Genomic DNA, 143,264 nt, shown 5'->3' on the forward strand with positions numbered 1-143,264 from the left:
TATTTCAGTAGATTTCTGTTTTGCCTTTCCAAGCAGTTGATCCACAAAGTATCCCAAACTGTAAATAATCAACACCTCTTCTGAAACTCCAAAACACACCCAAAGTTCTGACAAAGTAGAAATGGTTTTACCTCTTTCTAAAACCCAAAAGGGGACTAGCAATTAGGGTTTTAAGAGACTGGGCAGCCTGATCCTACTGTATCACACTGGACCGCTCTCACTCACACAGCACTGCTTTTAACGGTACAGAACACCAGTCTGAGTTTTTCATTTTCTGCCAAACTGATGACTGCTTTTCAGCTGCCCTCTCAATCAGCAATCATTTGAATACAGCACCTAAATAAGTTTGCATGAAATCACTGATCTAATAAAATGAGCACTGCATCACATACATGGAGCGGGTCTTGACCTTTCAGATTTCACTGTCCTGGTATTCTAGCCTTTCTTGATCCTCTGCTTTGCCAGGCCCAGAATCTGCCCGGCACAGTGCCTTTTCTACAGAATGGCACATGAGAACAGAATCTTGCTGAGATCATCACTTCCTCATCCACATACTAAGTCACATTGGAGCTCAGCTAGATAATCAGGAAGGACACGGTTGCACAACCAGTGTCATCTGTTGTGGGCAAGAAGGAAGACCTGAGATTGCAGTGCTAAAAATGCTGATTAACAGTGCAATCCTAAAGAGAGTTACACCGCTTCTAAACCCATCGGAGTCAATGGGTTTAGAAAGATATAACTGTATTTAAGATTAAACTGTAAATGGTGTCCATCAATCTCAGTGAGATTTACTCCCATGTGAACTTGCATAGGATCAGGCTCCATAGTTGCAATCCTATGCACATTTAACTGTGAATAACCCCCACTGAAGTCAGTGGTGTTAAAGTCACAGTAAGCAGATTTACAAGGCACTGGTTTCAAGTCACATGCCCATCTCTTTCGGCCAAGAAGCAATAAGTCAATTACACTCTACAGTCAAAGCAAAGTCCAGCAAGTGTCTCTAATACTTCTCTAAATGAGCAAGACTAAAAAAAACCCTCAAAATCCCTTTTTGGAAGACAGCACAGAAAACACTTGTACTAACCTCAGGGCATAAATATAAAGTGTTGTGCAAGATATAGAGCCAACTGAAGCCAAATGGTGTAGTTTTACCTCATGCAGCACTCTTACACAGTCTCTTGCTAGTCCCATTATCTTCCAGATGGCATGTTCCTCTCATTATTGCCTGAGTTCAAAAATCATAAAAGTAGAATGTTCTTAGCTGCTTTGCTGTGGTGTCTTTAATAATAGCCTGACACACCAAAGCACATATCTCCTGAGAGCCCATACGTAAGAACATAAGAAAGGCCCTGCTGGATCAGACCAAGGTCCATCAAGTTCAGCTGTCTGTTCACACAGTGGCCAACCAGGTGCCTCTAGGAAGCCCACAAACAAGACAACTGCAGCAGCATTATCCTGCCTGTGCTCCAAAGCACCTAATATAATAGGCATGCTCCTCAGATACTGGAGATGATATGCATGACTAGTAGCCATTTTGACTAGTGACCATGAATACCCCTCTCCTCCATGAACACATCCACTCCCCTCTTAAAGCCTTTCAGGTTGGCAGCCATCACCACATCCTGGGGCTGGGAGTTCCACAACTTAACTATGTGTTGTGTGAAGAAATAAATAGAAGATGCGAATGACCTTCTTCATACAAAGCAGATGCCCTAGCATTGAGGTTCAAGCCAGATGAGACAGCAGATCCGTGCATAATTTTTTCCTATTTTTAACACGCAAATAGCAGCTGTCTGCCCTGCACACCTTTACTAAGGAACCAACGGAAGGGACTGCAGCTCAGTGGTAAAGCCTGTCGTCCTAGATTCAACCCCCGGCATCTCGTTAAAAGGATCAGGCGATGGGGAAACCTCCGCCCGCGACCCTGCGGAGAAGCTGGCAATTGTGATAGACCAAGACCAGCAGCACGGCTCTGCATAACCCAGACGGAGAATTATTGAGGGGGAGAGGAGCGTTCAACACAGTTGGACGCCTGCTTTTCTTGCCAGCACTGAAATGAATGGTAATTCACAGTGGGTAGCCGTGTTAGTCGGTCTGCAGTAGTAGAAAAGGGCAAGAGTCCAGTAGCACCTTAAAGACTAACAAAAATGTTTTCTGGTAGGGTGTGAGCTTTCGTGAGCCACAGCTCACAGGTATCTGAAGAAGTGAGCTGTGGCTCACGAAAGCTCATACCCTACCAGAAAATATTTTTGGTAGTCTTTAAGGTGCTACTGGACTCTTGCCCGTTTCTACTATATATATATATATATATATATATATATATATATATATATATGTGTGTGTGTGTGTGTGTGTGTATGTATATATATGTATATGTATGTATATGTATATAATATATATAATATATATATATATATTAATTTCTATAACATAAATCAAAAAAACAAATACAATAATAAGTAATACAAAAAAATATATAACAGCCCCTTTTCTACTACTGAAATGAATGGGGCTAACTCGCGAGTCAATCACCGTGCACCCTCCCTGGGCTTGCAAAGGCAAACAGGAAGGGAGATGCAATCACATGATACAATGCAGTGGGGGGGGGGAGAGGCAGAGAAAGAGTGGGGGAAAGGAGTCATGTGATGAGGATCAGGCGCTGCTGCGGCGGGCGGAGAGGCGCAACCACGTGGGGTGAGTCAGCAAAGGGGGGGGGGCAAATCTGCGTCGCTGGCTGCAGCAGATAAAGGGCGCAAAGAAGGGGCCGAGAGCAGAGCTCTGCTGGCGGAGAAGCGGTGGCTGAGTTCTCGTTTCAGGTAAGGAAAGCGCCTTTCCTGCGGGGCTATAGCGCTACTCCGGCTTGCAGCAAAGGAGGGAGGGGGCTGGATCAAGCAGTTGCAGGCTGCGGTCCTGCGCGCAACTCTTAGCGGGCGAAGATTGGCTGCAGGGCAAGTCCTTGTTAGGCGTGTTTATTCTCTCTCTCTTTTTTAATAAATATTTTTTATTGATTTTCAATAACGGGTACAGAAGGGAAAAAAACATTCCATAAATATTGTGCAACCTTGATATGCCTAGTACTACCCCCTTGTAGAATATAGTAATACCTTAACTTCCTACCAGAGTGGATTTGATCTCCAGTTTAATCCTCCTGTAGCTCATAGAGTTTAATTGTTGTTTTTTGGTTTTAGTGTATTCATAGAAAGATTTCCATTTGTCTCTATTTTGTTTTTTAGTATCCTTTTGTCATGTTACAGTTAATTGTGCCATTGTTATGTATTCGTAAGCTTTATCAATCCAGGTCTCAATTTTTGGTATTCTGTTTGTTTTCCATAAAGATGCTAAAACTACTCTTGCAGCTGTAATTAAATATTTTAATATATCCTGTTGGTCCTTGTCGATGTTATCTGGAGTCTTACTCAGTAGAAATAGTTTGGGATCATATGTTATAGTTTGACCGATAATGCCTTCTACGTTCTTATGTATTTTCTTCCAAAATTTCTAGACTGTTTATTCTCAAGGGCCGCGCCGGAATAATTGCCAGGAGGTCACCTATTGCAGATTATACATCGGGGCTGGGGTGGAGAAAAGGACACAAGGGAGGTTTAGAGGGGGACCAATTCTGTAAAGGTAGGCTGAGCTGCTTCTCCCCCTCCTCCCCAAAAAAACCCCCTAATATTGTTGTGCGCCTTTAGTGGATTTGTATGCGTTTTAAGTACGTATTAAAATGGAAATTAGCTCTTTCAGTTGGTGGGGAGAACAGCTAGGTTTGGGGGAGTTTTAGAAACAGACCGCACTTGTATTCCCACCGATGTATTAAGAGTTTGAAAATGTTATGAAAAATACTGTTTGCGCCCCTTTAGCTGTGAAGACGTCTTCCAACCATTTATAAGCCGTGGTATCTAAAAACCCTTTTAAAGCGATGTTTTTTACAACATTTTCAAACTCTTAATACATTGCTGGGAATACAAAGTGCGGTAACCCCCCATGGTCCCTGTCCAGGTGGTTTGGGAGTGGCCTTCACATTGCATTCACAAAACCACGCCTTCCTGTTCTCTGTGAATGCATCACATGATAATGAACCCTCCACCTTTTTAATGAATTTATTCTTTGAATAGTGAACTTCTATTAGGTTGTTCACTCCATGCATCTGCACATATTGGCAGGATGGAAGAAATCTCCTCTCTGCCACTTAGTTTGTTTATTTTTTTATTTTAAAAAAATATCTTCCTGCAGTTTTGGTGTGGCCCTGAAGGGGTGAATTGAATTCAACCTTTGTGTCTGATCCAGGAACACCATCTTAACCTAGTTCACTTATACCCTGCTTTTCTTCCCAATGAGGACGCAGAGTGTTTTACATCATCCTCTTCTGAATTCTATCCTCACAACAGCCCTATGAGGTAGTCGGGAAGTTAGGCTGCGAGTGTGTGACCGGCACAAGGTGACTCAGCGAGCAGAGTGGGGATTTGAATGTGGGTCTCCCACATCTTAGACTGACCCTAACCATTACAGAGAACAGGAAGGTTTTTTCTGTCAGGGTACATAGTAAGTGGGGTAAGGTGGGAAAATGTGTCCTCTATAGATGGGAAAGGTGAGTGGATTTTTTCAAGTGTGTGGCAATATTATATTGCCTGCTCATAAACTAGTTAGAGAAGGAGCCTGCTTGATCTCGGTGCATTTGTTTGCTTGCAAGTATGATTTGGGTTGCCGCCTGTCTGATCCTGTTCGGGGCAGTTCTATTGCCTGTCACCATCTTGTTCTTGCTTTTGAACTGCTTTACTGTTTCAAGTTTCTGAAGTGTGGTAAGGGTGGGTTCTACCATTAGTAGGCATCCTCTTTCTACTGTATGCGTGTGCACTCCCTGCCTGCCTCCTTGAGGACATGTTTTACACATCTGATAAAGTGGCCTATAATTAGTGACACTGTATGCAGGAATACTTTCACTAGTCATTAAGAGGCCACCAGGCTTTTGGTTTCATGCAGACACTCTGCATGGACCTGATGGTGAATAACAGACTTGAGGATTGTGCTACAGTTTGCCTTGCCAAGCAAACAAAGTCTCTGTGCCATTTCCAGGAAGATGGGGTGGGGGGGAGAGATGACGAAACACTCTGCAGGAAAGATTGAGGAGGAGTCAGGCTGGAGCTGCCCATGCTGAACAGCAAACCCAAGAGCAACCCTAACTTGCTTTTGTAAGTGCCTGCGGGTATGTGCCTGCCTGGCATGTGTATGCTGTAACTTAATAGAGGCTCAACTTCTAAATCACTGACTTTCAGCAGCTGTGTTACAAACTGATAGAAGAGTAAGTTTGAGACTCAAAGGACAGCTCAGAAGCCTATAAATGGACCCTGTATTGTGGGCTGGAGTAACAGCAGAACTGTACTGAAAGGCTGGTTGAAACTGTAACCTGTGGAAAGTTCCCTCCTCCCTTTTCAATCCATGCTTCTCCAGACACACCTTTCCTTTGTCTCTATATGAGGGCTTTCCCCATGCTCCTTGGCCTTTCTCCTCAATTCTGTAGTTCTGCCTAAGCTTCCCCCTCACCTTTCAGCAGCCTTGCCTTTGAGCTTCTTCTGTTTCTAGCGTTACCAAGGGTTGAGGTTTTTAGGGGCTGCTCCAAGGAGAACCTTTCAGGGAGAGGGGCCAGCAGCAGAGGGGAGGTGCTGTTTCCCATACAGCTGAATGAGAGCAGAGCATCACTAGTGCCAACCATTCTCCACCTATGATCCAACAAGTGCTAGCACCACTTCAGCTGAGCCCTGAAGTTCACAGGATGATCAGGGGCCTTTCCCCCCCACCCTCTCAGTCTACTATATCTCAAAGAGACCCAGTGGATAGTAGTGTTGGACTAGTATCTGGAAGACCCAGGTTTGAATCTCTAGTCATACCATAGAAGCTTGCTGGGTGACCTTGGGCCTGTCAACACTCTCTCAGCCTAACGTACCCCATAGGAGTGTAGTGAGGCTTAAAATGGAGGAAAGGGGGATGATGTAGGCTGCTTTGGGTCCCTTTTGGAGTGAAAGGCAGGCTATAAATGAATTATGAGAGGACCGTGTAGGCTACCCTGAGCCCCTTGGAGGAAGGGCAGGGTTAAGATAGGGAGTGGTTCCTGAAAGATCTCTCCATCTATCTCCCAGACTCGGGGGGTTGTGTGACCTTTGGAATCTCAGAAACTTGGTGATGTTGCAAGGCTCAGCCTGTGGGGTCCAGAGGTACAGCTTGAAAACTGTTGCCCTCTGCAGGTTGCTAGCGTGGTGTAGTGGTTAAGAGCGGTGGTTTGGAGCGGTGGACTCTGATCTGGAGAACCGGGTTTGATTCCCCACTCCTCCACCTGAGCTGCGGAAGCTAATCTGGTGAACTGGATTTGTTTCCCCACTCCTACACACAAAGCCAGCTGGGTGACCTTGGGCTAGTCACATTCTCTCAGCTTCACCTACCTCACAGGGTGACTGTTGTGGGGAAGGGAAGGCGATGGTAAGCTGGTTTGCGTCTCCCTTAAGTGGTAGAGAAAGTTGGCATATAAAAACCAACTCTTCTTCCTGTGGGTTTACCTTTGGGAGTCTGCCAAGAGAAGACTTGTAGCGGACAACTTCCTTGAAGCCCAGCTTGCCTGTGGCTACCAGTCTCCTCCATGAGGTGGTTGGATTTCAGCCTGGCTGTGGTGAGGCCCATTAGTCCTGGCCAAGGCGCCAGGTTGGTTGGCTTTGTGCCTTGAGTGTGCCCCAGAATCCTTTGCAACACACAGAAGTTCCACAGACCAACTTCGTGGTGTATTTATCTGGTGCAGAATATGCTCTTTGGAGATCAGAAACTGAGAACAACCAAATGATACAGAATTAATGGGGGAACCAACCTTTCAAAGAAGGATCTTGTTCTGATAGTTTGTGCAATAAAACTAGGCAGAACCAAGAGAAGGAAAGCCGCTGCTATGAGCAGGGACATTTGGCTGTGGTCACCTTCTGGCTCAGCTGCTGATGCGGGGCCTTTTGGTTTCTAGAGGGATTTATGCTGTTCTCGTGGGCAGGAGAGGAAATAAGATTTCATGAAGTTCTGACAGCCTGGGACAGATGAATAACCATTGGCTTGGTTCTCTATGGTTTTTATTATTTTAAAAACCGGCTCACTGCAAACACAGTACAAAGTCCCCTTGGCTTTGCCTCCAGGGAAGTCCTGAGTTGGCAGTTTGTGTTAAAACTAAGGGAGGGAGAAAGAGGCCTGACGGCTGTCTTGTTTTTCTGGTTGTTTACTTTTTGTCTCACCTTGAAGCATGTGATGTTGATCCAGGGTCGATATCTTGTGATGTTAATCCTGGGATTCAAACGTTGGTTTCTCTCCCCCCCCCCCCAACCTGGTAACTTGAAAAACTTCATTTATGCAACAAAGTTATGACTTCCAATTGTAGGTTTTGTTCTCGGGCAACAGCAAACACTATATTGGCATATTAAGGATGTCTTCAGGCGTGCCCTGACACAATGTCTATGAAAATCATAGGTTTCAGGTGAATCCTAATGAGCGAAGTTAGTACAAAATGAAATGTCCTTCAAAGTGCCCAATTGATGGACTCTTAATCTTGATTTCCCTCACTCCTCCACATGAGCGGCAGATGCTAATCTAGCGAACCGGGTTGGTTTCCCCACTCCATATGAAGCCAGCTGGGTGACCTTGGGCTAGTCACAGCTCTCTTTGAGCTCTCCCAGCCCCACCTACCTCACAGGGTGTCTGTTGTGGGGAGGGGAAGGGAAGGATATTGTAAGCCAGTTTGAGTCTTCCTTGAGTGGTAGAGAAGGTTGGCATATAAAAACTTCTTGATGCCTGGGGTGGCCCAAAAGCTTACAAAATGTCCAAGGGAGTCCTTAAGTGACATCCTACCCTCTCTATTTTTTTTTCACTTTTGTATCCTTTTTCCAGGGGGCTCAGAAGTACACACGCTCTTTCTTGCAACAGTTGTGCGTGTCTGCCAAGCCCAATGGGAAGTGTAGCTCCCTGCGGCCTTGTGCACACATGGAGACGAATGAAGTGGTAGGAAGCACCACTTCAGGCTGCAGATGGTGGATGTCGGTTTTGGGTGTGCTTTCACATTAAAAAAAAAAAAAACCTCAGCAGAAAGCTAGCACCACAAGGAGGGATGTTCTACTTCCTCTCATGGCTTGCTGTGCTGACTTTTTCTTTGCATGGAGTTTAATATTTATTCATTTATAATAATATTCGTTTCTACCCTGCCTTTCTCCCCAGTGGTGACCCAAAGCAGCTTACATTGTTCATGTCTCCTCCATTTTATCCTCACAACCACCCTATAAGGTAGGTTAGGCTGAGAGTGTGTGACTAACCTGAGGGCACCCAGCAAGCTTCCATGGCACAAGTGGGAATTCAAGCCCAGGTCTCTCAGATGCTAGTCTGACACTCTAACCACTACACTGTTCCCCCCCCTTGCCCCTTTCTTCCTCCCCCCCATTTTCTCCCTCCTTTTCCTGACCATTCCCCACCCTTCTCCCCTCCCTTCCCCCCCAATGTTGTTTCTCTTCCCCTGTCAAATCTCCCCACCCCCAAGGTATGACATGAAACGAACTGAATGGAGTGACAGCCGCCATCAGAACGTCATTCCTTGTAGGGAAAAAATTAATATGAAGAAGAGTTGGTTTTTATATGCCGACTCTACCACTTAAGGGAGACACAAACTGGCTTTCAAGCACCTTCCCTTCCCCTCCCCACAACAGACACCCTGTGAGGTAGGTGAGGCTGAGAGAGTGTGACTTGCCCAAGGTCACCCAGCTGGCTTCATGTGGAGGAGTGGGGAAACCAACCCAGCTCACCAGATTAGCGTCTGCCTCTCACGTGGAGGAGTGGGGAATCCAACCTGGTTCTCCAGATCAGAGTCCACCACTCCAATATGGCGCCATTCATAGTTACTGTCATAGCTATTGCAAGTTATTAATCTCAGTGTTTTTAAAATAGTTTTGAAATTGTTTATGTATGTATTGATGATGTTAGCCACCCTGAGCCATGACCCAATTGTGCATTGTTAAATGGCCCTAAATGTGATAGGAAGGTAGCCGGGCAGGGAGACTGGGAAGGGGGCAAGGACTGGCAGAGAGAACTCTGGTGTGGCTGATGTGAGTAGTTGAGAGAGTTTAGCACAGATGGAAAACAATCTTGCCCTCTGAACCAGAGAGCTGCTTTGCATGCAACTATTTCCAACTAGATCAGCAGCCTGAAGACCTGTGGTATCTGTTCACCTTATTGTGACACTTCTTTCAAGAGCTCTTGAATGTTCTGTGAAGCCCCACTGTTGGCTGAAGAAATGGCAAGGGATTTTGCCGAGAATATTCAGAAGTGAAACTAGCCGCCCCCGTGGTCTGGCAGTGCTTGGAAAGATGAAGTGTCATTTACTGAGCTGCCTTCTGGGTTATTTCATTAACATAGCAGCTAATCAGGGTATATTTGAAATGGGGGAAATTGAGAATGACTTAACCACAAGTGTCTGTATTGGACTACGGGCATCTTTTTGGAAAGATTGCAGAGCAAAATGAGATGTTAAACGAAAAGACTAATTTGCTCCACAGTATCCAATCCTTACAGAGTGTTTCAGGACTGGTTTGGGATCAGTCCAGACTGTGTGTATACATGTCCAAATGTAAGATATCTTTGTTATAGAATCTGTCACCTTAGGGCAGAATTTAGCGCTGAGTAGAGATTGGGCAATTCAGGAACGTGTCAAGTTTTGGATCATTCTGGTTTTTCTAGCATGGCTGCTGCAATTGACTATGCCAGGGGTCCCCAGCATGGTGCCCATGGGCAGCATGGCGCCCACCAGAAGCTTCTCTGGCACTTTCCAAATGTTTTTAGGAAGTGGGTGGGGCCAGGTAAGCCTTTTGACCGGGAAGGCTTTGGATTGACTATTGGAGATTTGATTCGCTGTTCAAATTTTTTAATGTTGCTTTGATAGCTGCTGCCAGCAAAGCGCAAGGATGTGCACTGCGTTACTGAAGTTAAGTTGTGACAATCATTTTGTGGCTGGCTCCGCCTCCTGCAGCAGCCATTTTGTGGCAGGACCCACCATGCTCTGTCAGATTTCCAAATGTGCCCGCAGGCTGAAAAAGGTTGGAGACCCCTGGACTATGCCTGCCACTAGGGAGCTCTCATCATCCCTTAAGCTTTTTTGAGATGTCCACAGTATCTTTCCACAGCATGTCTTTGCATCCATAAGGACTAGGAAATTTCCTTTTGAAGAAATCTGATGGTCCAGCTGGCTTCTCTGGCCATAACAGATCCTGCTCTTTCTCTGTCCATGCAATATTGCATCGTGCATTCAGACGGGCTCTCATAGGAGGTATGCTTACTGCATGAAAGATCATTGGTGGCGAACGTCTGTATGAACAGCGTAGATGAATTTAAGCACAGATTTCTCCATCTGAAGAGCTTTACAGTTTGACACATTGAGGTTGCTTCTTTCTGTAAAACATTAACAGTCATCATGAGTGTACTGTGCCCTGTAGTCATGAGCCGTTGCGTTCAAATAAGTGTAGACTCTGCCAGAGAGAGAGAGATCACAAGCCAAAGACCATTCCTGATAGTGTTTCTCCCCCAGCTGAGCTGTTATCGAGAAACTAGAAATTGTGGATTCCATGCTACTGGTGATGGGACTTAGATGTAGAATTTAACATGAATATTGGACAAGAGGCAATGGTATTTTTCTGCATGCGTCTTAAAACACTTTTTGCATGAGTTTAAAGGAGTTCATTGGATTTTGAGATAATGAAGTCAGTGTTATCTACAAACTGCTATCTTCAGATAAGGATGAGCATTAAAAAAAAAAAGCTTGTTCTAAATAGGACTACAGGAATTTTTACCTGTGCTTTGTATCCTAGGACCTAGGGTATGCTTGATGCTCATTTAATTAAACAGGGTTAACTGCTACCCCCCAGATTGAAATTCACCCCGGTTTAAAGAGGGAAGTTTGGTTAGGTGAAGTTGTGTTGAAAGATGCTCCCTGAGTTCAGGCCAGAGATGCCAGTTTTTGTTGTGCAGGAACCTTTGGTTTTTGTTTTTTGTATGGAGGAACATCCAGCCCTATCATTCCCCATCAGCTGTCTGAAATGTTGTGGCACAAGAGATAGGTTTAACGTCTGTTGTGTTGGAGAGGAATGTTTCTTGCTGACATGGGGGACAGCCAGTTGGCGCTGTGCATGTTCTGCCTCAAACTGGCAGAGGTCATGTATTTTTCAGGTCAGTCTTGGAAGAGAAGAATTCATGGATTGATTGCTGTGTGTAGGGGTGCTTCCAGAGCAACCTTGTTACTGCAAAAAACATGTGTCTGTATCCATAGACTTTTTTTTTTTTTTTGCAAGAGGCTTGTAACATTGATGACTTAGACTTGTTAAAGTCAGTTTGGTGATCTGCTAAAAGTACTATTGCTCTTAGCCTTTGACTTTTGTGGTTACGTATTGAGTTGCATTACCCTTTTCTGCGCGTCATGGTATGCACCCACCATATTACTGCAGTATTTCTTTCCTGTTTAGTTAAATTGAGACTCTAGATGTGTAATATCTGTACAATGTTTGGAATCGGGTCTTCCTGTAGGCGGTGGGTATCTCCTGACCTTTTCAAATTTGCTATCTGTAAGCACATCAGTAAGATCCTAGCTAATAGGTCAGGGTTCTCATCTGCTCCTTTCCCTCCCAACACAATGGAACAAAAATCTTATACTCTGGATAAGTTCAAATTGAGTGATGTAGTTGGATCACATAGTGTAGTGTTTGCAATTAATGGAGAGAAGAAGAAGAGTTGGTTTTTATATGCCAACTTTCTCTACCACTTAAGGTGTTGTGGTTGCCTCTCCTAGCCGTTCAAAACCACAGTGAGGCAACAATATTATTTATTCTAGCCTGGAATAAGGCATTTCAAAGCAGGCAGACCTTGAAATCAGTTATTAAAGCTATATTAATAGCTGTACTGTGTTCATAAGATATTGTCCTACATGTGTCTTGGTTTGATCACAGGACAGTAAATGTGGGGCTGGATTGACTGTTGGCCTGCCTCCATTGTAATGCTCCTTTTTTTTCTTAATGAACTGGTGACTCAGGTTTACAAATAGCTACTTGCCTGGTTGCTTCTGAAGACCAAGAACTGTATCATGCAGAGAAGATCTGCAGACTACTTTCAGGATATACTGGATTGGCAGAAACAGGTGTACAGGTGGCTAGTGAGTTTTAGATACTGGTTTGTTACAGTCATGGAAATCTCTGTCCTTTCAGGTGGCCTCTTAGAAGTCTGCCTGCCAACATGTTGCTGCCGGTGGCCTCTCTGTGTCTCCTGGCAGCCCTTGCCAGTGCCCGCAGTGTTCCCTACTTCCCTCCTCTCTCTCACGACTTGGTGAATTACGTTAACAAACTGAACACTACGTGGCAGGTAAGTAGCATTTGGGTTGGACATGGTATGCAGGTGGGATAGGTAGTCAGTGTCAGCTGTTCACTGGAGTACTCCACTACTACATTTGGGCTTCCATGGGACCTAGGCTGTGTAGAAATTCTGTCCCTGCTGGGTGCAGACAGCCAAGGTATGCCCTGTTCTCTACGAAACAAGGCTTGGTTTTCCTGCTTGGCTGAGACCCAGTTCTGTTCACCCCTATCTCTTGCTCCCTGGATGCAGAGGTGAACTAAATGCTTCCCTTTTTCTGATGTGCCCCCAAGTGCCTGCCTGTGCAGGTGTTACAGCTGTATCCTGGAGGACACACCCAGAAGGGGGGAAATGTTTAGCCTTGAGGATCAGCCTCTGCTTGGATCTGTCCAGCATGAAGGAATAGCGTGAAGTAGCAAGTTACCCATTGGTGGCTGACAAATATATTTGTTTGCCCCTTTGCATCCAGGACTATCGTAATGCTCCAGTGGCTCTTCACATGCCTTGAAGTTTTGAAACGTTAAGCCCTGGACTTTCTAGATCCATACTACCAGTCCTTCCCAAGTTCATTCTTAACTGTGAGTCAAAATTTTGGGAGAGAGCAGTTCAGGTAGCTAACGTCTGTAGTATACGCTGTAAGGAATAACCCTTGTGTAGATGTCCTAGGCACTTAAAAAATCCAGCTTAGGGACAACTGTACACTGCAGAAAGGACAATTTAAAAGCCAAGTTGCTGCCCTTCAGACTTGGAATCCGAGATGAGGATGAGGGAAACTTAAAACTGGAGATGAAGCGTCAAGCCAATTTGGAACAGTCGATAGGAAGAAGTACACAACATATACAGATGCTTTTCACTCACCTGGTCTGTAGGCTAATCTTCTCCTGCTGCAAGCTTCTTTTTTTTTTTTTTTTTTTATAATTTTTTTATTGATTTTTATAATAAATCCAAAAAAAAAGAAAAAAAAAGAAAAAATAATAATAGTAAAATAAAAAGACAAAAAATAATACAAACATAGATAGAGCGTACAATTCTGTTACACATACATTGTTATACATATAAAAATATATATTACGCCCTACTTCAAAAATCCACCACCCACCACAGTGCCCATCACCAATGGACTTCCGATGGGGTGTAGTGACTAATAAAAGAAAATCACATTATTATACATTAATTAAAATCACGTTATACTATAATTCGTTAATTAAATTTTTAAAATCCGTTTTTGCCGATTTATCCCAATATGCAGCGGCCTTTGACCACATAATTTTAAATTCCTCCATATCTTTACCATGTAAAGATGCTGTAATTTTGGCCATCCGCATATATAACCATAGTTTTTCTCTCCATTCTCTAATTGAAGGTTTAATCGTTTGCTTCCACTTTTTTGCAATTATAATTCTAGCTGCTGCAAAACTATAATGGCATATGACTCTATCACCTTTATCCAATTCTCTATTTGGAATGCCCAATAAACAAAAAGCGGGATCTCGCTTGATTTTTACTTTAATAAGATTGTTAGTTTCATTCATAACTAATTGCCAAAATCTTCTAATTTTTTTACATAACCACCAACTATGCATAAACGTTCCTATATCAGTACCACACTTCCAACATAACGCTTTGTCATCTTTTTTCATTTTACTCAATAGAACTGGGGTTATATACCATCTATAAAACATTTTATATAAATTTTCCCTTATTTCATTCGAAATAGTAACCTAAATTCATTTTTCCAAAGCTTTTCCCAAATTTCCAAATCAATATTATATCCTAGATCTCTCATCCATTTCAACATGACTGGTTTAATCCTTTCTTGTTCTAAGTTCAATTCTATAAGTACTTTATAAATCCTACCAATCAATCCTTTATTACCTTTCAATAATACTGTCTCAAAATTAGATTTGGTATGATTAAATCCCAATCTATTATCTTTAATAAAAACATCATTTAATTTATAATACATAAACCAGTCTTTTAATTGGAGTTCTTCACGTGTTTTCAATATCCATACCCCATCTCTATAGTCTATCAATTCTCTATAAATATCACAGTCCAAATTTAAATGTGCACCTCTTCGCATAAAAGCTTCTATAGGATTTATCCAACCGGGAGTTTTACTTTCTAAAGCATCTTTATATTTATTCCATACATATAATAAATTTTTCCTAATAATATGAAAATAAAATTCCTTATTCACTTTCTGCTTCTCATACCATAAATAAGCATGCCACCCAAATCGTAGCTTATATCCTTCTAATTCTAATAACTTTGGATTCTCCAAGAGAATCCAATCTTTAATCCAGGTGAAACATGCCGCTTGGTAATACATTTTTAAATCCGGTAATCCCAGTCCTCCCGTCTCCCTTAATTCTATTAAGTTATTATATGCAATCCTGTGTCTCTCTTTACCCCAAAGAAATCTCAGAATATCTTTTTTCCATTCCTCAAATGTCTGTCCGCCTGCCACTATTGGTAAATTTTGAAACAAAAAAAGCATCTTGGGCAATAACATCATTTTAATTACTGATATTCTTCCCCAGAGTGATAAAGGAATCTTTTCCCAACTTATCAAATCTTTTTTTAATTGTTGCCATTGTTTCACATAATTATCCTGAAATAAATTAAGATTATTATTTGATAACCATATTCCTAAATATTTAACTTTATGTTCAATATTGAGTCCCGACTTTTTGGTCAATGTTTGTTGCTGTGAGAGAGTCATATTTTTAACCAAAATTTTTGTTTTTGCCTTGTTAATTTTAAAACCTGAAAGCTTTCCATAAACCTCCAGTATTTTGTTCCATTTGTCAAACTGTTCATTCGGGTCAATCAAAAAACATACTAAATCATCCGCATAAGCTTTAAGTTTATAATGATTTCTCCCTATTCTTACCCCTACTACATCATTAGATTTTCTAAGATTATTCAATAAAACCTCTAGTACTAAAATAAAAAGTAAAGGGGAAAGAGGACAACCCTGTCTCGTTCCCCTTTGAATTTGAATCTTTGGTGATAAAGATCCATTCATAATCAAATTAGCTGTTTGATGTGTATATATACTTTTTATGGCAGTTTTAAAACTATCACCAAAACCCATATACTCTAATACCTTAATCATAAACTGCCAATTAACATTATCAAAAGCTTTTTCAGCATCCAAAAATATAAAAGCAATTGGTGTTGTGTCTTGTTCCGCATATTCTAAAAGATCTATTACCACCCTAACATTATGACTAATCAATCTCCCTGGTAAAAATCCAGCTTGATCATCATGTATTAATTGATTCAATACTCCTTTTAGTCTAGTAGCTAAAATTGCTACAAATAATTTATAGTCAATGTTCAACAATGAAATCGGTCTATAGTTTTTAACTTCCAATATATCAGAATTCACCTTTGGTATTAAAGCTATATTTGCTTGCTTCCATGTTTGAGGAATAATACCTTTTGTCATCCCTAAATTCATAACTTCCAAAAGATAGGGGATTAATTGTTCTCTAAATGTTTTATAATAATATGCTGTAAAACCATCTGGTCCAGGAGATTTATTCAGTTTGGTTTTTTTTATAGCCTGCTCCAATTCATCCTTGGTTATTGGAGAATCTAAAAGTTCTTTATTTTCTTGTGTTATTTTCCGCCAATCCCATTTAGCAAGATATGCATCCATTTCTACCTCTGAAACTAACTTTTTTTTATATAAATCTATATAAAATTTCACAAATGTATCTACTATCTCCTCTTTAGTTCTTGTTATCTTGCCCTCCCTTCTTATTTGAGTTATTGGTATTTTTTTATCTTTCTGTTTAATTTGCCAAGCTAACATTTTACCTGGTTTGTTAGCATGTTCAAAGAATCTTTGTTTGGTATACGTAACTTTTCGTTCAATTTCCTCAGCAAGTAAGAATTCATATTGAAGTTGGCAGTTTCTAATCTTATTTTGTTGTTCTTGTTTAGCCTCTTTATCTTGCAATCTACTTAAATATCTCTCCGCTTGCTTTATTTCATCTAATATACATTTTTTCTTATTCTCCCTTTCCCTATAGTATCTTGTGTTTTGTTGAATTAAAAATCCCCTAATTACTGCTTTACCGGCATCCCAAACTATATCTTCACTGGTACCTTTATCGATATTTTCTATGAAATAATTTGATATTTCAGTTTTCAATTTATCTACAATTTTTTTATTTTTTAAAAGAAAGTCATTCATTCTCCAGGGTTTGTAACCTCTATTTCCCATTTCAATTTTAACTGAAACCGCGTTGTGGTCTGAGAGCACCCTAGGTAGAATCTCACATTTTTCTAACTTCTGTACCAGACCCTCTGACATCCATATCATATCTATCCTGGAACACGTGAGATGTCTCTGTGAAAAAAAAGTATATTGCTTCCTATTACCATGTGTCAACCTCCAGACATCAAACATATCCCACTGATCTATAAGAACATCAAAAATCCCTGGTAACTTTCCTTCATTACTTACTTTTTTCTTTTTCCCAGATCTATCTAGCTTAGGTACCTTAACTCCATTAAAATCCCCCATCCATATCATTTTTTCAGTAGCATATTCAGCTAATAATAATGCTAAGTTCTCATAAAATACCTTTTGATTTGTATTAGGTGCATATATTCCCACAAGCAATACCTTTTGGAAACCAATTATTACCTCCAACAACAAAACTCTTCCCTCTATATCTTGATAAATAACTTTTGGTTGTAATAAAACAGATATATACATAGCTATACCATTAGTTTTTTTAGTGCTATTACAAGCTGTAAATAAAGTACCCAACCTAGCATGTTCCAGCCTCACAACATCCTTTGGGAGTATATGCGTTTCCTGTAAGCAAATAATATTAGCATTAGATTTTCGTAAATGATGAAATATTTTCCTCCTTTTGTTGGGAGAGTTCAATCCATTAACATTCCAAGATATAGCCTGTAACATATCAAATTATCAGTTAGATTCCATATATTTTCACAGTAAATACATACTTGACTCCTACTACCACAACCCCCCTCTACCCCCCATCTGTTCGATCTTCAGTCTTCAGGTTCATCATTTAGAGAGTCCTCTGATGAAGCTACTGGCAAATCTCCGCCACCAGAAGCTTCAGATGCCTTTTCTTCTTCTGTAGATTCTCTAGTTGGAACTTGTTTAGCTGACTTGAAAGGTTTAACCAGTTCTGCATCATATCTTCTTAAAAACTGGTCTGCCTTATCCACTTCTGTGTACTTGAACCTTTTCTCCTTAAAAATAAAAGAGACACCCTGCGGATATTCCCATCTGTATTGAATTCCACTGAGTCTTAAGCGCTGGGCAATCTCCATGAAATCCTTCCTCTTCCTCAGTAGTCTTGCAGGTATTTCTTTCATCAGCCTCAGAGACTCACCTCCAACCTTCAGTGGTGTTTTATAATGAGTATTAAGTATTAAGTCTCTGTGGCTTCTAGAAAATAGTTGAATCAGGCAGTCCCTCGGTACTTTATTCCTGGTTGCATATGCTGAATTTATTCTGTAGGCTGTCACAATCATCCCTGCAATCACCTCCTCAGATTCTTGCAAAAAATCTGCCAGGAGAACCGACAGATATTTGCGCAAATCCCGCTCCTCAATTTTCTCTCGCAATCCACGAATACGTAGGGAAGATTCTTTTATCTTGAGCTCCATCATTGCCATCTGATCATTTTGGGTCTCCTGTCTGTCAGCTACAGATGTTATTGACATCTCCAGGGTATCCACCTTCTTCTTAGTTTCTTTAGTATCCTGTGAATTTTTTTTTGAGCTTGGTTTCTACCCTGTCTTGCCTGACAGCCAAAGATGAGATTGTATCCTGCAAGGCAGCTATTGCAGCTGAGTTCTGAGCTATAGTAGCTGTATTCTGAGATAGCTCCTGTTTCATTTCAGTGACATCCTGATGGGTCTTAGTTAGCAATTCAAAAACAGAAGTCAAAGTCACTTCAGGTTTAGTTTTTAAAGGCATCTTGGCAGCAATAGATGTTGTTGCAATTGGAGAAGTTGTCTGTTTGGTTGTTTGAGTTATTTGAGTCACAGAGGACCGTCTAACAGGAGGCTGTACCACCAACTTTGTGTCTTTTAAAATGTCCTTAGTGTGTTTCTCTTTCTCACCCATTGGTGAGGCAAAAAAAAACTGGAGACTGAAGTTACAAATCCATTATAATCCAAGGGAAGGAAGGGGGGGGCAGAAAGTTTCTTTTATTTCATTTCATTCAGAACAAACCACTTTGGAAAAAACAATCACTGTGACCGCTATAAAGTTTCTATGCCATGTCACTTGATTATCCTCCAATTCTTTTCTCTTAGCTCAATGGTCTTTAGTTTTAAAAGAAACTTTTTTTATTTGTGAGTGCGTCACTCAACTGGCAAAAAGCCAAAAAAAGAACAAAAAAGCGTAACTGAATTATAGATAGTTTCAGAACTGTCCTTCAAGAAAGAAAACTGCCACACACCCCAAATAGTGATTTTTAAAAATCAGAAAAAAACTTTATTAATAAACCATAAAAGAAAAAGTCAGGTCCCACCTCGCTCTCTCCTGCCGTCTTCTTTAAGATGGCGCCGGCTATTTGGTGGAATCTGCCAGAGCGACCGCCGCCGATTTCTCGGCGGCTATCGCTCCCATGGCAGCTCCGCCACCGGCACCCAGGACTGCATCCCCTCTTGTCCCGAGGGGTGCCGCTTGCAGGCTCTTCCCGGGGCTAATTATGTTCCCCGTAGCAGCGGACGGCAGGAGCGCGGCTTTCGCGCTTGCAACGGGGGGGTCACCTGACCCGGAAGTCCCTGCTGCAAGCTTCTTGACCCTGCATTCTAGCATGTGGAGAGTTTTGGCAAGAAAACATTACCTACAGACATTTTGGTTGTGGGGGGGATCCATTTCTACTTAGGAAGATGTGTCTGTGCCAACAAAAGAGCATGGGGCGTGAGACCTCGGGTTTGCCTTGGCAGAGAATGAGTCCTCCATGCCCAAGAAAACGCTATGAAATGCTGTTTGTCATGTGTGTTGGAGGATCTCTACCCTTGACAGACACATTCGACGATCTATGAAGCACTTATCCACTGTTGACTGAAGGGTGGCTTGCTTGTGTATTTACTAAGAAAAGGACCACCAGGCTCATGATTGTAGCTCATTGCTTCAAGGAGCTGGTGGCCTTGAGTACTGTCTTGTGTTCTTGCCTTCCAAGCTGCGGGCCACCTTAAACTTCTTCTCTTCTTTTTTTAAGGCTGGGCATAACTTTTACAATGTTGACATGAGTTATGTGAAAAAGTTATGTGGTACATTCTTGAATGGCCCTAAACTTCCAACAAGGTGAGGTGTTTGTTTTTCTCTTAATCCTGTCATGTGTGTATTAACTTGGGGGAGGGGGCTTCATGGACAGTGGTTTCTTCACTGCTTCCAGCTGGATAGCCCCTTCTAAAAATAAAGCTAGAAACATCCACTGAAGTATGCAAACTTTGGGGGTCAAGAAAATTAGGGGGAGTGGAGACCGGAAATGGATTTTCTTTTTTTAAAGTATAGTCCAAAGTGGGAGGGACTTGTGGCTGACACCTGGTAGTGACCATCAACAGTTCCATCTCTACAACAAAGTGGCAGAAGATGGCTGCCTCTGCTGGGAAATAGTGACTTGCCAACAGTATTGGGGCTTTCTGGGAGGAGACCTGGGTAAATGAGTTTCCTGGTCCTGGCTTTTTCACATTCACGAAGACTAGTTCTCAGAACACTTAAGTGCAACAAAATATTTTGCATTGGTTGTAAATTAAAATGGGACTTCTGAATCATTAGTATCCCGCGGAATGCTGGAATGTTGGAAGAAAATACTTCAAGGTCTAGATAAGGCTGTTCCGTTACTAACAAAGATACCAGCCATAGGAGAAGCTGTAACATTCAATAAATGACATCCTGATTATAATACTACAAAACCTTCTTAATGTGCTTAATTTGTAACCCGATTTATAGCTAAAGCTCTCAGAGCAGCTTATAGGTAAGCATCATAAACCATAATGTATGCCACTAGCTGTGGCCACAGGCTTCAGCAAATAATGTAACACGAATCTCAAATGTCTTTAAAAAAAATCTTCAGTGCTTTAGGATCAATTTGCATCTCTCTAAAACTTATCAGACAGTGAACCTAGAGCAGTGGTTCCCAACGTGGGGCACATGCCCCACAGGGGGGCAATTTGATTTTTAAGGGGGGGCAATTCGAGAATAAGTTATTAACAGTGATTTTTTTGCATTTCTTATGGTTCTAGTAGCCTCATATACAGTATATAAATATATATTGTGACATACACATTTTAAAAATTAAAATCAGACTGTACATGGCGGTCAGCTGGTGACAATGGAGAGGGGGAAAGCCCGCTAAGAATTATATGTCACGGGGGGCATCAGGATTTTAGAGATGCTTAGGTGGAACATAGCCAAAAAAAGGTTGGGAACCACTGACCTAGAGGGTTTTTCTGGGTAGTAGATTCCATAAGGGGCGGGGACAGAAATTGGTTTAGCTTATGGCAAGGCTTCTGGTCTTCGGGGATGTGGTTTAGTTGGGAGAATGTCATGGAACTTTGACCTAGCTGATCAGCATTGTTCTGTTGAGTATGTTTGCTTGAAGTATTGGGAAAGATGGCTTAACCTGATATGCTATGCTCTGTTTGCTTTGCTCTCCCTCCCCACCCCCAGGTTAGACTTTGTAGGTGACATGGAGTTACCTGACAGCTTTGACTCCAGGCAGCAGTGGCCAAACTGTCCAACAATTAGCGAGATCAGAGATCAAGGTTCTTGCGGCTCTTGCTGGGTAAGGCTAATTTCAGTAGCTAAAAGGTCACTTGGGACTAGCGGGGTTCGATGTCTCTGGGCATGTGTTCACTTGGAAATAATGTATTTGTTGGTGGATGAGTGAGAGGAACCCTAAAGGCTTTTTCTATTTTGATGGGGAAAATGCCCACTTAATAAACTGCCCCTGTCCTCTCTTTAGTAGCACAATATTTTGTTGATTTCAAGGACTGGCATCTGTTCCACTCTGCCCCATCACAAGGAAAACGTGAACAGCAAAGAGGCCGGAAAATGGCTTAAAGCCCTGGCCTTTAGAAAATCATAGGCATCTGTGAGGTAAATAGGGAATCATGTTGCCCTGCCTTGTATTTAACTCAGTATAAACTTCTCTATGCAAATACCTGAGGTAAACAAAAAAAGAAACCAGAATGACTAAACTGAAGCTATTGTACTTTAATTACATTGTGAAAAGACCTCTGGATAATGCTAGGAAAAGCTGAAGGCAGTAGGAAGAAAGGGAAACCTAACTTATGAGGCGGATAGACTCCATCAAGGAAGCCACGGTCCTTGGTTTGCAAGGCTATTAATAAGACATTTAGGAGGTCATTAATTCATTGGGTTGCTCTAAGTTGGAAGTGACTTGATGGTTTTTAACACACATAGGGAAAGATGATAGTGTTCAAGAATAAACTGTATACAAATGTAGGGGTGTGAGAGTTTTGGAGAAACAGTTTTGTTGCAAGATAATGTTACAAAGAATGAGAGCGCTAGCCAGAGTCTAGCGTATAAGAGTAGAAACAAGTTTCCCTCTGATTTTATAAATCTACTCAGAGTTTACTTGAGCATATGCTACATAGACTGAGATCTACTCTCTAGCTTCCCTCTGCTATGGAAGACTAAGTTTCAGCGCTACCAGTCAGTGTGCGCCCTTCCTTGCCAAAACCCAAACTCAGTCAGTTTCTCCTTGAAGTGACTGAGAGATAAGGCAAATCCTAATTTCTCAGATAGTAGACGTGGAGGTGAAAACCAAAGTCTTTATGTTGACTCTTGGGGTTGCTGTTCTGTAGGCATTTGGTGCAGTGGAAGCCATGTCCGACCGAGTTTGTGTGCACACCAATGCCAAGGTGAATGTGGAGATCTCTGCTGAAGACTTACTGTCTTGTTGTGGTTTTCAATGCGGGATGGGGTAAGTACTCTCCATAGCCTGGTGCTTCAGAGTGACTTACAGTTCTTGAGAGAGTTCTAGATGAGTTGAAGTCTTTGGAATTCAAGCAAGCATGTCCAGTCAATTACTTGTTTGTTAAAAAGCTTGGGGGAAGGTGAGGGACTGAGAGTCATGTGAACATAAAAGCCTCAAATACCTCAGCCATTCAAGATTGGGGAAGGAGAGAAGTCATGAGCTCCTCCAAAGGTTCTCACGCTCGATAACCTCAGTGGTGCTACAACTGTTCAGAGGGGTGTCTCCTTTATCCTTCCTTTATTTCCTGCAGGACCCTCAGAATAATTATGTATAATCATTACTTTTCTTGCAGTTGCGATGGAGGCTTTCCCGCGGGTGCATGGCAGTACTGGACGGAAGGAGGCCTGGTATCTGGTGGGCTTTATGACTCGCATATTGGTGAGTCACTTTACACCAAAGTGCTCATTGGGCAGGGCCTACAATGTCCTGCACACAATTTTCTCATTCTCTCCATGCCTTCGCCCCCCCCCCCCCCGTCATTGCCCAATCTGGTTATGCAATTTGTTGCTCATCTTGCACAAAGTACAGTTGTTCCCAAGTGAGCCACCAAGCAGTAAACTTCTACTGGCGTCTTCTGCTGCAGCTCTGTACCCCATAGCCTGTTCCAGCCTCTGGTCTTTCCAACTGTACAATAGCTGTAGTTGCATGACTGTCTCATCTGGTCCATATGGAGCTAGTGTTGGAGCTGGCAGTCCTCATAGTGCTGCATCTTATGCCTCCGATGAAATATGGGGTCGTGCTGGCTACCTTTAAACTCATCCAACCTTTCTGGCCTTCCAGTAGCCCTGTGAAGGCCAAGAAATGGAATTTCAAAATGCCAGCATCATAGTGCTGTCAAAATACAGTTCTGTGACAGCTGCTAGTTTCAGTTGTAGCTCACCTAAGCTACAAGAGCAATACTGGAAAAAATGAAAGGGGAATTATTGCCAAAGCCAGGGGTCCCCAATATGGTGGGCGCCATGGTGCCCGCTGACAGCTTTTCTGGTGCCTGCCAAGTGTTTTTAGGAAGTGGGTGGGGCCAGGTAGGGCTTTTACCCAGAAAGGCTTCTGCTTAACTGTTGGTGATTGATTGGCTGGGCAGAGTTTTTTAAATGTTGCTTTGGCAGCATGAGGATCTACGCTGCGTTACTGAAGTTAAGCTCTGGTAATCATTTTGTGGCTCGTTCCACCTCCTGTGGCAGCCATTGTGTTGCTGCACCCACCATGCCATGTCAGAATTCGAAATGTGCCTGAAGGCTCAAAGAGGTTGGGGACCCCTGGCCAAAGCTGTCATAACCTTTGATTGCTACCATCTATACCGTAGACTGGGGGTTTCTAACTTGCCCTCTGAACTAGACACAGCCTGGCAGAATTCAAATTTCCAAAAATTTTGAGGTGGGGGGGGGGAAGAGGAGAGATCAGGGTTGTTCTTTTTTAAAAAGACATTCCAGACCCTGAGTGGGGCCTGATGTCACATGAAGCTGCCTTTATACTGAATCAGTCCATTAGTCCATCAAGGTTAGGGTTGTCTACTGAAACTGGCAGTGGATCTCCAGGCTCTCAGGTAGAAATCTTTGAGACATTACACCTAAGCCTTGGCATTTGAATGAAATTATATATTTTTGCGTGGCTTAGTCTGGTTAGAGGTCATTTGGATTTCACTGGGTGCGGCGTTAGGGCTCTCTGCCCATGAAAATGGTCTTCCCAAATGGTAATTGGCTTACTCCCTGTTCTCTCAAACAGGCTGCAGGCCCTATTCTATCCCACCCTGTGAGCATCACATCAACGGATCCCGACCCCAGTGCACTGGGGAGGGTGGTGACACTCCCAAATGCGTGAAGCAATGTGAAGATGGCTACGCTCCATCATACCAACGTGACAAACACTATGGTAATAAAGGCTATTTAAAATATATATTCAAGTTTAGGATAGGCCTATCAGCTTTACGTGCAGGCAGCAGAGCTACCTTGGCATAGTGGTTAAAGTGTCGGACTAGGATCTGGGAGACCCCAAGTTCAAATCCCCACTGTGCCATAATACTCAGTCGCTGTCTGTCAGCTTAACTTACAGAGACCAACATAAGCTGCTCTGAGCTCCTTAAAGGAAAGGCAGTATAAAAATGTACTCAATTAGTCAAACAAGGACTTTTGAGGCCACTTACGAAGACTGCAAAGTGTAATAAAAGCACAATGCTGCAAAAAAAAAAAAGGTTTACCTATCAATATCATCAACTTTCTTCAATAAACTACAGCTTTACTACTGAATGGTACCTCTGTGCTGTTCTTGTTCATATGGCCAACTAGGCACTTTTTGCACTTCTAGTCCCTGTGGATTTGGAAGAAATATGAGAATACATACTAAAGGAACCTAGCAGGTTGGAATTCAGAGCCAGGCACTACCATGGGGCAGTGAGAAGTTGATGGGGGAAGATAAGCAAATCTGGACTGTACAGTTTAAAAGTTTCTTTGTCAACTTCTATGTTGCTTCCTTCCCCCCCCCCATAATTTCTAGGGGCTACCTCCTATAGCGTCCCTCGCAGTGAAAAGGAAATAATGGCAGAGATTTACAAGAATGGGCCAGTGGAAGGAGCTTTCGTGGTGTACTCTGACTTCCTCATGTACAAATCAGGTAAGTCTAACCAGTTAATATTTTTAAATAACTTCAAGTTCAAATGGTACAAGAAGTGCTGGCATTTAACTCTTGAATGAGCAGGTGAATTGGAAGTGTACCTTCAGTGCAGTCATTCCCACATTAGGGATGGAGCAATCTATAACAGAAAGGGGGTGGGGGGGAAGGAAGAGACCTGATTCAACCCTGCAGCTTTGAAAATTTGACTGGGTTAATCCAAGTTCTCTTAGCCTAAAAAAGCATTAAATATGGCTTAATCTGATATTTTAAACATAACTGTAAAATGTTATGTGTCCCATTACAGAGATCAGTACAACCAAACTTTCAAAATGTTGTTTAATTTGGCCCAAGTTTCTTGCAAATGAATTTCCAGTCTAGTCTATGCAAGTGCTCCCTGTCTCTTCCTTCATGACAAACAGGATGCAATCCACTCAGTGTACCCTTAGCAGATTGGCTAGATCCAGAGTCGGACTGTAGGGGGAGATGTGTGGTTCATATAGCAAAAGTGCTTTTTAGTGCAAAACATACAGTATTTTAAGCAAAGTTCTTAAGCCTCCCTTTATGAGCATCAAACCTTAAGCCTGATAAAATAGGTAGTGCCTTTCAGATCCGCATCTAAGCATACCTTTGACTGGCTTGAGTGGTGACTGTAGTAAGGGGCCCCCTAAATCCAGTATTAGAGGAAGCTGCAACTTTTTTTCTCCCCTGCAGGCGTCTATCAGCATGTCTCTGGAGAGGAAGTTGGGGGACACGCTATCAGAATCCTTGGCTGGGGAGTAGAAAATGGCACCCCTTACTGGTTGGCGGCTAATTCCTGGAACACTGACTGGGGCGACAATGGTAAGAGACCAGTTGGTTCTGAGCCTGCTGGGTTTTGGAGCAGGTTTCATAAGTTAATACTGACGTGGAAGCAGGCGGATTAGCAGTTATCCAGGACACACCACCAGAACTCGTTGCTTTATAGAAAACAGTGTTTAATTTACAGTGCACAGTTAAAAGACAAACCGTCACGTACACTTTCTCTCCACCAAACTTCCCAACACAGAGTTAGTTACATAGGCTTATATACAAAACGCCACCTGCAGACCTGGCCACAGTATTACATCATCCTTACTGCTTCAAACCGGTTAGTTGCAGTTCACCCTAGAACCTGCAAGGCTATTGCTGCCTCTTGCAGGCATCCTAGATGCCTCTGATCTGACAGCTACCTGTCAGCTGTCTCTGTCAGATTATTATGGGCAACTTGTTACTCTGACAAATACATCTCCTTATGTGGGGTCAGGCTCATATTGTGAGAACAGCACTGTGTTCCTGGGAGGTGGGCTGAGAATCCAGACCTCCTGCTTACTCTAGATTCATGCAAGAACTCTTCACGCACATGCTCTATCTCATCTGTGTAATAGGCATTCTAGTTTTCTTATTACCGGGGATCTGAAGAGCTAAACGCACCTTGCATTTAGAGATCTCTGCTGGCTCCCCCCTTTTTTCTGCGACAAGTGAAAGTGCTGGCTGATCTTTTTTTAAAACCCTGGCTTCTGATTGCTTAGGGTGCTTGACAGACCACATTTTCCCTTGAACTTGTCCAAATCTGAAGATATTTTGCTGATACGCAGCTCTCATACCCCCACTTCCAGAAGCCGGCATCTACTAGGAACAGCCTTTTCTTTGGTAGTGCCAAGATGGTACAATACATTCCCGAAGCACATTTGTGACATGCCTCCTGTGTTGCTGTTGTCCCATTGCCAGATAAAACTTCTGGTTAAAGTTTTGGCAATACTTTAAAAGCCAGCTTGTCACTTGCTTTCCGCTTTACCTATGTAGTTGGGAGGAGGGGAAAACTGGTTCTGTAACCAGTTATTTTGGAGGCCAGTCTTAGTGGAAAGATGGGATTTAACTTCAGGATCGTCGCTGTTCCCTGTGGGCCTGGCAGCTCACCAAGAGCATCGCAAATAACAGAAGTACGGAGGATTGAGTTGAGGTGTTGCATCTTGGGAACATTCTTAAGAGGTGCACCGTTGCTTACATGTAAGCACCAGATGAAAACTCTACTTAATAAAACTGTTTAATTTTTTTAATACCCCAGCACTCTTAAGAATACCAAAACAATAAAAGTGGAAAAATTAGCTTTTTTTTAAAAAAGTTCATTCTCAGTCCTTTGAAGCAGATACTTGGGCACGTGATGGCATGACCATTAGCGTGCATGTGCGTAGTGAAGAGCTTGCAAATATAAGGTGAGAAATCATACTGTGCTGAGCAAGCCTGTGTTTGCTTTCTCTCTTTAGGCTACTTTAAAATCCTCCGAGGGCAGGATCACTGTGGAATTGAGTCTGAGATTGTCGCTGGCATCCCAAGCACATCCCACTACTGGAATCAGCTGTGACATCCTTCTGAGCCCGGAGCACCCTTCTTTTATTCTGCAAATCATTGGAGTTAATTGTACCTGTGGAACTACCAGCTGTGGCTGTGAAGTCTGAGTTCAAAGGAAATGTTTTAGACTTGAGCTTCTTATTAAAGTTTTTTTAAAAAAAATGTATAATTGTGTTCTCCGGCAGTCTGCCTCTGCAGCTGAGGTGGTGGGTTCACCATTTGTGCTGAATGTACCAAGTCTTGGCTGCCTGGTGGACAAAATGGCAGACAAACTTGGCCTTGTAAAGTAAAGTAGGGATTGTTTGTGGGAAATCTTTCCTTTTCCCCCCTCTTAGTGGAATTTGGGGCATACAATCCTTGTGTCAGAGAAAGCAAGCAACCTAAGAGCATGCATTCCTCAGGAGCAGGGAGGCAGTAGCCACAATGATCCTATAAGCCACTTTTTGAGGTGCAGGTGGGGAAGAGGAGTGCCATAGTCTTGCTTCCCAAGCCCACAAAGTAAAACTTACACCTTGGTTCTTGCATGTGCCTGCTTGGAGAAGAGTTGGTGGTAAGGCCCTGTGGCCCTCCTTGCTATTAGAAGTGTTGCTAAGCCAGCTCAATTCCGTCTTTTTTATCACTTGCTTACTACAGAAGTCATATGCTAGGCCGAGTAAGATGCAGGATAGATGTTAACTTTAATATGGGAAAACGGGTGAAATTCCCAGCTTTCCTTGGACTAGCTGGTGTTAAAACATACTGGTAAAGTTGCGAGCCGGGGATTGGGGAGTGACTATTTGTATGCTGAGAAATTGACCAACTTTTGATAGTGCAATACATCAGTTGATGCCACTGACTTACTCCTAGATTCTCTCACATATATGCATGTACACACTTCATGTTTTGTCACGGCATCTTGAGCTGCACATAAGGTTTCTGGGAGGGTAGCTCTAAAAGTACTGGTAGAAAAGTTGAATTCCTGCTTTGGAAGGGGAGGATTAGAAATGATCAACAGATCTAGCTCATTCTCATCCACTTGTTATATAAATTTGTGTTGGCACTGCTTTGATGTGATTTAGCCCCCCCCCCCCCCCATGTAGCAAGTAGGCACCTGTTAAGGTGCCATTTCGTATAACTATAAATTCTGTCTAACAATGCCTTGTTGTCTGTGTGGCTTTAAGTGGGGGAAAATTGCAATCTGGAATGGGAGGTGCTTTGCTAAGTAATCCCTTCTGCTTTAGCCAGGAAGAATGTTTTCCTGAGTTTGTCCCTCTACAATCTTGCCACAATCCTTAGTGTGGTGGGTATGCTTTTGAGAGCAGGCCTAATTTGTACCATCATGGGGGGTGGGGGTGGGGTATCTTGAAGAGCTACTTTCAGTTGACTGGAAGAGGGAATGCAGTACACTTGTCTCCAGGCAAGGCAGAACAGGATTCTTCCTGAACAAGTGCCTTGATGTGCAGAGAAAAAAATTCAAAGGCCATTTGCAATAATGGCTTGTTGCACAATTTGGACAACTGGCTAACTCCTGGATTTATTATAGCTGCATCTAGATTTAGCTGTTTTAATGAGGCTGCTTGGGTAAACAAGTAGCATTTGAGCACTGATGGGAATGGAGGGAGAGATCTGCAATACAATAGGCCAAGAGGAATATAATGGAGTGGGACAAGAAAGTGGCTACCTTGAAGTAGTTCCATATTTGGGAAGGGATACTAACAGGAATTTTCTTCCCCCTGCCCTTTTGCCTAAATGCCTTACAATTTGTCATTAGCAATATTTTCAGACTTGGGGGGTTACCTTTTAAGCCCCAGTCGGCTTCATAACACCCAAAGAACTGCAAGCAAGAGGCATGAATTAACATGACATTAGCTGCATTGCATGATGGGAAGAATAGCACTGCCTCAGTTAAAGGGATCTTCCCTGCTACATAGGCTGCGAAAGAGGCACCAGGTATGATAGCTTCACACACTACACAAACTAGAGAAAATCCTTCCCCAGGAGTGGCTGTGTAAAAACGTGCGGCTTAGCAAGTCCAGCTCTGGCCCACTTGAGGGACCCAACCTTTGGGTTGAAGAATACCAAGCTCCAGCAAGGTCTCTTGTCACTCAAGACACCACTGCATTTACCGCATTAACGGAGGGACATCTCCTCCCCACCCCCACAAGAACATTCCCTGCTGCAGAGAACGAACATAATGTGATGTGGCTTTAGAAAAATAGATGTACACAATCTGGATCTTGGCAGCACCAATGGGCTGATGCATGGTTTTGCAACCTGGGTTTGTTATGTATCACACTGACACTGCATAACTTAGCCAAGCTATATGGGATGCTGTATCCTGAGGAATGCCTGTTAATTTAGTACATCAGATCAAATCTATTTTAGCCTAGTGTTCTTTACAAGGCCACCAGCCTATCAACTGGAAATTGGTTATCGATCCATGATCTTAGTTATACAATATACACTATCGTCTCAACACACACACCCAATTGTTTTACTACTTCCTTTGCCAACATGCAAATGGTGATTGACAATTTAAAAATTATTTAGAAACTCATGGCCTTATGTGCCAGAGCGGGCACTTAATAGTGTAGTCTTTCATCTCTTTTTCTCCCTCCCAAATTAGCCTTCTATAGCCTTAAATTCACCCGATTCCACTATAGTAGGGAAGATAATCCCAAAACTGCCAGGATTTCAGAGAACAGACTGTGCTTATGGCTCAGAAGAGTCCCAACATGACAGAACATTCTGTTGAGTGAAGCTATGGCCGCTTCCTCCTTTTCACACCAGGCTAGAGAGCAGCCCTTCCTCTTTACAGCAGTAGTTTCAAAGAAGTCTTTTTTTCAAGGTAACAGGCAGTTCTCTGCAGCAAAAAGAAGTGATGGTAAAAAATCATTTGCATTAGAAGACCATCACGCATCAGGATACAGAAATTTTGTCTTAAATCCTATCGAACCCTCAATGGTTCAAACTGCTACACTAACTGGAACTCCAGATCTCACCTGACTTGGAGCTGTGTACATTCAATGCTTAATAATGCAATTTTATTGGGGGGGGGGGGGGATTTGTTATCCACTTTAGTTTCCCGAGGCTAGAAAGAATACCGACAAGGAAGTTGAAGCCTGCACCAGGCTGCTGTAAACACAGGGGCAAAAGGAAAAACAGATTTCCCAGCTGTGCTTTCTGTTATCTTGTCACACAAGCTTAGCGCAACAGCATAATTCAAGGGAACCTATAAGCGCTTGCAGGGGTCACTTCATTTTCCCTTCCCCCCAAAGTCAGTCTGTTCTTGCGGCAGCCCCCTTCTTGCTATTCAGCCTTTAAAAAAACTATTCAGCTTTATTTGTACCCCATCTTTCTCCCCAATGTAGACCCAAAACATATCATTCTCCTCCGTTTTGTCCTCACAACTCTGTGAGACAGATACGTCCAAGCATGACTAAACTAAGGTCACGCCTGGCAGAATGGGGATTTGAACCTGGGTCTCACAGATCCTAATCTAACCCTCTAACCACTATACCAGACACTCGGCTTTCCCTCCTTGGCAGCCTCTCCCTGAGAAAAGTCTGGCTAAGTTGCAGAAGTCCTCAGTAGCAAGTCGCTCAGGTGCATTTTGTAGAGGGCCCAGGTGAGTTGGGTGGCATCAAGTCATTGCCACTGCCACACTAACTGCACATTAGACACTTGCCTAGTGGTTGCTGCTAGGCCTGGCCCCAATGAGTCCATGGACTGGGAAACCAAATTAGTCCTGGAAAGACTTGTCTCCTCCCCTGCTTTTTACTGATTGAAAATAAGGTTTGAAAGCTAGTAATGTTGTGGTCTCCTAGCAACCCGTCAGTGAAATCTCAAAGGGCATTCATTTCTTAAAGGTGCAAGCACTGCTTCCATTAATTGGGAGTCGATGAAAGCTACTTTATGATGAAACTTGTTTGGTTTAAAGTGAGGGCTAATGGTGTTAGCATCCTGATTGGATGGCCCAGGCTAGCCTGATCTCAAAAGCTAAGCAGGGTCGGTCCTGGTTAGTAACTGGATGGGAAACCTCCAAGGAATACCAGGGTCACTATGCAGAGGGAGGCAATGGCAAACCACCTCTATAAGTCTCTTGCCTTGAAAAACCTATGGGGCCACCATACGTCGGCTGCAACTTGATGGCAGTTTACACAGACAAATGTGTTAACAGCAAAATACTAGGGTGAGTATAGAAAACCAAGATTTGGATTCAGTGCAGCTTCTGGCCATGCTTGGCTTCCCCCACTTTGCCCCTTCTCTTTGTAGCAGACATCTCCATGGTCTCTAAATCCTGGGTGAATAGAAGGCGATTCATCCCTATTGCCACACATCCTCCCCTCTCACACCCCCCCAAAATCTATTATATATTACAATCCAGATATTTAACCATTACCAGTCACATAAGGGTTTGCCACTAGGTTATCTTTGTGGGAAGGGTACCCAAACTATCCCCACCAAATTCATTCCCTCCCCCACCCTCACATGCTCTTAAATAAGCCAAGCACATAAAGCATCTCCTCTCTGTTGGAATCAACACACCAACTGCTACCTGCTAAAAATGGGAAAAGGCTACCTTTGCGCACTGAAAACTTGTACAGATACCAAATTAAACAAAAAGAAGACCGGCGTCTTATCACACACATTTTTTTTTCTTGTCAAAAGTCACAAGCAGCAAAGATGCATCTTCAACATCCTAGTTAAAAAGCAACCTATGTCCAAAATGTACATCAAAACAGTCTGTAGCAAAGAGAAAAATATATAAGGTAAGACTCAAAATAGACTTGTTTGTAATCAGTTCATTCACAATGAAAGTAAGGGTCCAGGTTTGGAAACAGCTGTGTGTTAGATGCTTCAAAATCCAGAAGGTGTTTCTAGGCTAAGGCTTCCAGCCCTGACTGGCTTGTGACTGAAATCGGAGTCCGGTTCCTGCAGTCCTACAAATCCAACAGTTCCCCAACTCATGCCCCCAAAAAAGGGGGGGAATGAAAGGGGAGGGAAACCATTCCCAGAAAGTAAAACATCCACAAAGCTCTGTACTCAGTTCTCGCCCGTGTGAACGTATTCCTCTGTTGCTTTCGAGACAGTGCTCAGATACTGCCAGCTCAAGGCAGCTAAGAGCATGACACAGGACAAATAGATGGGGGAGTAATGGATCCGGGAAAGGAGGGCGCCGCTGGGTACGCTCATGGATCGGACGGAAGCGATGATCTGTTGAGTTGTGCTGGAAGAAGGATCGGTGCTTGGGATCTTCTGGTAGATCTAATAAAAAGAAAAATTCATGGATGGTTAAAAGGTCCTCTGATCCACCAGGAGACCTGTGGGCAGATATGGCACCCTGATACTAGGATATTGTATTTATTTAGGGCTGCCAATGGAATACAGAAGCTAATATATTAAAAGCTCAATCGTTTATCTGCGCATCCACCTGTTAACATGTTCAAGGCGGCTATCACCTTACATCAACAAAAAGGGAAGACCTGACGGCAATTGCTAGTGTCAGTGGCTGCAGTTGGAATGGCTCATTGGATCATTCCTCTACCAGCAAACACGAAAGGTTAGTGATGAATATCTTCAATCACCCACAAGCCTGCATTCACTGCATTAGCATAGTTAAACTGTGGAGCTCCCTGCCCCAGGATGTGGTAATGGCTGCCAACTTGGAAGGCTTTCAGAGGGGAGTGGACATATGCATGGATGATAGGGCTATCCATGGCTACTAGTCATGAATGATGCATAACTATTCTCGCCAGGATCAGAAAAACATGCCTATTATATTAGGTGCTTTGGAACACAGGCAGGATGGTGCTGCTGCAGTTGTCTTGTTTGTGGGCTTCCTAGAGGCACCTGGTTGGCCACTGTGTGAACAGACTGATAGACTTGATGGGTCTTGGGCTGATCCAGCATGGCCTTTCTTATGGCAAAAAATGTCAGTACAAAGGTCAGGCCTTTGAAATTCATTGCATCCGATAACTCATCTCACTCCCTCGCTCTTAACCTTCTAGATGTCTATCAAGGCCAATTATTTCTGGGGGATGTTTTGCAGTTCTTGATATCCTGCACCCTGATAGTTAGCTACTGGCTTTTCAGCCAGCAGTTAGTTTTCTTTTTATTCTGCTGTCCGCAGTTATTTTAATGACTTGGGATTGTTCGTGGCTGCTTTTACTGTTTTATTCCGGCGTACGTTTTGATTTTAGGATGATATTATATATTGTTGTATGCTTAAGTAGAACTGCAAGCTGCCCTGAGCACCTCTGGCAGTAGAACCGCCAGGAAGAAATCTTAAAGACTGTACTTCTGCTGCTCAACTTACCTCCTCCACATACTGGTACATGATGGCCTTAACAGCATCCATGTTGGTGGCATCCATCATCAGGGTGACTGCTTGTCCCTTCCGGATCTTCACCACACCCCTGAAAACCTGCTTGTTGTTGTAGCAGGCTGCCAAAGTAGCAATGGCCATCACCTATGGCAGAGGGAGGAAAGAAATCAACACAGCTCTGGGCTAAAACGGGAGAATCAAATCAGGGCTGTATATATTCTGCACTAGAAGACACCCAAAACTGCAAGCCAAGAAAAATCACACTTCCACATCAGTATTCATTTATGAAAACTGAAGCAAGGCAGTTATGTAGCTTACTGAGCATCATTTACTCTACTTCTGTCGATTCTGGAAATGGAACAGAGTGGTTTAGTACCCAAGCCTTACATCTGGCCCCAGCCAGCTACTAAGGTTTCACCAGTGCACACGTTTACAAAACCTTAGGATAAAAAACCTGGGCCCAGTTTCTATGCTTGTGTAGCTCAGATGAAGGTGTTACATCCAGCCTCCACAGCCTAGCAACCCACTACAGAGAAGATGCACACAAGAGGAACAGCAAACATTAAAAAAAAAAAAAAAAAAACCCAGAAAACAAACCAGCTAAGGACTCGAGTGCAGCCCATTCCTGTGGCCTCAAAATGGATATGGGACACAGCTTACTCTACACAGCCTATTCTGGGTTCTCTTCCTTGATCTTGCTTGAACATGGCTTAAGGCCAGAATGCAGTAGCTATTTTTAATATATTGACCTGTACTTATTCCATGGGAGGGAAAGCAGCATGGTATAGACAAATCCCGTCAGTTCTCGGAAGCTAAGCAGGGTCGGTACTTGGATGGAAGACCACCCAGGAAGCCTCTGCAGAGGCAGGCAATGGCAAACCCCCTCTGCTTCTCACTTGCCTTGAAAGCCCCTTGCTGGGTTGCCATCAGTCAGCTGCAACTTGAGGGTACTTAGGTACATATATGTTATATCCTTTTCTTGGCAAAAGTTAACTTCCAAAGAGGTTCTCGAGTACCAGAAGACAACATCCATGACAATTCAATAAAAATGTTGCTTCAGCTGCCTCCCACTTCTCCAATGCTGTCAATAACTGCTGGACCTTTGGATGGAGGGCAGAAAATGGCCTGGCACCCCTCCATCAAGTCTGGACACAACTCAAAGTAAGACCCCCCCGTCTTACTTTGAGCAGTGTCCAGATTTGATGGAGGGGTGCCAGGCCATTTTCTGCCCTCCACCCAAAGGTCCAACAGCAGGAGTTGGAATTACAATTTAATGTTTTACACTGGAAGCTCTTAAGAAGGGGTAGTACACAACAACCCCCTCCCCCAGACCATCCAACCTACCTGCGGAATAGCACAGAAATTGAACACGCTTTGGTTTTTCAGCCGGGATAAGTAGATCAAGACGTCGGGAACATGATGGAGCGTGTTGGTGATAAGCTCGTTCATGCAATGAACAGCCTTGTCGATATTCTCTGGTTTGGCCAGATCAGACAACTTCTTCACATATTTACTCCAAACCTGGAACCAGCAGAAGGTTCATTTTATGAACTTGGAGAGAATGTCTGACTGCGGTACCTCTCAGTGGTTACTATTCTAATTGAACGCCGTCTGTTGTTTTATTATGGTTATGCTGTTCAATATGGTTATATTTATTGGTTTTAATATATAAGTATTATGTCATTTATATTATGGTTTTAATGTTGCTACCCGCCTTAAGCCCAGATTCGGCTGGGGAGGGTGGGATAGAAATTTGAAGTAATAAATAAATAAAATAAAGGTAAGCATTTTATTGAGGGCTCGTCCACATTTCTGAACCCACCCACCCCCCAACCTATTCACCATCTCCCTACCAAAACAAAATCCACCCACAAATCACAAAAAGTCAAAAAGCCAAAAGCAACAGTTTTCTAAAAGTTGTGCACGTTTTTTTTTTTTTTTTTAAGTTTGGATCCAATTGTATTGCCTTTGACTGGAAGACTGTTGCACATAATGGTCAGAGAGCAGAGCAAGACCCGAAAGGTACCTAGAAGTAAAGGACCAGCAACCAAGATGCCCACACAGATTCTCCATTAGTGTTGACAAGAGAACTAATCCTGGTTGGGAAACCTGGATGTTCTAAAGAGATTGGATCCACTTGTCTTGTAGAGTGTAGCTGCCTTTTGCAGAACATGTTAAAAGTTCAGGGAAGGGGGGGTCTTATGGGTCCAGCATTGCTGTATAAAAAACAAAGCAGGTTGGCATCATGGCCAGGGGCACCTGTTATCCTCTGTATCTGGTTCGCCAACTCTCTCTTTTGAGACTCAGATAGTCTGGCCACGCCGATCCATGCTTTTGTAACCTCGGAGTTGGGACTGGATGGGCCTTGGCCTGATCCAGCATGGCTTTTCTTATGCTCTTATGACTACTGTAATATGCTGCACATTGGGCTGCCCTTGAAGACAACTGCAGCTGGTTCAGAATGCGGCTGCCCAATTGTTGTCAGGGGCTGGTCAACAGGAATGCAACGTGCCCATTTTGAGAAAACAGGTTTCCTGTCCTGAAAACCTCCAGACTAACAAAGACTACAGTCAACAATAGCCATGCAGATTAGCTTTGGATTTCACACATTAACAAATCACTTCAGGATACAATGGTTCCATATTAACATACCACACCCTCATTAGCACATTATCTTGATACTTACAGGGCAATGATTAGCACATTACCTTTGATACTTTTTGCAGGACAATGATTCAGCTCAACCCAACCCCTTTCTGACTATATATTACTCTTCCTACACACTTGACACTGAGAGACACTGTCCTTCAGTGTTACTCCTCTGAAGATGCCTGCCACAGCTTGGCGAAACGTCAGGAAAGAAAATACCAAGACCACGGTTACACAGCCCGGATAACCCACAAGAACCAAAGAACCAGCAATATTTCACAATAACCTCTTATCAAAAGGGCATGCTTCCACACCCTCGTCCCTCCCTTCTTTTACCTCTCTGGGCCAAAATTCTCTGTCTTCAGATTGGTCCTCCAGGTAGTCTCGAATGATGTTGGTCTTCTGCAGGAAGAGGCCCATGGAGTTGGCAAGCTCCGTGTCTTGTCCAACGATGGCATCTTCCAGCTTGGACGCAGAGAAGAGCCGCGAGAGGCCGATCCCCACCAGGCCAGCAACATAGTGGCAATACTACAAAGGGTCAAAAAGTTGCAGCCTGGTTTTAAAATCCTCTTTTACCACAAAAAACAGCCACGTGCAGCTTGCCACTGCCCTCCCAAGACCAATCTTCCCGAAGGCTAAGGAATTATTCATGCAGGAATAGATTCACATGCTAAGCCGCCCCACAGTTGTGCGACTCGATCACTTCCTTTGGAAAACAATGTGGAGGAAGCTCTTGTATTTGTTATCCAAGGGAGCAGTTTCCTACTCCCAGGGTGGTGTAGTGGTTAAGAGCAGTGGCTTGGAGCGGTGGACTCTGATCTGGAGAACGGGTTTGATTCCCCACTCCTCCACATGAGCGGCGGAGGCTTATCTGGTGAACTGGATTCGTTTCCCCACTCCAACACACTAAGCCAGCTGGGTGACCTTGGGCTAGTCACAGCTCTTCTTCATCCACATTGTTTGGCTCCTGCAGTCATCAAGGGATAATCATGTGTTTGTGAAGCCACCTTATGACGCCACAAAAAGGTTCCTTGCCAGCTTCACCCAGAAGTGACAGCTCGAAGGCTCAACGGCCACCAAAACTTGGTGCTCTATAACACTCTCCTCCAACACAACATTTCAAAGGAATCAACTTTCTTCCTGTCAGGTTTCCTCATTGTCCACCTTTCACACCCGTACATAGTAACAGGGAATACAATGGCATCAATTAACTAGATCATTGTGTGTGTGTAAAGTGCCGTCAAGTCGCAGCCGACTTATGGCGACCCCTTTTTGGGGTTTTCATGGCAAGAGACGAACAGAGGTGGTTTGCCAGTGCCTTCCTCTGCACAGCAACCCTGGTATTCCTTGGTGGTCTCCCATCCAAATACTAACCAGGGCTGACCCTGCTTAGCTTCTGAGATCTGACGAGATCAGGCTAGCCTGGGCCATCCAGGTCAGGGCAACTAGATCATTATGGTGTGACAAATAAGCATCCTGTTAAGGGTCCAACATTCCTAACTGGTGTGTGTAGGTTCTGTGGAAAGGTGCTCTGTGTGGGAAAAGAGCAGCCTTGAGCCTGCTGAGGCAACTTGACTGGAGAAAGGGGAATCAAATCTCCCTTCAGGGTTTATTTACTTTACTTGACAGCCAGTTTTACTTTATACATTGAAGTCATCCACACAGAAAACTTACCTTATTAAATACTTTTTTTTGTTAAATAAATCTTTGTTCATCTCCATCTGTACCTTGTCTGTTGAGTCAAATGTCCAAGGAAAAGTGATTTCTATTGACCTCACAAATAATTACAGCCTTGGTTTAACAGGTTTACAAATAAGAGACCTTTAGGGAGCACATAGTTTACATGCTACTAATCCTTTATTCAGTGCTTGTGCCCCCCTTTTTATTTTATTGTGGGCAGTTGGGGTTTTAAAAAACCTATAGGCCAAGAGTGTATGTGTGGAAGGCGGGGGACTGGACAGTCTTCAGTCCAGAAGGCAGTTTCTTCAGAGCCTCCCCACCCCATAGCCGCCACAGTGTGACTAAAGGTCTTGGAGCTGGAAGCCTGGATTTTATGGGGCACAGGAGCCTCAGCAGATGACAGGGCTGACCAGGGTACCTCTAACTGCAGCCCATAAAAAGTAAATTGCACCCTTTTACAGAGCAAAGTAAATATAGCCCTATCATACTGAGGGTCACTGCCATTAAAAAATTAATATTTTACTCACTAAATGCCAAATTTGCGACAGCGACTTGCATAGCCAGTTTCCTCTGATCATCACCAGCCCATTTACTGAAGTTGCACATTATGGGAGTTCAACGCTCCAACCAGCCTGCGATCTTCCCAGGGGAATCCTCAGCCTCTCCTGACCCACTCCAATTCACTCACCCTATCCCAATCCTGCTTGGAATCCACTTTCTTTTCCAGAAACTCAGCCATCCCAAGGCCCATTTTGTGGCAAACTTCGGCAATGACATCCTGATAGACCTTTGCCAAGTTCCGAAACTCCAAGGAGATCTAAGGCAGAAATTGCAAGCATAAGAAAGAAAGAAACAGTCAATAACTAAGTAACCATCCTGATAGCTCCCTCAACCTCTGCCAAAACCAAACCAACCATGATACATGAAGGGGAACACTCTTGCCCCACTGCTGCTTCTATGGACATATTGGAAGCCACAAATTTTTCAAGCTGTAACATAATCCTACATCAACATCAGCAGCAACGAACCTCAGATCCGTACACAGCTAGCCTATGTGGCAATGCCAACCAGCTGTTATTCCACATTCTCTTGCTTTTTTGCAATGAAGGGTGCTGCTTTTGAAAAGGATACTCTAACCAGTGGTTCCCAACCTTTTTTGGCCATGCCCCACCTAAGCATCTCTAAAATCCTGATGCCCCCCCCGATATATAATTCTTATTATTCAAAAAGTGAACTCCTATTCACGTGGAGGAAGTCTTAAAAGGCCATTAACCTGGTCTAAACCAGCTTTCAAACTGCACCCGTGGGGCCTGTGCCCCACGTTGGGAACCACTGCAACCTGTCATTCCTGTCCTGGAGGACCAATCAGTGTACTGTATAGCAGAACAAGATACATTGCTTCCTTCAGAAGCACCCAGAGGGAGATGGGGGGAAGGACTTTCTCAACCACACCTTAAGCACAAGGAAGTTCCAAAAACAAGGCTAGACGGGCATTCTCAGTGGCTCCCCCTTGCCCGAGAGCCTGCACATCTTCCAGATGCACTGGTTAGACCATCAGACTAAGGTCCCGGGAGCCAGATTCAACTCCCCACTCTGCTAGGTCAGCTAGCTGGGTGATCTTGGGCTAGTCATTCTCCCTTAGCCTAATTTACCTCGCAGGGTTTAGCGAGGATAAAGTGGAGGAGGGGAACATGACTTGCTTAAGTCCCCACTGTGGAGAAAAGAAGGCTATAAATACCCAAATAAATAAAATAGAGTATTGTCAGACGACCACAAGGGTAAAAAGTCAGCCAGTATAGAGAGCCAGTAAGAAGGTGTTGCCTCCCATCTTCTGCCTCAAGCCCTCTGAAATTTAAGTTACTTATGTGCTCCTGACTGGCTCTCTACTATTTGATTATATCCAAATATTGTCTAATGTTCCCAGAAATCAAGAATGCTCCTGCTGCCTAGGTGGTAATCTGTCTACTCAAAAATGTCATTCTGGGGTCATTTATTTAGCAAAATAAATCAGGGGAAAACTAAGCAGCGTAACAAAGCTTCTTCTATTTACCACCTGTTACATTTACAGACATCTCCAAAGGAGGACATAGTTCGCTGCCTTGGGCCACCCATACAACTGTAACATTTTTAAAAGTGAATTTGTTTCACAAGGACTGTTACCACATTTGCTTTCGTCATTTGCCCAAGTAGAAAATCTGTGGACAAAGTTTCTTTCTGTTGTTCCAGTAAAGTTAATGGTTTGAAAATACTCAACTGTTAGTTAAACAATATCTGATTGGGCAAATGCCCCACCCTGGCAACGGGACAGGAAGCAGGAAGTCAATCAATCAAGCCTCGATCTCCCACCAGCCAAGTGCAAACTCTACAGCAGTAGGAAGATAATGAGCAATAAACTCGTGGTATGGATACAGAGTGAATGTTGATTATGTTTTCGGAATCCGCATCAAGAATGTGCTGCAGTTTAAAAACCAAATAATGAGAGACCTGGACAGGCAAACTGCTCACCGTTGGGAAGTCCTCTAGCACCTGCCTATGCTTCTCCTTGCTTTCCAGGAATTTCCAGTCTGGCTGATACAGGTAGGAGTGGAAGTTCTGTAACATGGGGACCTTCATTTCTAGATTGATGGTCATGTCATCCTCAACTGTGTCCAGAGCTCGGAGAACCAAGTAGAAGATGCACACCGCATTGCTGTAAGGAACGAAAGAGGGTGCTTTATTACTTGAATGCCGATCTGGGGAGAACATTTGGGCCTGCCTTCTGAAGACTATCACATTTTCAAACTGAACCTTCTGTATTATCTTGTCATTAGCATGCTGACAGGGCCACATGGGCACTCACTTATGCTGACATTAAGGGGCCAAATGGCAGAGTCCAGGATACCTCATGGAATTTCTTCTCCTGTCTAAGATCCTGAGGTGATCAAGATGAGGCCCTGCTCAGATGTATTTACCGATTATGCTTTTACCCTGATCTTCCTCCAAGGAGCTCAGTACAGCATACGCAGTCCCTCCCCTCTTCCATTCTGCCTTCATAACAGCCCTGTGAGGTAGGCTACACTGAGAGAGTAACAGGCCCAAGGTCACCCAGTCAGCTTCATGGCCAAATGGGAATCTGAACACAGGGCTCCCCTAGTCCAATAGTCTTACCACACTGACTCTTGGAGATCCAACTGGCGACCACCACAGGCAGAAGGCCTTGGGGAGCCTGAACACTTTCACTGTGGAACTCTCTCCCAAGGGAGGAAACATCCTGCAAGGTCCTCCCGGCATGATGCTATTCAAGGCTCAGCTACAGAGGCCACATGAAAATGCTGGCAGTTCTAGGACCGCTGTGGCCTTTGGGATTCAATTACAAGAGCTGATTCCCTCCACCGCCCTTTTTCAGCTCCAATCTACCAGCACATTTTAGGGGAATACAGACTGCAACAAGATTCACCATTAAAACATCAAGCTCCCTAAATGTAAATGAAAATCAAAATGGTTTCTAAGGACATAAGATCAGACCAAGGTTTGGGCCCCAATATTTCATTTTCATTTTTCTTCCTGTAGGTAATTAGATCTGATATGACAAGCAGCGTGGAAGGCAAATCATGCAGATCCTCATTTGCGTTTAGCATCTCTGAGCACACAACATACAATATGCAGAACAGAATCTTGCACGAAATCCAGCAGGTCAGACCAGGGATCATGGTTCACCCACAATTAAGCGCTTCAATTCCCTTATTTCCGTGGGAAAGACTTGAATACTTGCTGAACTCGCTTATTAAAAACCATTTCTGGGAACCTGCTCCAAAATTGGAGGCTGGTTTGAACATCACAGTGCAGGGCTGGAGAAGTATTTCTGCTTTCTAGGTGCTAACATTTAGCTTTATATTTAAGACAAGATTGGGGGAGGGGAAGTAAAGCGTTTGACCAGATTTCATGGTGTAAGTGTATTTTGGTTTCCAAGTAAATAGGAAGCTGGTTGCTCAGAAAAGCAGAAGTGTGTGCTTTGGGTTTTCCTATTTGCTCGCTTTTCTCCGTGGAACGGAATCTCTGCTGGCATGTAACTGTCATTCCCAGAGGGGCTTGTTTTAAAGCAGCTGCCTGCTCCATCTGGAAAAAAAAACAGCACACACAGAGAACAAGCTCGTGCACATGAGTGAGCAGAGAGCCAACTTGCAAGAGTTCTCCCATGCCTGAAAACTGCTATGCAAGGGGCAGACCTGCAAAGGCAGCCTTTTGCTTGACAACATGCAACAGGTGGCTGTGAGAAACTGAAAGAGACACAAAGAGACTTCCTTCTTGGTAGGATTTCTACAATATATGAAACTCGCTCTTTACACAGAATCAGTCCAGTAAACCATTTAGCTCAGTACTGTCTACACTGACTGGTAGCAATTATCCAAGCTCCCCAGCAAAGAAAGGTATTTTCCCAACACCTGCTGCCTGACCTCCTTTAACTGGACATGACAGATTGCACCTGCAACCTCCTGCATGCCAAGCAAGTGCCCTACCACAGAGCCACAGCCCCTGATGTGTTGCAGAATACCAAGGAAAGAAGAACTGTCTTGACAAAAGCTAAGCAAAGCCCTTTAATCCTGTGGTGCTTTTCACTCACCAAAGCAGGCTGAGGATGCTGGGAAATCATTCCAGAGTGTGACTTATGGGTACCTGATTTCTGCATGCAGAAAGATTATATGACACGTTCACCAGTATGCTGCAGATGGAGCTCGTCTTTCTTGAATGTGTTCAGGTGTATGTGTCTACACATACAGGTTGAGTATCCCTTATCCAGACATCCGGACTGATCCGAAAACTGGACCTTTTGAGCCAGCACGCAGGCATTATTCACACGCCTTCAGCAGTGCCATTTATAGTTCAATGTACACAAAAATATTTAAAATATTGTTTACAATTACATTCAGGCTATGTGTATAAAGCATAAATAAAACATATATAAAACATAAATAAATTTCATGTTTAGACTTGGGTCCCATCCCCAAGTTATCTCCTGATGTACACGCAAAAATTCCAAAATATTCCAAAATTCAGAAAGATCCAAAATATGGACCATTTTTGGTCCCAAGCAGTCCAGATAAGGGATACTCAACCTCTGTGTGTGTGTGTATATTTTTATATATATAAACTCTCAAAGTAAAGACTCAACACAACAGTGAGATAGATTCTAACCTAGCTTTCTCCCTGATGCGTAAGCTTTCCACTTGTACTGTGCATTCTACAACCTCATTCAGCTGCATGGGTGTGAACCCTCCCTCCAAACAAGGTTGTGTAGCCTAGAAGCTGATGTGCACAGCTGCTTATAGAAATGGAAAGTGCGAAAGACAACCCACAATACTCCATAAGAGAACGCAACTTGGAGTTCTATGGTTATAGAGTCCATAGCAGGCATCTCACAGAAATAGTCTCCCAATTGCTTAAATAAGCCCAGAGGTTGGTGTGACATGTAGATGGAAATTGTACTGCAGTCCCTGTACTACATCAAAGCAGGCCTCAGATATCAAAGCCCAGGCGGCTTCCAATCTTCCCTTCCCATCTAATGGAAGACCCAAGCTCACATTCACCAACCTCCAGATGCCACTGTAGGTGCAACTCACAAAAAAACAAACAAAAAAACCCCAATTTTATTCCAAACAGACAATCAAAGAGGTTGGAGAGCTCCAGGCAAAAGAAGCTGCTTAATCAACGCACTGCACCGCCCCCATCCCCGGCAAATTTGCTAACTGACCCCATCTTATTGAGGGAGAATGCAATTTCTCACACAGTTCAGTAGAGTTGTTACTGGACCACTGCAACATGCATATGACACGTATCCCACTGGGAAAATCACCATTACAGAAAGATCATGGAGAAACTGTTAACTCACACTGCCCTGAGCAACTGCACAAGAAGACTGTGCAGGTTCTCAAAAAAGTTGTCGCTTAGGGGTTGTGGGCGTACTGTGTTTAGGTCTTAGGTTCAGCCTCGGACTCTTCTTTAGGTAACAGAAGTTTTTCTGCCAGACAAGCTCTGGCAAAAACCGAAAGCCTTGAAAGCCAGGGTGGTATAGTGGTTGGAGTATCAGACTAGGCTCTGGGAGCGCCAAATTTGAATCCTCACTCGGCCATGGAAGCTTGCTGGGTGACCTTGCGCCAGTCACACACTCTCAGCCTAACCTACCTCACAGTCTTACTGTTAAGGGGGGGAATGTTGTGAGCCTCTGGGTACCCACTGGGAAGAAAAGTGGGGCATAAATGAAGTACATAAAGAGAATCAACAGTACTGAACTAGATGGGATAGATGGACTGGCTCAGTATAAGATGCTGTATCAATGCAAAAGAACATCTGAAAAGGTTCCACTCTGCCTTGACCAAATACAGTAGCAACTATAACTACAGAAAAAGTAGCTGTGTGGATCCCAGACTGACAAGCCACTGTGTGTAGTGGTCAGAGTATCAGAGCAGGGTTAGTAAGACTCGTTCAAAGCCCTGTGTGTGTGTAAAGTGCCGTCAAGTCGCAGCTGACTTATGGCGACCCCTTTTTGGGGGGTTTTCATGGCAAGAGACGAACAGAGGTGGTTTGCCAGTGCCTTCCTCTGCACAGCAACCCTGGAATTCCTTGGTGGTCTCCCACCCAAACACTAACAAGGGCTGACCCTGCTTAGCTTCTGAGCCCTACTTAGCCGTGAAATTTAATGGAGGGATCCTGGACCAACCATTTTCACTGTCTTGCCTACTTTGTAAGGTTGTTGTAAGAATAAAATTCAGAGGAGAGACAACCATGTACACTGAATAATAACGACATCTTGTTGAAAAAAAAGTCACTCCCTCCCTAAACAACTGGGAGCACCGCTACTAGTCAGAGCGACATCCGTAACTTAACCCCGCCCCCTGCTTCGTTAACTCTTTCCTTTCCACACCAAACTTTGAAAAACCCACTCTGCTAGTAAGTTAATGCATTGCTATATTCTACAAGGGGGTAGTACTCGGCATATCGACGTTGAATGATATTTATGCAATGGTTTTCCCCTTTTCCTTTTTTTTTTTCCTTCTGTACCCCTATGCATTACTGAAAATCAATAAAAATATTTATATGTAAAAAAAAAACTTTGAAAAAGTGCAGCTACAAACGGGTTTCGCTGCCGCCCCCCAAAAAAACTCCCCCCCAAAAAACTCGTCCTTTTCCTTTTTTTTTCCTTTTGTACCCCTATGCATTATTGAAAATCAATAAAAATATTTATATATATATAAAAAAAAAACTTTGGAAAAAGTGCAGCTATAAACGGGTTTCGCTGCCGCCCCCCCAAAAAACTCCCCCCCCAAAAAACTCTTCCTTTTACTTTTTTTCCTTCTGTACCCCTATGCATTATTGAAAATCAATAAAAATATATGTAAAAAAAAAACTGAAAAAGTGCAGCTATGAACGGGTTTCGCTGCCGCCGCCCCCCAAAAAAACTCTTCCCCCCCCCCCAAACTCACCGCAGCTCTCCGTCGAGGGCCTGGATGACGGCGGCGAAGCTCCGGCTGGTCTGATTCAAATACCCGTAGCAAGTGCGGAGGCTGTGGCTGAGCGAGTCCTGCAAGAAGAGCACGGGCGGAAAGAGGGGCTCAGTGGCCAGGAAGCGAGGCGGCCGCGCAGGGGGCGGGGAGGCCGGCGGCGGCTGCAAGAGGCGGCTCCCGCCGGAGCGCAGCCTCCCTCCGCCCAAGGGCGGCGCGCACGAAGAGCCGGAGCCCCGTCCGCCTCCGCCGCCACCGCGCGGCGGGGAAAGCGCCAGGGCAGTGCGCTTGAAGAGGGAGGCGGCGGCCTTGGAGCTGCAGCTCGCCATGGAGGGGGCCCGCCGCACGCGGACGCCTAGCTAGCTGCCCCGCAGGGACGTCGGGCCCGCTCGGCCCTCCATGGCCCCGATCCCCCGCCAGGGCCCGGGGAAGCGAGGGCGGACGGGCCCGGGAGGACGCCCCCTCCGACCCACCCACCCACTCGAGCGGGCAAACAAGCAAGCAAGCAGGCACGCCCACCGCCCCATTAGGCACGCCTCCGGGCGGGGGAGAGAACACCCCGTGCAGAGCTGTTTAACCCCCTGCGCTCCAAGCCTTTCGGGCAGTCGGGAGAAGGCAGAGCGCCGGAAGCTTTCCAAAGGTTCCCAACCAGGGGTCCGTGGGCCCCCAGGGGTCCGCGAGAACTAAATTAAGGTCCTTGAAACAAAGTTATAAACCCATAATAAATTAACATTTTCAATTAAAAGTTCTCTATTCTAAAACTATATATTCAAATATTATTCTAAGTTTAATGTTTCACTAACAGTTATGGTTAAAGTTTATTTTCGAATTCTCGGAATTTTTATTTTGAACCTTGGGGTCCCTGCACTGAACAAAAAAGTCCTAGCGGTCCCTGGTCAAAAAAAGGTTGGGAACCGGGAGGTTGCACTCCTCAGACCGGGAACTCACTCCAGCCACTTGTAGTCTTCTGCTGTAATGGACTCCTAAAGAATTAGGAAAGAAGCCTTGAGCAGCCTCTCTCAGCTATCACTGTCATCCTAATCCTTCTAGGTCAACAGTACAGGAGTTAGCAGAAGTGTGGGGGTCAAAGGAGCTTTTCCCAGGAAGACCTAACCCTTAGTTTTGAGAACGAGGTTCCTCATTAGTCCAGGAATTGGTGGCGATAATAACAAATATTATAAATAGCATTGACCATCACTACTTAACTTTACATTGTTTGTTGCACTCAACAAATTCTCCGAGAGACTTCCTTTCAAGAAATGTTACACACATACACACACACACACACACGACACACACCTGAGCCTGTACTCACTTTCCTGGGAGCAGCCTCCTTTAGAGTGACCCAGAACCTAACTCTGCTTTCCTGCAGAGACCCAGGGTTGCAAGTGGGAAGGAAGTGTTGACCTGTTTGCACGCAAGTAAGTCTTCCCAGTTTCAAGGAGACGCGTATAGCACCTTTATTCATGTTTATTCTCAAGTAAGCCCCACTGAATTCAGTGACCGTAAGTAGCTTGGGGTTGCCAACTGCTTGGAGGGGGAAGGAGTCCCTAAATAGTGGCTTGGGGGTTATTTACCAGTTGGTGTTAATTACAAACTATGCTATGAAAAGTTTCAGATGCTTATTTCCGCACATAGAGCTTCTCTACTAAAGGGACAGGATGTTTTTCCCCCGAGGCCTGTTGGCAACCCTAAGAAGCTTGAGTCACCCAGCTCAATCTTGTCCATCCAGTAGACTCTATTCAAATAGCAGCTCAGGCAACGTTCAATCAACAGAGTGTGTTAAGTGCTTTCAAGTTGCTTCTGACTTATGGCAACCCTATGAATTAATGTCTTTCAAAATGCCCCATGATTAACAGCCTTGCTCAGGTCTTGCAAACTGAGGGCCCTGCCTTCCTTTATGGAGTCAATCCATCTCAGCATTAACAATTTGAGATATGCAGATAACGCCACATTGCTGGCAGAAAATAACAAAGACTTGAAATGACTACTGCTGAAGGTTAAAGCAGAAAGTGCCAAAACAGGACTACAGCTGAACATCAAGACAAAGGTCATGACTACAGGGGAATTACACAACTTTAAAGTTGATGATGAAGAAATTGAAATGGTTCAAGACTTTCTGTTCCTTGGCTCCATCAACACCCAAAAGGGAGACTACAACCAAGAAATCAGAAGGAGATTGAAACTGGGGAGGGCAGCCATAAGGGAGCTAGAAAGGATTCTTAAGTGTAAGGATGTGTCACCACCAGAATGAACAGTAATTAGGCCATAGGTAAGGAAGTGATAACTGTAGGAAGATGCAGGGCCTTTTTTGAACAGATTTGACTTGACAGCACACACACAATATGGCAATGCAGCTCGTGGCTTGGAGGAAGAGCATGTGCTTTACATGTAGAAGGCTCAGTCCTTGGCCTCTCCAGTTAAAGGCTGATGTCAGGATGGACCTACTCTGCCCAAGACAACCAGTCACATTAGACCATACTGACCTAACTGGACCAATGGTCTGACTCAATCTTATCCCTTTTTCCAAGGAGCTCAGGGCAATTTTCAAAGTTCTCCTGTTCCTGTTTTATCTTCACAGGCATCCTGGTGAGGTAGAGTACACAGCGGGCCCAGGTTCAGTGAGTTTCATGGTTGAGTGGGGATTTGAACCCAAGCCTTACTCTGCAACTTTGACTAGCATTCTGGTTCATGAGAATGTAAAAAGTGGCCCTTGGCGTTACTTCACTTTTGCTAGAGCAACTGCCCTATGAGAGGACATGTTCATGGAGGATAGGGCTATTCATGGCTACTAGTAAAAATGAATAGTAGTCATGATGCATACCTATTCTCTCCATGATCAGAGGAGCATTCCTATTATATTAAGTGCTGTGGAACACAGGCAGGATAATGCTGCTGCAGTCGTCTTGTTTGTGGGCTTCCTAAAGGCACCTGGTTGGCCACTGTGTGAACATACTTGATGGGCCTTGGTCTGATCCAGCATAGCTTTTCTTATGTTCTAAAAGGAAATGGTTGGATTTAGGGGGCGCAGTGTTTTCTGCTCATCCTTACAGAGCTATGAAACTAACAATTTGGGACCGGGACTAGCCAAGAAAATCACATCTACTCTCCCACCTGCTCGAAAAAAATTATCCACTTGTCTTTGGGCAAGTCTCTCTTCTCCATTTCATCAGCAGAACAGGAATAACTGCCTACAACACAAGATTGTATAGTACATTGGGGATCAAGCTTTACAAAACACTAAAGTCTCCAACGTCCCCTTAGTCCAGGTATGCTCGGTCTTTTTCTACCTACCAAACCCTAGTTCCTTTGCTTCTTTGAAATCCTTTTTTCCTTCTTTTTTTGTCAAATGAATCCCACACCTCAAAGAATATAATCCTAAACACACTTACTAGGCAGTAAGTCCCATTGAATTTAATGGGACTTACTCCCAAGGATACAGATTTAGGACTGTACTGTCAGAGAGATAACAGGGTCAGATCCTCCCAAGAACATCATGTACACTGAACTAAAGCCTTGACTAACCCATTAACTGTGCATAGCTTGAATATATTTGTCCCAGGTACCAACCCTATTTCATAATCTCTGTAATTGTTGTTCAAGTGTGTAATGGAGAACTAATTTGCATGAAGCAATCTTGGATTTATGCCCAGAGATCATTTAGGATACATTAAAACATACAACATATAAGTGGTAGGGTGGCTGGAGAAGTGCACTCATTCTGTTGCACGCAGATGTAAGTTTTCTCAGCACTGAACTCAAGGGGAATTGGTTCTGCCAACTTGCAGCAGAATCTGACTAGTGAATGAAACACCACAAATCCATTTTTGCCCTCCCCTCTTCCCAGAGCAGTTTTTCAACTTGAAACAAAACTGTCTAGTAAGAGAGGGGTCCCCTTTGAGCACCAAAAAAGGCTACACTGGGAATCACAGGACCAGAAAGGGAAGGGAAACTCGAGAGAGACTTCCCACATACTGATCAAGGAGTCAATGGATAAACTAGGATTTAAAACTTTGGTTCCTTGATCCAGATTCACTAACCTATTTATTCAATGGACCTGAACATCAGGAGTGGAAGCATAGGCTGCAACCAAGCAAGAAAGAAATACTGGGGGAAGAAGAGCCACATGGCAGGTCCTACAGTCTCCCCTCCCCCCAAAGAAGATTTTAAGACATATGCTTCTGTGCACATAAAAAGCTAGCCCACATAGAATTACCCACTGAAGGTGTATATTTTTATACAAAGCCTCTGACATTGACCTTGAGAAAGTGAAGCAGTTAATTTCTCTGAGCAGAAAGGAAGATGTAACTTTGACATGTGCCCTCTGCCACTATGTACCTATAATCAGTTTGGAATTAAGTTTTGCAAGAAAGATAGAATAAAGACAGAATGAAAGCAGCAGATTTTGCTCTAGCTGGGTGCAATAGTTGATGGAAGAACAACTGCTGTAAGGATTCACAAGTTAGCCACAATGTATCTTTCAAAGAGAAAAGTGTTTATACTTCAAAGGCACTCAGGTGACATAAGTGGCACCTTTGACAAGCAGCAGCTAATTAGTACAAAATTATTAATGTACTGTATTCCTTGTCACTGTACAAGGGGTAAAATTAATTATTTAAAATATTTAGAGTGCACTGTCTCCACAATATGTGGATGGAAGGCAGTGAAATCCACAATATTTATTTGTCCGATGTCTAGCCCACCCTCATCCCCAACCAAAGCTGGGCTCAGGGCAGGTTACAACAATTAAACAATTAAAATATATAATCTATTAATTAAAATAATAAACTAAAAATAATTAATTTAGGTACACAAATGGCGCTCACTCAACAGCAGTTGCTGGAAAATTCAAAACAACATTAAGAACCCACATCAGTATATCAGAGTGTGGGAAAGGCAGGGGGAAATTATAATGCAGTGGGTGTGGTACAAAGTATGTTACAAATTGATCCCTTACTGAGTTATCCCTGGGCTAAAATAATACATACCTAATTTGCAGGTTCCTGTTCTTGTTAAGCATTTAAAGAGCATAAGAATATGAAGAATGATCTGCTGGATCAGACAAGTGGTCCATCTAGTTCAGCACCCTATTTCACAGTGGCCACCAGTTGCCCTGAGGGCCCAACAAATAGGGCAGAGCCCTAGCTAGGCCTTCCCCAGACGTTGCCTCCTAACACTGATATTCAGACACTTCCTTTCTCTGAATGTGGAACAAGAAGGTATAAAAGCTGTTGATATTTTTGAATCTGCTTTACAGCTTATGGGGGAGAAAAGAGGGCTCGTTGTGGGTGTTGATTTTTGGTGTTAAGGTTCTGGCTTTCACTTTACCACTGGTTTGGCTAGCATGGTACACTGGCTTGAGATAGAATGCAAATCATTTAATAAAGTACTTATTTAATTAATTGTGCACCAAATGCAGTGGGTTTTTTTCTTTTTGGTTGCAAGTTGTATAGTTGGTAAACAGTAGACGTTTCTCACATATTATGTAATAACCTGAGATTCCAATTCAGCCATAAAGGTATCTGGGATCTTGGGCCTGTAACCTAACATTCATCACAGGATGTGGTAAGGATAATGAAGGGTGGAAGGAATAATAAAAGAGCCCCTATCTGTACGTCATTGTGTTCTATGGAGGAAGCAATGTACGATATCAAGTAATTTTTTTAAAAGGGACTTCATCCTGCCTAGAAACTTTTCACTGTAAACTGGAAGCCCAAACCCCTACTTCCAGGTGTGCAGGAAACTCGCCGAGTTACCTCAGTGGTGAGAAGGGACTTTTATTTTTGACTGCCTCAAGCCAGAGACATGAAAGACACAAGATGCTGTTACAACCACACCACCCACAGACAGTTCATTTTTCATTCCACCAACTATAACATTACCTGGCTTTGTTTCCTCCCTCCCAACTCCTGCACACCACAATTGTGGCTTAAAAGGACTTACGACAGGGCAGTGTTTAGTATGAGCTAAGCATAGCAGATTGCCAAAAGGGAGACCTGGTTTCAAATCCTCACTAAGGCACGAACCTTCCTCAATGGCCTTATGCCAGGTTCTTTCTTAGCCTGATCTACCTCACAGGGTCGTTGTTAGGATAAATAAATGCAGGGGGAAAGCACCTAAAATACAACCTCAAAGATGGAAAGATAAGAATGTAACAAGCTTGACAATATTATTATTTTAAGAAGTAGGTAGCAGTGTTGGCCTGGAGTGAAATCCAAAGGCAAACACTGTCACGCCAGCCCTGAAACAGATGCAACCTGGCCCTTTTGGTGTTTGTCACCTTCTAGAACACTTCAGAGTTTCAACAATGTGTTGTGTGCTGATGTAGTAGTTAAGAGCAGTGGAATCTAACCTGGTGAACCGGGTTCGAGTCCTTAGTCCTCCACAATTTATAGAATTCACTGGTACAAGATACGGCTAAACTTGCTTTTAAAAGGAATTAGATACATTTGTGGAAGATGGAGCTGTTAGCCAGGACATATATGTTCGTTCATGTAATTAATTTATTTATACTGCGCACACTGCAAAAAAAAAAATGTCAAAAGTGGTTTCTACTACTGGGTGACCTTGGGCTAGTCACAGTTCTCTCAGAACTCTCTCAGCCCCCCTTACCTCACAAGGTGTCTTTTGTGGGGAGAGAAAGGTGATTGTAAGCCACTTTGAGACTCCTTAAAGGAAAAGTGGGGTATAAAAATTAGCTCTTCTTCTTAAGTTGCCTTTAATAACTACAAAGGCAGTTGGTGTGACAGCCATTCGCTCTCTCTTGATTGGCCCTTCAGTGCAAAGGCTTATGCACGCACACCCAAATTTGGTACACACCCCCTGCCTTTGAAATCACCCCTCTCTTTTTTTCCCCATTCCTGCCCGTTTTACCAACGAATAATAATACCAATGAACTGGCAAAAAGACAAGAGGGGAGAAAAGAGGTGGGAGGGAAGGTCCGGCCCTTCAACCGGCAGCTGCCCTCCCCCTCGGCTGCAAGGAGTTGGCATCACTCACCTCGTCGACCTTGGGCATCGTTGCCTTATAGCCTCCCATCTTAAACCTCACGAGGTTGTAGAGCTCCTCCGGGTGGCCCAACCATTTCTTCAGCAGCTCCATTGGCACCCGGCCTCACCTGGTGACGGGGTTTGCAATACACACGTTCACGGGTACACTTCCCCTTTGCTTCGACTCGCTCTCGGGTCTCTTCCCCCCACCGCTTATCTCGCGTGGTGGGTTTCTCTTTGCCTGGAGGCGCGCAGCAACCCACGCCCCTTGCCGGGTTACTCCCTCCCGCCGGTCCCTCGAGCTGCTCTCTACCCCAAGACGTCTTTCCCCTCCTCCTCCCCGACGTACACCCGCAGCGGCAGCCAATCAGTCCGCCGGGCACCGGGTCCGGAGAGCTGATAGGGAGTTTGGCGGCCGCGCGGCGCTCGCGCCAGGGAGGCGGCGGCCAATGAGGCCGCTCCGGGGCTGGTGTGACGGCCGTTCGCTCCCTCTTGATTGGCTCGCCAGTGCAAAGAGGAGACAGGAACGGGAGATTGCGATAAAAAACGCCGGCTTTCTTAAAGGGGCCCGCACCTTATGGCGAGAGAGACACTTTATTAAGCGCGGTGCCGAAAACTTAACCCAACAGGTCCAGTTGCTGATAAGGAATAGCACCTGCCGCAAGATCACGCGACACCAACCGGGGGTCCGCAAAACAAAGTTATAAACCCATAATAAATTAATATTTTCAATTAAAAGTTCTCTATTATAAAAATTTATATTCAAATATTATTCTAAGTTTAATGTTTCACTAACAGTTATGATTAAAGTTTATTTTCAAATTCTTGGAATTTTTATTTTGAACCTTGGGGTCCCTGCACCGAACAAAAAAGTCCTAGTGGTCCCCGTTCAAAAAAAGGTTGGGAACCACTAAAATTGCTGAATAAACCGCGCCTCAGTTTGTTCTTATTTTTTTGCCTTGGTGTTAATCTATGCCTCTGGCCATTAGTCTGGAGTAGGCCACACCTTGGCTAATTGGGTTATTAATTTCGTTGACTCTGGTGCCACAATTTATAGAATTCACTGGTACAAACTTGCTTTTAAAAGCTAAACTTGCTTTTAAAAGGAATTAGATACATTTGTGGAAGATGGAGCTGTTAGCCGGGATATATATGTTCGTTCAAGTAATTGATTAATTTATACTGCACACTCTGCAAAAAAAAAAAAAAAGTCAAAAGTGGTTTCTACTGATGTGTCCCCCCATTAACATAGAGTCCAATGGAGTAAATGAGGACAAGGAGGCTGGTGTGAGCTTCGCGGCTTGCCTTATTGGCCAAGAAGTCATAACCGGCTGATCTGCAATCCTGTCACACCCAGGGAAGGGCAATGCAAGAGGTTTTATAGACATTTGGCATTCCAAATAACATTCGATTTTAGCTTGTCAATGCAAGGTCATTAGTTTCTACAGCGGGGGTGGGAGCATTGCTACGTTGCTGAATAGAGCTCTATTGTTCCCTGGCAGGGAGAAGGCTAGCCTGATCTCGCCAGATCTCAGAAGCTAAGCAGGGTCAGCCCTGGTTAGTATTTGGATGGGAGACCACCAGGGAATACCACGGTTGCTGTGCAGAGGAAGGCAATTGGCAAACCACCTCTGTTAGTCTCTTGCCTTGAAAACCCCAAAAAAGGGGTCGCCATAAGTCGGCTGCGACTTGAAGGCACTTTACACACACGCACAGGGAGAAACGAAACTTAAAGGAGGAGAGGGATGGGAGGAAGGCTGTTCCCTTATGTGAAAGATTCCAGCCTTTGGAATAGAAAAGGACAAGAGTCCAGTAGCACCTTAAAGACTAACAAAAATATTTTCTGGTAGGGTATGAGCTTTCGTGAGCCACAGCTCAGTTCTTCAGGTATCTGAAGAAGTGAGCTGTGGCTCACGAAAGCTCATACCCTACCAGAAGGTGCTTTAAGGTGCCACTGGACTCTTGCCCTTTTCTACTACTGCAGACAGCCTTTGGAATGTTTGTGTGTGCCTCCTTGCTTGACTCTAAAAAGAGAAGGGGGGTTGGGGCCACTGACAAGCGGCTTCTGTGGGTATGCGTGTAGCTTGTGTGTCTGAATGAGGTTACTCAATCACAACACTACCAAAAGGATATATGATAAAGCCAATAAAAAAACTATAAAAGTAGCATAAAGTGAGAAAGGTGGACTATAAATAATGCAAATAAAATAAGTAAATAGCATAACAAACAGAGCAGTATGCAAAGCAGAAAAGATACATTGAACCTGTATCAAAAGCATAGACAAGCATAAAATAGTTCAAAAAATCATCACAAGTTAATAGAACAGAAAGAAAAGTTGTAATCTGCAAGTGACCTCCCCACCAGCAACTACAGTACTCTATTTACAAATTTCTGGCAAAATAGCAGCATTTTGGCTTGGCACTGAATGGTTAATAAGTCTGGCACTGGGTAGAGGGAGGCGTTCCATAGATGTGGTGCCATCAAGAAAAAGGCCTTTTTGTTCATGGCTATTCAGAAGGTAAAGGCACATAAATTAAGGGGAGGGGAGAAGGCATTTTTTTAAAATCCCCGTTTTGAAACAGTAAATATTGGCCTGCCCAGAGGATTAGCAGTGATGAACAAAAAACCACTGTGTTCCCTCCACTTTCAAAAGTGTTTCTAATGATCAGAAGCACTGTGGAGAATTACACCTGTGGCAGGTAGACGGTGCCCTCCAATGCTTCATTCACAACTTTCTCAACATGCCTCCAGCTTATCCACAGAGTTGTGCCAGAAAATAGGCTTTGACAGAAGTGGTTTCAAACTCTTCCGGGACTCTTGATATAGTCCTTTATCTCAACAAAAGAGAAGTCACAACTGAATGAAAAAACCTGTTTGAAACACAACTGAAACCCAATTTGTAATAAAATACCATTTAATACAACAAGAACATTATAAGCAAGGGGAATATTGTGTAGGTACAAACAGGTGTGTGTGCTTGTGATGTTCTTGGTTGTGTGATTTTTTAAAAACAGTCAACAAACAGTAAACAGTTAAAGACAGTCAACAAACTCTGGCATGATCAGTTGTCCTTAATTTACCTTTCAGTCCAGGATTATATGTTTTATAAAACCATACCATGCCTGAAGATTTATACTGAAAAACAGCAACCTATGTTCTACCCCATGGAGAGATGTCGATTGTCATGTATATTACTTGGGTTGGCATTACGCATTTTGTTTAATAAACCAGATATTTGCAGCTGGTGGGAGGAAGACTCAACGCATCTATACATACATCACTTACTGCTAGGAAGGTCACTTACCAAGACCTCCAACGAGCCCATTCCAGACCCATTATATATGTTCACTGTATGAATCTTATCAGTGAATTGCGTCATCCGCAACCTTTAATGTTATCTAAGCTAGATAAGGAATCTAATCAGTGATGCCAGGTGTCTCTCCAGCTGGCTTCTTCCTCATATCTCAATTCTTTTCTTAAGATATCTGTGTAGCAAGAGATCCTGTAATTATCATTCCTAGCAAACATTATAATTTAAAGTAGCTATTCTATATGGTTCCTGTCTGTATGAGCCAGTAATACTCTCTGCCCAAAACAGACCCTCCCCTTTGCTAGGGATGGTAATTACACCTTTATTACACAGCTTATAACATGTTAATTAATTCTTCAAGCAGATTGATGTTATCAGGTAGTAGAATTCCCATGGTTTCTTCATCAGCAGATGCATTATGTATTTCTTCATCAGCAGATGCATGATGTATTTCATAATTTTATAGTTCAATACTTGCTTCTCAATTGAGATATACAGTTCTGTCCAATTTTGCAGTAGAATATATTATGAATGAGAGTCCTAAGCCCCATTTTTTTTAAACATCTGTGAAGATAACCTGTCTTAGTAAAAACAAGAATCTTATTATTCATGCAAGCAGTCAGCTTCAGTTAGGTTGTACAATGATTAATGAACCTATAACTTTTCAAATATTTCCATATAAGCGTTGTTTCACATTGCAGGCAATATTTCTATTTCTTATCACTTTAAACGGAACACTTCAAACACTTTCATTTTCAGGCAAAACCTATAAGACTGCGTTCGAAAAAGAAAGTTACTATAAATGAAACTTATTTTGCAAACGTTTGATAAGCACAGCTGACTTTGTAATACAACATTGTAATATAACACAGTCAAGTTTTCATTGAGCAGACTTACTTATAATATTATCGCAAGCTATAACGTTTATGTAATCATTGGTAACTTCAGGAATACAAAAGCAAGTTTCAAATGACAAGCAGAGTAACATTATAATGCAAAGCAATACTATGCAGTATATCAGTATACAATCTATGAAATGCAGTATATGCTATAATCAATAATCAAAGCAGTGATACAGTATAATCAAAGCAATGCAATGCAAGGTAATATAGCAGAATACAAGGCAATAATATGTGGTATATGAGCAATACAACAGTATATGCAGAATATAGCAATGTCATTGAATATCATAAAATATAAACAATGTTAGGCAATAATACAATATGGAAATAGCTCAAAATTCAGTATTCAAAACAGTTTAAGCAGTTTAAACAGATTTCAGTAATTCCAGTACACAGGTCATACAATTCCATAGAACAGAGTCTGTATACACAAAGCTTACTGCTAGGAAGCCACTTACAAGACTTCTACTGAATCTTAAGTATTTAAGTCATACCTTGTTTTCTTTTAATTTTCCCCTGAGGAAAAGCATAGAAGTTCTTTAGGGGAAGAACCTAAAGACAACTGAAATCATAAGCATGTTATAGTTCATTCATTTCACTTTGAATATGAATACACACATTATTCATGGTCATTTTAAAACTTTTCAGTAACAGTCAGAGATATTTCATTAGTAACAGCACTTTCTTCTAGAAAAATGCTGGCAGCAATCCAATGTGTTTACTCAGGAAGTTAAGATGTCCTGAACTTCCAAGAACATCAGTCCTCCCCCTTTAAGAGCAGAACTAAAGTCTCAGATTTCTTTACACATCAATCACTTACCATACATGAAGCCGTATTCTAGAAGATTAGCATAGATTATACCTGGTAATGTGAAAGACACAGGCTAATCTGTTGCTTTACATCTCTGCAGCATTTTTCATGACCTTATTTTGAATATTGGAAAGAGAAACACACAGTTGAGACACATATTCATTTCTCACTGGTTTGTTGCATTCTCTGCATTGTTAGTAGCTTCAGCCATGAATCTCTCAAGAAGCATTTCTTTCTTAACCATTGGCAACTTTCCAAATTAAACTTAACATGACAAGGAATTATTTTGACTCTTCACGTTGTTACCAAACAGGAGTTTCGTTAAAACACATGTCTACCTGTAATTTTTACATTCTGTCTGTTACAACTTTAGCAGATTGAGAACGACATTGTATCTCTGGTTATACACATAGATTATGCTCAGTCATATTGACCTGCAATGAATGACAGAGTTGTTCTAATGAGTTTTACTAATGTAAAACTACGAAATAGCAAATGCGTTACAAAATAAGTGAGTGCCTTAAATTCCACGTTTTACTGTCTGGAGTTCAGTGGGAAAAGGTCAGCAAAAACCCTGCACATTTATTAAACATACTTATAATTCTCTTTTGGAAATAAGAAGAGGAGAGGTTACAAACATAACATTGTTTCAGAACAAAAATCACATTGTTCCCATGTTAGTTCTCCAAAACTTCTCTTAAGCATGTTAAAGTTACATTTTTATCCCCATGTACTTCATTGAACTCAGAATGAGACTTCTGGAATAGTTGCATACTTAACAAGTGTTACACACATATTTAACATGATGAAAAGATACATTTCTCATCAGACTCAGTTACTTTATTTAACCTTTGTACATTTCCTTATGAACAAGGTTTTCCATGGGGTAACCAGGCAAAAATGACCTGGATTTAAACACTAACAGATCTGCATAAAAAATTAAGCATGGCTCAAGGTATGTGTTTAGTTTCCCTCCTGTGTAGGGAAACATCACTTGGCACTTTTTTGCTTCCCTCTTGTTTTAGGGAGGTCTTACATGGCATTTTTGTCCTTGGCTCAGAAGTCACGTAGACTTCAGAACTATTTTTGAAGCAATTGCATTCTGACCATCTGTTTCCCTCTGTGGTACTTAAGACCATTGGAAACTATTGTGGTAGCCTTGTTAAGGCCGCAAATTACATATTAAGAGCCTTTTTACCTATGCCTTACATAGGCTCCTTGAGGAAAATTATTTTTTGCCATGTAGTAGAATTCGAACCTGTGTCCTGCCCCACGTTGGGCGCCATCTGTAGCGGTCAGTGCTGTGTAATACTCTCTGCCCACAACACATCGTCCTTTACCAACGCTTCATGCATTCCAAGAATGGCTTGGAAAACAGATGCCAATTTCTGCAGAGCCTGCCCCAATCCAACCACAAAGAGGTGGTAGTTATGAGTTTCAAATAAAGCCATGCGGAAGCTGAAAAGAAATGTGGGGGGATATCAGGCTTCCCCTGCTCCAGAATTTCTTCTTGATACATTTGGCCTTGTTTAGGGGGCGACGGTACTGTGTCGATCTGAGGCACATCTAATGTCCATCTGATAAGCTGAAGGAGTCAGAGACGGGGACACCGTGGTTCTGTGCTGAAAGTTCACAGTGAAGGCAAGACTTTGCTATGTATGTTGGGGGGGGGTGCTCCGGCAACGAGCCCAGCTGTGTATCCATCCACCTAAGTACAAGCCCCCTTCCTTTACACCTTTTTCTTCAAGCTCCCCCTTGGCCTTATACTTTGTCCTTTTCCTACTTTACTTCCTATCATTTCTTTCTCCATCCACTTTTGCCCACTACAGTTCTACATTTGCTTATATTCCAGCCTAATGATTTTTTTTTTTTTGGCTGTATCCAGGAGCATGATGCCTATGGTTGCTTAGCAACCACAGGAGATGCTTCCCAGGCACTACCGCTTAGCAAACCATGAACAGCAATTACGTACATACACTCTCCCCTCTCCTGAGAGGGAAAAATGTCTACACTGAATTTTTTAGCAGGTATAGTTTTTCTACAGATTCCCCAATGCATGTAGGGTTTTTTGTTAAAATTGGCCCTGCTCCTAGAGTTACCAATCTCCAGGTGGAGCCTGGAGTTCTCCTAAAATTACAACTGATCTCCAAATTGCAGAGATCAGTTCCCTTAAAGGAAAAGGCAGCTTCAGAAGTCACCACCCTCAAGTCTCCAGGAATTTCCCAAGGAAAGAGTTGGCAACCCTACCTGCTCCTTAAGCAGCAACTTCACATTCAGACATTAAGCAGATGAAGTTTCCCTCAATACTTTATTTCCATGCCAGGAGAAGTTCGCCTACTTAATGGCTGCATAAGTACATCAGTATTTACTGATAAGTACATGAAATATTTAAAGTTACTTAATGAAACATTTAAAAATTATAATTTAAGTAGCCACATGCTGATCAGAGGAACTCGGTGCAGTATTATCTACTGGTATCTAGTAATTTAATTAAGGCTTTGTCCCTTTGATTTCTAGAAAGGCATTAATGGCAGAAAGACATTTGGCAATATTTGCATTCAAAGAATACAAGGGAAGAAGGAAGAAAAACAACGACATGAATGGAATGGAGCAAATACTTGGAGCTGAAACAAGCTAGAAGAAATAGAAGACAAGGAAGGGATAAAAAAGGAACAAAGGGAAGGACAGGAAAAGGGAAAAGGAAGGGAAGGGGAGAGAAAGGGAAAGCCCCACCCCCAGGTGATCTACATGTCCATCACTGCTCTCAACCATATGCCTGGCGGAACATCTCTGTCTTACAGGCCCTGTGAAACTGAGCCAAGTCCCGCAGGGCCCAGGTCTCACTAGACAGAGTTCCACCAGGCTGGAGCCAGGGCTGAGAAGGCCCTGGACATGGTCGAGGACAGTCAAATGGTTCTAGATTTGTTGTGAAGGATTGACAGATAATATATGTGCTTTGAACACCTTAAAGAGCAATATAAATTCTAAGTATTATTATATATCGTTATGATTACCTATATCAATTGTTGGCTATGCTTACCACAGAAGCTTTTGTGAATTAGCTGCTAGGTGGCAAACAAAAAAAATCACAAAATCACACAAGGTCGGAAGAGACCACAAGGGCCATCCAGTCCAACCCCTGCCATGCAGGATCCCACAATCGAAGCACTCCGGACATATGGCCATCCAACCTCTGCTTAAAGACCTCCAAAGACAGGGACTCCACCCCCCACCAGGCAGCGCATTCCACTGTTGAACCGCCCTCACCTGGCAGTTGGGAAAATGTACAGACAGGTCACCTAACATTCTCCGGGTGCAATGAAATATCCCTCTTTGCAATCAGTAGGACATGGCATTTGGAATTGGTAACAGGCTGTGGCTGAGGACCTTCAAACTAACAGGATAATTCTAAACAGGTCTGCTGAGAATCCTCCTGGAATCCACTCCTGGGGCCTACTCCCAGGAAAGTGTCTTTAGGCTTGCACTGTAAATTCGAAACTGGACAAGACAGAGGCATTTTTACTGGGTGTCTCAGTGTTGCCCGAAGGTGATATTCTTGCACGGGGTTGCATCCCCCTTAAAAAGCAGGTTTACAACTTCCGGCAGGACTTCTTGACAAGATGGACAGGCCAGGACAGGCCAGGCTCCTGTGCTTGTGAGAGGCCCTCCAAAACAAAATCTGGGGTAGCAAAACATGAAATGGGGTTAGGTGAGAAACCTCTACCCTTGGAACGGAAGCAGCAAGATCAGGCCAGGCCTGCCCACAGGGATACAACATTGCACAATGAACCTGAGTCAGGTTGAGGGCATGGTAGCCCATTGGATAGGAGACACCCCACCCCCCAATACTGACTTCCCCCTCTAGGCACCAATCTGGCCTCCTATTTGGCATCATCTTGTCCTCTCCCCAGCTCTAAAGCCCACCAAATTGCTGTGGAAGGCACACACACACACACACACACAAAAGACTCACAGCCCACATCAACAAACCTGACCAGAAATGCGATTGGGTGCCAGGCAAAAAGCCAGTATCCCCTCTCCAACAGCCCCAGTAACTCAAGGGTGGGGGTGGTGCTTGGAATGCCCAAAGAATTCCTGGCCCTCAACCCTAATGTTAGCCAATTCACAGCCACACTAGAGCAGGGCTGCCTTCAACTACGAGGAAACACAGAGTATAAATATTTTAATAAATAAGAGGCCTGAGTGTTCCAGGATCAGCACAATGAGTTCTCTGATAAAAGTGTCGGCCAAAAATACCAAAGCCACAAAGCCCTTACTGCTGAAGTAAAAGCAGGGGAGGGAATGAGATGAGCGGGTACAGGCAAGAGCCAGTGTGGTGTAGTAATTAAGAGCGGCGGACACTAATCTGGAGAAATAGGTTTGATTCCCCACTCTTCCACATAAGCAGTGGACTCTAATCTGGTGAACTGGGTTGGTTTCCCCACACCTACACATGAAGCCTGCGGGTGACCTTGGGCTAGTCACAGTTTTCTCTGAACTCTCTCAGCCCCACCTACCTCACAAAGTGTCTGTTGTGGGGAGGGGAAGGGAAGGTGATTGTAAGCCGCTTTGAGACTCCTTAAAGGTAGAGAAAATGGGGTATAAAAACCAACTCTTCTTCTAAAGAGAGTCAGCGGACGTGTGAACAAGACAGAGGACCATTAACAAACTAATTGACAGTATTATTCAGCTCAAGGACTTGGAAAGCTGCAGAAACAATTTGAGCTTAGCAGGCCTCCCTGAATGTACAGAAAGCCACAACACCTGCACATTCCTGGCCACCTTAATGAAGGACAGCTTTGAACTGCTGTTGACTATTGACTTACCGACAGAGCGGGTACACAGAGCAGGGCTCCCTGCCTTCCACCAAGTGCTCCCTCCGGCATCATGTGGAAGTTTTAAAGTTTCACCACCACAGAGGACATGAGGAGAATGGTGTGTGACAAGAGCCCAGAGCAAAAAAACCTGCACACGTTCCAGGGTTTTCCTTTTTTTACTTTGAAAATAAGCTGTAACCCAATGCCAACCCATTCCATTCACACTTCCTAATCTTGGGTTTGAATGTTAAACAGGATCCAGACCTTTATTGTTGACATGAATAAGACAAGAATTGTATAATCCATACGCACATTTATAAACAATAACATGAGAGCTTAAGGAACAGAACTGCCTGGACAGAGTTTAAGGCAATGATGGTGTGACCCAAGCCGAAAGCACATATTCTGGTTGCTATGGGTAGTGCTGCCAAAAATGGCCTCCTCGGTGGCAAGCAATCCCTGTCCCGTCTTTGCCGTTCGCAGGTCCTCAGCCAACATTCTTATCAGCAGTCAGCAGAAGCAAGAACTAAGTAACAGAAACCAAACAGAAACAGGACAGAGACAATGGATGCAACATGCAGTTCCACTGTGTTAATGCCAGGATGGGGAGAGATCATTTTTGGTGGCATTTCCATGACAACCATAACATGGCCTAGCCCTTATTTCAACGGTGGTTGAATTTGATCCTCCTAGCAGAACCTCATTGCCACAGGATCTATCCAAAGGGCAGGCAGGAAGGAAACTCAGCAGCTCAGTTGCCATGAATCTCTTCTGGTAGCACTTGAAGCTGGCACTGAGGACACCACCAGGTAAGTCTCTTCAAGCCATCCAGGGGTCCAAAGGATCCTTTCGTCACCTCATGCCCTATGGGACACTGGTCCTTCCCGTAGATCTTTGGGCGTAACCCACGTCCCTGTAGCTTGCTGTTGAGCCACTCCGAGCTGAACTGAATGGCATGATCAAGCAAGGATTTGAGGGCAGAAGGTGGCAAGAGAGATCCAAGCGAAAGCGGGTGGATCTTTGCCAGATACAGAACTTCATTTTTAATGATGTTCCCTGAGGCATGGAAAGAAATATTTGGGGGAAAAGACATGTCAGTTAAAAGCTGCAATTACAATACAGCCAGCATGGCATTGTGTCCAAAAACGGCCTTCTTGCTAGCAAGTGAAGATGTTACAATACTAGACTCAAAGCCAAATTAAGTGTTATCTATTTTCACAGGTTTTCACCTGTTCCTTGCAGCCACACAGCAGCTGTGGGGAACTGGTTCTGTAAAAAAAAGGGGGGAAGCACAAGCGGGGTCGGAACAGCACCGAGGGGGAAAGGGCGGCTCCCTGTCTTCTCCCCAATCAGTTTTCTTGCACAAAAACTGAAAGGGGAGTTATTTTGCTGATTTTGCTGCTCCAAGCTTACAGAGTAGCAAAATCAGTGAAATTTCTCCCCCGCCCCAATGAGGTTTTCAAGTAAGAAAACTGCTTGGAGTGGGGAGGCAAGAGCCCCCCGATCCCACAGCAACATTCTAAGCCTGTTTTAAGTTCACCTTAAAAAAAAAATGGAACCTTGATACTCACTATGAGGGTTCCTTCTGCTCTAAGGAGGGTATCTTGACTTTGGTGGGAATCAAAGTCAAGATGCCCTCCTCCTCAGAGTGAGAACCAGTTCCCCACAGCTGCTGTGTGGCTGTGAGGAACACCTGAAAATGCATGAAGAAAGCCAACATCTAGTTTGTGCCTTATGGGGACCCAGATTCAAAACCCTATTAAGCCATGAAACTCTTTGGGTGATGTTTTTTTCCCTTTAAGTCTTTCCTTTATCTTGTACTTGATCAAAGGAACATCAATTGATACAAAGAACACAACAATGCACCATAACACACAGTAACATCAGGAATGTTAGGCATAAGAAATGTTGTCCTGTAATTTCTTTTGGGAGACAGGCAAAAGTTATAATCATACAGTTTTATCAAGATGTTGTGAAAAAGGAAGGTGGAAAAGGGTATAATAATATGTTTAAAAGCCCAAATCAAGGCAAACGTAACATCAGAAAATTTATGTTTTTTTACAACACAAAAAATGACTGTTTTTCAAGAAAATGGCTGTTGTGGTTTTTACTCTCTTTGCTCTCAAGCTGTGTTAGCATTTGATCAAATACTGAATCATTCTATACTCTTTCAATGCATCTGTGTATCGACTGGGATTGTTTACTTTTTAATGGTGCCTACAATCTGCATTCTTGCAGCTGTTAACATTGTGTGACTTCGAGTCTGTTAACAATGCCTAACCTAAACCAAAGCATTTTACAAAAAGAAAAGGGGTGGGGTATATACACCTCCCTGAGCTCCTTAGAGAAAAAGCAGGACCAAAGAGTAACACATGAAGAAATTCTGATTTTGAAGTCTTAAAATTGGATTTTTAATTATAGACTGATCACATGTATACCCTACTGTTCCTCTGCTAATAAGTTAAATGTGGTCAGTTCAGACTGATTGGGTAGCAGACCTGCTTAGCTTCAGCAGTTATATGCCACAGGGTGCTTTTATTTCATTTTTAAATCTTAATTGTACTTTTCATTAACTAATTTTAAAGCAACAATGTTAAGTTTGCCACATTCCAGCCTTTTCAATAAAATTCTAATTGTTTTTTATTACCCATCGCCCTATGTCACCACAATTTTGCTTCTTGCCTCCAGTGTCCACGGACTCCTCCCATTCCTTGCCCCAGATTCCCAAACATCTTCACAGTCCACATCTGAGGAAGCAGACGAGCACAGACACACTTACCCAGCCCTGAGAAATATCTCTGGTCGAGGAGAGTGTGGCACACAGGGGTGGCTTTGCAAAGGGCCTCCAAAGCTTGCTCCCGATCGAACGCGGGGCTCAAGATGTCAGTAGCCGGCTCGGCAATGGGAGAAGAGCACTGGTAAATTCGGCAGTTGTAAAACACAAGGAAGCTCCCACTGTCAAAGTGCAGGACCAGCCTGAAGAAGAAGAGTTGGTTTTTATACCTCACTTTTCTCTACCTTTAAGGAGACTCAAACTGGCTTACAATTGTCTTCCCTTCCTCTCCCCACAACAGGCACCTTGTGAGGTAGGTGGGGCTGAGAAAGTTTTGAGAGAACTGTGCCTATCCCAAGGTCACCTAGGAGGCTTCATGTGGAGGAGTGGGGAATCAAACCCGGTTCTCCAAATTAGAGTCTGATGCTCCTAACCACTACACCACGCTGAATATAAAAGGAAGACTTTCTTACTGACGTGTAGCTTAGTACATATACAGCTTTTCAGTATTCGTAGCTCAAAGCTATCAATTGGTAAAGTGAAATAAAACCAGGTCAGACACTAGAAAAGGACAGTTAAGATTTCCATTCCCACTCCTGCAGCAAAAAAAAATGAGAGGGATCGGTGGTAACATCTGCTGGAGCTCTCCCTCCTACTAGTACTTAGCTAGTACCTCTGGACAGTCTTTCTATCCAGTGTCCAAGCTCCGACTATATCAAGGAGAAACCTGAGGCTCCTAGCTTTCCCCATCTAATGGCTCCTGCAGGATGGAACTTGGCCCTCAGCTAAGTGTCCACTTGTCCAACAAGGAGATCCAGCTTCATCAAAACAATACTGTTCTGCTTTGATTATTCAAGCTTATAAGCCCAGCGAGCACAAGCAGGACCATGATAAATGCAGATGTGGGTCAGGCACCTGGGGAGAAGCTGGGGAAAGGACCAGGTGACCACCTGGATCCCTTCCAGCTCAGAACGATGGCTTGAGAGGACCTTGGGTGTTTTCCAATTTGCCTACATTCCATGCATAACAGTAGGAACTTAAGGGAGTCTTATCGAGGGACCTCTCTCCGGAAGACAAGAGCAGATTGTGCCCAATGTTATGCTCTTCTGAATGGGTTTAAGTAGCGCCCCACCCCCTGATCCCCACATTTCATACCTTGGAATCGGATCTCGCCAGTCCCCCCTTTTGTTAGCTTTACTGGCCCTTGCAAACTCGTTGGCTCGGATGCTGCCATATAGACCAAAATGGAAGCGTAGCCATTTCCAGGCACGTCCAGCAGCATTATCTGTAATCAGTGGCAAATCATTGACTTCAGGCTCCTCCGGCAGATGACATTGTGGGTGATGAGCATTTTCTTCCATCCTCAAGGGAAGGGAGTTGTCCCCACTAGTGGCCATTCCTGGAACAGATGACCTGCGTTCAGATGGTCCAGGAGATGCACTGTCACTGCTGGGAGCGACTTCCTGAATGGTGCCAAATGCCAGGAATAAGTTCTTCCCGTGGACCTACAAAATGAAAAGCCAAATGCTTTCACTTTCTCATCCCCAAGTACTGGAGCAAGAACCTAAACCAGATTAGTTAAATTTGAAAGACAGCATGAAGGAAACCAGGATTGCCACTTTTTTAAACCATCTTCTGCTCCCATACCTTTGAAAGCAGCTTAACCTATAGATATTAGCAAGTGTGAAAAGGTATATCTCTGGCCAAGCATGCATGAGGGTATGTCTGGGGAACAAGCCAGGATGATGGCAGGTGTCTGCATTTTTTTTCCGGCCATCACATTACAGCTGACTTACAGCGACCCCATAGGGTTTTCAAGAGAAGAGACATTCAGAGGTGGCTTGCCATTGCCTGCCTCCGAGTTACAACCCTGGTTTTCCTTGGAGGTCTCCCATCCAAATACTAGCCAGGGTCAGGGCTGAGGGCTTGTGACTGGCACAAGGTCACCCATGCGTCACATAAAACCATAGTTAAGTCTATGTTTAATCAACCAAACAAGTGCTTCAGATGGACTCTAATCATAGTTACTGTACTGTTCAGATTATTACCCCAGTCATAGTTATATGTGAAGCTACTTTGTAAAGCTACTTTGTATAAGTCAGACCATTATCTATCAAGGTCAGTATTGTCTACTCTGAATGGTAGCAGCTCTCCTAGTCTCAGATCAAGGTCTTTCACATCACCCACTACACAGGCCTTTTAACTGGAGATGCTGGGGATTGAACCTGGAACCTCTGGTCCGCAAAGTAGATGTTCTACTACTGAGTCAAGGCTCAGCATTAGTTTACTGGAACCATGGCTTTATGTTATATCTGAATTAAGCCATTATCTATCAAGGGACTCATACTGAGAGAGGCACGGCATACCTCCATTTCTTTTGTCCCTTCAGGTCAAACCAATTTTTGAAACAATCTGAAAACAAAACTATTGTCTGCGATCCGTCCAAGAACCCCAACTGTTTGATGGAAGCAATGAAAGTAGAACCAGATTCAAACCAGTTTAATTAAGCAGTGTAAATGGGAAAAAATGGTGGATATCAGGAGAGCCTAATATAGCAAGACTTACCTGAGTGTCGCACAGCGTAAGCGATTTCAGATCAGCAGGGTTCATCTGCCTAGTTCGTCCTCCCACTTTGGTCACCGCCTGACCCACAAAGGGGCAGCAGCGTAACTGGAACCTCTTTACGGATGGACCTTCTGGCATTGCTGCAGGATCCCAACAGCATCTGAACTCCTGGGACTTATATTAAAGATGGTGGAAGACTGCTAAAAATGATCAAAGATACAAACGTTACAGAATGCAATATCCACAGAAAACATGGAATCATTTGCAATGTACAGCTTTCTGGCCATTGTGCAAGGGGGTTCCTCAGAGGAACGAAGTATATGCAGAAAGTATTCTCTGAATGGTCCAAGTGTTTGCTGAATAATGCTATGACGTTCTGGAGTGATCTAGGAATCTGGGACTTCTGCCCTTAGGGTAGTATGAAGTCACATCCCCATAAAATCTCCCTTTTAATGCGGCTGGATTCCCTGTCATGTTTAAGGTGTCAGTAATAGCCATATTAAAGGCTTGGAAGAATTTTTTCCTTAATCAAACTGGCTAAATCAGTAATCTACAGTATAGTTCCCACTGGTGCTTCTTCTCTAAAGCAAAGATCCAACCATTGCTTTCCCCTACTTCACTGGAGCAGGAGGTGTTTCAGAAGACCCCAGGAGACAGCACCTTTCTGTATGCAGGGGACACTCATTCAGAAATAACTGCCCCCTCCATCATATGGGATGCTTGGCTTGCAACTTTCCACCATTTAATAATTGCCCCCTACAGCATCCATTTTGTAATTGTTCCCACCTCCCATGGCAGCCATTCTGAGATAGCACCCAGTAAAGGTAAAGGTCCCCTGTGCAAGCACCAGGTCATTCCTGACCCATGGGGTGACATCACATCCCGACGTTTTCTAGGCAGACTTTGTTTACGGGGTGGTTTGCCAGTGCCTTCCCCAGTCATCTTCCCTTTACCCCTAGCAAGCTGAGTACTCAGCAAGCACCCAGTATCCTTTCTCAAAATTCTAGTAGTGCCCATAGATTCAACAGTTATAAAGACCCCTGGGTTAACTAAATCATGTTTCGGTTTAGTTCTCCTTTGTAGGATGCAACAATCTAGCACATTTACTTGAGGATTGCAAGCAGGCTCTCCAATTTGTGGTGCCACCAAAATGTGCCTCTGCACTGGGCACCTTTTTGACCAATATAACATGATACAGTGCATGCCCAGAGAGCTAAGCTGCTATTTGGGTGACTACGAACAGGCTCAATTGTGATACGGTTTACCTCCCCTGTGGTGTTCAATACGTTTTCTAAAAGATTGCTAGTTTTGTTATGGTAGGGATTTTGTTTTCCACCCATCCCAACTTCAATTTCCACTGCCATAAAATTCACTGGGTGACCGCGGGCTATTTATTTATTTTATTTATAATATTTATACCCTACATCCTACCCACGTCAGAGTGGCCAAGGCAGCCAACAACTAATTACATAGTATAAACACATCCTAAAAACCAACCAAAATACATCATTAAAACAAAATCAAAGCTAAAATACATACAAAAACAGCAATTAAAACATAGAGGAAGGTGGAATCAGTGAGGTGGAAGATGGCAACAGAAGGGGACAGATGAGTCTCTCATGGGGGAGAGTTCAAAGTATGCCATGACTAAGAAGGCCCTCTCCCAGGTTGCCACCCACGAAATCTCAGAAGGTGGGAGCACCTGAAGCAGGGCTTCGGAAGATCATAACAGTCATATAGGTTCATAAGGGAGTAGGTGGTCCTTCAGATCTGCTGGTTCCAAGCCATGTAAGGCTTTAAAGACAACACCAACACCTTGAAATGTGCCCCCAAACAGATTGGGAGCCAGTATAGATGGGCCTAGACTGGAGTAATCTGGTCCATACAACCCAGTCCAATCAACATCCTGCCTGCGGCATTCTGCACCAACCGAAGTTTCCAAACACTTTTCAAAGGTAGCCCTGGGAAAGGCCACAGTAAAAGACACTCCTGGCCATAGCTAATCATTCTCTCAGCTTGACCTACTCACAAGATTGCTGCAAAGACACAATGACAAAGGGAGAACCATATTCACTGCCCTGAGCTCCTTGGAGGAAGGGTAGGATATAAATTCACTTGAAAGAGAAGCATTGGTCGCGAGGCATGGCTGGTCCCCATTAATACCAGTTCCAAGCATTGTTGTGTGACCCCCAACTCCCATTCCCTTCCGCACACGTCTTTGGATCAACAGGTTGATATAACAAACCCGCCTTCTGGTTCCATGCATGGAGCATCCAAGAACACATCAACCCAATTAATAAAAGTAGAGCACTGATGCAAGACTATGTACTAATTTATTTGTTGATTGCTTAGGTACAAGGCGGGCAGGCAGGCACACCTGAGAAGAAAAGAGTGTTTGTTTTGAAGCAGTATCACTAAAAAGCCACTGATAGTGAAGTAAGGGGGATCATGGACAAGGTTGGTGGCCAAGCATGAAATCAGCAAGCGCATTCCTGACACGTTCCCCTTCCTCTTTATAACAGTTATCATTATGGTAGTAGTCTTCCTCATCCCTAGAAACAGGAGGAGGGACGGAGTCACAGAGGTCCGCTACAATGCCATGTCCTTTCTCCTCGCATATATTATGAAGAATGACACACGCCGTAATCACAGTGGTTATGTTTTCCTCAAAAACGGGGAGGCGCATCGTCAAGCAACGCCAGCGTGCTTTGAGCCGCCCAAATGCACACTCCACCACGTTCCTAGCCCTGTGCAGCGCATGGTCAAATGTCTGCCAACGCATGTCCCCATTTTTGCCAAAGGGCTTCATTAGCCACCTGCGAATGGGGTAAGCTCCATCCGCTACCATCAACGCCGGCACCTGCACCCCATTTAAATCCATGGTTGGGTTTCCGGGAATAAAGACCCCAGCATCCATCGCAGTGCACAAGGCAGAGTTCTGGAATACAAACGTATCATGGGTCCTGCCGCTCCAGCCAACCTCGACATCGATAAATCGCCCACTGTGGTCCACGGTGCCCTGCAGCAGTATGGAGCAGTTTTTCTTGCAGTTCCCATATTCATCAATCCGCCCTCCTGGAGCTCGTATGAGGATGTGCATTCTGTCGATTGCCCCAACGCAGTGTGGAAATCCGAGATGTGCAAAACCATCCATGATCTATGAGTGAGGGGGAGAGGAAGACAAGGCTATAAATGTTAGTGATTCCCAACATGAATATTAAACTCTATTCAGAAGCATCCCCCGCACCACTTAGTTGAAATATGGGTACCTTTATTCTAATAGGCAAGTGTGCCCCAATGTGCAGATGCTTAAGTCCGAAGATTGGGGCCTTTAACACAGAAGATTTTTCTACAAACTTGAGGGACCTCCCAGGCTTACAGAAAACGTTTTAAAAATGGAGTGGTTTAAGTCCCCCCCAAACAAGAGTGTTGTCTGCGCATGCGCAAAGCTCAAATACACTGGGGACAGTCACTGCCACTATTGTTAAGGCGGCTGGGTATGACATCTGGCCAGTTGCTGCAGAAGCTGCCATGTGCAAGGATGAGAAAGGTGGGAGAAGGAGCAGGAGCTGTTGGTCTCTGCCCTCCCTCAGCTGAGAGGGCATCCCATTCCCCTGCCTTTAATTCCTCTCCTCGCAAGTTCCTTGCGGGTCCCCACCTGTATCGCTACAATCATAAAATTGTTTACTTAAAAAGAATTAAGTGAGCATATTCACCGTGGTGACCTCACTGCCCAGGCACACTGTCTTCCGCAGCAGGTCAAGCTCCATGGCACAGCAAACCTCCAGGACTATCTCCCCCACCGTGGAGAGACCAACCCCAAACTGTTCACGGACCTCCCTGTAGCAGTTTGCATTGGCAAGGTACCAGATGGCAATGGCGACTCTCTTTTCGACAGGAATCGGCTCCCTCATGTTGGTGGTCTGCCGCTGGAGGCGTGGTCGGAGGGCTTCCACAATTTCAAAAAAGGTGGCCCGGCTCATGCGAAAGCTCTCTATCCACTGCTCCTCATCCCACGTGAGCCGGATGAACTGCTGCCACCAGTTCTTGCTCCGGGGATACACCCACCAGCGGCGGGGCACCCCGACTTCAGCGAGGGCATACCAGCGGGACCGCGCGCTGGCCCTCCTTGAATACCGCGACGTCCAAGCCACGCCTCTCCGGCTCTGCAAGTGCAGGGAACGGCAGAGTTTCTTTTTCTTTGAACGGAGGTTCCGCAAGAGCGTCGCGCACAAATCCAAAGAGTTTTTACAGATCACAAGGATGACCTGCAGCACCATCAGGAACATGGTGTTCAGAGGGGACATCGTGGACCATCCGCACCCCACACTGCAGGGAAAAACAGATCTGAGAATCCAGCTGAAAGTTCTGCATTAAAGCCCAACTCCTCTAGTCCAATACATTCAAGCATTCTAAGGCAGGAAGCTTATTGTCCAGTCGGGCCACATTAGGGTGGTGCTTTCAGCTTCAGGGGCTGGCTCTTCAAAGGCAGAGAGATGGATCGACACCGGGAGCGCACAGGGGGGGAAATTAAAGGCAGCACACTGCCACATCAGCTGCGACAGCAGAAGCCAAGTCCCTGACAATCCAATTTGAAGTTGTTGCATGTGTAAGGGAAAGGCCAGGTTGGTAATGTCGGAAGAGGAGGGGTACAACAGCTGCACAGTTAACGGGGGGGGGGGGGGAGAACACAGGCTGGCCCTGCTGAGTGGAAACCGCCTCAGTTATCTCCCAACACTTTCTACTGTGCTGGGCAAATGCACCCTCTAGTGTCCAGCTTACAGCAATGCCATTGCTTGCCTTTAGCGAACTGATTGGAACAATATCCTTTATTCAACATCCTTTATCAATGAAATATGCAAAACAGGTAAGATGTTCCTCGCTAGACTGTGCTGCTGTTTCTCCCTGCAATAAAGGGGCTGGCTGATTGTTCTGTGGGGTTTCAAATTTTTCACATCCATCACATATTGCGGGTTAATGCTAAAGCACAGTAGCTTGCCTGAGGTCACCTGGAGAGTTCGCAGCCAAGGTAAGATTTGAACCAGGGTCTTCAGTGCAGCTCAGTCTCTTTAGCTGCTATGCCAACAAGTGCAATGCCAAACAGTTTAGGACCGTGCGACAACTTCGAAATACAACTGCAAATGCAATATGCCAACGCAGTGAACAAATCAAAAGGTTGCTCTGAAGATAATAATTTATTTCACTGCCCAATATAAAGCACATAAAAGTTTACTGGATGCAGTTCCCTTATCCACTTACAACCTTTAATCAAACAGTTTTACTTTTTCTTCCCTTCTCCTGCCATTCCTTCATATGTATTTTATATAAAAGCTGAAGTGTGGGTCAAATTGTTACAGCTCTCAAGCAGCCAGGATTTTACCTTTTTGGCCAAATGCAAAATGTGAAGAATATAAAGTTGTGGCCTCTTGGAGGACGGGTGATGTGCCAGATGATTCCAGAAGGGCAAATGTTGTCCTGATTTTTATAAACAATCCAGGGAACTATAGGCAAGTCAACTTCTGTCCCAGAGGGAAATCTTGACAGAGATTTTAAAAGGGTTGATTTGTAAACATCTAGAGGAAAGCTTGGTGATAAGAAGTAGTTAGCACGGATTTATTCCTAATACATCTTGTCAGCCTAATCTCATTTTCGTTTTTGACTGGGTAATAAAGTTTGGAAGATCGTCGGGATGCCATGGATATTGTATGTTTGGATTTTAGTAAGGCATTTGATAAGGTTCCCCTTGATGTTTGGGGCTGTGGATTAGATTTTAGGATGGTTAGGTGGATAAGAAATTGGTTGGATAATCGCACCTAAATAGTGGCAGTTAGTAACTCCTTGTCCGATTGGAGGGTGCCAAACAGGTCAGTTTTGGGCCCAGTGCTTTTTAATATTTTTATCAACCATCTAGATGAGGGTGTGAAGGGCCCACTCATTAAATTCTTAGATGACAGAAAATTAGGTAGGATAGTGAACACTCCAGAACAGGGCTTCTTAAACTTTTTCCACTTGCAATCCCTTTTCCCCCAAGAAATTTTTACATGACCCCAGGTATATAAGTATATAAAATAAGTATACAAATCAAACATTTACTGATAAAAGGTTTTGAAACCTTTTACTGTTGCCAAATTTTTCGTGACCACATTCAGTTACGCGAATGTGGGGTCACGACCCACAGTTTAAGAAGCTTTGCTCTAGAAGATAAAGATAAAATACAATCAGACTTAGATACATTGGGGAAATGGGCAGATGTGAACTAGATGTGATTTAATAGAGATAAATGTAAGGTTTTGTATCTGGGTAATAAAGATTTTATGCACACATACAAAATGGGAGGATACTCTTCTGGGCAGCAGTGAGTGTGTGCTTCACACAGGCTGATGTACACACATCCGGAAGCACTGTTCATTTTGAATCAGATTGTGTGAGCAACTGCCCATGTGGCAAGACTCACAACAATTTGGGTTAAGAATTTACATCAAGCCACACAAAATATTAGATAAAAATATTTCATAAGGTTTTTTTCCAGATGTATTTTTTATAATTTTATATATTTATGAGCACTGGGGTGGTCATGTATAAGAATTTTATAACTATTTTTTATACATAGCCTGTATTCCAGGCCCTGTGTTTTTAACAATTTTACTGTGTACACCTTGCAATAAATGTAATTATTTTATTATATTGTATAGTTTATCGTTCAACCTCTGAAGACCTTTCTAATGTCTCCTGAACCAGGCACTGGTCGCTCTCTCTTCTCCGTATGGGACAGCAGACATGCCTACAAGAGCTTTGCATCTCTTCATGAGCAAAGAGCCGTTGCAGAGTGTTTGCCCAGCCTGCTGCTACTACACTGAGAACAAGGAGAGGCTGTGGCTCAGTGGTAGAGCATCTGCTTGGCATGCAGAAGGTCCCAGGTTCAATCTCCGGAATCTCCAGTTAAAAGGGACTAGGCAACTAGGTGATGTGAAAGATCCTAACCTAAGACCCTGGAGAGCTACTGCCAGTCTGAGTAGACAATACTGACTTTGATGGACCAAGGGTCTGACTCTGTATAAGGCAGCTTCATGTATTCATGTGCTCTGTTTTGGGGCAGCCCTACAGTCTGTCTGTCTTCCTCTCTCTTCTACCTGCAAACTATATTGCAGGCTTGCCCATGCTGCCTCCAGCCTTTCCAGAATCAGCTGCATTATTGTTGCCTTGTCTGGGTCTCCCTGTGCTTTGCCTCCTCAACGTCTATTCTGCAATACATAGGTGGGGTGGCAGGAGCTTGGGGTCTGCATCTGCCTACCTAGGCAAGAGTAGGGGTGCCATGCTCCAAGTACTAGCTGGAGATCTCCTGCTATTACAACTGATCTCCAGCCGATAGACATCGGTTCACCTGGAGAAAATGGCTGCTTTGGCAATTGGACTCTATGGCATTGAAGTCCCTCCCCTCTCCAAATCCCACCCTCCTTAGGCTCCACCCCCCAAATCTCCAGGGATTTCCCAACCCAGAGCTGGCAACCCTAGCATGGGACCAGCACTATTTCCACCCCACCCCCATGCGGGTATGTCTGCATTTATGTAGTGTCGGAGCATCTGCACAAAACAAATGCTGCAAAGGTTGGATTCTGAACTCTTCGAGAAAACAGGCATATTTTGCAAAGCTGAGTGTTCCGCCTTTTCTCGTTTCTGTTTTTCCTCTCCCTTATTATGCATCTTTTCCATAAAGGTCAGGCTCTCTCTTTCTTCCCCTTATGCTGATATTGTTTTGTAGCCTGTGCACCATTTCCTGTTATGGCAGAACAGTTTTCTTGTGCAATCCTAGGCATACCTACTTAGAAGTAAGCTCCACTGTACTGTCCCCCTACAGCCCAATAGTATGAACATTTACTCAGAAGTAATTCCCATTTTATTACTCCCAGGTCAGTTTGCATAGGAGGACAGCTCGACAGTGCAATCTTGGGCTTACTTCCTTGGAGACACACACAATACGACTGCCTTGCATGCTACTTCCAGAGCCCCTGTTGGGCTGAAAAACGGAGTTGAGGCAAGGGGCCATTGCAATCCGCTTTTTCTGGGCCATTTGTAGCTTCCTTTTTTATAATTTTTTAAATTATATTTTCAAACAAAACATAATACAAACAACAGAAGCAAACAAAAAAAAGAAAAAAGTATAACAATATACAGAACTACATAATAAGATATATATAAATTAAAAAAAAACACTCAAAATATATTCATTACATCCTTATTACATTTATCTTACTCAATTTTATTCCCACCTCCCTCCACCAGTGTACCCTTAATCCCTCCCACCACCGTGTTGAACTTCCGGAGAAGTGTCTAAACAGTTTATTAATAGATTTTAACAACAAAATGAATTACAAAAATTGATTCTACAACTCGTTCACTGTATTAATAAATTGGTTCTTGCAGGTTATCCGGGCTGTGTAACCGTGGTCTGGGTATTACATTAATACAGTTCATTTTTGCCAGCTTGCCCCAATAGGCGAAGGCTTTTAACCCCCTTGTTTTAAATTCTTCCACATCCTTCCCACGTAGGGAATCAGTTAATTTAGCCACCCGCATATACAACCGTAGTTTCTCTCTCCAGTCCTTAATTGGAGGTCTATTTACTAGCTTCCGTACGACCGCCTTGCAAGCTACCTCCCGAGCCCCTGTGGGGCTGGAAAACGGACCGAGGCAAGGGGCCACTGCAATCCGCTTTTCCTGGGCCCTCTGCAGCTTCCCAGCTTGCAACAGACACCACCCCCACTGGATTTAGCGGTCCCGGGGCCCCATCCGCGGCTTTTGCCCAGGGCCCCAGAATCACGAACGTCTCTGTAACGGGGTAATTGCGGGCAGCCGCGAAGCAGAAGCTTTCCCGTCTCTTCAACTCACCGGTATCCCTCTATCGCTTCTTCCTCGCACTGCCTTCCGCGCTCCCCCAGCAGACTTCCCCCGGGGAAACCCCCCCAGGCTCGCCCATGCATTCGCAGCGATGCACGCAGCACGCGCCTTTTCAAAGCGCTGGCATCCGCAGGCCGCACCAGCCGCGCGCCGCACTGAATCTAGCCCGGCCAATCGAGCGCAGAGCAAACCGCTTCCTTGGCGGCTGACTCTCCTCGTGACGCATGCGCGCTTGAACGTTCCCAGTTTGATTTGATAGCAGGAAAGGGCAAGAGTCCAGCTCATGCTGTGGCTCAGGAAAGCTCACACCCTACCAGAAAATATGTTTGTTAGTCTTGAAGGTGCTACTGGACTCTTGCCCTTTTCTACTACTGCAGACAGACTAACACGGCTACCCACTGTGAATTGTCTTATACTGAGTTTTCTTTCGGGGGGGGGGGAATGTAGCTTGTAGCTCCTAGTGTGATGTAACAGTTAAGAGTAAGGAGGCCCCACATAGTTTAGTGGTTAGAGTGTCAGACTAGAATATGGGAGACCCATATTTGAATCCCCAGTTTGCCATGGAAGCTGGATGGGTATTCTTGGACCAGTCACTCTCTCTCAGCCTATCCTGCCGTACTAGGCTGTCACAGGGTTGCGGGGAGAACCACCATATACCACTCTGAGCTCTTTAGAGAAAGAGCAGGATGGAGATGGATAGAAACATATAGTTACCTCCTGCCTTCTGGATGATCTTATTGAAAGCATTTTGTACATATGTGAAATAGCACGGAGCATTGGAGAGCACCACAGGCCTGTTCCTGTAGTGCTGGCATCTCTTCTTTGCCATTGATAGAACAGGAAAAAAACAAATCCAGCGGAACACGGAGCCAGTTTTTCTAAAGCCTTGCTTCTCCTTGCTTCCTCTACCATGTAAGCAGACAGATCTAACAAAATTTGCAGGGAAGTGTATTCTTTATAAGCAAAATTATAGTTGTATTTCATGTATTGTGTATATGAAAAATAAATTTTGTTTGATATGTGTTATAGGAAAGTTTCTCCCCCCCCCCATTGTTTTACTTTCTAGTTGTTACATGCATGTACTCTAGGTTTTTTAGTGTGTTCGGAGATACATTTGTTTTTCTGCCACTTTGTGTCATAGGTATTTGCTTTTGTTGAAGTTGTTCCCTTCTCTTTGGTTTTGGTACAACCCTCCCAGGGTTTCCTCCCAGGGAACTAATCTCTGAAGCCTCTGGAGGTCAGTTGTAATTTTGGGAGAACTGCAGGCCCCACCAGAAGATAGTAGCCCTACTAATAAAGCTGACCAGTTCTGTAGCGGGTTTTTAAATTATAAATAATATCTAGTTAAATTACTGTGGTGGTGTGTGCTAGTCACATAACTATCACACTTATTTTCTCAAAAAGTGAAGAGCAAAGTCAGGTGGACAGAATGGTACATTTGGTGTGTGCTGTGTATGTTATATCCATGTCGCTGGATAATTTTCTCATGGCAAACGTACTTCTGTCAAGGACTAAAAATGACAGCGGTCCAAGCAGTCATAATTAGACACTTAATCAGGTACCATCACTTATGTACCAAAATAATAAAGTATATTTTTCAAAACTCCAAATTAAATTTTTTAATAAATACAATTTAGATTGCATCTCAGCATTTTTTAAACAGTAAGTTTCTAGCCCTTATGGATAGATACTTGAAAGTGAGTAGGGAAATTCAGCTGAAATTTCAGGAGGAGCTCACTCATATTTTTTCAGATTTTGAGAGCAGTTTCATAATGCCTTCCCCCTCCCCTTAGCTTGCAGAAACCAGAATAAATTATGCAAAAGATCAAAGTATATTGTGAAAATTGGCTGAGTTTGCCTAACTAACATACGTTGCAGGATTTAGCTCTTTTTTGAGATGGCCGAATTTTATTTTTCTTAGTGTGGCATATTCACATCCCTACTAATATCGTTCGGAGGTGGATTTCCAACTCAGTTCCCTGCTGCAATGAAAAGATTTCAAAGGTAAAGAAAAAGATCCGTTTCTTTATTTGAAAATGAATGTCTATTATTTTTATTTCCATTCATTCTGCTGGGCGAAGTCGATAACACAGATTGGTAGGCATATTGTTTCATAATATAAATTACAACTTTAAATAGGAAAGAAACTTAGCCAGGTCCTTGACTCCCCTTCTCCCCCCCCCCATACAAACAACTCCCCTTTCCCCCCATATAAACAAGCATCTCTTTGAACAGCATGTGCTGAGGAGTTACAGAAGCTCTACATGTGAACTTATCCAGATAAACATCTATGAGTTTTGCTTGAGGAGGGGTAATACACATATCACAGAAAGTCATCAAACTTTTACTGGCCTAAATTTAGTGGCACTAGGGGTAAACCTCCATATCTGATCGGGGCTCTGCGAACTGCCCTAGCTTACTGACCACTACCACTGGCTCTGAGCCCAGGGCTGTCAACAACAGATTTAACATAATCAGATTGGACCAAAGGCCCAGAAATCCAAAGTAAGGCATAAAGGCAAAAGCTACCTTCTACTGCTACCCGCATTAGCAGCTGGTATTCAGGGATACACTGCTACTGAACATGGAAGTTCCTTTTAGCTGTCATCGCTAATAGTCATTGATGGGACTATCTACCATAAATATGTCTAATCCAGTGATGCACACTCAGTGGCTAGGGAGCCACGTGCAGCTCTTTGACATGCCGGCTATGGCTCTTCTGAGCTCCGTTCACCAATATGATAAAACACCCCACATTGTCAACAATGTGGGCAAGGCTATTGCCCGGTGAGGCTTGTGGTTGGCAGGTGGTTTCTACATTGAAACAGCCACCACGGAATATAGGTAAATTGTGATCTCCTCTGAGGTATAGGCCTTGTGCCAGGGAGCGAAGTGAAAGGCCTGTCCTCTCCAACAACCCCCCATCCTTCTCTACAGCCTCTATGCTCTCTGGCCAGGAGAAGAGCAAGCCAGCCACACAGGAAAGAGAGTACAATCACTACCAAAATGGCGGCCACCCAGGAAAAGGGTGAGCTGACCACCAGGGTGGTGGTGGGGATGGTTTTGCTCCCCTTTCTCCACGGCCAGCTTGCTCTCCTCCAGGCACCTTAGCAATCTCCCTCTCCGACCTGTGCTGTTGCCACCTTTTTTTCTTGGTTTTACTGGCCCTGGTCCTGTGTCTTTAATGAGGAGTCTCAGGAATGCAGAAATTAAGCTTGTCAAGCTTTTTTCCTGACATGAAGAAAAAAGATTTTAAAAAGTGATGAGAAAGGTTTGCCTGTTTGGAGTCAAAAGCTACTGCCAGTGGCACAGCAGCAGGGCCAGTAAAAGTAGTTGGCAATCCCAGTGTTGCCTCCCACAGCGTGTATGTGTACATGAATCTCTTATTTCAGATAACATGCTGTGTATGCAAAACGGGATGCACTGTGCATACAAAAAGACCCCCCACCACGTATACACATTTACACCGATTTTAGAGAACTACCGTAAGTACACAGAGAAAGAGACATCCTTAGACGGAGAAGCATCTAATTTGATGGAGAAATGAATGTTTGCACAGGTCTTTGTAAGGCTGTGTGTGGCTTTAATATCAGTGTTCATTGACGGGCAAAAGAAGACCGTCTCTTGGGCCAACTCGGTCATTGCAGTCTAACTTGCTCTCCCCGAGCAAAAACTTACCAGCTGCTTGCTACCAAAAGGTTTAGCTGAGAATTCTCAGTGTCTCATTGATAATAACTTCCAGCTGACGTTCCAAACTGTGCCAAAGGGTGTCAAAAGCCCCTTCAAGGGTGTCTGCCCCTTCAAGATGGAGGGGCAGACAAAATGTAAAAACTCACAAAACACTTTGAGAATTAAAACTTAATAATGCCACTTATTTTTTCTTCCATTTCAGATGGATAAGACTTCATTAATTAAAAACAAAAACCTCAGGGACTTTATAAAACAGGAGCCAAAGCTGGTAAACAAAGTTGGCAAACCACTTGGCTGGGTATTTCAGGGCTGGCTCAACTTTTATTTAGGACAAGCAGTCTGGTACACCCTGGATGGACCACTGACCTCTAGGTCAAATCCTGAATCCCTTTGCTTGCCTGAATCTGCAAAGAAACTCTGCTGCGGTTGAAGATGCTGCTGCTGATCCAAATTTCTCCTTCTACTTAGAGTCCTTTCCCCACCATTTCCCCCCTCAAAGAAGAACATGAAAGAATAAGGATGAGACGGGCAGCCCATTCCTGAAGGGGGGGGCGGAGCTGCATAGCAACTTGCATGACCCCTATGCCGGCATCCAGGCCACTTGCACAGTGCAAACTGGCACGGATGCCAGCACAGGGTGACTTAAGCTGGCCCCGGGGTACTGCGCAGCAGCGTGAGCCTCCTGCGCCCATGCCGCCTCCCTAGCAGTGTATGTCCAGCGTGAGTGCTCGCTGGCCTCCTGGGAGGTGATCCCGGGAGATTCCTGGGGGAGGAGCTGCCTTTAGGCAGCTTCCCAACCCCTTTCAGCCCCCAAATGCACCATTTTGCAGGCGGTAAGATATGCCTGCAAAATCGTGGTGCAGCCCCATGGAACTCTATGGGGAGTTCCACAGGTTTTTACCCTAAAAATAATTTTTAATTCATTTTTCAGCTTGCTGTACTGACACCACCCCCTTTAGGAATGGGCTGTAAGACTTTCTTTGGTCACTGTGCCAAGTGATGTGGGGGAGGGGAGATTGCTGCTTTGGAAGGAAGAAAATGAGATTTAAACTATAGCAACAGGAGAAAAATAAAAGAATCCAAGCAACAGAAAAGCAATGACATTAACAGTGGGGTGCTGTGGGCAGTCATTGGCTTGCCACTTTCATTAGTGGAATCCACCAGCCATGAGCACAAATCTCTGTAGCCAGAACCCAACCTTTCTGTTTTTTGCCCTTCACAAAAGTTCTCAAGTCTTTCCCAGACTTATTTCTAAAGAGGACATGAAATCTAAAGCACTTCTTAACACAGCAAGGTGACGGACTCCCTTCTATTTTGACATGATCAGGAAATGAATTGACAGCAACAGCGAACAAGGGTGCCATGACACTGCTGACCAAGACATCGGATTTTTTAAAAAAAATTAAGGTAATTTGGAGTTTTGTCAGTTTCATATGCAGCGGTCATGTTCTGAGGGCCTAAAACGGCCAAAGGTTTAGATCAGTTTTAGCTGAATCTTCATGGAGGTTGATTCAAGGGAAACTCCTTCCCTTTTCAAAGCATAATTTGGAATGGTTCTACTAGGATCAGAATCTACATCCCTCAAAAGGGTTGGGTGAGGTAAGGAAGCACCCCACTGGAGCTTGATTATTTAATATTGTCTTGTATCCTGAGCCGATGAGCCCCAAGTCCATAGAGAGCGGAAGATGGTTATGCTGTTAGGATGTCTCCATGGTTTTCACCTAAACCCAGGGTGTTCCAGGAGTCTTGCTTGGAGTTAGGCTGGGGAGACTGGCCGATACCTGGCTGGTAACCCTGCGGAGAAAGTTTTAGGGTCGAGATGGCAGGATGCAGACCAGATCCGTGCCCGGGCATTGTGGTGATGGCGAATGGCTGAGGGTGGAAAGAGAAGAGGGCAAAAATTGTTAGCATAAAGGCAGGAAATAATAGGGTGGCTTCCATTAGGATTTCATTAATTTTATAACCCCCTTTCCACCGCTAAAGGGCCCACTGATCAATCTGGAATAACTCTGCCTAGGGTTACACTGGAAATTTAATGAAATGAGTGGTTTTCAGACTGTGTTCCAGGGATGTTCATAAGAACATAGGAACATAAGAAAGGTCATGCTGGATCAGACCAAGGCCCATCAAATCCAGCAGTCTGTTCCCACTGTGGCCAACCAGGTGCCTCTAGGAAGCCCACAAACAAGACAACTGCAGCAGTATTATCTTGCCTGTGTTCCAAAGCACCTAATATAATAGGCATCTCTCATGCTATAGGAATCTCTCGCGTAACCTCAGCCTGCCTTCTAGTGACTGCATATGACTCACCTGGGAAAGTGGGCTCGGATGCCCATAATGAGATGAAATCCCTGGTTCTGTCTTGATGGGGCGCATTTCTTCAGCAGCCGTGGTAGTTGTGGTGCTGGTGCAGGTGGCAGAACTAATGGTTGAGGTAAGGCTTTCGGTATTGGCTGACCCTGAACATGTGATGGGACCAAAAAACAAACACCCTTTGAGAAGAGAGATCAAGTCAATACATAGATCAGAAGCTGCTTTAGGGCTGTGTCTTCCTTTTCTCTATCTTTTAAAAGCAGCTTCTGATTCCCTGTGGGGCTTAATTCACTCGTTCACTCCTGGGCCCCAGCTTATCTGAATGAACTCCTAATTGTTTTGGGGACGGCAAAGCTTTTAATTACTGTACTTCTCTTGGCTGAAAAATGTGCTTATGTAATTGCCATTTTTCATGAATGGAAACCCTGCAGGAGCTGGGTAAAGTTGCAGCATTTTCCCTTCTGAAAAAGAGAATAGTAGAGTTAGATAGGATACGCACAGGCTCTAGAGCATGCAGGATTTGTTCATTATTTTTAGTTGGTCTCTGACCTCTATCTGTCAGGCCAGCCCATTTGAAATTTCTAACAATTCCTGCCTATAGTTGAGCCTTTTTTCTAGCCAGAATGAATGAGCTCCCATCAGCAATTCTGAAGGGTCGTTATATAAAGATCGCATTCCAGGACAGATATTGCGGAAGTGGATGGGGAGAGCTTGAAACATTGGATCATATGATTTTGAATTGCCGGTGGGATGACCCATATAAAGCGAAATGGTTGGATCCAATCCTGAGGAATTGATAGAACTAAGATTGTACCGTTTTTATTAAAGGGTGAGGATCCAATGATTACATTAGCCATGGTAAAATTCTTCTTGGTGGTGATTATGTGGAAAGATAATTTTTTTATGATGGGGTTAAGAAAAAAAAGGCTTACTTGAAAATTTAGAAATAAAGTATAATTTAAAATATATAGAAATATATAATAATGATAATGATAATAATAATAATAATAATAATAATAATAATAATATTGAGACCTTAGGTCAAATGAGTCTACCATTAAAGGAATTTTTCATGAACGTAATATTGTAACTGTGCATTTAGTGAATTGTGATCTAATTTTGTAATCTGATTTGACTACATTGTTGGTTGTGCATATTTCACTGCTTTGGCCGCTGTGGGGAGGCAGGACGACAGCGCCGCCGCCCCTTCCTGATCCCCAGGCAGCTGAGCAAGGTGGGGCACGGCATCTTCCCACCCTCTCCTCCCCACACTGGGCCACAGGGAGGCAGGACGCTGGTACTCATCCTCTTCCCCCGAGCACTGCAGTGAGAAGCTGCTTCCACAGCCCAGCCCAACTCACCCCACATTCAAGTAAGGTCAGGGGAAAGAGGGCCGGGCTGGCCCCCACCCCAATGAAGGGAGAGAAGGAAGGAGCAGGCTCCCCACCAAATGCCCGCTCAGGCCAGGGACCCCTCCTGAAGCAGACCCCAATGCCATGGAACTGCAACGCAGAGGGCAACAGGGATGTTTGGTGCCCCTCCCCCACTGGTGCCTTGTTTTAAATTGTGTAATTTGCCTTGCTTCTCAATGACTCAAGGCAGGCTAGAAAAGAAGGCAGTAAATTAATAGTATGATGGTACATTTTTAAAAAGTCATTAAAGCCTTCCCCCATCTCTCCCACTATCCTGGTCCAAGTAAAAAAAAGCACTTATGGTTGCCAACAAGCCTGGAAAAAAGATGTCCTGTCTGTCCCTTTAACAGAGGCTTGTGTGTGTGTGTGTGTTAAGTGCTGTCAAGTCGCTTCCGACTCATGGCGACCCTATGAATGAAAGTCCTTCAAAATGTCCTATCTTTGACAGCCTTGCTCAGATCTTGCAAATTGAAGGCTGTGGCTTCCTTTATTGAGTCAATCCATCTCTTGTTGGGTCTTCCTCTTTTACTGCTGCCCTCAACTTCTCCTAGCATGTCTTTTCCAGTGACTCTTTGTCATCTCATGACGTGACCAAAATACGACAGCCTCAGTTTAGTCATTTTAGCTTCTAGGGTCAGTTCAGGCTTGATTTGATCTATAACCCACTGATTTGTTTTTTTGGCAGTCCCCGGAATCCGTAACACTCTCCTCCAACACCACATTTCAAAGGAATCTATTTTGTTCCTATCAGCTTTCTTCACTGTCCAGCTTTCACACCCATACATAGTAATAGGGAATACTATGGCATGAATTAATCTAGCCTTGGTGGCCAGTGACACAACCTTACACTTCAAAATCTTTTCTAGCTCCTTCATGGCTGCCCTTCCCAGTCTCAGTCTCCTTCTGATTTCTTGGCTGCAGTCTCCCTTTTGGTTGATGGTGGAGCCAAGGAATAGAAAGTCTTGAACAATTTCAATTTCCTCATTGTCAACCTTAAAGTTGTGTAATTCTCCTGTAGTCATTACTTTTGTTTTCTTGATGTTCAGCTGTAGTCCTGCTTTGGCACTTTCTCTTTTAACAGAGGCTTAGTAGGATGTTATTTACCAGGTGATGTCATTTATCTCCATGCCATGAAAAGCTTCAGCTGCCCACTTCCCCACATTAAGTGTCTATTAAAGGGACAGGACTTTTACTGCAGGCCTGTTGGCCACTCTTATCCACAATACAGAGTTGTCATGATTATTGAACTGATTACAGCACCATTAAAAAAGTTTTTAATGCTCACCTGCTGATGTCTTGGATTTGTTTAAGTTCTTTGGCTTACGCTTCCTGGTTTGGATCCCCTCTTTTCTCATTGCTAAGGGCCTTGGGACCTAGGAACGTGCATTCAGAACAGAGTTATATGGCATGCACAGACATCTCCTTCCCCTTTTCCCAAGGATGCTGAGATCCACCATGGGACAAAGACTCCCTTTAAACTCCACCGACCAAAAACACATATGACAACAATTCAGAAATTCTTATCCCATGTTTTGCCCAGCTCCACGTGCCCCCAGAATTTTGTCCTCCTATTTTCTTGTAAGCCATGGCTTATTGGTAGAGCACCCTTTTTGTATGCAGAAAGTCTCAGGTACAGTCCCTGGGATCTCCATTTAAAAGATCTCAGGGAGCAAACACGGGGCAAGGCCTTTTCCTCTTTAAGACCATAGGGAGGTTCTACATAATACTGAGCTACATGGATGTCTGACTTTCCAAAAGGCGGCTTCCCATGTTCATAGGTTATGCTCTTCACCCCATTGCATGGCAGAGATTTTGCGCCCAGCTGAGCCTTTCTCTCTTTTTTTCCATCCATTACATCAGCCTTGCAGATAAGGTTGCCAGGTCCCTTTTTGCAACTGGCGGGAGGTTTTTGGGGTGGAGCCTGTTCAGGGCGGGGTTTCGGGAGGGACTACAATGCCATAGAGTCCAATTGCCAAAGCACAGAGACCAGTTCCAAAGAGAGGACAGGAGAGGAAACGTCACTGCTTTGTTTTGCTGCTCTTACCCCATGGAGCTTCATGTACAAGCCGCAGGCATTACAGACTGGCTCGCCTTCAGCATTCCGGCGCCACAGTGTGGTCGTACTTGTATGGCAGTTGGCACATGAGAGCCCAACCCTACGGGAGGCTGACTGTAGGAACAGAAGGACAAAAGACTGTTAAATTATTGCAAACAGGCTAAAAGATAGCAGTTCCCTATTGCCAAATAAGACTCAAGGCCGTTTGTATTTCATGCAGTTCCAAGCATTAAACCAGCTACCCAGCAACAAATTCTGCTCCCAGAATGTCTGTGCATTCTAATTTCTAGTCCATGTTTTATGGTTTTATTGTTCAAGACCTCGGTCTAAGAACAAGGGGAAAGAAAAAGAAAAAAAAAGTCCACATGGAGATAAGGAAAGGGCTACACCTAGTGCAATCTCAGAAGCAAAGATGGTGGTAAAGCAAGATTTCCAATGTTAAAGGGATTGTACTCCATTGCTCTTCAAAGATCCTTCATTTTTCTTCATGGCTATCCATGTCTGGACTCTGCCACAACAGTGCATCTATCCCTGGTTTCCACCCACCCTCCCCAGTCCTTGACCAAATGCTCCAGACATTGGAAGCAGAGTGTCACTGCCCCTGATTCTTGGAACACTCTCCCACAACTCCTACATGTCTTCTTTCTCTCCATCCTTCATTAGCCTCCCCCTCTGCTGAAATACTCATTGTATTCTCCATGGGCACAAACTTATATTATTCTGTAAAATACCAGGACCATTGATTGTGTAATAACAATAATAACAATAATAAATAGATGTTGTGGAATTTAAATTTCTTTGATGCAAAATCTGGGTTTTATTTTACTTCTTACTGCCTTTTGGGAACTCTCGAAGGAAATGAACATGACCTGTCAATAGGAATGTGCGTGTTCCAGGTTTCAGAAAATGGCCACTTTGGAAGGTAGACTCTATGGGATCATACCCCACTGAAGTCCCTGTGCTCCCCAAACTCCGCTTTCCCCAGGCTCCATCCCCAAAAATCTTCAGATATTTCCCAAACCAAGGCTGGCAACCCTAAAGCATTTCCATGCCTGCCTGCCTTCCCCCCCCCCCCCCACCGCCCTCACACACAGATGCAAGTAGAAATTCCTTCCACGGAAATGCTCTGGTACATTCAAGCCAATGTGTTCTGCATTTTTTCCTTATTAATCGGGGGGTGGGGGAAGCGACAAAGCATGAACACAGTAGGGGTGTCCACCACATTCCAGACACATGCAGGCCTTTCCTTACCAGCCTCCTCTGGGGCTTGATTAGGGGTCGGTTAATGCCATTCATCTTGTGGTACAGCCCGCAGGCATTGCACAGATAGTGGCCGGTGCCATCTCTCCTCCACAGCGGGGTCGACATGGCCCCACAGTTGACACATTCGCGACCTTCAGAATAATCATCAAAAAACTCTGTGGGTTCAAAGAGGAAAATAAATCAGAGACGTCAGAAAAAATGCCTTTTAGTGAGGTGTTTAGTAGAATTGCAGACTACACCCAGTGGACTGTGCTATACATTACTGAATTTTCAATACTTGCTGTGTGGACAACTTTGCAGTAGTTTACAACACTATTGTGGCTCAGCAGTAGAAGGGGCCAGATTCAGTCCCTGGCATCTCCAGTCAAAAGGGTCAGGTAGTAGATAGTGTGAAAGACCTCTGTCTAGAGAGCTGCTGCAAGCCAGAGTAGACAATACCAACCTTGGTAGACAAATGGCCTGCCTCAGTATAAGGCAGCTTTATTACTAGCATACATATTCATTCCATATTATTTGTTTAAGCTTTCATGAGCCAGAGTCGAAGGGCTCTCCTAGAGTTGCCAGTGCTTGGTTGGCAACCCCAGAAGATGCGGGAGGCGGGATTTGAATGTTTGGCATCTCAGCAATTCTACAAGTGAAGTCACTGTGTTGGGGTTACACTCTAGGATTCACCTAAAACTCTACCATAGATGGTAGACACACAGCCTCAGAAGTGACATCGTGGAAGTGATGTGACACCAATCCCCCCCCCCATTTTGCTCCCAACATGGGAGGTCTCCTGTCAAAGTGGGAGAACGGACACCGCTAGGTCTGATCCACAAAAGCTCCTACTGGCATAAATACTTGTTAAATTTTAACTAGTCTGTCTCTGTGACAAATCAATTATAATTATCTTGTTTTGCATTTCTACGGAATAATGCATGTTGATGTTTTTAAATGCTGCATTTGTGTAATGTGCTTCCATCACCCTTAATCCAACTCAATACAGGAAATGAAATAAAAGCGGAGGAAGAGTCCAAATTAGGGTTGCCAACCTCCAGGTAGTAGCTGGAGATCTCCTGCTATTACAACTGATCTCCAGCCAATAGAGATCAGTTCACCTGGAGAAAATGGCTGCTTTGGCAATTGGACTCTATGGCATTGAAGTCCCTTCCCTCCCCAAACCCCGCCCTCCTCAGGCTCCACCCTAAAAGCCTCCCACCAGTAGCAAAGAGGGACCTGGCAACCCTAGTCCAAATAGATTAGGTTGCCAACCTCAAGGTGGTTCTTGAAGATCTTCTGCAATTACAACTGATATCCAAACGACAGAGGTCTCATCCCCTGGAGAAAATGGCTGCTTTGGAGGGTAGTCTATGTAGGGTTGCCAGGTCCCTCTACCCCACCAGCGGGAGATTTTTGGGGCGGAGCCTGAGGAGGGCAGGGTTTGGGGAGGGGAGGGGCTTCAATGCCATGAGTCCAATTGCCAAAGCGGCCATTTTTCTCCAGGTGATCTGATCTCTATCGGCTGGAGATCAGTTGAATTAGCAGGAGATCTCCTTCTGCTACCTGGCAGTTGGCAACCCTATGGCATTTCCCCCTCACAGGTTCCTCCCCTCTCCAAACCCTGCCCTTCCCAGCCTTCACTCTTACCTTTCCAGGAATTTCCCAACCCAGAGTTGGTAACCCTTATCGTAAACCATCAACTGAATATAAGAAAATAACCTACTGGTTACATACTGTAAATCATCTGAAAACAAGAAGGATAATGTGCAGACTGCAATCTTACCAATAATTAACATTAACCTTTTCGTACAAAATGTTTGCTAAAAATTAAACATGTTTGGGGTAAACGACATGCTCAGACAAGGGCATTTTAACACAAAGGTGGCCACCAGAGGGAAATCTCATCCCAGTCTATGCCATAACATTTCTGTGCTTAGTTTAGGAATCCCAACATCCTGTGAGAAGACTTCTTTAGGTTTACCAACAGAGGCAACTGCCTGCTGTGTCTCTGCATAACTCACTGCTCTGGCCTTGCTTCTTTTATTTCTTTAATCAGTCAATAATTTTATTTCTGTTATTTATAATCTGCCTGTCTCACTTTCTAATCAGCCCCCTCCTGGGAATGACCAGTGGATAATTCTCCTCTGCTCTGGGTTTGTTTCAAACATTCAGTCACTCCCAAACTAGAGATGCATTTTCTGCCTTCTGAAGAGGCTGCATGTTGTGGCTCTCCATGAGTCACTGTTCCTTTCCTGCCAAAGGCACATCCAGAACAGTAATATGTGTAAACAGAGGGAAGTGTTCTTCAGAGGGAAAGAATTCCTACATATTATACGCTCTAAACTTTTTGTGGTGCTTCTCCAATTTTTGCTCAGAAAAAAAAGTGTTTCAGATGACTAGGAAATACAGTCCTTTTTGTTGATTTCCTCCTCCTCCACATCCACTCTCCTGCCCAGATCTCAGGAGCTCAACAGGGTCGGCCCTGGTTAGAACTTGGATGGGGAGTCCACCAAGGAAGTCCAGAGTTGCTATGCAGAGGCAGACAACAGCAAAATCCTTTCTGTTCATGTCTTGCCTTGAAAACCCCATGAGGGTTGCCATGAGTTGGTTGCAATTTCTCTGCATTTTCCACCATCACAGGTAAAACATTTGTAATTTTCACTCCCACTGAGCATAGTCTTTTCATTATTAAATGCAGAGTTGAAAAACAGGTTGTTGGTGTTTAATGGTCCATACACCCGCTTATTATCCAATGTTGTACCTCCCCTTGTCATTATCTAATGAGTTTGGACAGTCTTGATTATAGCAAATGAGTTAATCATTATGCTTTTGGCTCCCTTGAGAATCAGAGAGTTTACAAAGGAATTTAATAGGTCTCAATGGCTCAGCTCAGGCAATCTGCTGGAAAGGAGAGTTACCTCTTATTTACCAGGCCCACTTGAGTGTGTGGAATCTGATTCCCATTCGGAGGGGAAATACTGACCATGGTTGGCTGATCTAGATGTCACAGCAAGTCATGGTTAGCATAGTATTACATTTTGGAGGGTCATCTGTACCAAGCCTGTGCATATTTTTCATGAATGGGCAGTTTACCAGGATGGAACCTACCTGGGACTCAGGCTCTGCAGGTAGGTGTGAGTGAAAGAGCCACGTGGTCATTGGAAATTAGAGGGAGGGGAAAATACGAGAAAATGTGGCTTTCATAAAGGCGTGACTGGCAGACTGAATATATTTCAGATACATAATTCGGCCTTCGTGCCATAAAGGACAAATTTGGCCCCTTTACTGTTTAGGAAGGGCAGAGTTCCTCAAAGAATGAATCATCCATAAAAATAGAAAGCGGTGAGTGTGTTTGTGCTTGTGTAGAAGAGAGATAAAAAGAGAGAGAGAGAGAGCATCCTAAGTGAGATTTGAAATGGGGCAAGGAGAGAGAAGAGGAAAGAAGCGGCCTTGCTGTCTGCTTTGTTCAGGATTTATATGCAGCACACGCTAGGGACGCCTGGAATTTATCATCCCCGAACAGAGAGCTGTTTGTGCTATGGACTGGAATACGGAGACAGAATATACATAATGTCCAGGCCTGGATTGATAAGCAGCGCATTTTTGGAAGCAATTCAGACACAGTCAAGCCAGACAGGAGCTAAGACTGGAATAGCTCGCAGAGCTGATTCTGGGAAGGCTGGCCCGGGAACTGGGCTTTCGCACAGACCTTCATTTTCAGCGGCTCCAGTAGATCAGCTCTCATCTCAATGGGTATCACTGAATAAACGGATAATACTTTTCAAGGTTGTATAACTCAGGCTTGCCAAACCAAATGCAGCCCGCCAGCCACGGTGGCCCGACGTGAGGCAGCAAACGTGGGGGAGAGGGGTTGTCAAGCACGTGGCCCCCACCCACACTGTGTGGCTGGTGAGCTACATTCAGCTTGGCAGGTCTCCTGTGGTCCATACCAGAGCATCAACATTCCTAAATTGGTTAGTCATTCCCTAACAATAGGCAGTTTCTCATCTGGAGTTTTTACAGCATCATGCCATAATTCAGCGGAGTAAAAGTTCGTTTTTGTTGGCATGATGTTGTGGTCTGAGGCTGCGTTCAGATGTCACAGACAAACAGAGTTTTTTGTGCGAGGTGCATGAACACCTCTGGTTGCCAGGCTTGTGCGCTGCTCTTGCTCCTCCCCATGACGCTCAAAGGGCAACTGAAGGTTTTTGAGTTTGGGAAGCTTTAAATCAAGTCCCAATTTGCTGCGACAGCAACAGGCAGATGTCAGGGCAAACTGGAGTTTGTTCCCTTCTCCCCGAATGGGGATGTGAGTAGGGCGCACAACAAACTGGCAGCCCAGGAGGTAGAGTCTGGTGAGGAATGGGTGGAGCCTAGAGCTGAGGCTAGGGATGGCTCATGGCTAGTTGGGAAGAGCTTGGTTGTACTGCTGCTGCTGCTGCTGCTGCTGTGTGTGTGTGTGTGTGTGTACATGGCAAATGCATGGGGTACATGGCAAATGTCCTGAAGCCAGGCAGAAAAATCATCTGCCTTTTTAATTCTCCAGGTATAGATGGAGTGGGGATGCTCACCAGCTCAGCTACAGGGCTCTCTCCTGGTGGAGAGAGATTATTCCTTAAAAGCCATCTGTGCTCTCTCCATCTCAGGAGTAACCCTCTCTTGGGTCTTGCAGCAGCTGTTTTGGGGAGCACTTATACCCCAGGCTTTCAAAACATAAATACAGCCAGGCCCTGCCTTGGAGGCTTCCAGGAAGGATCCGGTTGGCCACTGTGTGAAACAGGAAGCTGAATCTTAGTCTGATTCACTCCAACTTTTGCATTGGAGGAAGAACCACTTAAGTTGGAGGAAGGCGCTGCCCCCAGATCTGCCAAAAGGCACCTGGGAGTGCCAACTGTAGTTTGGGAAAAACCTGTAGATTTGGGAGCGGTGTCTCTAAATCTGCATTCTCCTCCAGGGGAACAGATCTCTGCAGCCTGCAGATCAGTTGTAATTCTAGGGGAACTTCAGGTCCACCTAGAGATTGACAACCCTAACTCCTCTCCAAGTGGCAGAGCTCCACCTCTGCCTTCCCGCCTTGGTCTGATCTGGCCTCTGTCCCTGGACACTACCCCTCTCAAAATGGTTTATTTTGTAAATTACCAGCAGTGCGCCCCCACCAACACTGCTTTGAGCCCTTCTATGGCCACATGTTTTGTAGCAGCCTCTGGTCCAATATGCTGCCCCTCCTGGAAAGTGACAGGCGGCTCTAAATCCAGCCCTTATGAGACCTCTTGACATTTATTCTTTCCCATAAGTATCTGAACAACTTGGAAAGGAAATGCTTATTCAGGCAGCAAAAGGTCTGAACAGCTCCTGGCCCGAGTCGGAACAATAGGCTACAAGGGGCATCCACATCCCCTTCGAGATTTATGGGTTTCTAATGGGCGCTTCTCACAATCTCCCTTTCTGCCACAGAAGCAGTGATTTTTACAAGGACCGCTCCAAACAGCACATGCAAGCTTTCGAGTTCCGAGGAACCTTTTCATCTCTCTGGGGCCTTCTAGAACACCCAGGTCTCTGCATGGCTGAGAGCAGCAGAAAACCATAGTAGTCTTTAGATCACTGGTTCCCAACCAGGGGTCCGTGGACCCCCAGGGGTCCGTGAGAACTAAATTAAGGTCCGTGAAACAAAGTTATACACCCATAATAAATTAATATTTTCAATTAAAGGTTCTCTATTATATATATATATATATATATATATATATATATATATATATATATATATATATATATTCAAATATTATTCTAAGTTTAATGTTTAACTAACAGTTATGACTAAAGTTTATTTTCAAATTCTCAGAATTTTTATTTTGAACCTTGGGGTGCCTGCACCGAACAAAAAAGCCGTAGTGGTCCCTGGTCAAAAAAAGGTTGGGAACCACTGCTTTAGATTCACAAAGCTGGAGTGTGAAACCACATTCTTCCTCTCTCTGCACTTCCCCTTATATGTAAAAATACAGCCCGGGTGAAGACTTCTGGGGAATTTTGAAAGCTGGTGCTTTGATATTAGTTTAAGAGCCATTACACTATTCTTGCTTTTTTGTTAATAGAACTCCCGGTCGCCTACATTGTTTATCCATTTTGGGAAATACTGCATTTTATTTCCCTGTTTTAGAAAGGGATTCTGCAACTGAAGGAGGAAGAGGAAGGTCTTCTAATGTGACTTTGCTTATGGGGTGGGCTGGGGGGGGGTTACATGCCCTCCTATCACTGCATAACACTCTCCAATCATCCATTTGCCACCAGCACAATATTTTAAAATTTACAAGGGAAGGACTTGGCTTCTCTGCTCTGCTTGTAAGCTTTCTGTGGGTATCTCCTTAGTCACCGAGAAACAAAATGCTGGATTAAATGCACCATTCGTCTGATCCAGCATGGCTGCTCTTCTGTTCTTCACATTTTACTCTCTAGTTTTGTGACTATAAGGATGTCTTTGGCGGTTTTCAGCCTGACAGGGATCAGTGTGTTCCAGAGAGCGCTGGGGAGGGTTTTAATAAACTTCTGGCTTCGATAGGTCGTGTTATACCCAGATAGATCTGACCAGGTGCCTCTCTGTCATTCTTTAGAGTAGACTGGATATTCTTTGGAATATCTCCAGCTTATTCCCAGGGCTGTGTGTATTGCACAAAGAAGATAATTTGGTTGACACAAAAATGAGTCTTTCCAAGAAGTTTATTGTTGATATTATATTTTACGTGCCTAAGGGCTTCGGTCTGATTAGTATTTGGATGGGAGACCACCAAGGAATACCAGGGTTGCTGTGCAGAGGAAGGCACTGGCAAACCACTTCTGTTAGTCTCTTGCCATGAAAACCCCAAAAGGGGTCGCAATAAGTTGGCTGTGACTTGACGGCACTTTACACACACACACACACACACACACACACACACACACACACACCACCCACACACGGGCTTCGGTATGGACCAAAGTAATGTGAGCCACTAGAGGGGGATCCTGAGTTGCTACCTGCTTACGGCCTGCTTGGCATAATTCTCTCCAGTCTGTCTGTCGGCTCTCCATCTTCCCAGGGCTGCCTGCCTCCCTTTTATCACTCTCTGAGTCCTTTCATCTCCAGCCTCTTCTCCTGGGCTCCAGATGGCAATGGGTTTTCAGTCATACTGTCCTAGTCCTCTGTTTACAGAGGGAAGGAAATTTAATATCAACATTCCTGCTGCTTGCGAAGCACCGTGTCAGATTAGCAAAGCACTTCTGCCAAGGCGGAGCCACACTTCAGGCTACAGGAAAGCACTTTTGGCTCTAAACAGAGCCCGAGAGAGACCTCTCCCCTCGCTCAGAAAACATGGCTTTCCTAAAATGGTTTGTTACGATAAGGGAAAGTGAGCCAAAATTCTTAGGACAGCCTTGATAAATGTTGCTGCCAGGTCCGAGCCAATCCTGTGGAATTGGGCAGAAATGAATATCAAGCACTGCCCACTGGTAGGGAAAACAAACTAAAATTTCTGAAAGGCTGTAATCCAGCAGAGAGGTAACACACAACAACAAAATCCCAACACTATAATCACATTGGATGTGTCTTACTTCTTTGTCTTGGGCTAGCTACAGTACATGAATTGCAGAATTTTTTTTTAATATAAGAACATAAGAAAAGCCATGCTGGATCAGACCAAGGCCCATCAAGTCCAGCAGCCTGTTCACACAACAGCCAACCCAGTACATCTAGGAAGCCCACAAACAAGACAACTGCAGCAGCATCCTGCCTGAATTCCACAGCACCTAATACCGGAGAGAATAGGTATGCACTCTAAAAAATTGGACTGACTCAAGCCCCTCGCTAGCAATTGCTTGAGCCTCTAGGCCTCCCTCAGCACTTGTTACTATTTCCTTAGGATCACCTGCCACATATTATAAAAGCATTAATTCTCAGAAAGTCATGCATTATTAACTATATGGCATAAAGTTGCACTCATGGACAGTAAGTTGCTGACCATTACTAGCTACGATAGCTAAATGGAACCTCCATTTTCAGGTACACTATATCTCTGAATAAGATGTTGGGACAAGGAACAAGGAACAAATATCATCTTATATGCCCTACGTGGGAACTTCCAAGTGCATTTGGATGGCCACTGTTGGAAGCATTGGGTTGGATCCTACAAGCCAAGAGTGCAAAGTTTCATGGAAACAGATCTTTGCCTTCCCTCAGCCACTAAGATCTAGTGTTGGAAGTAGACAGAGCCTTGTGGACAGCATTTCTGTTCTGCTGGTGAAGGAAGCATGGTGGAGCACGCTTTCATTTGGCACAGCAGAAGAGAGGACCATTTGGCCTGTTCTTCCCCCCGCCCACCCACGCATACACACACACACACTGTAGCCCTACCCTTTTCTCATGGAGTTTGGTCCACCAGAATTCTCCGGCTAACACCGGCTAACCCTAGGATAACACTGGCTTTTCTTGGGGGGGGGGGGCTGCTAGTGGAATGGGGAAGACAGGGAAAGAGCCATCACTATGAATGTAGGATCCAGCTCATAATGCTAGACCAGATAAATGTTCATCTGATCCAGCAAGGCAATCTTTATGTTCTTGCTTTCAGGACAGGCCCAGATATTCAGCCTTCTTATATGGTACTGGGAATAAAATTTCATCTTTACCAGTCTGCAGGATTAAGTGTCAACACCTGCCATGGAAAATTCAAGGTATGTTCCTCCTTTCTCTCTGGACACATTTTTGTGTTGGAAATAAGTAAAAAACAGCCTCTGATGCATGATTAATATGGTCTGTCAGAGAGATGGGGAAAGCAATCTACCGAGTTTCCTTTCAGACTATTCAGGCTATGATCTGGTTTTAACATTAACAACCTGATATGTATTTTAATCGTACCTTAAGGCACAGTATCACAGGTCTTTGTACTTCATAGGGGGATACTGAACACCTTTCTTTACAAAAGCAGAATGGTCTACCAATTCAGGATGTGGTTATTTTTCAATGGAAATACTGCCATTAGGTGACAAATCCTTGTACTATGACTTGGTTTCTCATTCATGTAAACACGTCATCATAAGCAAGACTGAAATTGTGCGCTGGATTGTACCACTGAGCGCAACTAAATGCAGCACCTTCCTCTGGTGCAAGAAACCTTGAAGGATGTTTGCACTGGAAGAAAAATTTGCACTTAGGGGAGCAGAATGGGACAATCCAACCCACAGCCATGAAGAAATCTCCAATTCGCCACCTGGGAGGCACATTTGGAAAAAAATGATTAAGTGTAAGAGACTGTTGTGGATTTGTCACATGAGGAAAATGGATCAGGTGTAAACTCACCCTCTTTTCCTCCAGATCCCCAACATACACATTGCCTACAAGAATTACTGTGAGTTATTCTTTAACAGCTTTGCCTGTTACTATCCCCCTTTTTCTCGTGATACAGTCCTTATTTCAGAAGTTTCAATCTGACTTTTCTAGGCAAAAGACAAAAGGCAAGTTTGAGAATTGGTCCCAACTATATGCCCTTGGCTGACTTATGCAAAAACACTGCTCACATGAAGAGTCTACTCATATGAACAGAGCAGATTAGCACATTACTTTTGCAGGACAGTACTCAGCTCAAACCCAACCCCTTTCTGACTATATATTACTCTTCCTACACACTTGACACTGAGAGACACTGTCCTTCAGTGTTACTACTCTGAAGATGCCTGCCACAGTTGCTGGCGAAACGTCAGGAAAGAAAATTCCAAGACCACGGTTACACAGCCCGGATAACCTACAAGAACCAATGAACAGAGCAGTGTTTGGGGCTGTGAACCCCTATGAGATTAGCCGGCTCTTCCTCAAGAAGAAAAATATCTCTGCTATTTTTCTTTACACAGAGGAGGACCTGAGATCACACATGAGTCTGCGGCTCTAATGCTGCATTGCTCACACGAGGAGACCATTCACGTGAGCAAGTATGCCAGTGATTACTGCTGGCATGAGCAGCTGTTTCCAAAAGTCAGCTGCCTGGCACATTATCGGAACCCATTTTTGAGCTTCTTGGGTGACCTTTTTTAGAAACAGAATCCTAGACTAGGTAGACCTTTGGTCTCATCCAACAGAAACTCTTCTTAGGTTCTCCTCAACCAGCTCTCAACCCTGCTTCAGCTCCTTTGGTCAAGATTTTCCAAGGATTGCCAGATCAAAATTTCCCCAGTAAGAAATATTTCAAGTGTAGTACCAATCCCACTTCGTTGGGTTATAGTGGATTGGATCCATCTAGCTCTTCTGCTGGTGAAAAAGAAAGGAGGGGTCCATTTTGACCACCAAAGAAGGCCATACTGGAGAATCATAAGATCTGAATGTAGAAATTGCCATGTCAGAATTGGATGAGATTGAGTGGAAAAGCTGGCTGGATCCAATCTAACCCAACGCCTGGAAAGAGATGACTTTAACATAAGAGGCACACAGTGAAAAGACACACTAGCAATTCTCCTTATTATTCAACTGCCTACTGGTGCATGGCCTCACTCCAAATACTTCTGCATGGTATTGCAGTCTCAGCCTTTCTCAATTTTGTGTCTGGAATAAAAAGTAAAGTAATGCCTAGAGGTTTTGCTTTGGTTCTTTAAACCATGCAAATTTTTTTGAATAATGAATAAATATTCAAAAGCGCTACAATAATTTAATTTTGAAATTTGAGCTTCACAGTTGATCATTTCCGGCCAACACTCACAGCAAAATTTGAGTTTTGTCACTTCATGATCTCCATCCTGCAAACCAGAAACTCACTGCTTGCAGCTCATTCCAAAATCTAAATTTTGAGAATTGGGAGGTACTTAAATTGGTCTTAATGCCAATCTACAGCATACATTTTAGCAATTTAAGCTCATTCCACAGAGGTCAGCAGGGTGTAGATATATTACCTTATGGTCACACCTGGGGCATTTGAAAATCCCAAGGCTGGCTTTCAAATAATGATTTCCCCCCCTTTTGACTGTCTCCGTCAATAGGTTTCTTTATACTTTGTTCTTCAGCTGCCAGGACTGGAAAACAGATGAAAGCTAAGATTCTTTACCTATTCATAATGACTTTATGGGCTGGGGTTTTCGAGGATGAGACCAAAGTCTGAAAATGTTGCATGACAACATTTCAAATGAGCAACAGTTGATCTCAATCAATGGCGCATGGGCCTCTACAAAGCTTCCTTGCCAGGTCCCAGCAAGCCTATGTAGGCTGCTGCAGTTGCCTAGAGGCTTAGGAAGTTGAAGTTTAACTAAGAAAGCATCCAATGAGATTGCTTCATGGTGCTGGCCCAGGACCCGACCTGGGCGTTAATGAGTGAGTGGGAAGGGCCCCAAAACCAGAGCCCTTTGATAGCAAGCCTTCCAAAAGGGTCTAGAGCCTTTGTATGTTAAACAAATAGAATTAACTAAACTGTAGGTCGGTCTTTGATGGGCTTATCGGGAATAGTTGACATATTTAGGCCTATCTGTCACGTGCTGGCACATGCCCCTCAGCCACACCACTGGTGCACCTCTGTGAGCCTGTCTTTTGCACACTCTATCCCTTGCTTCAAGGAATTCAGGGTGGGACACAAAATTCTCCCCTCCTCCATTTTATCCTCCTAACAATCTAGAGTTGCCATCTGCTGGCTGACAGTAAGGATCATGCATGTGCGTGGCCACGAGGAACATGATCCTGTCACTTCCGGTTTACTGCCAGAAATGCTGCCGCTCGACAGGATGATTTATCACTCAAATGGAGGCTTGAGTGGCAAATCACCCCCTGGTGCTGTGGCACTTCCAGAAGTAAACTGAAAGTGACAGGATCGTGTCGCTCGCGGCTGTGCACATGCAATCCCCACCCCAAAAATCTCCCACCGGAGGAGGGGGGGACATGGCAACCCTATAACAACCCCATGAGGGCTGAGAGTAGGGTTGCTGGCTCTGGGTTGGGAAATACTTGGGAGATTTTGGGGTAGGGTTACCAGGTCCCTCTTCGCCATCGCCGGGAGGTTTTTTGGGCGGAGCCTGAGGAGGGCGGGGTTTGGGGAGGGGAGGGACTTCACTGCCATAGATTCCAATTGCCAAAGCGGCCATTTTCTCCAGGTGAACTGATCTCTGTCGACTGGAGATCAGTTGGAATAGCAGGAGATCTCCAGCTAGTACCTGGAGGTTGGCAACCCTATTTTGGGGGAGGCAGGGTTTGGGAAGGGAGGGACCCCAGCAGGGTATAATACCATATAGTCCACTCTCCAAAGCAGCCATTTTCTCCAGGGGAATTGATCTTGGCTGTCTGGAGATCAATTGTAATAGCAGAAAATTTCCAGGTGCCACCTGGAGGTTGGCAGTCCTAGCTAAGAGAGGAAGTGATTGGCCCAAGATCACCCAGTGAGTTCCATACCTGTGTAAGGGATGGATATATGTCTTTCAACCCTCGCGCTCTAAGCACTACACAACACAGGCTTTCAGGTGATAGATGAAGGAGTAGGACAATACCTACACTTTCCATGAGTCTGCCCAAGCTCACAGCTAGGGTTGCCAACCTCCAGGTAGTGGGGGAGGAAAAAAGACACCTCTGTACAAATATCTGGAGGATAAGGAACTCAGTACAGGAGAGAATATGTTAGAAAATAGCAAAATATATTGCAACTATATACAATTGTCTCAATGACCATCAACATACACAGACAGTTAGTGTCAAAAGCAACAAATAAGTGGTAAGTAAAGGTGAGTACATTTCAATTAATAGTCCTTCTATTATATTCTTTTTCCACAGAAGCAGGTATTGATGGATGTAAGGATGTCAGCAGACAAAAGTTCTCCAAGAGGATACGATTGTTTCAAAGTCACATCTTCATCAGTCCTTCATTACAAAAGTCTCATAATTTCCTATGTCATCATCCATATCAGACAGTCCCCGTAGGGTTTCAGACCTTACCCCTGGTGGAAGGATCTCTGTATTTTACCCTGCTTGGGATATTTATTATTGCAATACTTTGAAAAGTTTACCCTACGGGGACTGTCTGATATGGATGATGACATAGGAAATTATGAGACTTTTGTAATGAAGGACTGATGAAGATGTGACTTTGAAACGATCGTATCCTCTTGGAGAACCCTAGCTGCCAACCTCCAAGCTGGTCCTGGAGTTCTACTGGAATTACAGCCGATCTTCTCCAGATCAGTTCTTCTGGAGAAAATATAATCCTGTAAAGTAGGTCAGTATTGTTCTATCTCCACATTACATTTGGACACGATGAAACTGCAACATGCTGTCTTGGCTAAACTCAGTTTTTGCATTTAAGGTTGAAATGACATTGGAACCAAGGACTTTCTTGGCCATACTTCAGTCTTTTATCCAGTACATGCTGTCCCCTATCCAGAGATGTTTCCAGTCTGGTGTCAGAAAGCTGTGGAATATATGTGTGCCCCCAAACCCCATGCTTTGAGATCATCTGGAGAGACCAGGTTTTTTTCCTCTGTTGGTATTTAGAAGGTTAACCCATTAGGGAGTCTGTAGCCTTTTGCTGGACAGACTAGACCCCTCTATATTGAAAGAGAAAACAGAGTAGGGAGAGGAAATGATGGCAGAGAAACAGTGGAGTCTTTAAGACAGACAGAAGAATAAAACCTTGTGCTATAAATCCTGCTGTGTGCATCAAGCTAAAAAAATCTTATCCCACCCGCTGGATCTGTATAATGGGAATGCTGCTGACCTGTTTTAGAGGGCTATGAATGATGGCAAAGCTCTGTACCTTTTAAAGAATATTTTAAAGAAAATGCTGAGTGATGCCCGAGCACTAGCATAGGCTTAAGCATCCATCTGACAGCTTCCAGACCCCAGCATCCTTAAGGATTAAGGGAAAATACCAGACATCCTGTTGATTTCCTGGGATCGGAGGAAAAAACATTTCTAAGAAAATCCTTCTCGAGCCTGTCCATGAACTTTTGACTGTACGGCTGCAGCATTTCCTTCACAGGACACAGGAAAACTGTAAAATACCTGATGCCAAAGAAGTGGGTGGGGCTATTTAGCTGTACCCATTGGCAAGCCCTTCCCATATTGTGTTCTGGGCATGAAATGGCATGAATGAAAACCATGACCTAGGAATTGCTATTCCCTGTGATTCTCAAATTTGCAGTGCTGCACAGCTATTGCTACAATCCTGCAGCTCCAACGGCAGTCAGAATTGGAGACCAACGTGCGTTCGATCCTGGCTGAATCCTGGCTGAAACAGGGAATAAAGGAGGCTAAAACGACCATGCGTTTTCGCCCCAGGGATTCAAAGGAAGAACAAGACCAAGAGCAAGAATTTGAAATTTGTCTGGAGGGAGTCAACTGGAATAGATAACCTTATGTTCCCAAAAAAGGTTGTTGTGCAATTATATAGGTTATTCTTATATATAGGTTATATAGGTTGTTCTTTTCAGGATCTTGGAAACGTAAAGTTCCACTGTTTTTTATACAAGGGCACGTTTGTGTCTCTGTATTATGACCAAGGAAAGCCCAATCCAAAGCCTTTCACTGCCATAAAATTAGTCCATGGCTTAACATTTAGCCCCCTCCCATCTGCAGTATGGGTGTAATACCTCTGTTCTACCTTAGGAGGAGGAGGATGAAGAAGAAGAGGAGGAGGAGGAAGATTTGGTTTTTATATGCCAACTTTCTCTACCACTTAAGGAAGAATCAAACTGGCTTACAATCACCTTCCCTTTCCCTCCCCACAGCAGACACTCTGTGAGGTAGGTGGAGCAAAGAGAGCTCTAACAGAGCTGTGACTAGCCCAAGGTCACCCAGCTGGCTTCATGTGTAGGAGTGGGGAAACCAACCCGGTTCAGCAGATTAGCATCTGCCGCTCATGTGGAGGAGTGGGGAATCAAACCCAGCTCACCAGATTAGAGTCCACCGCTCCAAACCACAGCACCACACTGGCTACAGTGGGGTCCACACGAGCTGCAGAAAGAGGCAGGAGAGTGGACTACATTTTTCAGAGTTCTCCTACATTAAGAATCCCTTGTCCATGAACACATGAGGCTGTGTGTCAGGAGCAGGCCATGAGGATGGTATGCGGTAGTGCGATTGTGCTGCTTCCAGGTGCTGCTGTGCTATTCTGTCCAAGGCCAGTCTATGCCCCGTGTTTAGTCTTCATAGATTCCCATACTGTGGGAATCGCCAAGTACTCCTTCCTGCCTCTGGGAGGGGGGTTGCCTGGGTTACCAGTTATCTCCTTTTGCTTTTCCATATATGCCATGTACCTTGCCTTTGCCCCTTACTAGTGTCCTTTTGAATATGGCTTCTGAAACCTGTCGATTTTAACTAATAAAACTGCTTTCGTGGACTTGCCGTCTGTTGGAATCTGTTTATGGGTTTGCCGCAGGGCTAGAGCTTACATTAGGACACTAGTCCTATCCTTACTTGCTGACCTTGGCTGGAGCCCTGGAGGGTTCGCCTAGACACTCGTCTCCTCAGTTTGGGGCGCAGGACGAGCTCCCCGAGGACCCCGACTTTCTGCGTGCCGTCTTGGAGGAGGTGCAGCGGACTTACACGGAGTCCTCCCGGCTGGTTGGGCTGGTGATTGATCAGTGGCGTCGCCTGGCAGCGGCGACCCCCTGGAGGACTCAGGACGCTGATCTACGTGCCCACAATGACCTTTTGGGACTGGATACTTTGCTGGAGGAGTCCCGGTTAGCGCAGGAGGACTTTGCTTTACTAACTCGGTTATTGGCTGAGCTTATGCTCTGCGGGGCGCAACTGGAGTCGACCCCAATCCAGGGCTCGAGTTCTGTTTCCCAATGGCGGGGGCTCGGGAGGGAGACGTTCCGCAAACTGTTCCGGATCCCACCCTATGCCACCGGGAAGCACAGAGCGCTGCCGACAGGACAGTCCTGGTCCTCATGGACTTACCGCCAACCACGGCAATGGCGGCTGATGTCGAGAAGGTACTAAAACCTGAGTTCTGTCCTTCCTCTGTGGATCTTGCTCAACAGGTCCAACCGCTGTTGGGCCAACACAAGGAGATCCTAATGCTCTTGGAACAAGCGGCCGACCCAATTGTGACCTGGCCATGGCTGGTTAAAAATCTAGAGAGAGCCAAACGACGTTACAAGGCTCAGGCTGACAAAGATCGCTCCAGTATAGAATGCAAAGTGGGGGACCTCGTCTATCTGTCCACCAAGAACCTACGATCTACCCACCCGTGTGATAAACTCAGTGCCTAGTATGTGGGTCCGTTCCCCATTTCCCGGATTATTAATCCAGTGGCTGTGGAACTCTCCTTGCCCAAGTCCCTATGGAGAATCCATCCTGTGTTCCATGTCAGTCTTTTAAAACCGTATGTTCCTTCCCAAAAATGGCATCCTGAACCACAACCCAAAGTGCCTGAAATGGTGGGGGAGGGGAGGAGCATTTTGAAGTAGCTAAAATACTGGATTCTCGCATTCGCTACAGTACCCTCCAGTACCTGGTCCGCTGGAAACATTTTAGTCCCGCCCAGGATGAATGGGTGCGCGCTTGTGATGTCTTCGCCCCCCGTTTAGCACAAGAATTCCATGCAGCCTACCCTCACAAACCCAAGGTGGGGGGGGGTCTTTGGGGGGGGCAGAATGTCAGGAGCAGGCCATGAGGATGGTATGCGGTAGTGCGATTGTGCTGCTTCCAGGTGCTGCTGTGCTATTCTGTCCAAGGCCAGTCTATGCCCCGTGTTTAGATTCCCATACTGTGGGAATCGCCAAGTACTCCTTCCTGCCTCTGGGAGGGGGGTTGCCTGGGTTACCAGTTATCTCCTTTTGCTTTTCCATATATGCCATGTACCTTGCCTTTGCCCCTTACTAGTGTCCTTTTGAATATGGCTTCTGAAACCTGTCGATTCTAACCAATAAAACTGCTTTTGTGGACTTGCCGTCTGCTGGAATCTATTTATGGGTTTGCCAAAGGGCTAGAGCTTACACTGTGTTATACCACTGGGCTATCAAGGTCAGAATCATCTACTCTGTCTGGCAGAGGCTCCCCAGGGTCTCAGGCCTACTTGGTCCTTTTAATTAGAGATGCTGGGCTTTGAAAAATGGGACCTTCCGCATACAAAGCAGATGCTCTACCACTAGTGTTGCCAGCTCCAGGTTGGGAAATACCTGGATATTTTTGGGGCGGGGCATGAGGAGGGGGGAGTTTGGGGAGGGGAGGGACTTCAATGCCAAGTCCAATTGCCAAAGTGGCCATTTTCTCAAGGGGAACTGATCTCTATTGGCTGGAGATCAGTTCCCCTGGAGATCAGTTCCCCTGGAGGATGTGGTGATGGCTGCCAACTTGGAAGGCTTTAAGATGGGGATGGACATTTTCATGGAGGATTCATGGCTACTAGTAAAAATGGATACTAGTCATGATGCATACCTATTCTCTCCAGGATCAGAGGAGCATGCCTAATATATTAGGTGCTGTGAAACACAGGCAGGATAATGTTGCTGCAGTCGTCTTGTTTGTGGGCTTCCTAGAGGCACCTGGTTGTCCACTGTGTGAACAGACTGCTGGACATGATGGGCCTTGGTCTGATCCAGCTTTTCTTATGTTCTTATGTTGTAAGAGAAGGAGATCTCCAGCTAGTACCTGGAGGTTGGCAACCCTACTTGATAATGAAGTACAGTAATATGAACAAAGTTTAATACATTGGCTGGTCAGATCATACTCTACTGGAGGCTGGCACAACTTGTGATCCCTTAAGCCAAATACAGCCCGAATGTCAGATATGGAGGTCAATCAAGGATGACTCCTCTGTTCCTGCTTCCTGCCTGGGCCTGTGGTTTTGGATGGGAAGGTTGTCGAATGAGGCTGGCCACAATTTGTAGCTGGTGGGCTGCTTCGGCATGGCAGATCACCACTTGTGCAGGCCTGCACAAACAAAACAAAACATGGACAAATAAAAAAAGGCAAACTATTATATGATTGTCCATTTTTTTTAACTCAACAAAACCAGCAGTTGATAAAGTATCTGCAGAGGTCAGACTCGATCTCTCGGCAGATACACACAGATCACTGACCTATCTGATAAAACAGCAGGGAACAAAGTTATCAGAGGAAAATATAACTTGCAGTTTTCTGACTCAATTGATTGAGCTTTTTATCTAAAATAACAGACATTATAAGATAGGCAAAAAGCTTCAGATAAGGAAGGGAATCGAAGCAGTCTTGAATCCAGATCAGATTGGCGGGGGAGGGTAGAAGGTTCAAACGCCTATATACACCCTGGGCCGATCAATAAAAGTTTCTTGGCGGTATCCCAGGGTGGGGGTGGGGGGTTCTGAAATGCAACTAAAGTTGGGTGAACTTTGAAACTTCAGAGTTTATTCTGTGATTATGATTAACTTGGTAAATGAGCCCCTATTGATCAAGCCTGGGTTGGAGGTGACAGTTGGAATGAATGGTTTAGATTTAGAGGAAAGAGAAATGAAGAATATGGGGACAAGAGATGTAAGAAAAGTGGCAAAAATGATGCCGTTGTAATCCTAGATGTGCTCAGGTTGAAATACCAAATGTAGCTAATGAATATCCATGGGGGATGGATAACTAACCTGGCAACAGGTGGTAAAGCCTCTGGCAGTGATTGGCTGAAGCACCCTGAGATCACAGAGAAGCAGGGCAGACAGAAGAATCTCTGCTTTTGGCTGAACCCATCCTAGAGAGAAACAAGGAGGGCAAAAGAGTCTACAAAAGGAAGAAACGGGGTATGAACACCCCCAAGAAAACAGCAGGCCAAAGGAAATAAAAGGATTTAATGTTCCAGAGTGGTAGCTATGCTAGTTTCTGTGTGTTAAGTGCCGTCAAGTCGCTTCTGACTCATGGCGACCCTATGAATCAATGTCCTCCAAAACATCCTATCTTTAACAGCCTTGCTCAGGTCTTGCAATTTGAGGGCTGTGGCTTCTTTTACAGAGTCAATCCATCTCTTGCTGGGCCTTCCTTTTTTCCTGCTGCCTTCAACTTTTCCTAGCATGATTGTCTTTTCCAGTGACTCTTGTCTCCTCATAATATGACCAAAGTATGACAGCCTCAGTTTAGTCATTTTAGCTTCTAGGGTCAGTTCAGGCTTGATTTGATCTATAACCCACTGATTATTATTTTTTTGGGGGGGGGGGCAGCCTACGGTATCCAAAACACTCTCCTCCAACACCACATTTCAAAGGAATCTACTTTCTTCCTATCAGCTTTCTTCATTGACCAGCTTTCATGGCCATAGGGAATACGATGGCACAAATTAACTTGATCTTGGTTGCCAGTGACACATCCTTACACTTAAGCATCCTTTCTAGCTCCTTCATGGCTGCCCTTCCCAGTCTCAATCTCCTTCTGATTTCTTGGCTGCAGTCTCCCTTTTGGTTGATGATGGAGCCAAGGAATAGAAAATCTTGAACAACTTCAGTTTCCTCGTTGTCAGCCTTAAAGTTAAGTAATTCTCCTGTAGTCATTACTTTTGTCTTCTTGATGTTTAGCTGTAGTCCTGCTTTGGCACTTTCTCTTTTAACTTTCAGCAGTAGTAATTTCAAGTCTTTGCTGTTTTCTGCCAGTAATGTAGTTATCATCGGCATATCTCAAATTGTTAATGTTCCTCCCCCCAATATTCACTCCGTGCTAGTTTGCCTCAGCAAAATCAAATAGTGGTGCAGTGCTGTCTTAAAGACCAGCAAAACTTATTCCCACTTTTCTGAGTTAGAGCTCCCTTCATGAGATGCATAGGAGTGTAAATCCATTAGGCCTGGTCTATACACACAATGATAGGGCCACCATCAGGTCCACTGTATATACACCAAGTCCAGGGATTACTTGGAAGCTTTTCAGGGTTCTTCAGTACAAGGTCAATAAGGGTAAACCTGACCACCCACTACTGATGTTCCCTTGCAATGTAAAGCTTACCAGAGAATACTGGATATGTTCAGAGTGCACTCTCCGTTCATAGAGAATGTCAGCTTCCCCCCCCCCCCAGTTGGGACAGGCCACTAGTCCACAAAAACTTAGTGTATATCCTAAACAGTGATTTGGGACCTTACGTGTCCAAAACAGAGGCTCTACTGCTTAGCCACAAGCCTTCTCCCTTTTGGTTGATTCTCACCAAGATAGATTTTCAGCTCTTTGCTGGGTAAATACACACATTATGACTACTGCAAGAAAACGTTGGTGATTTTCTCACAGGAAAACAGAACACTTTATATATGTGCATGCTGCTAGGGTTGCCATCCTCCAGGTGGAGCCTGGCCTGGAGATCTCCCAGAGTTACAGTTAATCCCCAGACAACAGAGACCAGTTTCCCTGGATAAAATGGCAGCTTTGGAGGGTGGACTCTATGGCATTATACCTTGCTGGGGTCCCTTCCCTCTCCAGGATCCATCCCCCAAGTCCTAGGCATTGCCCAACTCGGATTTAACAAGCCCAGAGAGTCTGTATATTTAAACACCCATGTACATGGCCAGGACCTGCTCAATCTTTGAAAATTAGTTTTGTAAGTAGGGTTGCCAGCTCCAGGTCAGGAAATACCTGAAGATTTTGGGGGTGCGGCCTGAGGAGGGCGGGGTTTGGGGAGGGACTTCAATGCCATACTGTCCAATTGCCAAAGTGGCCATTTTCTCCAGCTGAACAGATCTCTATCGGCTGGAGATCAGTTGTAATAGTGGGAGATCTCCAGCCACCACCTGGAGGTTGGCAACCCTATTTGTAAGGGATCCCAGCACAGCTCATTGTTTGTATGTGGGAGCATGACAGCAGAAACGACTGAGCACCTTTCCCCAGCTCTCTGAACGGAAGAGGGTGAAACTGCAAATATTAATGGAAAATGGAATCTACCTGTCCCCTCCCCTCTTGTCCCATAGGGTAAAGGGGGTGGAGTTGTATTCTAGGATATTCCTGATTTATTCTGAATCCTAGCATCTGCCTGCACAGCCTCGTGTACAAGCCTTGTACACACATCCAGAAGACGCGATTGGACTAGGATCCCCAGACACACGTTCTAGGGGGTTTATAGAGATGCGCCTGCATATGTTATATTTGCTGCTGTCGCTGTAAAAGCAGTGTGTTCCACAATGTTCTGTCATACTCCTTCAGTGGTGCTCCTTCTTCCACGCTCATAAAAAGCTCCGTAGAGACTGGCCAAGTCACTTGTAGCCTGAGATACATTTATAAAAATCACAAGAAAGAAGAGCGAGAAAAGCAGAGAGACGTGAAAGAGCAATGTTTTGGAAAGTCTGCTCCGTTAACTGGAATTCCCCTGGTCAATAAGAACCAAGCACAACCCCCTTTCAGAGGGGAGAATGTTGCTCGGAATGCTACATAAGCTCTTAAAATTTTCCATAGCATCCCTGAGACAGCCATACTGCTTATGGTAAAATTCCTGTACCGAAGACGCAGTCTTCCTCTTGGCTTTACCAAGACATGTGCTCATAGGGAACAGGCATGGTCATGATCCAGCCGAGGTTGACCTAGTCCAGCACTCTGTTGCCAACTGCAGCCAGGCAGAGTTCTCTGGGAAACTCACAGGCGGAGAGTGAAATTTATGGCCTTCCCCAGTGTCTGCCAATTGAAGGCATACTGCGGGTTATCAGGGTGGAAACCTCTCTGTAAAACTGATGCAAAACATCCTAACTTCAACCCACATACTGATGGGAGATTGGATTAGGAATGGCTAACCAGAATAGAGATCTTGGGGTAATGGCGGATATCTCAATGAAAATATGAACAGTTGGGTTGCTGGGAAGAAAGGAAGAATTTGTGGTACAGATTACTATGAAAGAGTAAAGTCACCAATTTCCAGGTGGGGCCTGGAGATCTCTCAGAATCACAACTCACTTCCAGATGACAGGGATCAGTTTCCCCGAAGAAAATGGCTGCTTCAATGCCTTCTCTTTACCTTTGCACATAAAGATTTTACCAATAGAGCTATATTCTTTGGAAGACACGGGTAGGCATGGGGATTGGGGTGGAGAGATGTGCTTTGGATTCATCCTCTCCTCTCCAGCCAGCTCCTTTCTGCCTAATTTGGAGACACTTTCTCAAGTCTGGGAAAGGCCACCAAGTGAAACCACTGGGAAGTAGAAAGGGCCATTAACAAGATTATGGAAAACAGGCTTTAAAGAGTTTTTTCTCGAGGCATTGTATGAAGAACACAACATAAAAACAATCAGGGGTTTGAGGGGTGGGGTGGAGTAATTCTGTCACAGTTGAGGCAAGACACTGACTTGAAGCAGTTTCACTGTCAATGTAAATAGAGCTTTAATTTGCAAATCAATCCTTGTTTTCCATAAGCTCTGCTGGATCAGACCAAAGGGTCTGTCCTCGGGTGTGGCGTCTGTTTTCCCTGCTAAATGCATCACATTGCTTGTCCCCACCATCTGAACTGTGAGAGGTATACTGCCTCTGAACATGGAGGTTCCATTTAGCTATTGTGACTGACAAAAAATATTATTGTAAGTTATGCTAGGTCCATCTAGGGCATCATCCCATTTCCAAAAGCAGGCAGAGAGATGCTCTCATAAGTGGATTTGTGCTGGGGGCTCACAAGGAATGTGCCTTCAGTGCCCGGGTTTAACTGTAGAAACCAAGAAGAAGCTTAGAGAACAGCAAAGTGAGCACGCAAATTTGTGCTTTTTTTCTCCACTAGATTAGCTGCCACCAACTCATATGAAGCTGCCTTGAATCAGACCCTCAGTCCTTCAAGGTCATTGCCTGCCTCTGCATAGCAACCCTGGACTTCCGTGGTGGTCTCTCATCCAAATACCAACCCTGCTTAGCTTCCAAGATCTAACACGAGTGGGCTAGTTACACCCTGGAAATCTTGTTGATCTACTGGACTCGAATCTTGCTCTTCTACTGAAGATCAACCTACCTAAACAATTCTGGTTTACAGATGATGCTTCACAAGAGGTGTAATTAACCAGATTTCACTCACCCAGCTGTGTTCACATACGGTTTCCCCCTGCTTGGGAGCTCATTTTTAAGGATCATCTTCATTGTGTTTGAATTATAATGCTGTTCATCTATCTGTCTGTCTGTCTATCCCATCAGCAACTGTGACTGAGGTGAGCATGGCAAAGCTGCTTAAAAGTGGTAAATTATAAACGTTCTCGTTTATTTAAAGAAAGTGTCCGTTCTTGAGGAAACGTTTGAAGAATGACTCTCCTTATTCAACTTATACTAAAAGTTCACAGATACCAAAATAAAATCGTAGAGACATTTGGGCTTTGAGAGGGTTGTAGATGTTTCTCTTGGTTGTCAGGAAGTCACGGGTTTTCCATTCATTTCTTTGAAGCCCCTGCCCAGAAATATGGCAGCACCATTTAGTGAGGCAAGAGCAGCTCTGGCCCTGAATCTAGTGAATCCGAAAAGTGCCAGAGCACATCTCTCTTTTCTCTCTTGACAGAGGAAGACCTGAAATCTGTACCCATTAGCAGTTTGTGTTTAGGATTCCCATATAAAGTGGTGCTAATGTAGCATAGCTGAGATCAGTTGGCAGTTTGGTATTAAATTAGACTGGCGCCTTCATGCCAAACATTGACACTGGTTCAACAAACATTTAAGGTTCAGGCTGGTCATTAGTACTGGTTCACCCTTAGTTACCGACTCAGTAGCAAATCCCCCTTCTACAGTATGTACTGGGTTAATTTAAATGTCAAAAGGGAGTGCGAGACAGAGTAATCACTACTCTTCACTGGACCCAAAGCAGAAGAAGGAATAGAGACCCACTACAAAATTAAGGAGAGGACTCCCTTATAATATTTTCAAGTAGCATAAATACACTGGAATGAGCTACATATTTAAAATTGTCACCGTATCCTCCAAGATCATGAGAATTCGACTGTGAAGTTTCTAGCTTTCTGCCATCTCCTATTTTAGACTGCATCAGAAACATGGAATTTACTCTGACAGTTTAATGGAACCTCCATGTACAGAGGCTGTATAACTCGGAACAGCAGATTCAAAGAACAGTGTGGAAGTACCTGTCATGGACTATTCACTCAGCAGCTGAAACAGACTAAAGGGTCTCTCACATTCTGATGGTGCCATCAGAAAGCTTTCCTGGGTGTAAACCCCACTGAAAAGACTTTAGGATTCTGAGTAGACCTACTTATGATTGCACTGTGAGATGGTTGCCTACAGTAACACTATTACTTACAGTATGACCGTCAGTAATGCTGACTGTAACAATGGTCAGTTTACAGCTTTCTCTACGTTATTAAATTTTAGTTATTCTCAAAAAAATTTAAAGCTCCAATAAGCTTTCAGGAAACAAACTTGATTGCATTTGCACCAACAAATACACATTTATAGTTAACGTTCAAAATTGTTGCCAAATAGGAAGAAATCCAGTATGAAAATCATGCATCAAAATTGTAGAATGGGCTACAAGGCAATCAAAAGGAGTATATTCAAAAGCTGGACAAATGGGGTGCTCCCAGTATTTCTCACCTGGGATTTGCAAAGGGGTAGCCATTCTGGCTGGTCATTGCAAAAGTCCAGGGGGACCTTAAAGGATGCCATTTGGTTTAGGGCTGCCCTGATACCGAGTCTCAAGGGAGATGACAAAATATAAAAACGAAGACACCAGACAGCATAAGACATCCAAGGAACAATGCAATAGGACCAAGACAGCAAAAGTAGAGGAGCATGCAGACCAAACAACACCAACATGATGTCCCATAAACTATTCAGAAAATGGATTACAAAAGTAGAAAACAAGGAGGCAAAAGCAGCAAAATACACCTTCTGAACATTTCTGTTTTGCACTGTCTGCAGAAAGCATTACGTTGCTCCTTTCCTGCAGCTGAGAATATGAGACCTTTGAATTTATGGACTTGAATTCAACAGGCTGGATCCAAGCTGCTTTTCTGCTGCTGAAAAGGAGAGAACCTTTGCCCATCAGAAGAGCTCTGCTGAGGATCATGGGACTTGCATGGACAAAAACCATGAGGGGTGAGGCTCTAGTATGAAGGGGAATTAAGTGAGATTGACTAGGAAGCATGTTTGGATCCAACTGTCTGGTCTTTCCATTTCTTGTTGCAGCCCCCAGTGGGGGCTTGTTGCAGTGGGGGACACTGTGGTATGTGCCCATCGCAGTGGGAAGGGGGAGTCAGTAGCAGTCACCCCATTCTCCCATGAGCAGAACTGCCATTCCACCTGTGCAGTGGCCGGAGTTGCCAACAGGCCTGGAGACAGGGTTCCCAACCTCCAGGTACTAGCTGGAGATCTCCTACTATTACAACTGATCTCCAGCAGATAGAGATCAGTTCACCCGGAGGCAGGATGGTGCTGCTGCAGTCGTCTTGTTTGTGGCTTCCTAAAGGCACCTGGTTGGCCACTGTGTGAACAGACTGTGGGCCTTGATGGGCCTTGGTCTGATCCAGCAGGGCCTTTCTTATGTTCTTATGAGAAAATGGCCATGTTGGTAATTGGACTCTATGGCATTGAAGTCCCTCCCCTCCACAAACCCCGCCCTCCTCAGGCTCCGCCCCTACCAGTGGCAAAGAGGGACCTGGCAACCCTACCTGGAGAAAAAGTCCTGTCCCTTTAGAAGAGTGGAAGTGGATGGATGAAGGTTTTCATGGTACTGAGGTAAATGACACCCTCTATTAAACCTCTGTTAAAGGGTCAGGATCTTTTTTTCCCTTCAGGCAGTTAGCAACCCCAATAAAGAGAATGGGGATAGAGCTTATTCTGTTGATTGCATGTATTTTACAGCATTGTCTTCTAATTCTTGTAATCCAGTTTTTGCATTGTTTACGGTTTGTCATCTTTTTATTGCATTGTTTTATAATTGTGTGATTATGTTTTCTAATTATGTAATGCATCTTGATTCTCAGCAAGAAAGGCAGGCTATAAATAAAGTAAGTAAAAACTAAGTAAACTGTGTGCACATTAAGTGCTACTACAATTATTCCGGTTCTGTGTAAATTAGCATTGGCCTGTGTGGGACCAACAAATTAATTTGCAAATTGATTATATTTTCAGCCTTATAACTTATATTGTTGTTTTAAACAAAACAATGTACTTCCCCACCCCATGCCCAAGAAGTAAGTATGTTTCTCTCCATATGCTGTCTACACTCTGATCTCTTAAAACAATTTCAGGCTTTTTTCTTTTATTTTCTTTCTTTTTCTCTTTCTTTTTTTTGCCTCTTTCCCTCTTGGCCATTCCTAACAGCTGTTCCCTCCTCTTAGCCCTTTTCTCCCTACAGCTTTTGACATGTTCCATTCCAACACCTTAAGAGGTGGTTGCAGCTCCCCTTAGGACATAAAATTGCAGTGATGCTTGTAACCATTTCAATAGTATGAAGCTGCCTCCGCAGGCAAAATTCTAGTGGACATGTTTTTTACTGGAATAAAAGAATGTTGATTAGCTGATGAAATTCCCACTATAGTGATGTATTATTTAAGGGCAATCTTAAACATCAGACCATTATTAATAAGAGAAATGCCCAACATACAGTATAATCCTAAGAAAAGTTAAAAAGTTGTTAAGTCCATTGAAGTCAATTGAAGGGCATAATTCTGCTTAGGATTTCACTATCATTCTTAAGAACATAAGGAAAGCCATGTTGGATAGGGTTGCCAGTTCCCTCTTTTCCACCAGCAGGAGATTTTGGGTGGAACCTGAGGAGGCCAGGGTTTGGGGGGGAGGGACTTCAGTGCCATAGAGTCCAATTGCCAAAGTGGCCATTTTCTCCAGGTGAACTGATCTCTATTGGCTGGAGATCAGTTGTAATAGCAGGAGATCTCCAGCTAGTACCTGGAGGTTAATTCTGAATAAATTGGTACGTGTGCTGGATAAACACTAGTTAAAGAGAAATACTGCACCAGCTCAATTAAAACAAAACATTTTTTTTAATCTATACAAGTCCTAAACAAGAAAATAGTGGTGGACCATCACGATTAAACAGACTAAGGAAGGTGTTAGACAATCAAGAAAATTTATGAAATGTTCAAAAATGAAACCTAAACATAGAGCCATTGCAGCTTGACTATAATCAAGAAGAAGAGTTGGTTTTTATATGCCAACTTTCTCTGCCACTTAAGGAAGAATCAAACCGGCTTACATTCACCTTCCCTTCCCCACAACAGACACCCTGTGAGATAGGTGGGGCTGAGAGAGTGTGACTAGCCCAAGGTCACCCAGCTGGCTTCATGTGGAGGAGCGGGGAAACAAACCCAGTTCACCAGATCAGCCTCCACCGCTCATGTGGAGGAGTGGGGAATCAAACCCGGTTCTCCAGATCAGAGTCTACTGCTCCAGAACACCACTCTTAACCACTACACCATGCTGGCTCTTCCAATTGCAACAAACCCAGGACCATAGGGGTTTTCAAGGGAAGAGTTGAGCAGAGGTGGTTTGCCATTGCCTTCCTCTGCATAGCGACCCCAGTCTTCTTTTGTGGTCTCCCAGCCAAGCACTACCTGTGGCTAACTCTGCTTAGCTTCCAAGCTCTAACAAGATAAGGCTAGTCTGGGCTATCAGCCTGCTACACTAGACAATAATTGTCCTAAAATATGTTTTCCACTGTTCAAAAAAACCCAATTTAAATAGTTCCAGGATGTGAAATGGCAAACTACGCACAGCATTGTGCCATAGTGTTCATAGGCATGCATTTACACGCTTATGTGCCAGAGGCAAGATGCCTCCCCAGCCCTTATAGGCTGCATTCCGACAACACAATAAACTGATGTTAAGCTGGGATGTGCATGAACTGTTGCCAGGCTTGTAGGCCCCTTGACTCCACCCCCACCCCTTCATGCAAAGCATCCTATCTAGAAATAAACTCTTGTTCCCCATCACATATGAACTGAGGCCCATGAGTCAAGCAGAGATAGTCCCCCACCCCCCACCCCCGAACTGTCTGCCGGGGAGGGGGGTGATAACTCTATGTAAATCATGTGCTTGCTTGTCCTTTATTAGGTACATAATGGTGACCAAAGTGAATTTCTCACCAGGATTCTCTGCACAAGAAGGAAATAAAGAAGTTAACCAATTGGTTAACTTATTTACAACTGAGATCTAACATACAAAAAGACTGTCTTTATCCTCAACCATTTCGTGAATTAACAGAATTTGAGCAGATAATTTCTAAAAATGATTTACACCTACTAGGAAAAATTTATAAGCTTCTACTGAAATACGAAACAGAAGAAGAACAAGTGAAAACCAATATGATAAAATGGATGCAAAACTTTGGAGAAATGATTAATATGGACTTATGGGAAAAACTTTGTACTTCTGAAATGAAATATACCGTCTCCCAAGAAGTGAAAGAAAATTGGTATAAAACATTCTATAGATGGTACCTGACTCCTAACATGCTTTCTCAGATGACTACTCCTGGAAAAAGAGGTGCCTGTTGGAAATGCTAAGATACTGATGGTTCATACTTTCATGTCTGGTGGACATGTCCAAAGTTACAAACATATTGGAAAAGAATTCATCAAGAACTACAGTTAATGTTCAATATCAAGTTAACAATTGATCCAAAATCCTATCTTCTCAGTATAGTGCCCCCTAACCTACCGTCGGAATTTCATGACGTCTTTAAATATGCTACGACAGCAGCTAGAACGGTTCTTGCAAGAACTTGGAAACAAACTCTAATACCTGATATAGAAGACTGGAAAGAAAAACTATTGGAATATGCCTGTATGGCCAAGATGACTTTTGAGACAAACCAAAAATCCAGTGAATTCACAGAGCAATTTGAAGAAAAGTGGGTGATATTCTACAATTACATGAACTCTAGCTAACTGAATGAAATGTGATGTTTAAATACATTTAACTTGTTATAAAGGACTGTGAGTAACATTAGACCCTTATATAATGGAATATTAGTACAAGTAGAATAATATGAGGTTCTGCAACATCTTTTTTTCTTTTTTATTAACATAGAGAAAGTCTCACAGTATGTATCTGAACTTATTTTTTTTTAATAGTGTATTGTTTTTATACCTATAATGCTTTATCCCTTCCCTTTCTTTCCTGTACCCTTTCATTAATACAAATAAAATCTTTATAAAAAAAAAAAAGAAGGAAATAAAGAAAGAGCAAAGCACACCTGAACCCAGTAAAAAGCAGGGGTCATGCACATCCTGCCTTAAGACTGCCTTGTTTTAAGATATACTGTACAATCCTAAAAAGAGTTATACCTGTCTAAGACCACTGATTTAGGATTGCCAACTCCAGATTGGGAAATTCCTGAAGATTTGGGGGTGGGGACTTGGTGGGGTGGGGTTCAGCTTGGTGGGGTGGGGTTCAGCTAAGTATAATGCCATAGAGTACGCCTTCTAAAGCAGCTATTTTCTTCAGGGGAACTGATCTCTGCAGTCTGGACATCAGTTGTAATTAGGTACTAGCTGGAGATCTCCCATTATTACAACTGATCTATGGCCGACAGAGATCAGTTCACCTGGAGAAAATGGCTGCTTTGGCAATTGGACTCTATGGCATTGAAGTCCCACCCTCCTCAGGCTCCACCCCAAAAATATCCAGGTATTTCCCAACTCGGAGCTGGCAACCCTGGTTGAAATTCCAGATCTCTAGGCCTCACCTGGAGGTTGGCAACTCTACATTGTACTCAGTTGACTGAGTGGGGTATAATAACAGTTTAGGATTGCACTGTTAATTTTCTGCACTGCATGGGATGGACACGGATGAATCCTCATAAAGGCCACTTGTAGCCACTCAAACTGAAAATGCTAACTAGGCATCCCCAAAAGGCAGAAACATGGGCATGAACCAGAAATTAAGGACTGTCCTATGTAAACACTTGGGGGTGACTCTAAACACTAGTCTGCATTCTGTTTCTGCAAAGTAGGCTATCCCTGCAGGTGGGAATTGGTGTAACTAACAGATTAATTATCCAGGATTATTCTTGATTAATTTTAGCAGTCGGTTTTTAAGGGAGGGGCTTGCAATAAAGGTCCATTTATTTGATAAGATGTGCCTGTTTGGTTCTAAAAAAATGAGGAGAAATATTTAAGGTGAGTGTTTTGATCAGTAGTTTTTTGCTTATTAAATTGTAAATTATCTTGCATTACCTGGAAAGAGTACTGAGAATTCAGTGCTACCCAAATATATGTAAATTTAGCCAATTAATTAAGCAGCGAATCAAAAGGCAAATAATAATCAACGGGTCTAACTCTTAGTTTATTCCAGGCATACTTTCTATTGCTATTTGCTGTGCCCCCAAAACTTTCTTATTTACCCACAAACTTGAATTTTTCAAAACTGAAATCAGGATAGTATCCAGTTCTGTTTTGGTTTTTCTTTCTTTCAGATAACTATCTGCCACTGAGGGTGGGGGGGAGCTCTTTCCCAAAAGAAGAAAAGGAAAAGCTAGCTGTGTTTGACATTGAAAAGTTTTTTTCCCAGAATTACAAATTGTTAGCAACTGTAGCCAAATGAAACTGTAGCCGCTAATTCAGTTAAAACTGAAGCAAGCCATATCCTTGGTTTTCTTTGTGTCAGTGGCTTTAAACAAAAGACACCCTTATTTTGCATCCTAAACCCTTGTTAAAAAGAGGGAAATGCTGTTGTGAGATCCCCACCCTCCTGCCTCAGGCTCCTGGTATTTAGATTTACATATGCATATTTAAGGGAGAAAACAAGGCAGCGCCCCTTCCCTTGAGGGCCCCTATTCTTCTTCTTGGCTTGGAAAAGCAAACACAGGGCAACAACATCTTTTATGTGCTTTAAACTAATTTGCAAGCTATTCTTCTTTCCTAGCATGACCTAGTTAATTGTCTAGAGCAGGGGCAGACAACTCTTTTGCCCAAGTGCAAAAGCAAAAAAAGTGGGGGGGGGGGACCTTGCAAGATCTGCTGGGAAGATAGGGTGTGGCGGTGAATAAAACTGGGTGGGAAGGTCAGGGGCAGTGCCCTATTAAGCTAGCCAATTCAGGGCATGGTTGCCAACTGACCTAGAGAAAAACGTCCTGTCCCTTTAAAGCTGTTTAATGACATGGTGTTACTGTTATTATTATTATTATTAATAACTTCATTTAGATCCTGCCTTTCCCACTGAGACACATGGTGAATTACTACATATGAAAATAAATTCAACCCCACAGCAAAAACCTCCAATCACTAGGGTTGCCAGCACCAGGTTGGGAAATACCTGGAGATTTTTGGGGTGGAGCCTGAGGAGGGTGGGCTTTGGTGAGGGGAGGGACTTCAGTGGAGTATAATGCCATACAGCCCACCTTCCAAAGCAGCCATTTTCTCCAGGTGAACTGATCTTGTCTCTTTTGCCTGGAGATCAATTATAATAGCAGGAGATCTCCAGCCACCACCTGGAGGTAGGCAACCCTACCAATCACTACTAAGTTGCAGTCGACTTATGGCGACCCCACAGGGTTTTCAAGCAATGGTGGTTTGCCACTGCCTTCCTTTAACTACAATGCAATAGAGCTAGGATTATGGAACTGGAAAATAGTGCAGATGAAAACTGTAATCGGGCAACAAAAACCTTCTGATGCCTGCCATGAAAAGCTTCAGCTACCAATTTCCACACATGAAACCTCTATTAGAGAGGACATGTTTTGCCAGGCAAGTTGGCAACCCTTCCTCAGTGGTTCGCTTTGGTTTCTGGAGCAGAGAACTGGCCCTGTGTTCTGATCCAAATGGTCTGGCAACCTGCTGCTTAGTACTCGTGCCAAAAGTTGCCCACCCCTGGTCTCGAGCAAGCCACCTCAGTAGAAGCCAACCTTTGGGGGTATGGGTTCATGTGTTCACCAGTGTTAGGGGTTGTTGGGTGACTGGAAAGGCTGACCTCTCAGGCCACGCAATGAGTGTGACTTGCTGACTGAGAGATGGACAGATGAATAAGCAGCCACATGGAAGCATATGAAATCGTAAATCTGGAAAATTTAAATCAAACCGGAGTCGCAGCCACAAAGTCCACCCTGAAACAGAGCAGAACCTTGAACTTCTTTATCAGTCTCTGGGCTAAAACAGCATAAACTGTATAAATTAGAATGGGGAGGTCTGATTTTAAAGAGGGTATGCAGGTAAAGGGAGCTGAAACTTTTCCCCTCGCTTTTTGCTTCCCCGGTCTGTCAACTACCCTCCTTTGCCTCCCGGCCTGGCTCCAGTACAAGAAGGAAGCCAGGCTAGGAACAAAATGCACAGAGGGGCAAGGGAAAGAAAGGGCCGGGATTGGGGGCATGGAAGCATATTGCAAGGGAAAGAAAGGGCCGGGATGGGGGCATGGAAGCATACTGCAAGATCAAAAGAAAAAGGCACCTTAAGTGTGTACAAGCCCTGACGTCACTTCACACACACACAAGTGTGTACAAACATTATCAGTACATTTTTAGAAAGTACCATCAGTGCAATTCCATTAAAGCTGCTTGGTGAAATCATGGTGCATTTTTTCTTCTTCCCACAAGTAGTCATTAAATAAAAATAAGGAATAATTCCTTGAAACCGGAGGCAAGCCTAGTTAGCCCCCCCCCCCACATACACACACTGCTTTATACATGAACGGGGCATATAGATGATTAAACAAACATGGCCTCTGCCCTTCTCACCTGGTTTGGCCCTTGGTTGGACTTTTAGGGCACTTACACACATGCTGAATAATGTACTTTCAATCCACAGTGCACTTTACCGACCATTTGCAAGTGGATTTTGGCAATTCACACAGTTAAAACCAATCTGCAAAGTGGATTGAAAGTGCATTATTCGGCATGTGTGAAAGCGCCCTTACAGTCCAACGAACAATTCCATGCCATCAAGTCGCAGCCGACTTATGGCGGCCCCATAGGGGTTTCAAGCAAGTGAGTAAGCTGTGGTTTGCCCTTGCCTGCCTAGAATCTCTCTAAAATAAATTCAAGCTATTATTTCAAAACAGAGGTTCAACTTTAAAGAAAAAAAAAAAAGAGAGAGAGAGAGAGAGAGAGAGAGAGAGAGAGAGAGCGGTACATTCACTGGCCCTAACCAGAAGGAATTAAAAGCATCTTTGTGCAGATTTTTACAAATTTGGATTTGAAATGGAAAGCAGAAGCTGCGCGTTCCACTTCAACTGCAAAACAAATCAAAAACATGTTACAAATGTACTCTTTAGAGTTCTAGTTCTTATGTCCCGAATCCTTAGACCTTCCTGGTGGGTTACGGTCCACAGCAGTAAGAAATGAGACACTCTAAGCCCCACTAGCTTATGAATCAGAAACTGAAGCCGTTTCCGAGCTGTGCTGAATTGTTTACCAAACGTGGATCGGTTTGAACCCGCATCAGACTGGAACAGCTTCAGTCCCAGCTGCAAGGGAACCACACTGAAACCGCCTGGACAATTCACACGGTCATTTCCCCTCTGCTGTTCATTCTTTCCTCTATCCCAAATGGACTTTTTCCCCATTTGAACTCGCAAACAACATGATGTCACGAAATGGTTCGTCCATATCTAGACCAAAAGATAACTATCATTCCAAAACAAGAGTAACACTCAGGACGGGTGTTTTCTATCAGTTGTAGCCTTTGAATATAAATAAACATTAAATTAATGCATGCCCATTAAAAAAACATAACTAAAATTCCCTTCCTTCAGGAGGGATCTTCCAAATGGCATCTTCACTGAGTTTCTGTGGTATTTAAACAGTAAATTAATCAGACTCCAGACAATTCATTGATTAAATTTATGCCGGCAATGTCATCAACCCAACTTAGAATGCAACCTGGGCTAGAGATGCCTGAACCCAACACAATAAATCTGTTCTTACCTAAGTTGGTGTGTCTCGAAGCTCCCGGCGTGCCCCGATTCTGGAAGTTGTGCAGCATGGGGTTGTCAAAGGGGGAGGAAGTCCAGGTTGTGCCCAGCTCTGGGCTCATGTAAGGTGCAGGGTAGGGGCTGGAATAGGATCCACTGAAACTCCTGGCGTACTGTTCTCTGCTGTTGGCCGAGATACTGAGTGAACTACTATAGGCTGCCGCCTCCCTGGAGGTGGTGGCCGGGATGGGGCTACTGGTGGCAAAGGAGAACCTGGGGGACACCGAGGGGTGAGAGGATCCCGGGTTGTACGCAACAGTTTCGGCCCCAGGCGGAGTCCAGATGGAGTGGTTGGAGACAGGACTGCCTTGCTGGGACGACCCACTTCCCTGGAGGTATGGCAGACTGGGGATCATGGTGGTGACCCTTGTGGTAGGGATATAGACCGGAGAAGCTGCTGCTGTGCTGTGCATAAAACTACTGGTCCCCTCGTATGCTGGCGGGCCATGGTTGGCTGCCATGGCTAAACTCTGGTACATCTCTGAAGGTGTGGACTGGGCCCCGAAACACAACCAAGTTGTCTCCAAAGTTGCGATCGAAACACTTCAGGAACAGGGTAGGGCTTCTTTCCTCCCAAAACTTGGAAGAGGGTTCAGGCAGTCACCAATCAAGTCCAGCAAGGACAGCTCTCCAGAGGGTCCAGAAATGTCCTACTAGGCGGAGAAGCGTTCCCCGTTATGTTTTCCCCATTTGGCGCCATCCATCAAGGCTGGAAGAGGCTTCCGTCTGGCAGTCTTCACCCCTCTTGTGTAGTTGGGTTCAGCTCACACCTAAGTGGGAGGAAAGAACAGAATGAGATTGCAGGTAGAGAAAGGGGAGGAAAGATCCTCTGGCGAAAAGGTAGCTGCTATAAGGTTAGGGAAGGCTGGAGGGGGGCAGGGGAAACCAGGAAGGTGAGAGACTTTCCCTTGGCAAAGGCTCCTTCTCCCAGAGGCCCCTGGAGCCAAACCTTTGTCCCCAGGTACAAGTTATCCTTTTGTGTTGCTAATTACACCACAAGGTTGCGTTTGATCTGAAATCACATCAGACCAGACTGTGGGAGACTTGGGAGTCTGTGGTTGGGGAGGGGGAGAATTCAATTAAAAACCCACTTGGAGGTGGAAGGAGAAATAGAGGAGAAGCCCACCCCTGCTCACTCACTCCCTCTCACACACACACATTTACATGCAAACTGCATGCACTCTCCTTCAAATCATATCCTCCCCAGAGAGGATTCCTTGTTTCTGGGAAATGGAACAAGGTTATGTATTTGCACATGGGTCCTTGCGCATGTACACAATATCCATACAAATGTACCCATGCATAGATGTATCATGTCACACAAGCACAGCAATGGCTATCTTTACTTACATTTGGCCCCCTTGGAAAGAGATGGGCTTAACACAAAATGCACATGCTTTTCTAATTACCAGTCCAAGCACAAACTCAAAAAGACAGAACACACGCGCACACTTTACAATACACACAAGTCCATGCATCCTAATAAATGTGGTGGTGACGGAAAGTGCCTATCAAGTGGCAGTGGACTTATGGCAACCCAATAGGATTTGCAGAGCAAGAGACATTCAGAAGTAGTTTGCCGTTGCCTGCCTCTGCATAGGAGCTGTGGACTTCCTTGGAGGTCTCCCATCCAAGCAATAAGCATGGTTGACCCTGCTTAGCTTCCAAGACATGTTGAGATCAGGCTAGCCTGGCCCATCCAGGTCAGGGCACTGACAAACATACACACTTCTAAATGTCATAACTGCCCTAAGTAAAAAGAGAGATGTCCAGCAAAGGTATACATAGAACCTGCAGTTTGGAAGCCCCCTCCCTAATGTCACGTATGTGAGGATCATCTGTGGTTACTAAGGAAAGAGATTCTGCACATGCTCAGAACACGCTCTCGTGTAGACACCTTGAGGTGGAGAGCGGCTTCAGTGATAATTATTTTGGGAGATATGAGCTCTGGGAGTTTGTGCTGTTCAACCTCGGGGAACCCAGGTTAAGCCCTAGGCTAAGACCCTTCTTCTTGGCATACACCCAGGCTTTGTGTTTGTTTCAATGACTGTTCAGTCAGGTCAGGTCCCATCTGGAGACCGAAGCCCAGCCTCAGGTTTTCCACTTCAGTGAGAATCAAGCCACATTGATATGCAAACCCATGGACAACCCTATGGAAAGAATGATGCACACTCAGACAAACAAAGAAGCCCTCCCTACACTCTTATAAAGGGTAAGGAATGTAAATAAGGAATGCAGAATTACATGCACACTCACCTACAACAAGATTCACATTCCCATGCATGTATGTGCACTTGCATGATGCACACGTAGCCACAATAATAATAAATGCATGCCTATTTGCATGCCCAGGAAAACGCTAAATGGTGAACTTCTGCTGGTGCTGGAGCTTCTGTGATTGAAGGCGTGCTCGCCTTTTCAGGCTCCTTGAAGAAGACATACCAGATAGCTAGAAAGCTTGCATAATTTTTTGTCAGCTGCAGCTAAACATCCCCAACTTGGCCTTCCCCCCCCCCTTTTGCTTGCAAAGAAGATCTATCCAAGGCATTGGCAAGGATCTATGCCAGAGAGAGTGTAGGCTACGTTTTTGCACTGTTCCCACTAATTTCCATGGGGCTTGCACCAGAATACTTTTGGGGGGAGTGTTGACATGAAAAGTAAACTCTGAATGCTTTCCTGGGCTCTGCAAGACTCCTGGTAGGGCTGCATACATTTATTGCGTGCTGTCCACACAAACACACTGCATTGTCTATAACACAGGTTGTGTCCTTAGTGTTTATGCCTTCACTTGTATAGAAGAAAATGAAAGAGATATCAGAGATATCATTGCAGTGGGGTCTGATCATGGCCCTTAGTGACCCCTGATAACGAACACTCGACTCTGCTTTTTAAATGTCATAGTTCTGCCCAGTTGTGGGGTCTATTTCTTGGCATGTGGATTGTGCATGTTCAAGATAGCCTGGATTCTGGAGTCCACTTTCCTTTTTTATTCATGCTTGGGCTTTGAAACCAAGCCTGCTGTTAAAATGGGTGAGTATTTGAGCTACACAGATCCTTTCATTGCATAGACAGAAAGAAAGTGTTTGAGCTTTGCAGAACCTATCAGTGCCCAGAATGGAGAGGGGTTGTGGCTCAGAGGTAGTGCGTTGCATGCCGAAGTTCCCGGGTTCAACCCCCAGCATCTCCAGTTCAAAGGATAAGGTGATAGGTAATAAGAAAGATCTCTACTGGAGTCCCTGGAGAGCTGCTGCCAACCAGAGTGGACAATACTTACCACAATAGGTCAAAGATCTGACTTAGTATAAGGCACCTTCATGTATAGATATGTTTGGCTCCCTCCAGAATCTGTTTTCAACACTAGGGTTGCCCCATGACATATATAACATAAGAACAGTTGGTTTTCATACCCCACTTTTCTCTGCCATAAGGAGTTTCAAAGCAGCTTACAATCAATCACCTTCCCCCCCTCCAAACAAGCCCCTTGTGAGGTAGATGAGGTTGAGAGAGTTCTGAGAGACCTGTGACTGGCTCAAGGTCACCTAGCAGGCTTCACGTGGAGGAATGGGAACTCGAACCCAATTCTACAGATTAGATTCTGCCACTCTTAACCACTTCACCACACTGGATCTCTATAATAATTAAAAGTGCCTCTGATCATGTGCAGAGTAACATTCCTTCTCTCTGTGTGTCTCTTAAACACTCACACAACACAGAGTGTCTGGCCACTGATAGGCTTGTAAGAATTTAAACCACCCTTCCCAACACCTCTATGCATACAATAGTTTCATGATCTGCTGGAGGGTGGGGCAGAGAAGAAGCAAAGCTGCATGTGAAAAGAATGCAAAGTAATTGCATCAACTTTCAAAAGTTCTGTTTGGATTTCCAAAGTTAAAGCTTCATAGCTGAAAATGCAAGAAATTACCACCCACAACAACATTACTAGTATGTCTCCCCCCCCCCCCCGCCGCCCATCGAAGCTTATGACCATTTATGCATGGGAGGTTTTGCCTTGGATCTGCCGCTTTCCAGAGGCACATTTCCCCCATCCAAATTCTCAAAACTCTGCATGGGGGCTTATTGTTGAGTTCTGAGAATTTGGATGGGGAAAATGTGCCTCTAAAGAGTGGCAAATCCAAGGCAAAAGTTCCCATGCATAAATGGCCAATGTCTATATACTGAATTCAAATCAAGGATTCTTTAGGTTGGACGATATGTGTACTTCAAATTAAAGATCCACTGATATGTATGATAAGAGAGGGAACCTCTGGGCATCCTCCCACAATGCCTCTCACCCACCCAGTTACAGCCAAACGACCCTTTCATGGGAACCCAGTTCATTAAAAAGTTAATTACCAAGTTTGGGGATTTTTTTTTTTTTAGATGGGAGAGTTTTGGGGGTTTTTTTAATCCCAATACTCCAATATTTTTTCTTTTGAATTGCAGTTTGCTAACCGATTTCTAGACCAAGGTCGGCTGAACCGTCTTAGCTTTTGCTTCCAGCCTTAATTCGGAAGTATTTATTGTTTTGCTCCCTTAGGTGAAGCCCAACCAAACCACCCGCCTTCCTGCAAATTGGATCCCCGCTGAGAAGGAAACAGGGAAAAGCGTAATAGCAACAGAAATAAGTTGCAGGGCATTGGGGGGGGGGGCATCAAAACTGGGACTTCGTAAAGAGTCAAGGCGCTCAGGAGACTAAACCCAAATCCAGCCGCGTCTATTCCGGCTTTCGTTTCACGTGTAAAGTCACTCTTTTCCCGATCACCCGCCGACATTCATTTTTTTTAAAAAAATACATTCTGATACCGATTTTTGTTTCATTTAAAGACGTTCGTCACGGTTCTCAGGAAAATATTCGCAGAACTAGATTCTTCCCTTTAGGGAAAAAAAATCACAGCACGTAAATGTCTCTAAAGTGAAAGGTGAACGAATAGAAATGGTTTGCATAATACCATGCGGCGGATTTATCGTATAGACTTTTAGGTTAAAAGTTCCGCACTTTCATTATTATCAGAAGATTATGCAAAGCAAAACTTCCATCCCTTTGCGCGTCTAAAGATTTAAACGGAATACGGGCACGATCCATTCCACGTTTAGCGTTTTTCAACCCCGTTGACTTACATGGGAGAGTTTTAAAAACACAAATTCCAGCCCAATCAAGAGCAAATTGCAATTCTAATGAATTTAAAGAACTGACATCGTGAAAGCGGTCTTTATTCCACTAATTATATTGCTACTTTATTATTTTAGGCAGGTCGTTGGGGGGGGGGGCAAGCAACTGGTTCGTTTAAAAATAAAACTTTTCCCGATTTTTCGAAACTCAACTAGATTAAAAAAAAATAGAGAATCGTTCGGTAAATTGAAAAAAAATAATCAAACAAAAACAACAACTCTGAGGAGGTTCATTCTCCATTTTAAGGAAAGAAACAACAGTCGGTATGGAGGTTTTTTAATTCGAAATGGTCAAAGTGTATTTGAAAAGGGAAGACAGATCTTTAAACGGAAGGGTGTTTTTTTTTTAGTTCCAGCTGCTGGGTAGGCAGAGATCTTGGCCCAGGGAAAGAAGATCACGTCCCGCCGTTCCAATATGCAGCAATATATATATATATATATATGATCTGGAGCTGGATTGAACAGCTGGACTTTTAAAGTCGTGCACGGTTAGTCCCTTGCACACTTATGTTTTTAAAATAAAAGTACTAGAATAAGGAAAAAAGAAGGACCATATGAATGTATAAGGAAGCGCAAACACATTTCCAATGTGAGAAATCAATTGCGCTACATTTAAATCCCCTCTTGGCTTTTTAAAATTGACTTTGGGATCTTTTTGTAAAGCTAAAGAAAGTCTCTTCGGGAAGGTGAAAAGCTGGAACTGCCCCCTCGCCTCTGGGAAGAACCTCGGCCGGGTTTGGGACCCGAACAAGACTGGAGGGGATTTTCCCCCCCCATTTTAAGTTGAGATAAGAGCAGATAAGGAAAGCAGGCAGGGAAGGCCTTCACAATCGCAGGCCGACCTAAGTGGATGTGGTGGTGGTAGGGGGAAGCCTACCTAATAACAATTCATAATAGCACAAATTGGCCAACGCGAATCACTGCGCTGTTGGAGGGGAGCCGCGTTGGTCGGCAGCAGAAGAGCTGGATTCAAGTCCAGCGGCACCCTTAGAGACCAACAAGAGTTGCAGGGTATGAGGCTAGCCAGTCAAAGCTCCCTTCGTCTCTGGGCAATCCTAAACAGATCTACTGAGAAGGCTACTCGGGTCTACCCCACGGAGACTACTCCCAGAAGAGTGTTCCTAAAACGGCACTGTAAAACTCACACTGCTTAAGCCAGTCCCATTGAAATCAGTGGGACCTGAGTTTGGTTGAATAGATTAATAATAATAATAATAATAATAATAATAATAATAATAATAATAATAATAATAATAATAGCAGCAGCAACCTGTTTTAAACGTTTTGCCTCTGTGACTGTGACCTAGAATATCGGCCTCCCACTAAAGCCAGTACTGAAAGAAGGGATTATTATTACTGTTGTGTTACTATTACTTTAATTTTATTGAATATATTTGCACATCAGCTCTCCAGCCTGGTTCCAGGCTATTGCCACCTTTAAAAATATATATATTTTAAAAACCCTACTCAATGTCAAGGGGGCAGATCGAGAGCTCACCGCTGCAGGCTCGGCAGGGGAAAGAGATCCAGGAAAAGAGTAAGAAATCGCATTGGGGAAGGGAAGCGAGAAAGGGGGACTGGAAGAAAGAGGAATGGAGTAAAGAAACGCACGTCGTGAGAGGAAAGAAAGAGAGAAAGAAAGGAAGAAAGAAAGAGAGAAAGAAAGAAAGAAAGAGAGAAAGAAAGAAAGAGAAAAAGAGAGAAAGAAAGAAAGAGAGAGAGAAAGAGAGAAAGAGAGAAAGAGAAAGAAAAAATGAAGGAGAGAAAGAGAAAGAAAAAACGAAGGAGAGAAAGAGAGAAAGGAAGAGTGAAAGAGAGAGAGAAAGAAGGAAAGAAAGACAGATGTCACCAAGCCCTCCGGACCCCGCGCCGCCACCCGCTTCTCCGTCCGCTCCGCGACTCACCTCCAGCCCGGCTCGCGATCCCCGCGGCCCCTTCTCCCCCCCAGGCGGCTGGATCCCGCCGTCCCGGAGCCTGCGTCGGGGCCCGGCTTCCTCCCACCTCTGGGCGGCACCTCCCTCCCGGTCCGGCGCGGCCGAGCGGAGCCCGATGGCCACCCACCTGGGCTGCTGGGGCCGGCCGAGAGCTGGCTGGCTGGCTGGCCTGGGCGGGCGGCGGGGCGGCGCGAGGAGGACTTCCCCGGGGCCGGGCTGGCGGGGGGGGGGGGTCAGCCTCTCCCCTCCCCTCCCCTTGCCTCCTCCCCCTCTCCTCCGGCCAGCCCAATGGTTGGAGAGCAGCTGTTGCCCCATCCGCCGGCGCCAAGCGTCGTGCCCGCAGAAAGAGCCGGCCCGAGGTAGGCAAAGTCCGAGCAAGGAGACGTGTCCTCTCCTGCCCGCTGGCTCCAAGGAAGGACATCCCTGCAGGAGCTTCCTGGATTTTTCATTCCCAGCCAGGAGCATGGGAGGTTCAGCCTTGGGTCTGCCGCTCTCTGGATGCACCTTTTCCCCATCCGAATTCTCACAACTCTGCGTGGGGGCTGAATTGTTGAGTTTTGAGAATTGGGATGGGGGGAAAGTGCATCTAGAGAGCGGCAAATCCAAAGCAAAACCTCCCCTGCGTAAATGACTTTTGAGTTTTGAGAATTTGGATGGGGAAAATGAGTGGCAAATCCAAAGCAAAACCTCCCATGCTTCAATGGCCCTCAGAGGTTCCCCTGGTCACTCCCTTGGGCCCATCAGGGCAGCCTGTTGGGTGGGAGAGACCGTTTCAGACCATAAGAACTAGAGCAGGCCAAAGGTCCCTCTCCTGCCCTGTCTGGTTTCCAGCATTTTGTTGTGGCTCACCTTAAGCCAGCAGATGGGAAGGTGGGAGAAAAATAAGCACATCCCTCTTTAAAGCCTTCCAAGTTGATAGCCGTCATTGTATCCTGTGGCACCGAATTCCATAAGAACTCTTATGTACTGTGGACCCAGGGTGGTGTAGTGGTTAGAGCGTGGGAACTGGGAGGCTCAGGTTCAAATCCCCAGTCTGCCATGCAAGTTTGCTGGGCGATCTTGGGCCAGTCACATTCTCAGCCCAAGACGGTTGTTGGGAGAACAAAAAATGAAGGAGGGGAGAATGATGTGGTAAACTGCTTTGGGTCCCCATCAGGGGACAAAGTGGGGTATAAGTAATTGAGCTAAAGAATGCAGCTACCTGTCCTGAATCTCATGCCCTTCACTTTCTTTAGAGACCCAACATTTTGAGATTGTGAGAAGAAGAACCATTTCTCTTAACAGAGGTGTTCCTCAGTGGAACAGGCTTCCTCGGGAGATGGTAAGCTCTCCTTCCCTGGTGGTTTTTAAGAAGAGGTTAGATGACAATCTGTCAGCAATGCTGATTCTATGACATTGGGCAGATCATGAGAGGGAGGGCATCTTGGCCATCTTCTGGGCATGGAGTTGGAGTCACTGGGTGTGTGTGGGGGGAGATAGTTGTGAATTTCCTGCATTGTGCAGGGGGTTGGACTAGATGAGCCTGGTGATCCCTTCCAACTCTATGATTCTCTGAGTCTCTCTCTCCAGACAGGAATCTCCACATCTTGGTATCTCCGTGCTCAATAACCAGCAGCTGATTTGGGGGAGGGGGGACACTGGCCATCTTCTGGGCATGGAGTTGGAATCACTGGGGGTGTGTGGGGTGAGATAGTTGTGAATTTCCTGCATTGTGCAGGGGGTTGGACTAGATGAGCCTGGTGATCCCTTCCAACTCTATGATTCTCTGATTCTCTCTCTCCAGACAGGAATCTCCGCATCTTGGTATCTCCGTGCTCAATAACCAGCAGCTGATTTGGGGGAGGGGGGACACTGGCTCCACTTGAAACTGCTGCATTTGGGGCCATGTGAGATATTAGGAAAGCTCTTCTCTTCTCTGGGGGGCTCATCCAGATGTGCAAGCATCCACCACCTGGCGCTGCAGTCATCAAACCTTGCCATGAACCTGCACTGGGAACCACTGAGGAAGAAGCGCTTGATAGAATCGCATTTAGGAATAATATTCCACTGGCAGATGGAAGGTCAGCCTTGGGAGCTGGAAAGAATGCTTTCCCAAGTCAAACTGGATTTAGACGCATGTGGCTTAGCTCTTTCACTGAGTCATCCAGAGCTGTTTGTTCTACTCACGTGTCTGCCTGCTTGCAGTCAGAGTCATTTCAACCCTTCCCAGCAGCTTCTTGGGGCTCTAGAATCCCACAGTGTTCAAGAAAATATTCAAAACTCCATACCCTGTTCTTTTGGGGCAGTGCTATCTAAGGAGCCAGGGTGGGGTATTGGCTGAAGTGGTGAACACATGAAGCTGCATACTGAGTCTATCAAGGACAGTATTGTCTATTCTGGCTGGCAGCAGTTCTCAAGAGTTTCATTTTAAGATCTTTCACATCACCTACTACCTGGTCCTTTCACACTGGAGATGCCAGGGACCGAATCTTGGACCTTCTGCATGCAAAGCAGGGGTCCTCCTATTTCTAAGCCGCGACCCCTCCTCCAGGACTTAGTGGTCTTGGACTGAAGAGACCCTCTCTCAGCATCCCACAGGCCTGTTGTGAGGACAAAATGGGTGAAGTAACCCTATCAATGTCAACCTGAGATCCCTTGGAGGAAGGGAACAAAATTGGAGACGCTTTTGTCTCCCAACTGCTGCTGTTTTGCCTCTCCTTTTGTCTATGGAATTCAAGTCCCTTCCCTTCTTGTGCTGCAGTTAGCAATTGCATGAGGAAGGAACAATATTGCTTTCTTTCTGGGCAAAGGAAAAAAAAAAACCACAGCAGAAGGGTAAAATTAAGTATATTTATTTGCTCCAAAGAGTTCAGGAGAGCTCGCAGGGCTCTCCCCTATTCCATTTTTACCCTCACATCAATCCACTGTGAATTATCAATCCTATGAATTAGACTTGTCCAAAAAGAAAATGACTGACCCAAAATCATCCATTGAGCCACACCCCAGGTGGGTAGTTGCAAAATCTGGTTCCCATGGATAACGAGTAGGATTGTCTCAGGGGAAGAGGCACGCTTGTTGCCCAAGCTGGTGTTAGTCACAGTGTTACCAAGCACTCATGGTCAATAGGTATTGTTTGTAAAATGCCTGGTGTGGAGAAAGTGACTATAGGTTTTCTCTCTCCGTTTTGCACACCCACACACGCTATATTAGAACTTGGGGATCACCTTATGGAGTTAATTGGGGAGCAGATTCAGGACAGACAAAATCACGCGCTTTAGCACAGAACACATGCACGACTGATGGGATTCACTGCCATGAGAGATGGTAGAGGCTCCTAGTGTAGCTTTCAAATGAGGTTAGGCAAATTTGTGGGATTCTGGTCCATTAGTAGTTATTATCCACAGCAACTCAATATAGAGCCTCCAGGTTCAGTGGCAGAGGACTCCGTGGTACCAATTGCACAGGGCAGACAACATAGGAATGCTCTCGCTTTCTTGCTTGGCCATGGTTTGAAAGGAGACCAATTGAATCCTTCATCTGTTCAAGCAGGGCTGTTTGAAAGAAAGGAAGTTTAGAAATACAGTAAATGAGAGGAGCTGGAGGGTTAGGTGTGAGAGGCACTGGGCTCATTTCCTAGCACTTAATTACTCCTTAGAAAAACAATATAAATAATGTCATTTAGAATTTCAGCGTATAGCAGTGGTTCACCTCCATCAAAGAGACTTTATGAACACTGAGGACAGTTACAGACAAATGGAGAGTCTTTCTTTCTTTCTTTCTTTCTTTCTTTCTTTCTTTCTTTCTTTCTTTCTTTCTTTCTTTCTTTCTTTCTTTCTTTCTTTCTTTCTTTCTTTCTTTCTTTCTTTCTGGGTTACCGCACTTGTATTCCCAGCGATGTATTAAGTTTGAAAATGTTATAAAAAATACTGTTCACACTTCGTTTGGCCCCTTTAGCTGTGAAGACTTCTTCCAACCATTTTTTAGCCATGGCATCCAAAAACCCTTTTAAAGCGATGTTTTTTATAACATTTTCAAACTCTTAATACATCGCTGGGAATACATAATGCGGTAATCCTCTTTCTTTCTTTCTTTCTTTCTTTCTTTCTTTCTTTCTTTCTTTCTTTCTTTCTTTCTTTCTTTCTTTCTTTCTTCCCCTCCCCTCCCCTCCCCTCCCCTCCCCTCCCCTTCCCTCCCCTTCCCTTCCCTTCCCTTCCCTTCCCTTCCCTTCTCTATCTTTCTGTCTTGTCTTAACTTGTCTCATTAGAACATGTTCAAAAGATATTAGATTTATTTTTATTTCTACTTTCTTTGTATTTACTCCCCACTTTTACTCCCCAACCCACTTTTTCTGATTTTTAATTTCAGTCCCTTACAAAACAGGAAATGATGCCTGTATGAACGCAGCACACACCATTCCAGAACTGGGCAAAGACCAATCAATGTTCAATAGTAGACCTTTGTATTGACTCATTGTATGTCAGTTTCATTCAACCAGACAAATCTCAAACCTTATTAAACCTTTATTCCCAAGGAGGTGAGACAACTTTCTTTCAGTTAGATTGAAAACATTCTTTAACCATTGTTAACAGATACATGGGTGTTTGTGTGAAGTGCCATCAAGTCACAGTTGACTTATGGTGACCCCATAGGTTTTTCAAGGCAAGAGACTTACAGAAGTGGTATGCTGTTGCCTTCCTCTGCATAGTGACCCTGGAATTCCTTGGGGGTCTTCCATCCAAATATTTACCAGGGACGATCCTGTTTAGCTTTGAGATCTGATGAGATCAGGCTAGCCTGGGCCATCCAGGTCAGGGCTAACAGATACATAGCTAAGTCTAAATCTCCTCCCCCCCACACACACACATTAATAAAACATAGAGTGGTTTGGCAGGTAATCTAGTACTGACCATTTGTTCTGCATTCCATAGAACCAACTTCTCATGTATGTGTGTTTATTTTTAAATTACATCTTCAAAAATCTTTTAAAAATGTGCAACCAAAGAACCTCATAAACCTGTTTCATTCTATGTCGAGTTGGATACCACTGGTCTTTCCATTAGACAGTCATCACAAATATATGAGGGAACGGCGCTGATTGTCCATTTGTTTCTTTGAAGCCCTTATCCTTACCTAATTGCCCCCCATTGCCTCTGGTTCCATTTTCTTCATTTGAGAAGGCTGCATCAACATCTTTTAAAAGAAATCCACTTTTTTTTTTGGATTGAGAACCAAAGCAACAGCCCGTTTATTCCAATCAAGGAAACCATTTAAGGCATCCAAACATTGCCCTAGTATTTGTGTAACACCAGAACAGGTTTCTGCGGCCCTTTCCTGGCAGTTTCCCACCCAGGCCTTGATGGGGCAGAGGTCCCTGTCGCTTTATCACCTGAGCTGCCCTGGGTGCCCCCTGAGATCATTCTCTGGTGGCCTTGATTGGGTACAGCTCTGGGCACGTCAGGATGGCAGGCGGGTCTAAAGGTTAATAGGGCAATCAGAGAGCAATACTGCAGTGGAAAAATCATCATCTATTCCCATGCAGCCTTCAGATCCTGATAACAGGAAAGCAGCTGATAGATACTGGGCATTGAAAGTTTATAGTTTCCCAATCACTCATTTCCAAAATTTGTGTGTGTGAGAGAAAACCTTGCTATCTGTAATGGTAGATGCTGACCGTCTTCTGGTTTATTTTCTTTTTAGTTGACTTAAACTGCTCTAGCTTTTTGCCACTTCCTGGTTCAGTTCAGCCAATTTTTTTAAAATGTCGGACTCCACCTGTAAATAACACATTTTAAAAAGAGGTAAACGTTCCTCTTTACTAAACAGCACAAGACAAAGGACGCCTTGGAACATTCAGGAGAAAGGAGCAAGAGTCAAGTAGTTCCTTAAAGACTAACAAAATTTCTGGCATGGTGTGAGCTTTCTTGAGCCACAGCTCACTTCTTCAGATGCAGTTAGAATGTGATTCCATCTATTCTTAAGTAGAGTGAATTAGACTCACAATGGCAATGTAAATGCAAAGAGCAAGTAAATGACATTAGCAGGCATGATTGGATTAGGTGTGTTATGCAGAGGGGTAGTAGGAGTGGAGATATTAGCATTGGTAATGAGTCAGAAATCCCAGATTCAATCCAGGCAAATGCAGTCTTGAGCTTCATTATTAGTTGTAATTCAGCAATCTGAATTGGAAAAGTAATGCGCCAGTAGATCCATGGGCCTGAGGATCTGACCCAGCAATTTGTGACAGCTATACACAGGGGAGCTACACTTTCCGCTACAAAGATTTCTCTGTTCCCTGACTGGAGGAGAATGTTTGACTGGCACTTCCCTCTTCACTGACTTTTCTGAAGCAAGAAACAACCCCCAAGGAATTTTCAAGTTGGAGGGCTCACTAGATGAGATAGGGGATATCCTTGAGCAGGTCCCCTGGACTCTTTCATTTTCTTCAAAAGCGGTTGTGTGTGTGTGTGGGGGGGATTCCTCCATTTGGTTCGGGGCCAGATGCGAAAGTGTTCTGAGAATAGGGACACCCTATTCTAAGATTGCTTCTAAGATTGCTGACTTCTGTGGACTTCATAAGGGGCAGCTCTGCTTAGGTCTGCACTGTAAATATAGCACTGGTTCTGTCTCTCTTGGCCTGGCCTGTCTGATTGGGGCCATGGCACTGGAATAGAAGGGGTTAAGATGACCTCTTGCACCATTTCCTGGGTGAAAATCTCCTCTCCTCTCATCTACTATTAGCCTGAGTAGGGAAAAGCCAGATTGATTGACTGCTCCTCCAATGCAGTGGAGGAGCCCAGGGAGGGGAGTGTGATTTCTATTAGAAAAATAGACTGGGACAAATTACTAACCTCTTTGTTTGCAGCCGTGACCTCAATCCCCCCCCCCCTTTTAAATGAAACTGACATTGAGAGAACTGACCATGAATCTTTTTGTGTCTGATCTACTTAAGTCCAGGGATGGGAGACAGAGAACAGTTTGTGGGAGAATGGAAAGGGTTTTCCCTTCCTGTACTGTACACATGCATTTTTTTACTCTCACTGTCCCCTCAGGTTAAACAGGTAAGGCTGGTTTTTCTGAAGCAAAGCAAAAACCTACAGAACCTGTTTACCAGATTTAAAAGTAAGTTGAATGTTCACACCATGAGCAGTGCTTCCCTTTTTCAAACCATTTGCAACTCTGGAGGAAAAAAACACACCTGTGTATAACTAAAATGTTGACAGTATATGAGACAACCAAAGGAGGGTTGAGAAGGGAGAGGAATGGGTAGAATGGGAACACAGCAAGGAAACTCTATTACATGTATCTGGGTTCGTTATAGAATATTAATGGACTAAGCCAAGAGCTCAGAGGTAAAGGTGGGCTTTGAGGTAGGATTAGAAGGGAGAGAGATGGGTACCACCCCCCATTGGGCTTCCAGGAAAGTAGTCCCTGGCAGCAGGGGAAAATGGGAAGTGTCATTTAAGAGAGCAAGAGACCTTTGGGTGGTTGAGGCTGGTGAAGATGAAGAAGAGAAGAACAGATCTTTACTGGAAATCAGGACAGAAAGGCTGGGTGGGCTAAGGGTATCGAGAGCTTTGCATTATTCCACTGATGTAGACCCTATGCAGAACAGGAAAGTGAAAGGACTGCTGCCCAGATGCACAGAGTCTGCACTCAAGAAATGTATATGGATGGTTTATAGCCAGGTCTGGTTTATTGAGTCATGTGTTAAAGACCAAAGCAGATAGCAGCAAATTTCCACCCACAGGGATCTTGGACCATGATGGGCTCTCAATCTTAAGAAAAAGAGGCAAATGACAGAATATGTATATAGTCTGTTATTTATACACAACATTTCTCAAAGGGTTCTTCAAAGCACTTTACATGCAACCCTTACAATATACAGGTAAGGTAGATCAATATGATTTAGCCTACAAATGTACAGGTGATCATGAAGGGGAGGGGTAGATGAGTGGTGACGATTTGCCACCTCAAGTGGCTGAGATGAAATTTGAGCCAAGAACTGATCCACTCACATTCTGAATTCTGAGCTGTTGTATGGATGGCCACCCTGCACAGAAATTGACATTTGGAGAAGGGGAGGAGAATCACTCCTGCCTTCCCACCTCATGCGCTTGTGGTCTTGTTTGCATAGAGACTATGCTTGTGCCATTGGTTGCACATAGGTTCCCCTCATGCATTCCATCGTTGGAGAGCCAGTACTAGTTAGAGTGCTAGACTAGGGTCTGGGACACCCATGTTCAAATCCCCACTGTGATTGTTGGGTGACCTTGGGCCGCTCACATGCTCTCAGCCTAAACTACCCCACAGGGTTGTTGTGAGGATAAACAGTAGGAGAGGAGAGCAACTGAAGTCACTTTGGGTCCCCACTGGGCAAAAAGGTAAGGTCTACAGAAGTAAATATATAAACCAAATAATCTGAAAACTAAATGGTAAAGAGCACATCAGTGGGGTACAAAGGTAGCAGTTGGACCATGCCCATGTGGAGACTGGGGTGGAACCATGAGGTCGGATCCGAATCCCTCCCTCCACATGGTCCTCTTTGCACCATCTGCACAGGGCTAACCTGATCACATCTGATTTCAGAAGCTAAACATGGTTAGAACTTGGATGGGAGACCCCCAAGGAAGTCTAGGGTCGCCATGCAGAGGCAGGCAACGGCAAGCTACCTCTGTCCGTCTCTTGCCTCGAAAACCCTAGGGTCACCATAAGTTGGCTGCGACTTGATAGCACTTTCGCTCATCACAGGACCCCTTCTACCAGTTCTTGGTGGGCTCGTGATCTTATTATGATTATTTTAAAATGTTCCCATACTGATAAAATCAGAGAGATTCACAGAAAAAAAGAGATTTCTTCTGACCGCAATTAATAACTCTCATTTACTACATTACAAGGAGGGTGTCCTCTTATGCTCTGATACAGATAATATGAAATTTTCTTCTGGTTTCACAACACTTCCCTTAATAGTAGAGCTCTCCAAGTGGCAACCCTAGTTCATAGGCATAGGTGATAGAACAAGGAAGGCACTGGGACAATTTAGATAGAGATCTTCACCCCATTCTCTAGCTGTGATTAATGAATGAACAAACTGAGGGTATTTTTTAATTTAGATTCATGGTATTAAAATAGATGAAGGACTTCGTTAGGCCTTTGTTGATGGAGGGAAATTGCTGCAAAATAGAACAGTTAAAGTGGTCTCTCCTTATAAAAGGAATAGCATGCTAGTTTTGGTGTCTGGCAGATTAAGACAATTGCTTTTATCGCCGTAGTATTATTTTTGGATACTGCTTATATTTTATTGTTCTCTCATTTTGTAATCAAGTTTTATTGTGCTGTTATTATATGCACAGTGCTGCTCTTGATTGCATCACTTTCAAATTCTGTAATCTACCTGGAACCTAGACAAGAAAGGCGGACTATAAATTAATCAAAATTAAAATTAATTTCCATTCCCAGGCCACTTCTTTTTATGCTGGTTCTCAGAGTAATTTGATGGAAATAACTCCCAAGTAGCACTAATGTAGAGGAGTGGATAACAGAGCAGGCTATGGAGATGCCTGGTTCTCATGCAGCGCAATCCTATGCAGGGTTTCTTCAGTCTATGCCCATTGTTTAGGGGCTGTTTAGCTTGGAAAGAAGGGAGTTAAGGGGTGATATGATAGAGGTCTATACAATTATGCATGCCATGGAGAGAGTGGTCAGGGAGAAGCTTTTCTCCCTCTCTTATAATACCAAAATGTGGAGTCATATGCTGAAGCTGGAGAGTGAGAGATTCAAAACAGATAAAAGGAAGTATTTCACACAACGCATAGCTATATTGTGGAACTCCCTGCCCCAGGATGTGGTGATGGCTGCCAACTTGGGAGGCTTTAAGAGGGGAGTGGACATGTTCATGGAGGAGAGGGGTATTCATGGCTACTAGTCAAAATGGACACTAGTCATGATGCATACCTATTATCTCCAGGATCAGAGGAGCCTTGGTCTGATCCAGCATGGCTTCTCGTATGTTCTTCTTGGATTTTTATAGAAGTAGGCTGAAATAATTGCTCAGGATTGCACTGAGGCCAGAGATGGACTGGCCATTGTTTCAGCTTGCCCGTTGGCAAGTGGGCCCTGTGGGCCCCTGGTGAAGTGGGCCCCCTTAAACATTAGACAATATGTTAAAAATAAAAATTAATAAAAATTAATGATAGCCTTATAGTTGTGGGTGGGCCCCCTTTGTCTCCTAACAACCAATATTTTTAGACCCAGTCCACCACTGACTGAGGCTACCTCAGCTGTGGGGCGAGTCATGAATTTGCTCTGCTCCCAGGTTTGGTCCTTAGTCCCAATTTAAGGATTGCTTGTAGAGAACATTTCTCCCACTCTCTTTAACCCCTGCAAAATTAGAGGAATTCAATAAAGCATTACCAACAGGCCTGGAAAATTTTTTTTCCTGCCCCTTTAATTGAAGCTTATTGTGTAGAAATGGGCAGTGGGAGATTTTCATAACAGGGATGTTCATTTAAGCCTCTGGAAAGGAGACATTTCCCCACTCCAGACAGTTGGCACCCCTATTTTTATGAATATTGGGGTCTAGCTCAGCATTGGGGAACTTTTAACACCCTTATGTATGCTTGTTCAAGGAAGGAGTAGAAGAGCCATCAGTCAGGCCCCAATATGAGGATAGTGATAATTGCAGAGTTCTTGTATGGATGACTAACATAATGTCCATAAAGGGGCTTTGATCCCTTCTCAAATGCTCTGCCAGCACCGATATGGTGCAGCGAGTTTACACAGCACGGCAACCTTACTCTGGAGTTTTCTGACGGAGGTCAGTGGATCTGACTGGCAGCATCAATGAGGTTTTGCTTTCTCTTTGCACGCTGGCTTCATTAGATGCTGAAACCTAAACAGCGATCCGTTCCTGCTGTCAGAATTAAGAAGCAGAGTCCCGCCAAATGTAAGCAGTATTCATGGCCAGGCTCTGGCTTCTCTGTTTTAATAGGCGGCTTTAATGATGTGCTTTAACAGATGCTTTACTTTTGCATTATATGGGTTGCTGCTACCTCCTTTGGGCCCCGATTGGGTCAGAAGAAAGATGGATATTCACAACACAAATAAATGTTTTAACCCTTTTAATGGAAGGCTATTCACACACGTACTGCTCCAGCTTAAATTGTTTTAAAGCTAGGGCTCCTGAGATGGCTTTCTTCTTTTTCTCATAATGCAGCTCTCCCTCAGGATTTTGTCACTGCAACACCATTTCTCTCCTATATATGTTTCCTGAAAATCAGACCCAGTGAAACTGGCAGTATTTACAGGGCCATCGGAAGCAAAGTTACACCCTTCTAAAGCCATCTTTAGAAGACCAAAGGGTCTAGCCAAAGGGTATGGTTCTGTTTAAGATTACACTGTTGTTTCCTAGCAAATTGTAGTAATCCACCTTGAGAGAAGGAAAGAAAGGTGGACTATAAATAAATATGATGAATAAATAAATTAAAGCTGAAAATAAATGAAACAACATGCACATATATGTTTCAAATGGGTGATTAATATTCCTGATAGGATTTTTTTTCATTTTTTGTTTCTTTAATCAATTTCTTAAACCCTCCCCCGAAGTAACCAATACTAAATTTTATATTTAAGGTAATGAGGTCTCACACATGTGTTTAATTGTTTGCTTGCATGTGTCTTTAAATTGTTTCGTTCTGCTTGGAATTCTTGAGAGTTTTTAAAAGGAACCGCCACCCAATTCAAAAGTAGGTCCCAGAGTTTATAGTTCTGGGTCCCTGTGTGGCATTTTGCCTTCCCCTTCCGTATGCTTCTTGGTAAATATGAGGAAAATTATTTTCTCTTCATTGCATCTTAGGAAGTGAGCTCTGACTCACTGAGAGACCATGGAGGAATATAGGTTAGTCTCAAAGGAACCACTGGACTTTTATGTATTGCACATATAACCTTGGATAAGATGGCTCACGCAATCTTGTCTAATACTGGAAGCTAAACAGGGTTGGTCCTGGTTAGTACTTAGATGGAAGACCACCAAGGAAGTCCAGGGTTGCAGGGCAGAGGAAGGCAAAGACAAACCACCTCTGAACATTTCTTGTCTTGGAAAACCCCATGAGGGTTTGCCATAAGTCTTCTGCGATTTGACAGCAAAGAGAAAAAAAGTTGCCATTGCCCGTGGAGCAAACGTTGTTAGTTCCTTGCTTTCAGCCCCCCCTCCACCCATGCTTTTAGTCCATCCCCGCCTTCACCCATCCCTGGGAAGTTCAGTCCTTGACATTTGGTTGGAGAGGGTTTTTGTTTTGTTTTGCTAGTATTTTTTTTAATGCTGATTGTAGTTCTTCTGATCTCTGGGTGTGTGTGTGTGTGTTTTAAGTGGTTTAGTTGCATTTTTAAAAGACACCTTTGTGCAGCCTCTGGATAACGTTGCTGTGGAGTTAGCTAGATATGCCTGAGTCAATAAATAGATAAATAGCCAAGTCGGTAAGGAAATAACTGTGCCATACTAAACAGCCCCAACCTTCTCTATCCATTGACTTCAATGGATGTTCATACAAGGGTATAACTCTGCTTAGGAGCTGTGGTTGACCGTGACCTTGTGGCAGACACGTTTTTGGACTTGGCGAGTGTCCCAATTTGGGACCTCCAATGGGGGGGGGATGTTTTATTTGCAATTTGGAGACATGGCATTTTATGCGTGCCTTGTTTCCAAGCTTTCAGATTGCCCCAACCTGTATTATTATTATTTTTTTGCTGTGTTTCTTCTTGCTTTACTTTAATGCCTGCAAACCCAGAGCGCCTCGATAGGGCCGCTGCCTAGGGTCGATCCCCGCTATTTATGAAGTTTGGCGTGCGTAAAAGAAAGAAAGAAAGAAAGAAAACTCGCGTTGCAATCTTTTCCAGATAAACAGGCGGAGGGAAAGAGAGGCCAGGGTCGGCTCAGGAATAGACGCAGAAGGCTCGAAAGGCAGCCGAGAAGGAGGGAAAGGGGCATCTTTCCGATGGGGTTGGGGTCCAGCTTGTTCCATGGAGGAAAGGACGTCGGTTTGTTTCCAGGGCAGAAGATACCGGCGGCGTTGGGAGGCGAAGGGGAACGAGTCGCGTCTGCCGGCAACGCCGAAACTGAACAGCCGGCGGCGGTGGTTGGATCCCCGGGGAAGGTGGGCAGATTTCTTCGACCCCGGCTTCTTTCGCCTTCTTGTATTTCCGCGCTGTCCGAACGATTAAGTAGGAGGTACCTTCTGAAATTTCGACGGCGTGTTGCAATGAGAGTATTTTCCCTTTTAAGGAATGCAGACAGAAGCGCCATCCAAACGGGCAGAACATATTTCTGAGTAAAACAGGCCCTGGATCGGGCTATCCGTATTTTATGGCATATTCACACCAAGGCTTGAAAACATTTACAATCACGAAGCAAGTCTTCTTTATTTTCTATGATTTGATATTTACACGCTATATCGAATTTTACCTTGGAGTATCTTTCAGGTATCTCTCAAGTAGGCGTAAGCATGGGATATGTAATTTGTTACAGCGCAGCAACCACAAGCGGCGACTAGGGAGTAAGTCCTATTGAGCTCAGTCGGATTTGTTTCTGAGTATGCATGCTTAGGAAGGCACCGTTCTACCTTTATATGTATTCATGTGTTCTTTTAAAATCCTGCTGCCTTATATTCTTATACGGCATGCATGCATTTTTCGAATACAAAACAAACAACAGACGCATATAAGTATTGTACATTCGTTGAAAGGATGGGCTTTGATAAAATATATTTATTGATTTCTTTTAAAAAGGGGATCTCTTTTTGTGCAGGTAAAACCAATAACCAACCCCCCTTGTTATTTACAAATTATTCAAACACTTTCCCATTTGACAAGAGAAGCATTGTTCTTTGCTTGGAAAAAAATGCTTTAAATTTAAAGTACCGTACCAAGGAAATAGCCCTGGATAATGCGATGTCGTCTTTTGCAAACTATTTTTTGTGATTGTTCCGGAAGAAAGAGATCGGGTGGGGTTCTTTGCCTGGTTTAAAGGGGGGGGGACTCATGTCCTTTTAAGACTGAAAAGAAAAGCGGTGTGTATATGTATGAGATGGAATACACCTAGTATAGGAGAGGGAAGCAAATTCTTACCGGAAATGGAAAGAAGGGTAGAAAAGAATAAGGGGAAACTATCCGTAAAATTAGTTGAAAACAGCCTATTGAACCTTGGAAAGAGAAAGACCCTGATAAACAGCCTCACTCCACTACCCGGAAGGAAGTCTCGTTGAGTTTAATGGGCCTTACTCCCCGAGAAGTCTGCATAGGATTGCAGTCGCAGGTCGTTCTAAGGTGCATGTCCTGCTCGTGCGTCCTGGGGAGTGAAGTCCCATTGAAAGCAGTGGGATTCGCTTCCAAGTAAAGTGGAGTAGGATTTGCAGTCTTAAAAGAAGTGTCCTCGACTGCAACCCGATGCAGGCTTCCTTGGGAGCGAGTTTCATTAATCTCAGCGAGATTTACAGTGAAATCCTAAACAGTTATTCCAGCCTCCGCCCATTGAAACGAATGGGCTTAGACTGGAGTGACCCTTTTTAGGATTGCACTGTTACTTCTGAGTAAAGACGCATGGGATCGGGCTGTTGCGCGATCGAATTGGAGGGGAGGCTTGGGCGAGCGCTTCAGGCCATTGACGCACGGGAGGTTTTGCCTTGGATTTGCCGCTCTCTAGATGCACCTTTTCCCCATCCCAATTCTCAAAACTCTGCATGGGGGCTTATTGTTGAGTTTTGAGAATTGGGATGGGGCAAACGTGCACCTAGAGAGCGGCAAATCCAAGGCAAAACCTCCCGTGCATAAATGGCCAGTGTCTCCTGTTGCAACGGAGGGGACTTTTCAAAGGGCTCCTTTGAACCCGGGGACGCCTGAACAGCCTGGACTTCTTGGTCGGGTCTTCCTCCCTTTAAGTAAGCTCTTTCACAATCCCTGGTCGGGGCGGCGCCCTCGCGCTGTACAGAACGCCAAAGAGGCCCCTGCCCCAAGGCGCTGCCAGTCCAGACTGGGGGCTTCCCTGGTAACACAGGTGTCATCACGTTGAGAATTAAAACTTCGAACACCGGCGAATTATAGGAACATAAGCAAGGCCCTGCTGGATCAGACCGAGGCCCATCAAGTCCAGCAGTCTGTTCA

At 44.3% G+C, this 143,264-nt stretch overlaps 5 protein-coding genes across 6 annotated transcripts; 1 reads left to right on the forward strand and 4 right to left on the reverse strand.

Annotated features, from left to right (window-relative positions):
* Positions 1-12,248: 12,248 nt before the first annotated feature.
* On the forward strand, positions 12,249-27,402 carry CTSB (cathepsin B). Its single transcript, XM_056853863.1, has 9 exons — positions 12,249-12,402; positions 19,629-19,714; positions 21,083-21,197; positions 22,243-22,361; positions 22,708-22,793; positions 24,138-24,284; positions 24,906-25,022; positions 25,734-25,862; positions 27,305-27,402. Exons 1-9 carry the CDS (start codon positions 12,277-12,279, stop codon positions 27,400-27,402), a joined length of 1,023 nt encoding a protein of 340 aa, XP_056709841.1. The 5' UTR covers positions 12,249-12,276.
* A 5,005-nt stretch (positions 27,403-32,407) lies between these two features.
* On the reverse strand, positions 32,408-52,612 carry FDFT1 (farnesyl-diphosphate farnesyltransferase 1). Its single transcript, XM_056853866.1, has 8 exons — positions 52,500-52,612; positions 45,483-45,580; positions 40,531-40,714; positions 38,714-38,842; positions 36,682-36,873; positions 35,041-35,217; positions 33,688-33,840; positions 32,408-32,636 (listed from the first exon to the last, which is right to left on the reverse strand). The coding sequence occupies exons 1-8, from the start codon at positions 52,599-52,601 to the stop codon at positions 32,415-32,417; spliced, it is 1,257 nt and encodes a 418-aa protein (XP_056709844.1). The 5' UTR covers positions 52,602-52,612; the 3' UTR covers positions 32,408-32,414.
* A 10,459-nt stretch (positions 52,613-63,071) lies between these two features.
* NEIL2 (nei like DNA glycosylase 2) lies at positions 63,072-67,805 on the reverse strand. Its single transcript, XM_056853865.1, has 3 exons — positions 67,667-67,805; positions 65,109-65,309; positions 63,072-63,385 (listed from the first exon to the last, which is right to left on the reverse strand). Exons 1-3 carry the CDS (start codon positions 67,803-67,805, stop codon positions 63,081-63,083), a joined length of 645 nt encoding a protein of 214 aa, XP_056709843.1. The 3' UTR covers positions 63,072-63,080.
* Positions 67,806-70,113: 2,308 nt separating this feature from the next.
* Positions 70,114-71,974, reverse strand: LOC130480780 (putative nuclease HARBI1). Its single transcript, XM_056853402.1, has 2 exons — positions 71,384-71,974; positions 70,114-70,824 (listed from the first exon to the last, which is right to left on the reverse strand). Exons 1-2 carry the CDS (start codon positions 71,972-71,974, stop codon positions 70,114-70,116), a joined length of 1,302 nt encoding a protein of 433 aa, XP_056709380.1.
* Positions 71,975-81,746: 9,772 nt separating this feature from the next.
* Positions 81,747-121,543, reverse strand: GATA4 (GATA binding protein 4). Of its 2 annotated transcripts, none has more exons than XM_056853862.1 (6): positions 120,986-121,543; positions 87,285-87,451; positions 86,022-86,147; positions 85,263-85,350; positions 82,563-82,711; positions 81,747-82,046 (listed from the first exon to the last, which is right to left on the reverse strand). In XM_056853862.1, exons 1-6 carry the CDS (start codon positions 121,509-121,511, stop codon positions 81,942-81,944), a joined length of 1,161 nt encoding a protein of 386 aa, XP_056709840.1. In that variant the 5' UTR covers positions 121,512-121,543; the 3' UTR covers positions 81,747-81,941. The 2 variants fall into 2 exon arrangements, with proteins under 2 accessions (XP_056709840.1, XP_056709839.1); XM_056853861.1 differs by having other exon boundaries at positions 81,747-82,124.
* Between the last annotated feature and the right edge of the window lie 21,721 nt (positions 121,544-143,264).

Source organism: Euleptes europaea, chromosome 7 (assembly GCF_029931775.1).
Source record: "Euleptes europaea isolate rEulEur1 chromosome 7, rEulEur1.hap1, whole genome shotgun sequence".
Lineage (NCBI taxonomy): Eukaryota > Metazoa > Chordata > Lepidosauria > Squamata > Sphaerodactylidae > Euleptes > Euleptes europaea.

What these genes read in the sequence shown, in the direction of transcription:
- CTSB (XM_056853863.1), top strand. Translation starts at nt 12,277, where the DNA reads ATGTTGCTGCCGGTGGCCTCTCTGTGTCTCCTGGCAGCCCTTGCCAGT. An exon ending in GTTCTTGCGGCTCTTGCTGG is followed by an intron (nt 21,198 to 22,242) that starts GTAAGGCTAATT and finishes GCTGTTCTGTAG; the next exon opens with GCATTTGGTGCAGTGGAAGC. An exon ending in CACTGACTGGGGCGACAATG is followed by an intron (nt 25,863 to 27,304) that starts GTAAGAGACCAG and finishes TTCTCTCTTTAG; the next exon opens with GCTACTTTAAAATCCTCCGA.
- FDFT1 (XM_056853866.1), bottom strand. Translation starts at nt 52,601, where the DNA reads ATGGAGCTGCTGAAGAAATGGTTGGGCCACCCGGAGGAGCTCTACAAC. An exon ending in CGATGCCCAAGGTCGACGAG is followed by an intron (nt 45,581 to 52,499) that starts GTGAGTGATGCC and finishes CTCTTCTTGCAG; the next exon opens with GACTCGCTCAGCCACAGCCT. An exon ending in CCAAGCAGGATTGGGATAGG is followed by an intron (nt 36,874 to 38,713) that starts GTGAGTGAATTG and finishes GACCCTTTGTAG; the next exon opens with TATTGCCACTATGTTGCTGG.
- NEIL2 (XM_056853865.1), bottom strand. Translation starts at nt 67,805, where the DNA reads ATGCCAGAAGGTCCATCCGTAAAGAGGTTCCAGTTACGCTGCTGCCCC. An exon ending in TACGCTGTGCGACACTCAGG is followed by an intron (nt 65,310 to 67,666) that starts TAAGTCTTGCTA and finishes AACTCTTCTTCT; the next exon opens with TCAGGCTGGTCCTGCACTTT. An exon ending in GAGATATTTCTCAGGGCTGG is followed by an intron (nt 63,386 to 65,108) that starts GTAAGTGTGTCT and finishes TCCATGCCTCAG; the next exon opens with GGAACATCATTAAAAATGAA.
- LOC130480780 (XM_056853402.1), bottom strand. Translation starts at nt 71,974, where the DNA reads ATGTCCCCTCTGAACACCATGTTCCTGATGGTGCTGCAGGTCATCCTT. An exon ending in TGGGCAGTGAGGTCACCACG is followed by an intron (nt 70,825 to 71,383) that starts GTGAATATGCTC and finishes CCTCACTCATAG; the next exon opens with ATCATGGATGGTTTTGCACA.
- GATA4 (XM_056853861.1), bottom strand. Translation starts at nt 121,511, where the DNA reads ATGTACCAGAGTTTAGCCATGGCAGCCAACCATGGCCCGCCAGCATAC. An exon ending in TTCGAGACACACCAACTTAG is followed by an intron (nt 87,452 to 120,985) that starts GTAAGAACAGAT and finishes TTGAACCCACAG; the next exon opens with AGTTTTTTGATGATTATTCT. An exon ending in TCAAGCCCCAGAGGAGGCTG is followed by an intron (nt 86,148 to 87,284) that starts GTAAGGAAAGGC and finishes CTGTTCCTACAG; the next exon opens with TCAGCCTCCCGTAGGGTTGG.